This window comes from Barbatula barbatula (assembly GCF_947034865.1).
Source record: "Barbatula barbatula genome assembly, chromosome: 10".
Lineage (NCBI taxonomy): Eukaryota > Metazoa > Chordata > Actinopteri > Cypriniformes > Nemacheilidae > Barbatula > Barbatula barbatula.
The window spans coordinates 23,326,015-23,446,824 of NC_136773.1; the positions used below are offsets into that span (position 1 = coordinate 23,326,015).

Genomic DNA, 120,810 nt, shown 5'->3' on the forward strand with positions numbered 1-120,810 from the left:
ACCGAGATGTAGTATTGTTACCTTTTTGTTCACAGTGTTCTGTTTTTGTCCTGTCTTGACTCCAGTTATTTAGAATACTTCCAGGTGTGGGTTTCTCTCACTACTGTAACCCAGTGACCGCTGCCTCCTGCTTCCTCTACCACTGGCTGGATTTTCCAGGAGATGTTTCTTGCCCTAGACGAATCGTGTGCGTACATTCCGGGAGATTCTTTGGGTTGGAACATACAGAGCCTGGCAGTCCTCTTCCCGTTTGTTGGTGAAGGAGTTTTCCAGATAACTAACACCTTGAGGGTTACTATTCGACGCGCTACTCTCTGGTTTGGATTTCCTAGCAACCGATGACCTCTTCCAGAGTGCTTCTGCCTCGGATTTGTGTGGCATTGACTTTGCTACCCTGCAATTGGACTTACCCTCATTGACTTTGCTACCCTGCAATTGGAGTTACCCTCATTGACTTTGCTACCATGCCATTGGACTTACCCTCATTGACTTTGCTACCATGCCATTGGACTTACCCTAATTGACTTTGCTACCATACCATTGGACTTACCCTCATTGACTTTGCTACCCTGCCATTGGACTTACCCTCATTGACTTTGCTACCATGCCATTGGACTTACCCTCATTGACTTTGCTACCATACCATTGGACTTACCCTCATTGACTTTGCTACCCTGCCATTGGACTTACCCTCATTGACTTTGCTACCATGCCATTGGACTTACCCTCATTGACTTTGCTACCATGCCATTGGACTTACCCTCATTGACTTTGCTACCATGCCATTGGACTTACCCTCATTGACTTTGCTACCCTGCAATTGGAGTTACCCTCATTGACTTTGCTACCATGCCATTGGACTTACCCTAATTGACTTTGCTACCATACCATTGGACTTACCCTCATTGACTTTGCTACCCTGCCATTGGGCTTACCCTCATTGACTTTGCTACCACGCCATTGGACTTACCCTCATTGACTTTGCTACCATGCCATTGGACTTACCCTCATTGACTTTGCTACCCTGCAATTGGACTTACCCTAATTGACTTTGCTACCCTGCAATTGGACTTACCCTCATTGACTTTGCTACCCTGCCATTGGACTTACCCTCATTGACTTTGCTACCCTGCAATTGGACTTACCCTCATTGACTTTGCTACCCTGCCATTGGACTTACCCTCATTGACTTTGCTACCCTGCCATTGGACTTACCCTCATTGACTTTGCTACCCTGCCATTGGACTTACCCTCATTGACTTTGCTTTTCTAGTCCTGGGACTATAGATGGTAGGTCTGTCTCTTGTGGGTTGATATTATCTATGCCTTGTCATTACTATGGTCTGTGACTGTCTGATTTCACGCAACTGAGCTAGCCTGCATTATCCTCAAAGAGAGATTCTGTTGTATTCTGCTTCTGAATCCTATGTGTACCTTGACAGTTTGTTCCATGACACATAGATGTCATAACTAGTGAATTTACAGTCACTTTTATTTCAAATCACCTTCAAATTTTATGTGTCTTTCACAAGTTTGTCAAAATGTTTCGCTCTCAACATTGTTTTAAAATTCAAAACGATTACACGTGTGTCTGATGAATCATTTCAGGGACATTCTAATGCCCCAGTGACTCAATGTCCTCTCATTTGCTCCTCAACAACCGGACATTCATAATCTATGCACACTTAAGTCACTTGCACTATTGTTTAGTCTAAATTATTATCTGTTAATATCCACCTGTACATTAATGTTCATAGAACACCTACTGTAATATATTTCATAGTCCATGCCCACTGTAAAATATTTTCTCAATATTGTATTTACTCTAACTGTATATCCTGCACTTGCTAATTGCTCTTCTGGTTAGAACTAAACTACATTTCATTACACTGTATATGTGTAATGACAACATTTAATTTAATGTTTAACATTATGACTGTATGAAGTCAATTTAAGTTTGAAACTATACTGTCCCTGAATTAAATACATACTCTTGTTTTTAATTTAATACCTATATTAAACTCTAACAAAGGTTATGAAATAAAACAAAAATGAATGATAGATTTGAAAGTGTTCTTTTTGGGATGTCCACAATCCACAATCCACTAGAAACTCATTCAGCTTCAGCTGTTTTCAAAAAGAGTTTAAAGTTTTATTTTGTTTTGCAGTCGAGCCAGTAAAACGCCGGCCAATGATGATGAAAGAGATGCGGGGTGACAGTTTTACCCTGCAGTGATCATTACTGAAGTGACCGATGGTTTCACCGTGATGCACTTCACAAACACTGAGAAAACTCTCAGGCTTCTTTATCGATTTAGTCTCAAATCTAGTTTTGCTTCTCTAACAGTTTCTAAATCAATGCATCTGGCTCACATATGCATTCACTTTATGCAATTTTAAAGTGTAACTACGTTTGAGAATTAAGAACTCAGAAAAGAAGTCCTGAAGTCCCCAAGTGGAGATCAGGGGCCTCATTTATTAAAATCCACGGCAGCGTTCATATTTATAAAAACAGCCTTTGACGTGGAAAAGGGCTTAGCACCATCAGGTCGTATACGAGTCATTTGGCACCGGATCTCCCACAAACTTGTGGTGCGTGTCGGAAGACATGTGTAGGGCCTCTCCCCGGTCCCGTCGCGTCAGGCTCCCCCGGCTATCCGTGGCCTATCGAGTTTACCGCGGCGCTGCGGTATCGCTGCCTTCAGGAGGGATTCCGACTTAGAGACGTTCAGTTGTAATCCTGCAGACGGTAGCCTCGCGCCAGTGGCTCCTCAGCCAAGCGCACAAACCAAATGATTTCACATCTGATAGAGAGGCGTACACGCGTTTTCTGTGCGTACGCAATTTCAGAAATGATCGTAAAATCAAATTTAGTACAATTTCTAATCAACATTTTATTAATGAGGCCGAAGGACTACTTGTCATGGGACAGATTTCACAAAGACTATATCATCAATTTGTTATCAAATAGATAATGTCGCGCAGGCAAACTCTGCCATAATGAAAATATTTTTTGGAGGTGTTATGCTACTTCACTTACGTTTTATGAAGACATTATAGAAAAGGCTTTTAAAGTGAATTTGCTTCAAAAGTGAATGATTGACAGATGAAATTAACAGTAAAATGCTGTGTTATTTTCAGCATGTGGCGGGGCTAAGTTCAATCGTCATATTTTTTACCATACGAAAATTATCATAGTAAGTAAATCTCATAATTGATCGACAATTATTTTCCAATTACACATGTAATGGATTTACAAGGGATGCAATTTTTTACCTTTAATGGGTCGGATTTGCCTAGCAGGGAGTTGAAAGCCTGGACTCTGGAATTGCTTTTGTTAATCCTATTCTTTACTATTATAAATATTCCCAATTACAATAAACTATATAATGAAGCTAGATATTTACCAAAAAAAGCTGTTTTCTCCAATTATTACTTACGTATTTTACATGAATTCCTTTATTTGAATGAATTAATAGCAAAATGTAATTTCAGAAATTCCTTTTTTAGAAGACGTTAGATTTTTGTGAATTTTTGTTTTGTTTCAGTTTTCTATTTTAAATGTATAAATAACACGACGTCATCTCTCCGATACCTGTCGTCTTTTCTGAAATGACAACATCTGATCAGTTCCCACACCGGGATTGACAGTAAAGGTGACTGAGAACAGAAATGAATGAATGACGGATCAGAGAGTTTCAGCAGTTCATGAGGAATAAACACAATCTATTAGCGCCCATCAGGGCAGAATTAACACTTCACGTAGAGCTCGAAGGGACAGGCCATCTGGATTCTATATCTCACAATATGAAGCCTATTCTATATATTTAACAAACTGAAATGTTTGTGGTATAATCTATTGCACACATGTCTATATCATATACAACCGCAGTGCAGATTAGTGAACGTGCCACTCTTTTGGATCAGAACATCAGATGTTTTTGGACAGCCATTTTAAGAGAATGTGATTTTTAGAGTGTCATTGAGGGAGTGAGAATGAAAGAGAAGCAACTGAGTTTGATCAGTTAACATCCAGGTGGAGCTGTGAGAGGAACACAAAGATCTCAGATGTGCAGAAGAAAGCAGTGAGATGAGACACTGTGCGTCTGAATGTCAGAAGCTTTAAAAGTGACTGTGAGATCTAATATTCCCATTTTTAGTGACGACACTAAAGAAGAAGGTGACCGGGGTTCATTTGAAACAATATCATGTCACATTGTTTTCGCTAAATGTCATGATATAAATACCGACTAACTAGACTTCATATTCTGTCTGTAAACATTCTCATCGTCACAGTTATCAAACAGATGGATCTTCAATGAATGAAGGACTTTGGGTGGATCCGTCCTCTGTCAGACGACATTGAGGAGTTCATTTATATTTCTCGTGTCTCGTGGAACAGCTGAGGGAAGAGAACCGGCAGGCGGATCTTTCTGAATGATTATCTACCTGTGGAGCAGCGTTCAGACCCCGACGTTTTTCACCTGTCCCTGTCTGAGACGTTCATCTCCGAAAACACGCGCTCTGCTGACAAATCTGAGCGTTCGGTTGTCTTGAATAATACACTTATTCGTTTATTTGACATCCTGTGACATAATGAACAGACTTATAAAAGCAACCGAATCATGTTTAGGACGACTTTCATTTTCATGGCATAAGCCACCCATAATAATAGTTCACTGTAAATGACAAAACACCATGAAATTATTATAAATCTAGATCCTAGAATCATAAAGAGCTTTATGTGAACAACAGAAGACTCTCATCATGTGTTTTTGTCCTCTTTGCATGTCGGACACGGAGAGCATCATGTCCTCTAATGATGGCATGATAAACTCAAACCATATTTAGAGGTGTTAACATTCCCGTCCTTGAAAGCAATTATGAGGATCATAAATATGCCATGTCACTAGACGCCTCACTGTCAAATGAATGTCAGGCGAATGAAAGCGAAAGTCAGTTTATCAAACACACAGATTAATTTACTGTACCATCCTCAGCATGCTCTTCATTTGAAGTTTACCTACGGGATTCTGCATCCCCCGTGTCCAATCCGGATTGTCTGGACTGTTTTTTTATGAGGCGAGTGTTATGAGTTAGCTTGAGTCTGAAGGTTAATGTCTTATGGCTGATTGTGTATGTACAGTACGTATCTCTATGCTTGATGAAGAAGGACAGCTTGCTTCCTCCAGACATGTCCGATCAGGACAAACAGCCGTTTGAGAATCGCTCCGAGAGCAATGACACCGGGCTCCGTCTTCCCCGAGACGCTTTCTGAATCAGAGATGTTTGCTTTTGTCTGCTCTCCAGGCACATTCTGTACTAATGGCTAAATGAGGAACGGCCTTCAGCTCGACTCGGCCCGAATAACAATGATAAGAGCAAACCTGACTTACACTGGCATTCATCATTACATTTACAACCGACTACAGAGAACGGTTCGGACTGCTGAAAGGATTTTTGGTACTACCCTGCCCACCCTTCAAGAACTTATACATCCAGAGAGAGGAAAAGGGCTCGGAAAATCACTCTGGTTCTCTAGGAACTTAAAACAAATTCCTTGTATGCGCAAGTATACTTGGCAATAAAGCTCTTTCTGATTCTGATTCTTCTGATTCTACATTTCACCAAATGCCATTGAATTGGAAAAGATGAAAATAAGGCAGGAATGAGATCTCTTAAGGATTTAATCCTAATCCGTTTTACACCTCAGGTGTTTAAATTGTTTGTTTTTATGTCTCCTGAGCAATTTAAAGAGACTAATTTAATCCTGAGACTACATTGACACTTCAATGAAACGCATCCAAGAACTCTGAAAGACTAACATCTGAACAACAATTACATTTATTCCCAGAGAAAGCTTGTAATCAAATTCTCTTAACATTCTTTAGTAGAAATAAAAATGGATGCATGTAAGACACTTCATGGCATATACAGTAAGAGTGGAGAGTTGAATTTGATCTCTCTCTTCAGGTGGGATCAGATTTATCCAGATAAGTTCATGCACAGGGTTGTTTTCTCATAAAAAGTTAATATTCCTATGTCCCTTATTTGAATATTCTTCCATAAGCAGACCGATCAAGGTCACATGCACAATAAATCCCCACCTACCCAAGCGTGTCCTCGACTCTGTGCACATTCATAAATTACAACATGTGGTGCGTTTGACAGAGAAAGAGACGAGCGTTTCATCTTTCTAGTTGTGTTTTGAAGTTTTCAGAATTGATTGTGCCATGTGTTAATGTTCGACTCTAAACAGCTGGTCAAGTTTTGCAACCATCTTTTACTATTTTCTAATTTATGAAACAAAAGTTTTCCTAATTGAGTTCTCGTTCAGGCTTTCTTTTCCGTTTCAACATATCTCTCTTAAAATTCCAAATGTTGATGTTGGAGTAAAGAGTTATTAAACGAACATGCATAGCACAGCTTAGGCCATGAGGTCACGTAGAAAATGTAAAGACAAATCTACGAGATCACACTTAAATCTCTGCCTTTAAATTGAATGTGTAGATATATTTCATTTGAGCACAATTTGAGACATAGTTGAGATCTCTTCTGAAACTGCACAGAAGATACCGAGGTCTTTTTCTCATCATGAAAAATGAAGAAACAGGAGACTTCAGAAAGAAAGAGAAACAACATTTTTTTTCATTTTTGTTTCCTCTGACCTAAAATAAATAATTGTCTATTTAAAAAATTAATTTTACTTATGTATATGTAGAAAGCCTTAAAAACATCACTCGTTGAATTTACACATGCAAGGGATCCCATGGGATTCTCACTAAAAGATACCAAAAGTGTTTTTGCACATGTGAAATTTGTGTGGCTTTTCTGTAAGGTATTAAGGCCTGTTTTAGAGACGCCGTCATGTCAGGCGGGTGCATCAGCAACAATAAACCAGTCCGTTGATTTTCAACAAGGTATGTAAAAAGACGCAACACAGACAATTATTAGAAATTATTTTCAAAAGCTGTACATTTTTCCCTTTGGGTTCTAGAGAAGAGTTTGATGACCCAGGGTCAGACCCACGAGACCAGAAACCAGATTGCTGGTTTACTGATTACCTTTCTTCAAGATTTCAGTTTTTATGGTCAAAGACACAAGGAGTATCACCCGTAGCACTCGAAGGCTGAGATACAGCGTTACCATGTCAACAGCCTCCCATTTATCCGAGGCTGCAGTCAAATGACTGTGTGTGTGAGTGCGTTCAATATTGTATACATTCAATAATTATTTTACCTCTGGATGGTGTCTTTTCAAAATAAATATTCTAGAAACGCGCCGATTTCCCCCAAAGGTTTTTCTGAGCAAAACACTGCAGGATTAACATATGGAGGACAATAAATGTGTGCACACGGAACTATTGATAAAACTGTTTCACTTATGGAACCAAAACTGTAACTCTCTGTAATATAAGCCGCCTGAAAAGCAGAACGTACAGAAACGGTCAATGAGTTATCTAAATTCTGATTGGCCGCACCATATTTTGACGCATTCAAAATGCCAATGAATGCGATAAGTGAACTGGAGATCTTCCAATATAAATTCTGATCCCCAAAAATGAAAAATGCATGACGCTTTCATTATAATTTCTCACTAAATATATTTACATGACATACAGTTTGCCATCAGTGCAATACATAGGAATGTTGCATAAATACCAAATGTTAAACTTTTTCCTCTGTAAACAAAAATAAATCAAATGAGAGTGAATCACTTTTCTTGTTTACCAGACAAAACAACTTTACAGACACCCCGAAACAAACTCAGAACCGGCCTGTGGACAATCAGATATTATTCAGCAATACTAAAACACAGAAGTCATGTACAGTATGCAGCACACGTGTATGTAAGTACAGACTGATTTTCATACAGATCATGGATTGCTTTTGTTCGAACACTTTCAGATATTACTTTGGCAGTTTTTTTGATTCAAAAAAATTAAAGATGATATCAAAGATTCAGCAAATGTGACGTAAGCTTTGCCTTTCAGAGCCCATGTTCACAGTGATAATTCAGAAAGGCTGAAAGCCTGTTAAAAAAATACAAACACGAAGAAAATAAACTGACGAAATCCAACGTAAAGACAGTTCCACCTTCCCCGCCAGCACACGAGGTGTTTTTCATTGTTGTTGTTGTTGTCAACATCTATAAAATTACAAAGACTTATGAAGAGATTCGTAGCAGTCATTGCCATTTAAAAAAATGGTCTCGGCTTGAAATACAAAACGAGGGTGAGAATCCGACCTGACGCCCACTGTGAACACATGGGAGGAGAGACGTCACCAAGGAAACGAGACCACCCGTGCTGTTGTGCGGGAAATGTAAAGACTAAATAAATGCGAAGGAAACGAAGGAAACCGCTACACGCTTAAAGAGATTATGACATACACTGGACAAAAGAATCGAGCAAATTTAGAAAGACATCACCAATAGTTCATATGCATTTGTATTCAGACTATTGTTTTTTTAAACTCGTCAAGTTTGGCACTTTATCTGAACAAATACAATATCTGTTCAAAAAGACTAATCGTCATACAAAACTGTATTCAACGTCTCTTGAACATATCTCTGTAGAATATAATATTTGATAGAGAGAATACGGTAGGTAAACACTTTGTACGCACTTGTAGTTTAAAATGAACATTCCAACAGATGTTTTACACACATGCACAAAAACACACAACCGTTCCGTTCACGACACCTCCTCGGCCGACCGCACGTCTGATTTCAGACGCACGAACTCTTTGGCCACTTCGTCGTTGGTCCTTTGCGACAGTATTCTCATGATGGTCAGGCCGGTTTCGTCCATGGGAACGTTCCTGACCAGCGGAAAGCTGGCGTTCACGCTGCCCTTCTCCGCCAGCTCCCGGAGCTGCAGGACCGTCATGCCTATGGTGCGATCCTCCCGGGCGAAGCAGTAATCCTTCACGGAAATATGAAGCTCGTAGGCCTCCGGGCCGTGCTCGTTGCTCAGCACGCTGGAAGAAGCACACAGGGTGATGATGAGGGACCTTCGAGTTCATTAAGAGCCGTCCAAACCATTAGACACTTACTGTATGTGAAAGTAATGTAATCTAGATTTGGGTCAATTTGATGAGAAATGTTTGAGTTCATATTGAGAGAAATGTGTGAGAACACAGGTGAGACTCGAGCAAGTTTCCATTTAATCTCCTCAGCCGTGTTTCTATAAACTGGGTCAGTTTGTTATTACCTCAGTGTTTAACATTTATCAGACACAAGAAAGACAAAACACACGAGAGCTCTTTTATGATTCCAAACCATAACAGATTAAGACTCCATTATGCTAAAAGGCCTTTAATATCCAGAGGTGTGCTTTGGGTTTTATTTGGTGAACGCTTTTCAAATCGCAATTTCATCACATTTAACTCCTGAGCTCTAAATGTCTATTAAGATGTGAAATGTATGTCTTTTTGGGCATAAAAGCCGAATCTTACTTATTCTTTGTCCCCAAGGGCCTTTGTAGCTTAAAATGAGACTGTCGTAAGTAAATCTTCAAGCGCACGGTTCAGTTCTGTGGTCTCTTTTGAAAACGACTGGTCAATGCAGTTAAAAAAGAAAAACAGAAGGTGGACGGGAACAATCTGTCGTTCTCCTTTATGGAAGAAACACTCAGACTTTGTCCCCATTCATCCGTCCACACTATCACTAAAAGTGTGTATTATTTTTGGATAGTAAATACAATGAAAAGTAATTGTGACAGTTTTATAAACTGGTATGTGCCATTGGATCCTTTGTTGTACTATAACGGAGAACTGGGGAAATATACTTCATTCTAAAGACCGTTTCATCGGACGCGCGTGTGAATGTGTACCGGAAGTTCAGTCGGGGTCACAAAAGTGCGCATCAGTTTGCCAACATTTGTGTTTTGTGCTTTTGTTGACTCAGACAATGGAGAAAATGAAATACATTTCAACGACCGCCATTCAGATCACAGCGTGAGACAAATAACTTCAAGAACTTCAGTCAAATAAAAATGTAAAAGACGATCTGATTACAATTATTCATATACTCAAACATCAAGTCAAGTATCTCTATTTAGGCTTGACAATTCTTAGATGGTACCACAGTATAATGATGGACTTACTACTGGAATGTTTCGTTGTATTTTGGAGACCAGTTGTTGTTCTTGGTTTTGGTACTAAACTTGCGCTTTTTGTCAGCCAGATGGGGTCCAATGGCGTTGATCTCCACGAATGGGCGGAACATGGTGTTGGTTTGCCAGTTAATGTTGTTCACACCCACAACTGCAAAGAGGAGGAGTCACCGGTAACATCGCTTCACACTTAACATTACTCATCAACAAATAAGTCAGTGAGCGGTTGTGGTCATTGATGTTGTTTAGGTGTATCTCTGTAGTTCACTTGTAACGGTTTCAGATCATTAACAGTGATGGAGATGTGAATAAAGAGTCCAGCTGAGTGTCATTTCACACACAGGAAACTTTCATTCTGTAATTACAGCAGCACTAAATGTCTCCAAGAATCCAAACACATTATCAGTCCAATTACACCCATCGATTAAATGAAGATACTGCGTGTGGCGAACAGAAACAAGTTCATTCCAATCACTCTGGATTTTCAACTGCAGTGTGTTTTTTACCTTTAACACTGACTTTGTGCTCTCCCGTGCCGGGATGTGAGATCAGATCCACCTGAATGGCGACCTCCCCGACAGATCCAGACGTTGACTGACCTGGAAACAGTTTTGAGACATACGTCACATGGGTGATTCTCACCAAACCATTGACACATCATGGCAGTAAAGATTTGAATTATATAACATACAATTCGGTAACACATCAAATAATCATCATTCTCTCCCTTGGACAATCATAATTTTGACATGGGAATGAATTATTTATGTATTTTATTGCTTTTTCTATTGAAATTCTCATAACCGTGATGAGTCCCGATTCCTCTGAATACTGATACTGAAGATAAAAATGAATAAATAGCAGAAGAAAGACTTTTCTTAACTTCATAACTGCTATTCTCATCCTCCGTAACATTTAAAAGACTGTTTAAACGCACACACATATATTTATATTAAGTTTGATACGATGTTAAGAAACACATCTACTATGGCTAACAACAGACTTTCTCTGTTTTCAATCTCGTTACCGATACAGGTAGTTTTCCACATTTAAAGACATTTTACATGTGTAATATTCTATTCAAATATAATGTATTAATGTCTCATTATGTATGATTAATGAAAACTTGCTTAGGCATCATGGCTTCTGTTAAAAAAATGGGAACCGGCGGGTTTTAAATTGTTGTGGATATGAGAACCTTTAAGGCCTTTTTTGTAAAAATAAATTTTAGCAAAAGTTTTCATTTGAATGCATTTTAAACATGTCATACCTTGTTTTAAACAAACATGAAGGAAATTTGCCGATAGTTGTTTTTAAGAGGATCATGAATCACCCACATATAAGAGTACACGTTACATACTGACCTGCTCAAATCACACACAATCTATAATAAATCATTCACAACATGGCATCTGGCAGACGCTCTTATCCAGAGAAACGTCCACGAAGTGTTTCATCTGCATTTCTCCGTGACATCGGTTTTAAAAACCTTTTACATCGTCTGCTTTCTTTCTTAATAAATCATATTATAATCGGTAGAAAATGTTTTTTATCTGTATTTTAACTGCATTCATAGTAAAGACACCCCATTTAGTTGCATGTATTGCGTCGAATACTCGATTAAAAACCGAGACTCTCTTACGCACCATTTATACTAGTTTTTGCCAAAATGTTTCGGCCTCAACCAGGATTGTGTTGATGTTTTGATGCTTTATTCGAACCTGTAGGGTCATTAAAAGGCAATGTTGTCCAAAAAACATTATATAGAATAAATGTTAAAAGTTATTTAAACTATATATGTGTATTCTCAAAAAAGGGATTAATCTCCGCAGACATTGACACACATTCTCTCATCAACACACACACACGCTAATAGGCAGATGATTGTGTTTGAATGTGTCCTGCATTCTAATCGAGCTCCAGTGATCCATCTGAACTCTCTGAGGAGCCGTTAAAGCAGCGCTCAACACAACTACTGATGTCCTGACAGCAATCAGGAAGAACACGCACGCACACGCCTGATCTTTTCTCGTGCATGATAAATGACGTGCTTACATGCACCAATAAATATCCTGCCAAAGGACGTGTTGTAACTGATAATTGGAAATACGGAGTTCATTTTCCAAGACAATTGTATAGTTTCCAGACCGAACCATTCATTGCATCGGCAGTTTCAGCCTTACTCTCACGTCCTGAGCAGGGCATTTCTAAACGCAGAGTTGCTGCAAAGCGATCTGAACCCGTGATAAATGAGCGCTCATTTTAGGACGTAGGGTGTAGACAGCAGGCTTTAGATGGACAAAGTTTCCATTAGAGAGGAATAAAGATCCACGGTAGCCGGTGAATTCAAACTCAGTTCTGCATGAGCACACACATTACATGTTTAAAATGACTTCACATGTTTATGGATTTGAGGCAAATGACTAGAGAAAGTAATCATTTCAAAGTTGCGTTTGGATTGTTTGGAATCATGTATAAAACACGAGAGCTATTGTGGCCTTTTAGAAAAAAAACTTTGACAGTTTTCCTCCTGCGATTAACCTTTAATGCTTTCCGTTAACCCAAAACGTTTTTAATATCTCCGTCTGTCACAACTCTCTGAATCAAGTCTATTGGGCGTGCATGTCATCATTTGAACCCTTCTGAAAAATAACGCAGTTTTAAGACGTCTTTTCTCTTTTGCGTAATTTCTAACTTTTGCAGGAAACTCATTTAAAAGCACGTGATGGATGTTAGCTAATTGAAAGACTACAGAATGACCTACAGGACACATGGCAGACATCAGCGATCAATCAGGATTGAATTAACCTCAGATTTCATTTGCTCTCTGACCTCTGTAACTGACGGTGACGTGTGTATTTTTCTGCGGACATTAGAAACATCTGAACACGTCCGTTTCCTCCGAAAAATAAAGCGGTTAGGGCTAGACATTCAATGTGAACTTGTTTTTTATTTTTGTTTCTAAAGAACTGAACGCACCAAATATTTTAAGGATAAACGTTTGAAGTGACAAACATCCAATATCAGGTGCATGTCTAGATGAAATTGTCAAACAGTCAATGAACATGAAATGACAACACAAACTCCATCACTGATGAGTTCATGAGCCGTGCAGACCAGTTACAGGAGCTGAATTGAGAAGCGCCGGCGCTTTCCTGAAAAGTTCAAAGGTCACAGCGCACAATCAAACAGTTGATTACATTGCGCTGATTTTTCTGAATATAACCGAAATGAAGTTACGGTTTCAATCTCTGGAGGCGAGACGCGAAGAGGTCGTCTAAATAGGTAATACACACAGTTGAATATTAAACTATGGAAAGTTATCAGAGTGTGCAGCTGCACGCTAGATTGAGTTTTCCATCAAAGTTGTCTTTCCTGAAAAGTGTAAGAAAGTTTTGTGAGCGTGACATCTTTTGAAATATGCCGCCGAGATTTCCCCATCAGAAGCAGAGGAACCCTGGTTTTCCATCACCTGCTCCGACGGAAAATGATGAATTACAGCCAACATGAAGTCTGATGAATGATAAGCAGCGTAAGAGCGAGTAAACACAGCTCATCACCTCAAAAGAACAGAAATATACACAACATTGTGTAGGACACATAAAAACACAGATTGATTTGGGCCTCAGGAGCTCTTAAAGGAACACTGTGTACTGCGTAATAGATTTTAAAACAGCATGTGAAACAGTATGCAATGATAAATGTTTAAACGAGACCTTATGAGACTTCATTACGCTGCACGTCGTCTTATTATTTTGAAATTAAATAGTATTTTTATTAACTGCACTGTAAAAAACGATTCTGGGTCCTGGTAGATTTCATTAAATGAATTGAGTAAACTTTAACCACAATTAAAATTATTGAAAAACTATTGAATGAATTCAGCTTAATTTGATCATGTTCAAGCCACTTTAACTTGTATAAAGTGTCTTTACTTCACTATTTTGTGGTGGGACTACATTCATTTTATTTTAAGTTAATTTCACTAACTGAGCACTGAAGACTTTAGAGTTTCTCAGCATGATTTGCATGCGACAGCATTAGGAGAGTCATTTTTGTGAAAAAGTGCTATTTCATGGGCTTTACAATAAATAGGAACGACTTGAACGTTTTTATTGTTCAGTTGTCTTTAAGATTTCGAAGAGATTTTCTGGTTACTGTCTGTCAAAAGAGCGGTATTTGTGCTTAGGTCATGGGAGAGCTCACGATGTTTGTTTTTTAAGTCAGGGAACAGTAATGCTGCTACTCTCATCATACTCGTACATCCTATATGTTGTAAACAATAAAAAAACGTTAAACTGAAGTTAAAAAAAGAAGTTTATCGTATGAAATTTACGTAGATAATTTAGGTAATTTTACTTGATTCGTGGAATATTGGTTAAAAATAAGCTTTAAAGTACTTAAACATGTTTCGTGTAATATTGTTACCATCATTTATTTAAGTAAATATCTGTGTCATTTTTTACAGTGTGATTTATATACAATTCTGGCAGGTCTCTGTGGAACGGTCTTCAAATTATGTCCATGTAAATGTCTCACTAGGTTTTAGATCCACAGATTCAGAATCTCACGCAGTGAGATGACAGAGTCGCTCATCCATGTTTTCCATGCGTGCAGAAAATCTGTATAGGGTGCACAGTATAACAAAAACACTAGAGATGTTATTGAGCATTCTGAAAGGTACCCGGGAGTCTTTACAGTAAGAGACCTGACAGTGAGATGCACAGCATGAACACAAACATGATGTTACCTTGAGAGGTTTGGGTGCATATATATTTCTTGATCAAGGCATCTGTGGGTTGCGTGTAAAGGCTCAGGGCGTATTTCAAGGACTTGAGATCGGGACTCTTTTCCAGGAAGGTTTTCTTCAGGCCGTTTCCGCCCGCATGGAAATATTGCTGAACGAAGAAACACATCGACTGGTTACGCTTCAGGATTTTAAGAATAAATATATAGATGCATGACACTGAAATGTGTGCGTGCATGTGTGTGTGTGTGTCATAGCTCTTGTGTGGACGTTTCATCACAACTACTTTATTATTCCAATAGTGTATGAGGTGAATGTGAGATGTTTTCTGGTTTCCCCATCGACAAATATGAGAAATCACATTTCCACAGAGGAAAGACCAAATAGTCTAAGTGTCATTCATAATGTTTTGACTTACTCTCTTCTGTGTTCCAATTTATTTTCCCTCTCTATAAATAATACACAAAATAAAGATAATAGATGAAAAGAAATCAGAACTTGTTCTTAAGTGCTCAAATGCTTTCCTTAATTTCATTTTTCCTCTTTCTGACCACTTGTGGAACACTTACAGCACAATACGGTAGATTGAATGCATGAACGCTGGATGTTTTGATCTTCTGTCAGTGTATCATATCCGCTCTATTATTCATAGATCGCTTCTCAGCATGCAATAGAGATGAACCATATTTATCTTCCCCTTGTTGTTTATGTTAAAGGCTCACAAAATCAGATGCACATTGTTGGTATATCAATTTACATTACAGCCTCTACAAGTGTTGTGTGTGGGCGCCTTTCATATATAAAACCACCTTTAAAGACCAGCAGAACTATTCTTATTCTTTGTATTCTTACACCCGAAGAACAGAATACTGATCTAACGGTTCTTTATCACAGAATGTGACTGGAGGCTTCAGCTACAGTAACTTCAGCAAGTTTAGTTCAGAAGATCTCTGAAGGAAAGGTTTACAGAATGGTCACTTAACTGACCCTGGTGGTCTTAAATCACAAACGTAATGGTAGGATAATGTCATCACGTCAAGTTTTTCACTAAGTCGACACTGACATGAAAAAACTAGAATGCACCTAGATGTTGAATATTTCTTGTCATTGTTTTATGCATATTGCTTTTTATAATATCGTAACTAAACACAACAATGGCAATAAAGTATCTTTAAATTAAAAATCAATAAATGTATATTCGTATATTTATTTTGTTGAATATTTTCTTATTTAATACTTCACTCATCGCCTTGTTTAGATAACAACCTTTTTATTGTTATTGTGTATGTTTTTGTTTTATGTATAATGTCAATATTGTAAGTACACACAATCATGGCAATAAAGAATCTTTCCAATTGAAAATTGAAATTGGGAGGGGAGAATGATAAAGAGAGAGAGGAAAGGTGGGCATGGGGTGGTAGAGAGAGAGAGACAGACAGAGGGGCGGGCACCTTGATGGTGGGCAGCACTAGATCCATGGCGGCACACTGCCGAGGACTCAGACTCCGAGCATCCTCTCGAATCACATGCTCCTGAGAGAGAGAGAGAGAGAGAGAGAGAGAGACAGAGATATTTACTGCATTCATAGCAAAGCATTATACCTTTCCAAACATCTATCAAATGATAACACTGTAAGGGTGTTTTGTTTCAGTGACAACCCAACACTTTACAGAAAACCAAATCTGCTATTATTATTAAAATTCATCATATGAAGGTAATCTGCTTTCACACTAGAGGTAAAATCCAAACAAGCAGAGGATTCATAAGGATTGCTCATGTGTTTAATACAAGCTTGTGCAGGCACACAACATACAACAGACAACATCGCTCTCCAAAACCTAAAGACACAATTCTCTGACTAATAAACCTTTGTATCCTCACCACGATTCAAGAAGAACTTCAATTTGACTTCATCTTTCAAGTCAATTGATGAGCAGCGTTTAATAAGTCTGACACTGATAACAGAGGATCTTAAAATGAACCCCTTAACAAATCAAGTTAATCTGTGTGAGTCCGCACCATTCCTGTTCATGACATTCTCCATCTGCAGGTCACATTTTAGAGATGCGTTTGGACCTTTAACACTTGACTGGAGAGTATCGATCATGCGTTGAGACGGTCCGGACGGACTCTGTGTTCAGGTCAGCGGACACCGTCTGCCTCACTGCATCACACACCAATAAATCCTCAAACACACACACACACACACACACTAGACGTGATACGAAACTGAATTTACAGTCCATAAAGATTTTTACAAAACCACACTTAATTCTGATTGGACGAGCCGCATTGGAAGTTGATTTAAACAGCAGAGAGATGCTATCGGGAGCCGAGCCAAAGAACCACAACCATCTTACTGGAGTGCAGTGGACAGAAGTCACAGTAATAAGAGAGTTTGAGGTAAAGGTAGAATTGAGCAGAGGTGTTTCAATGCATGTGAAATGAGAGAGAAAATGAGACTTTGGAGGAATAATCTCCATCTATCTAACGGCTGTTCAGATTCACAGCGCAGGACGGATGATCTCTCTCAACATCAGTGTTTTCCTGCAGCGTTTCACAGACACAACAGTGATGTTAACAGTTTTGATGGACTGCTACAAAGTCTTTTTTGTTAACAGGGGAACGCTGTATTAAGACGCTCTGAGGAAATACTAGAAATCTGCTCTTATTTCTCTTTTTTAATCCCCACTCAAACATAAAATATTGTCAATATTTAATTCAAATTATAAAGTGAGTTGCATTCCAAACCTGTTGAACACAAAAAACAGAAAAATGCAGAAAATTGAAATTTTAATGTCTGTTTTGGAATGTTATTCACAGTCTGTGTTGCAGAAAAAGTGTGACCCTGAACCACAAAACCAGTCAGAAGTAGCACAGGTATATTTGTAGAAATATCCAACAGGTCAAAATGATAGATTTTTCTCTTATGCCAACAATCTGGAGGATATTAAGCAAAGATTGTGTTCCATGAAGATATTTTGTAAATATATCAAAAGTACATTTTTTTAGACTGGATGCAAAACAATCGTGAATAGAAATGGCCGCAAACCCGCCTACAAACGTCGCTTGCTGCTCGATCTTTGGGAATAAACCATTCGAGTTTGATATCTAAGAATTAAGCTAAGAATTTCAGCTTCCGTGAGGGATATCTACTGTCCGCAACATAGAGAGCGTTGAAACAAACCTGTTTCTTCTTAGCAACGGCCTGCTACAGTGCCTCTGATGGACATTTTCTCATGATTGTTTGCACACTGAGATTCCTGATTTTTTCTCAGCCAAATATCATCCTATCCTTACAAACCACGCATCAATGGAAAGATTATTTCAAGTCTCAATCTTGAAAAATTGACCTTTATGGTTGGATTTTGACATGAATAAATAAATATTTTCAAACAAAGTCTGACATTATTTACATCTTAAATTAATATCTAAAACTATAAGACGCACCTTCAGCTTGGCCAGTTGACCGAGATCCTTGGCAGCACTGAAGATCATCTGAGCTCCCTGCTGTTTGAGAAAAACACAAAAGTCATTCATTTACATTTACGCATTTCTCATGAAATGCATCCAAATGCTTTACAACACGTTCGATCGATGCGTCTCTTGTATTAACACGTGTGTCGTCAGAATCCAACTCATGATCTACACAACGCTCTATCAACTAAACTGCATGAACACCGCTGTGACAATTTGATATATTTCTGTAACTAGTGAAGTGAAAACCTTCTCAACTCAAGGCAATGCTGCAGGGGATGTGTAGAGAAATGAGATGGGATTTTACTATTGGTACATCATTTCAAGAGTTTTGTGCATCTTTGATTCTTTAAGAACGCTGATGTCAGGACCGTGGCACAATGGTTATCTCTGCATGCAACACACTGAAGGATGTGTGTATTTAAGAGCGAGAGAGAGAGAGAGAGAGAGAGACTCACCGTCTGGTCTGAGAGGGGAGGAAGAACGATCTGTTGCTCGATGGTGTTGAGAACTATTTTCCACAGCTCCTTCAGAACTCGCTTGAGCACGGTTTTCTCACAGATCTTGGCAAACAACATTAAACTGCACACAAGGGACGATACCATCAGTCGGACGTCTAGGGAGAACATTCTGACCTGATGATGCATTTCTGCGGTTCTCTTACTTCTTGTCCAGCAGATCCATGAGGGGTCGCAGGACGGTCTCTGCATCCATTGCAGCGTTACTCTTGTTGCCCTTCATCAGCACGAGCTCCTGATTCATTTGTTTGACGCAGTCCTCGATGACAGGCTTAAAACTGAAGCCATACGATAAACATTCAAATGACAACACTTCTTTATCATTTAAGCTGTGTGTCGACTTTTACAACAACATGATCTAAATTTTTAATCTTAATCTCTGCGTTATTTTTAAGAAAAGAGGCTTTTTTCATCCTCCTTTTTTCTAACGTAACCAAAACCAAATGGACAATTAATAAAACGAAATAAATCATTACCCTGTATTATTTTCCTGTGAATCACACATTTATTTACACAGTTATGTATCATGGTAAGGTCTCACCTGGAGCCGAAGACCCCGCTGAGGTCATCCAGCACTGTGTTGAGTTTATTCTGCAGTTCTTTCAGCAGGTCACTGGCCTCAGCATCCAGCTGTAAGACAAACACAGCATCACCCGTCATGTCAGCTAATGTACAGACTGTACACAATACCCAACACACACAGTAAAAGAGAGTTTTCTAGTTACAAATCGTGATGGATCAGATATTCATCCATGTATTATATGTATCCAGGGTCCAAAATGTACACTCACAAGAGTTCATTCTGTGTTTTCATATTGTGAAAATGTTTATAGTTGTTTCTGTTACACATGGGTTTTCTCATACTTCAAAGTGACCTTTGCCATTAACCACAAAACCAGTCATAAGGGACAATTTTTTAAATAGATATTTATACATCATCTGAAAGATGAATAAATAAGCTTGCCATTGATATATGGTTTGTTAGGATATGACAAAAATCTGGAATCTGAGGGTGCCAAAAAAAAGGAAAATGGCCTTGTTGTCGATCAGAGAGGCGCTGTCGCAGGCTACTTCTAAGAAGAAACAGGTTTGTTTTAATGCTCTTTATTTGCGTACCGCTGTAATGATGTTTTGGAAAGTAGATGAACCCAAAAGAAGAAATTCTAAGCGTTACACAGATTGCAAACTTGATTCCTAAAGAGCGAGTGTTTTAGTTTGTGATTTTGCTGCATCCACTCACAAAACACACGTTTTGATATATTTACAGTAGGAAATTGACAAACTATCTTCATGGAACACAATCTTTACTTAATATCCCAATGATTTTTGGCTTTAATAAAAATCAATCATTTTGACCCATACAATGTATTGTTGGCTATTGCTTCAAATATATGCATTTGCGTACAACTTAAGACTGGTTTTGTGGGACAGCGTTGAAATGTTTTTTTCAATCAAACTGTCTAACTAAAGAAAAAATGTTTTGTGTATTCGATGGATTCACAATTGTTCGAAGTACACATTTCGGATGAACTCAGGTTCATTGGGAAAGTCATCTTAGTTTTTGAAATTCCTCTCAATGGCCAAACAAATTCCCAATTTATCTGAATTCAGCTTCAAACTGAGAAATCATAGTCTGCAAAAAATATTTACAGCTGATAATTCTTTCATCAGTCACCTGCTGCCGCCTGCCAGTAAAGGTGATTTTGGACCCTGGTTGTATAATAATCCATATGGCTCAGCAGGGACTTGATGTGAATCTGTTAACAGGTTGAGGACTGATGGAGAACTGGCTGACAGATTTGTTTGAATGACACGGTTTGGTGATTTCTATCTGTTGCACAGCGAGCCGTCAGTCAAGCGCACGGGGTCGGTCTTGACTGAGGTTTCGCTTGACTAACGATGACTGCAAATTCAATACAAGCCTCTGAGCGCATCACAGCCGGATGAGCCAATGAGACGCAGGTGTCTGGCATTCCAACCTTATCATGAGCACATCACACTAAACACTGACAACCACTTCTCCATCTATACGTGGCTTTAATGCATTAAACCAGGCTTATCAGATAAGATAAGCTTTATGATTTGTTTTTGCATTATGAGGTATTTCATGCCGGTTCAGCACAAGCACATTATTTCGTCGTGTCGGATCGTATCCCATAAATTCTCAGTAGCAAACAGTTACATGCTGGACATTCTTCTCTATAAACCAAACAGAAACGCCCAGTTTATAATTCAAGACGCAACTGTATTTCACATATTGTATATTTCCTTGAATAAACCACATGTACATTTTTTACATGTAGTGGTGCTAATGTACATCTTTAGAAACATTTACATTACTACCATGTATTTTTTGGTATTATTTATTATTTCTCTTTAGTAAACTGCTAAAATGTACTGTCTGTAAAGGTGCTTTGCGACCATGCAAAACTGTGAAAGCACTTTAGAAAAACACATTTAAACTTTTTTCATTATATTCGGCAGAGCTTAACCAAACATCAATGCTCAATATTATCAGATTCTTTTTTTAAATGTAAAATGTGTCTTTAGGGAAATAACTTTGAAATGAATCAGACACATCATAACACCCACATCGGTCAGTAGTAATGAATTATGTGTTTTTTCTACATTCATAGGGGAAACATGAAATCTGCAAAAAGTCGATTCTGCAGCAACGCACAGAACTATGTACATTACAAGAACAAACACAGAAACCATTGAGGAACAAACTGACCATTCAATAAACTAGACTTGGGCATGTCTAAGAATATTAATCCTTTAATCTAAGATGGATAGATTCGGTAAACAGATGGGGGTCAGATCGATCGGATGAAGGCAGATCTCAGATCTCATCAGGTTAATGGAGATCAGAGGAACTTTGACACACACAGAGCGACAGGTTAAAGTCTCCAGCCGTATGACCACAGTTACGTATAATCCTGCAAAATCTGATGGAACCACACAAATTCAACACATGCTTCTCTCATTTAAACAATTCAGTCAACACTGTAAACCATTGAATCAGTAACTTGAGACAATTTGACTAAAATCGTCAAGAAAATGTACAAAAATAAGTACAACGGATGATAAATTGTAAAGTGTAACTAATATAAAGCATGTTTAAGGGACATGGGGCTTTTGAACACTATTGTCATGACATGAACACTACCGGTCAAAAGTTTAGATTATAATACAAATTTTAATTAAGCAAATCACAATGTAAACTTCCACAGAAGATAACTTATATCGAACCTGTGCTGTTTCTCATATCTTTGACTGGTCAGATAAGAGTCGTCTGAAAAACTCTCCCCCTAAACACCATCACCGTCAAATTCCTCTATGAACTTTCACTGAACAGTTGGGGATCTTTTATTTTTAATTCCATGATAAGAAGTCTGTGTAATTACATTTTTCTTTCAGTTTGTTAATTGCTTTGGGAAGCGTGGTGTGGCGTGGCCGTGTCGGAGCCGGTCGGGTTATATTTGGAGTGTTTTAGATGGAAGCAGACCTCATACATTAGTCATGATTTTTAACTCATATTTAAGTACGGACGCCTGTAGCCTTCTTTCCAACAGACGTGACATATAAGAGACATATAATCTTAACCTGAGACACCTACGACTCATTCCTAATGAATCTTAAATTAGACTTTGAATTCATCTTTGCGTCTGGATAAAAACGATTCTTTGAAAGAGTTCATCATGTTATTGAGAGGTTTTAAGCACCCCAGGTGTCAGACAGACGCCGAAGCGCCCGAGGAGTAAAGCCGGAAAAATAGGTGTCACGCAGAGATTTATTAAACCAAAGTAAAGCAATAAAAACTCATCAGAGAATCTCTTGAAACTGGCTTCAGGAGACTAACGCCACAAACAACCTAAAGCGCAAATGCTGGCGTGCAAATAACCCACAAACATCTGTAAAGATATTCGTTTGAACCGGAATTACGTCTTGAGGTTTTAGCATCTCAGTTATATAAATAATAAATGACTCCGGTGAGGTTTCATGCTAAGTGACGAGCATGTGCATCATGCTCTCAATAGGGCGGGGAAGATAACAGGAAGTTGGAGTGAAGTGGGCGGAGTCAGGTTGAATCGATCTAGACTCTCGAGATTCACACAAAAATGAAATTCTGTCATCGATTATTCATGTCATTCTAAACCTGTATGACTTTATTTTTTCAACGCGACACATAAGTCAGGTGTTTTGTTGATCACGCGATGAAAAGAAACGGGGCAGACAAGTTTGAATAGCCCCTTTATATGCAAAAGAGCGATTCTGTCTTGTTTCGTGTCACACAGAAGAATGTCATACAGGTTTGGAAGAGTCACTGATCGTGGCTAATTTCATTTCTGGGTAAAGTATTCCCGTCAGATTATTAAATCCGACGTTCTGTGTCTGTCCGTGAGGGATGGAAGAGAAACACACCTTGCAGAAGACCACAGAACCTTCCTCCTGGTGCAAGAGCCCAGAGGAGAGGGAAACAGAACCAGATAACACCTCTCATGACGTTATCAACGTTAGACAGGTTTACACAACACACGAGGGATGTTTACACTCTTGTGTTCATGTCACGCAGAAATAACTGCTGTTGATGTTCTCGAGGACTAACTAGAAAAATCACTAAGACGAGAGCATTCTCCAGTAATTAATTCAATACAGTATACTGCTGTACAATTCCTAGAAAGTAAAGTGATTTTGAACCTTACTTTAGTGATCTGCTGTAAACACTGTAAAATATTTACTAAAGTAAAGTTAATAGTACAGAATACTGTTGTTTATATTACCAAAATAATTATGATAGTCAAGTCAAGTGATACAGTTTACTATGGTAAAAACATCTGTCAGAGGATTGCAAGTTTCTTACAAACCGATCAGGTCTTTGTCAAGCACGTAATAAATCATGTTTACAGTAATTCCAGCGTGACACGAACACAGGCTTAGATCAGCGGGTGAAACTCAACTGGCACGGACAGGAATGTTATAGCTACTCTGGATTTCACCAGAAGTACTGCGGTAAACTCACCTGCTTTCCTCCCATGGTTTCAAACATCTTCTCCAGCTGAACTCGCAGTTGCTGAATGTTGTTCAGGAGGATACAGGGCTGTCAAATCAAAATACAAGACACGTCAGTCTATAGCTTTGTTTCTTAAAAACATCAACTTTTCTGAACTGTCTGCATGAAAACATTTGTTTTTTAAACACACACACAGGCAGTGAGATGAGCTGGCGCGTTTTACTTTCATCGATGCCAGTAAATCTGAATTTCATTACGTGTAATCTATGTTTCTTACTCCCCAGAGAATTACACATCGAACACGCTCATATCGATCCAAGCACTCCATCATTCTCAACATACATGAACACGGCTGCTTTCACATAAACAATAATATTACAGAACACACTGATAACATTTACATGTTTGTGTAGTTCAGTGTTTTTTTAATTCAGTCTTATGAAGCCACATCACATTTATACAGTAAATCATTCTTTTTTCAATCAAACAAAGACTCAAATCATCAGCCAGTTTCACTTTACAAAAATATCTTTTTCCTTTTTAGACTTCTATCAATTATGTTCACTCTGCTTTAACTGACGTTAAGAGATGAAACTTTTGATGTTAAAAATGTATTAATAAATGTTGAAATGTAGCATTAACCGAGATCAATTGGATTCTGAGAATTGTTAGTTGATGATCATGTAATGTGTTACCGGTGCCATAGTGCGCTTTTCACAGCGATGCAACAAAATAACCTGTTTTAGTTCGCAAGAGACCCATTCAGTCTAAGGTTCTGAAAAGACGCATTTTTATCTAAAATTTACTGCAAGAAACCTTTTGTGCAACAAAAAAGTTAATGGTTCCCATCAAAGAACCTTTTGGACAGTATTTGAAGAGTGTGATTCGAAAGACATGTCTTAATTTTTTATTGTGCACTTCAATTGATATCACTCAAACTGCAGTTGGTTTGTTTCGATTTGAGCCATAATAACTAAGAAAATAAAGCTAAACAATAAAACACAATACAATCTTTTATCTCATTTTGGAACCAAACTCTTCATTTATACTTCAGGTGAAACGTGTCCGTAATGCGGACAAATGTGTGTCACGGTCAAGCTGATGTGAAAACCGATTCTGGAGAGTTAATAGGACGAGCAGACGTGTGTAATTATCTCAAGAGTAAAATGAGCTCATTAAAACTCAATCTGCATCATCACGCTTCCTAAAGGTCACATGTCAACGGTGATAAATACGTGTGAAACTCTGAATTTACAATATGAAGGGCCGGTGTCTCACAGTTACAAACAGCAACACTGTTCTGAACGATATCGACTTGATTTTTCAGGACATTATTTAAACATGTAGATATTGTTTCTAAGAAGCGAGCTGTCATTGAAGCGCTGGATGTTCTCAGAAGAGCGCCTCTATCTTCACAGACAGAACAGAGATATGTCTTTAATTACCGGCCACAGCACCGTTTTCTTTCTCTGCGCCTGTCATGCCACTTAAAAGATACATCTGTCTTTCACGCTGCCACAGACATTCTGCATGTCAAGCTTTTGTAATCATTAAACAAAAGACACTGAAAAATCACGGCGGGACAAAAGCAGCTCCAAATAAGCTCGCGGAGCGCTGTCGTCTTAAACAAAGGAGAGAAAGTTAAAAGAAGAGAGGAAGCAGACGGAACGGGGAGCTGGAAAGCGAGAACATTCAGCACTAGACTGTGTTAGCGTTGGGCTCTGGGTGCTGTAGAGATAACGCCGAACACACGCCACAGGCGCATCAAAGTCGGGTCTTCAATGTCTCTCTACGGTCGTCTGGCCGGTCTCCATGGCAACGATGACGGAGCACGTCCCGGTTAATCTGATCAAGTCTTGTTTCCACACTTTGAGGGTCGTGGCTTTAAAACACGCTGACATTTATGCGGTTGTAGGAGCACGTGCACGTGTGTAACCATAAAACTCACCACTTTCTCTTGGCTAAGATGGTTGCTGAAGTCTTTAGTGATGATCGCCGCATACTGGAGAAGCACTTTGTTTATGGTCTGCAAAGGGAGTAAATAAAGATATATTATAAACAACATCACTGCCGTGAGGGTCGAATGGAGGTGTAATGACTCAAGGAGTGACAGCAAAAATGAAATACAAGAGAGGAATGTTGATGAAATGAAAAGCTACTTATTTACATAAATAATCAGAACAAACGCAACATTCCCATCATTTAAGTCTAAAGCGAAACAGGCGGAAGAACATCTACTGCCTGCTGCGTCAACATCGGCTCTCTTCAGCAACCTGCTGCCAAGTGTAAACAAATAAAACACTTAATACATCAATAAATATGTAAATAAGTCAATGATATGCGTCAGCTAAGGCGCCTGGAATAGAATTCTCGTGGCAAGTTTTTTTGAAGTAATCAATGTCTCCTGCAAGAGTCTTTACCCATAATCCTGTGGGAGGAGCAGAGGTTTTGAAGCCTCCTCTCTCTTTCTATCTCTCTTTTTCTGCTGCCCTTTGCATCATATTTTTGTATTCAGCAGAGACACTTTAAAAGAGGCCATTAACTAGGTCGAAATCTCTTGGAAATCCCTGAAAACTCTTGGAATCTGCGTGTGTCAGAGTGCAAAACTACAGTATCAGATGTTTGTGTAATTTTGATTTATGAGTGTTGTTTGTATCACTATTATCATTGTTTATAAACAGCATACACATACAGACCCACAAACACATAGACTGAGACACATGTAGAGAGAGGCACACGCGCGCACAAACACATAAAGAGAAAGACACACGCACAAACAGAGTGAGAGACACACACAGAGACACAGATAGAGAAAAAGACACACACGCACATTAACGTACAGATTGAGAGAGACACACACACACACACACACACACAAATATAGAGAGACACACACATACAGATTGAGAGAGACACACGCACACAAATATAGAGAAAGACACACACATACAGATTGAGAGAGACACACACGCACACAAATATAGAGAAAGACACACACATACAGATTGAGAGACACACACACACACACACAAATATAGAGAAAGACACACACATACAGATTGAGAGAGACACACACACACACACACAAATATAGAGAAAGACACACACATACAGATTGAGAGAGACACACACGCACACAAATATAGAGAAAGACACACACATACAAATTGAGAGACACACACACACACACAAATATAGAGAAAGACACACACATACAGATTGAGAGAGACACACACACACACAAATATAGAGAAAGACACACACATACAGATTGAGAGAGACACACACACACACAAATATAGAGAAAGACACACACATACAGATTGAGAGAGACACACACACACACAAATATAGAGAAACACACACACATACAGATTGAGAGAGACACACACACACACAAATATAGAGAAAGACACACACATCCAGATCGAGAGAGACACACGCGCGCGCACACACACACACACACACACACAGATTGAGAAAGAAAGAGACACACAGACACAGAGGAGTAGACAAACACACTCACAACCGCACAGAAAGAGAGAGAGAGCAAACACACACAGAAAAGATAGATAAACAGAAACAGAGAGATAACAAAAGAGAGAGATACACAGACAGAGGGGAAGAGACACACACACACACACACACACACACACACACACAGTGTTCAATGTTTAGTAATGTCAGGAGGTTAAATTCACAGTAAACTGTTCTAAAGCTCATTTTCATTCAATAATCTCCATCTGTGGGTTAGTTACCACCGCCGCACACAACACTGACCCCCTGTGAACATTACCATAGCAACCGTGTACCTTACACCTGCAATCCTCACCTTTGCAAACCTGCGCATGAAGTGAGCGAGAGCTTGAGGATTGGGACATTCCAGCTTCTTAATGATCTCAAAGCTCTGATTCAACTGCGTGAAGACGTCCACCACCGAGCAGGAGAAGAGAGCGTGTTCAGACGTCTGCTGGAACTGCAATAAGCAAAAAACACAACAATGAAGCCACGAGCGCCGGGATGGATGGCGGTGTGATGAAGGGCCGCTGGGAACTCCTGCCAACATAACCTATGACACAATTAACCCGTGACTCTGATGTCATTCCCCCGATGCTTCAACGGCCACCGCAAGACTCATAATCATTACACAATCAGCTCACGGGCTGCTCCATTAGCATCTAAACATTAAGAGATGAATCTCACGAGGCTGCTCAACACAGTTCTCCACCAGAAGCGCCGCTGTCATTTCACCTCTAGTGCTGCCGGTAAACACCTATTAAAAAACAAAACATTCTCTGTTTCTCTGCTGAAGGATTCTGTGTCTGAAAAGGTTCGGCAACATTTTGCATATGTGCATGAAGTAACACACAAGCCTATGTTAAATGATTTATGTTTCTGTTAAAAAGCAATTAACATAGAAAGAGTAATGAAACATCGCAAGAGTTCCTTCGATGTACAGAGTTATTTCACCAGCCCAATGCTTTCAGTTCACCACAGTTTATCATAGCGTTTCATTCCGTTCAATCTTTCAAAATTGATGCCCGACCAAACAGACAGATAAATACCGAACGACAGCAGCTGAAAGGCAAGTATCTGTAATATACTCCTCTTTCAAGAGCAGTCTTATGGAAATTGAAATTATAAGCGTTCTAGTGCCACTGCCTTCAAGACATCACACAATGATCACATTTACAAGATGACTGAAGATAACATCACAGGCTTAAAAACATCTCAGGTCAAATATGAACAACGTTGGATTGAAATGATCCTACGCTTGGGTCAAACATTTTAATTTAAATTGGGTATAGTGAACCCAACCACGATTAAAACAGGGTTTTTGGATAAAATATCAATTTAAATAAAAAACCCTGTTTTAATCATGGTTGGGTTCACTATACCCAATTTATATATATATATATATATATATATACATATAGCTTTATATAACCTTAATTATACTTTCACACATTTTTTAGTTCACACAAAGACAAGTTTGTGTTTTTAGGCCTCCAAAACACTGTTGTTGCGTAAACAAACAGTTAAATTGCATGAAAACAGTGTCTTGTGAACTTTCCCTAAAAACACAGCACTTCGGTCATATTTGTTTCATTAGTGTTTAAAACCCGTTCTATCTTCATCAGGAACTACGGAAGAGAAAAACTAAAACCGTCCCACGCGTCTGTTTAAGTTAAAGCCAAATCGCGAGACTTGTAAGCAGAACGAATCCCAGCTGGCCTGAAGCAGCAGAGAAGCAGAAGAGTGATGCTGTATTTAAAGTTAATGTGACGTTTACTGTAACAGCCGTGTTTGCCAATTTACACATGAAGAGAAGTTACACTTCTGAACTCATGACAAATCTCACCCCGTCTTTCTTATCTCTCTCCAGGGCTGCGTTGAGGAAATCCATGGCCACATCTTCGTTTTCATCCAACCACTGGATCACAAACGCCTCGAACCACCTGCAGAGAGACAACACAACGGACAACTGTGAAACTAAAGCACACACAATTGAATCATTAAATCATTAAAGGTGAAATGACCACTGCCCACACCAAACTCAGTTTTAGGGGTTTGTGGGTAGTATTGCTATGTGGTTCCCAGGTTTTGATATTACTTGATATCAGTCTCTAAATAAAGAGTTTATTTGTAAAAGCAGATAAAAAACAAAATGCATTTTTGATCGTGGATTCCACTTAATATTTATTAAACTGCAGATGGGTTGTTTTGATTAAGATTGGTTAACATAATTAAAAAAGATTATATAAAAAAATGTGCATAACAATTTGCATATCTTACTATGGCAATTACAACACCTCAAACCCAGTGAAACTGAATGAAATAAATGCCATTTGAAATGTGAAATCTAGTGTGGGATTCAGGGGCAGGGGGGGTTCGGGAGGTTCGAACGAACCGCCCCTCACTGCCAAAGGTCCAGAATTTAAGTAATTTTTTTCATGTGATTATTGTCATCATTGTTTTAATCAATGCTTGTGACAAATTTCTGAGTTGCTGTTTCAAATTAATATGATTATTATTGCAGGACGCATGTGTGTGCGCAGACAGAGAGAGTTCTCGCAATACACTTTTCAAAGCAACGTGAAGAAGCATCGTCTCTGAATGACGCGGGGGGAGGGGTTATATATATATATATATATATATATATATATGAATGTGGCCCGCCCACAGATTTGGACCGGCCCTCTGAACAATGACTTATAGTGTGCTCACACCAAACGCGAATAAAGCGTTAAGCGCGAGTGATTTACATGTTAAGTCAATGCAAAAATGCGATGACCTACTTGCGGCGCGATTCGTGCGAATGATTTGAACTTTGGCGTTAACCAATCAGGAGCTTGCTCTAGTAGGGCCGTGAGCGTCAGAATATTGTCTTTCAGACCCAAATTTCTCTAAGTTACTCACATAGCCTAATAATTTGTTAAATTCACAACGTACCATTGCGATAGAACTGACGCGCGAACAGTTCGAAAATTGTCAAAGAGATTTGAAAATGTCAAAGAGATGACAAAATGGCCAAGCGGTTGGGAAAGAGAAAGGTTAATTAATATGCATAAGAAAATGTTTTGAATTTGAGTAGCACTAAACTATTAACTATTAATAAACTATTATACCATTAGGAGGCATAATAAATACATTTCAAATCATAATTAAATCTCCACAATAATTCAAGTAGTACCATGTAATTTTCTGTTACAAACCAACCCGGCCCCCCATTAAAGACAGGGAGAATTATGTGGCCCTTGCAGAAAAATGTTTGGGGACCCCGGTCTACAATATAATAGCCATATAAACGTAGCGTAATTATAATAATAAAACATAGCAAAGAGGCATTGACAGAGAGTCAAGAAATTATGATGCAAAGAATTATTATTAATATTTCAGTAAAGTTCATTAAATCTATTCTGTTGTTAGTGTGGTCTTTAAACTTATGAACTGTGTATGGACTGACAAAAGTGTTACATGAGGAAGCAAGTTGACAACAATGCAATAAATATTTTAGATGCATCAAAAAGCGTGCTGGTTAAGATACTAGCAGACAAGCTAATCCAGCAGAAATTAGTACATAAAAGGTCACCAAAATGAAGTATTTGAACCTCATAATTAAATACAAAAGGAGGAGAAAAACTACAAAAAGGTCCACTTTTTGAAAAAAAGAACCTCCCCTTTCAACTGGCTGGCTACGGACCTGAATGACAGTAATAATTTCAGATCAGATGTCAAGAACTATATTTATAGCCAATGGATGTCACTCACTGACTGCAATGTTTTATTTCTTATTATTGATATTGTGTATTAACGGTTCATAAACGCACACACGCACTTTTAAGCTTGTGATATCGTTTGAATAATTCCTGCGGGTACTTGAACAGGAGGGGTCTGAATGGATCTCTGTTTAATCAAATATAAACATGATGTGATAATCACAGTGTTTTAGCAGTGACTTACAACACGCTGAGCAAATGTTAACAGAATGAAAAATCAAGAAGGTGTGTGTGTGTGTGTGTTCTGGTAATGATGAAATCACATTCGACGAGTATTGCGGAAATGGTGGTGTCACATTGTTAGTCTCTTAATATGATCAAGTATTATCGTTTGTGTCACATTTGTACTGTGTCACTGAACTACGATTTAATCTACCTGTAAACGTTCTTGAATTTATACGATTTTAATTCAGCCTTATAATTCTAGATTATTAACAAAAATTAAGATTTTTTTCAAATCTAGGAAATAAGATTCAAATTTCCCTCTTTGACTTATAATATTAGTCATATTTCATGTTACCAAGTTCAATGTCCTTGTTATTGAAAAAAATATTTTTTTAGGCATTCAATGTAACCATCTTAACTAAGATTGTACGTACACAGATCTCTCCTCGAGGTGTCACTGATGTTAATAAATGGGATGGGCGGAGCAGCTCTTCTATACCTTCACAGCTAAATCAATTATTGTTAGATTGACAGGTGGCTCTACCCCGTTGCTCCAACCCTTCTGTCAATCCGCCCCTTCACACCCATAACTCACAGTAATAAATGAGTGACTTTTAAGCCACACACGGCCCTCATTCGGAGCCCAGATTCAGGACAGATGCATGATGGGTAATGTATGGATGTGGGGTTTACAGTTGCCATCAATACTGGTGGTTAATGTAAATCAGGGTTGATTTCTCGGAGGAGGCAGGACAGCTGCGCTTCCTCACAAACGTTTGGGTGTGAGGATCATTTAGATGTGAGAAATGAAGATAAACATAAATTGTAAAAGGTCTTTAATCTGCATTCATATATAGCAGGCAGATTTAGCCTTTGTTTTCTTGTTTAAACAGTCAGAGAAATACAAGGCATACGGAATATGTTTCTTATCTGAATTAATTGAAAGATGTCAAATTAAACATAGTGTTGCTATTTGATTATATATTATTTATTGAACTGCTTTTTTAATACTACATGATAAACGGTGTTCCTTGATAATGAATTTACACTGAAACTCAGAAGGTCTTCACTTCTTGACCGTCACGTGCATATGCTCTAAACTCCAAGAACACGTGTGTGTATGTGTATGAGATGATAACGATATATGGATTAAAGAAGACTTACAGGGAATATTCGGGAGGAATTCCCTTGAATGCCGGCAGATCCCGCACATACTCGTTGTGGAACCATTTCACTTTGAAGTGTAAATTCATGTACTCGGTGCTCTTGCATAGACAATGCTTCTCGTGTTCTGTACAGAACAAAAAAGAAGAAACAAGACATTTTATAACGTCACGTGTCACAGAGCGCACACGCCTACTCGCGTCTCTCTTTGTAGGACTACTGAGCCAGTTGAAGAAATAAATCGATAACATGAAAAACATTATGGCCCGTAAAGTTGCGATGCTGGAAGCTGGAGCGTGGTCTAATGTGTAATCCTTGTCTGATGTTTTGTAGATCTGGAGCTGCCCACAGTGTGACAGGGACCACAGCGTGCCGAGCTTGTCCAAAACAACCTGAAAAAGATGAAAACACGCACACCTGTGCAGACAGAGAGCGGACAGAGCCAGAGTCTCACAGGGAGGCCGTGAGACACTCTGGTCGGTCAGATAATAAAGGTCAGAGAGGATTGTGGGTAGACCTCAACCCACAACAGCTGTGCTACTGTTGATGAGCACACGGCGAGGAGAGGAACTCTGACAGCCATTAAAGAGAGCACAGAAGAGTACAGCTCCAAAAAATGACACCGGGGTAACCGTGCGACAGAATGCGAGCTGCTTACTGCGGTCGTCAAACACCATCGAGACACATCAGTTTATATATAACCAGTGTAACCTCTCGGTTTCCTCTGCAAACGTGAAGATATATCAGTCCTGCAAGTCACGATGAATTCATATCGACCGTGTCACCCGTGACAGCATCGCTGTAATGCTGCTCGTACTTTAAGACAATCCTGTTAAACAACTGTCTTTTTGGAGACATGAAACTACACGGGTCAACGCTACATCTCAACATGTCTTAACATTCAATCAAGGCTGTCACAAGTCATATGATTTCACTACACCATCACCGTGGCCAAAACAATTCATTATAATGATATTACCAAGGTAATATTAACACAATGTTCACACCAAAGAATAATAACAGGATTTCTAAAAACAGCCCGGGATCATTCAGTGAGATGAAAGATTTATTAAACTTACTGTAGACGTCTCTCAAATATTTACAGCATTTTAAAACTGTTTTATTTTTATGAGTCCGTGATTCTGAACATGAATGGTGTTTGTGTCATTAGTTGCCTCCATCATTAACACCCTGTGAAGTTCTGATTTCAGGCCCTTCGGCTAAAGTGACACGCTCACATGTTTCTGTCCTCTACATCGCCAGACCGAGACCCGAGAGTCACTCGAACCTTCGCCCTGTCCACCCGAGTTTTCAATAGCGTACCTGACAAACAGCTGATCACGAGTAATACAGCCTTTAACATTAAAACACTAGCACATCACAGTAATATAAATGCAAAGATCAATTTAACAGTTACATTGGTCATTTGTGTACACAACGTTTGTTTTGTTTGTGCAGTTCTCAGAATGGTCCATGTGTTTTCCAACCTGCTTCTGACTGACATCCGCATGCATTATTCAAATAAATGACAAACTTATTTTAGCTGTACATTGTTTCTCACGCAAACCCGAGAGACGACTGACAATCGCAGGTTTGATTCTCCCGAGCGTTTCTGAACTGCACTGTTATGTGGATATGCAGCATACGGCCATTTGTTGATTTATCTTAAACAAACGTTCTGGTTGCAGCACGAGGAAAATCACCCCGAGGCAGACGTGAGGGATGTCAGACTTGCCGAGGTGCTGCCCAGCGACCTGCTTCACCAGATAGAACGTGTCAATCCATCAACAGAAACTCTCACTTTCACATCAAAGCGTTCATAATCCATATTTCACTTCCTAACAGGAGTTTTCCACCACAAATCAAGTCCTGATAAACACCTGCTGCCATCTGCCATTTAAACAATCCGTCCATGTGTCATTTAAAGCTATTGTGCAGGAGGACGACAGGGATGTAGAAATTCATCCTGCCAAACTATTTCTATCAGCAAGGAAATGTAAAAAAATGAGGTTTGCATTTAGAATTTAGATTTGCACATATCTAAATCAGGGTAAACTCAGATAACTTACAGTAACAACAATATTCAATATAAATGAAGCCAGCAAGAACTACAACACTAATCTTTCAAAATAAAGAAACAAATAAGAAACAAAGAATTGAACATGCTGCAATGCATCTTGGGATCTTTCAAACTCTTGCAATATTGGTTGTTCAGAAGACTAAATTGGGCAAACGCATTTTGGCCCAAAACTTGAGAATCTAAGTCCTGTCAACAAAATAATCTTTGTTAGAAACAAGGTAAGGCTCATTTTATTTTGTATATGTTTAAGTCGCTTATTTATCTTTGTAGGGAGAACATTTTGCAAGATGGTTTCTTTATAGTGCAGGTTTATTTTTAACCAAAAATGCACGTGTCTTTGATTGTTTTCTTGTGATTTTGAGGCTGAAAATTTACAGTCTTTCATGAGATTCACATCTGTTGTGATGTAGATAAAGCTCGCAGGTGGAGCTCACCTCAGGTTTGAATAGATCTCTCTACTGGGTGAAGATAATGCAGAAGAATCATGTGATGTGCTGTGACAGCTCTCCTTACATCACAAGACCCCGGGGCTAACACACGAGATGCACAGCGGAGGAGGTGGGAGGATATGTAAACGCCAGGCGGCACGGAGTGCCGTCCAGTGTGTTCAACTCCTCCGGTCTGAGGTTCATTCTGGACCCTTCTGTCCCCTGAGACGGACCCTTATTAAGCTCCGGGCACAGCCAGGGCGAGCCTTTCTGACGGAACAGATTCAAGCACGCAGTTGAACTTTAAACACAGTGGCATTGTGCTACTGTCTCGCAAAAACAGGTCAGAGATTCCTGCTGCGGCTTTGCTCAACTTAAATAGTTTTAAATACATATATGAGATTATCACCGTCTAATGTCAAGCGCAACATCTATAGACAGCGTTTTAGATAGATGATAAACATCAATGCTTACAGTAAACACACTTCTGACTTTCTTATTCAATTCAAAATATATTTCTATTCAGCTCTTCACAATTTTTGTAGAACAAAAAGTACAGACATTGGAGATGCTACAAAATTGAAAATTGGGAAAATAATATATTGGCGTTAGTCAGACATTGCATATGTATTCTATAAATGTTATCATTTTGCCCAGTTTAATAAAGGTGCTTTGAAACAATGCAACATTGTAAAAAGCTCCATATCAATAAACTTGAATTAAATTGGCCATTTGAAAACCATATTGTTCACTTACAATTTCTCTAAGAAAGCAATCTGGTCATTTTGGAGCAGAAGGCATTATGGGTAAACAGATACAGGCTTCATGAGGACCAGGTTTGGGGTTTGATGCTCTGATGATCAATCACAGACGGTTGCGTCTTCGTATAATGCACGAGTCATAAATAAACCTTGAGGAACAAATGCAAATTGTAAAAGCCTCACTTATCTTCAGGTAATGCTTATCAATTATGAATAAATTACTTCTATTGACGTTGTCGGGCACAAGCGAAATGAAAAGTACAGCAATGATAATATGTTAACGAAGTAATGAAAGGAAATTTGTTTAAACAGAGCTCATCGCGGACTCGAACTATAATATTGTCTGCTTCAAATCACTGTTCCTTCCTGCGGAAATGATGAGACTGAAACTCGCTTTGCTTTCAAAACCACACCTCCCTAAAGTGCTTATATACAGCTCTCAACCCAAAGATAGTTACTGAAAATCTTTCTCTCTCACTGCACCTCACACAAAACTATCAAGTGTCTTCAGAAGACCCACATCAGGGTGAGTAAGGAGTTCTTTCTCTGGTGAAATATTCATATAAGAAAATGAAGATAAAGCCACGCAAGGTTCTGTTTTCCGCAGTCTCCTCATTATAAACACAACTCTCATCTCATTTTCAAAGCACCTTCATTATACAGCGGCAAATAAATCCCATAAATCATATTTCTCGGCATCGCATCTAGAACTGTGAACTTGTCTGGAATACATCTGCATCTGGTTATGCTTCACACATTTTGTTAAAGAAGGTTCTGGATTAAAGATGATTTTTCAACAGCTGGATCAGAAAAGTGGTACCCATGATACATAATGACCCTGTTACTTTGGCGACAGATACAGCTCAGGTCTGAATGAGAAGGACGCCGCCATGAACTTCGGAGCGTTGAAGAAAAGCTGACAAGAACAAAACTGAACGTATAACACAAAGTGACCGGAGGAAAAGAGCAGCGCAACATGTCTGCTTCTGAAAACCTACTTCAAAATTCGATATTACACAAAGAGAGGCGAAGAGATTATTCCCAAGTAAAGGTTTGTTCATTCTCTCTACTTTACTTCATCTACAGTGGACGTTGAGGAGGTCTGGAGCGATCTTATTATCCGAGGTTCAGCGCTTCGGCGGCTCATAAAGATGGCTTCGAAATAAAAACTGCGGTTTTGATGAAGAATTCCTCGCCAGACAGGTCTGATGGGGATTATTGATTCCTGAAGATAAGCCTGATATTAAAATCACTGCTTTAATTCTGCACTTCCATTCAATCCAAATCCCTGCACGGATATTTCTGTCTGATCTCACACAGTAGATGTGATTGCTTCCAGGTCTGCTTTCACCATAAAATTACATTCCGTCCATGCACTCGACGTGAATTTGCTTCATCACACAAAGCAGCGGTATGTCATAAGATGATTTACATTACAGTGTTTTATTGAATACTTTCGTGTCATATGTGGAGATCAAAAATGTGTCAAACAGTCACGGTGCTGCCTGTCCAACCGTGGCAACAAAATACATATTTTTTGAGGAATATACATGTATTTTGTTGCCACATATTTCATAAATATATACGATTAATTCCATAGCTTTTTAGATAAGCAATAAAGGCAGTACACTGTCAATATGGAGTAAATGATAAAGGAATTTTCATTTAGATTTTTTCTTGTAGGGACCCAAGCGTGTATTAAAGATCTTGTCTCTATCATATAAACAGTAACGGATGTTAGCTAGTAACCAGTTATGGAGGCAGTATTCAGAACCGTATACAGTATATCCTTGCATTGCGGTCATAGTACTGTATGTTGAAAAAAGTTTTCAATGAAATTATATTTGAATAAAAGCAGTGTAAGTTTAAAGCATTAAGAACAGAGGAGGTGAATTGGGATGTTTAAACAGAACATGTACAATGTTCACACACACTTCAATCACGTCTCAGTCAGATCCTCCTCGGGTGCTTTCAACACAACACACTTTTTATTTCTCACAGTGTTTACATTGATTCTTAACCGTCACAGACTCCATCACTTCTTCACTGTAATGAGCTCCTCTCGTAATGCTTTTCCTCTCTTTCATGTTGTGTGAAGAACAGGAATGTTGTACCTTACGGTTGGCACATTTCAATCAAATCAACTACAACTTCACTGTTTTCATTTTCTGAACATAAATGCAAATACAAACAAGATTGTAATTTAAAATTTGGGAGAAACATTGTTTGTAGTTCACAGAATGAAACCAAAATGATCATTTTACCAAAACACACAACTATAAAGAGTAAATTCAGAAATGGTGTCTTCTCTTTCATCAGAGAAACTCGTGGCATGTGATTTTTGGTATAAACACACACACTGATACTGAAGAAGAGGACCAGAACGTCTGATGTGAACGTCGGCCACATCAAGATATACACGAGATCAACACAAGAAGAAGCAGATGACTAACAAGATCGCGGATCTGGATGAAACCTCTCGCTCCTTAGAGAACCAATAGAGATTAACAGTGAATCAATACAAGCAAACAGCAGAAGAGATTTATACCTTTGTCACTGCGTCCGGATTGATTAAAACAACCTCTTACACACTGTTATGCTTCCTCAACATGAAGATTAACAACATGCCACTTCATATGAAAAGACGGACAATGGTTTAGAGAGGTTTAATAGAGATTGAGAACACAGATAACATCAATCCTGTCACCTTGGTAACATTTAGCTCTGGTGTTCACTTACACTCCATCACTAACTTAGGGGTGAACTTTAAGTTCGACAGCCAGATCAAGGCAGTCGTTATATCAAGCTTTTTCCAACTCAGATAAAGCCACTTCTTTAGAGAAAGTAATAAACGCCTTTGTTTCCACTCGGCTGGATTCCTGTAATGCGTTGTATGCAGTGGGTCTTTGGTCACTCGTCTGCGGATGCTGCAGCGCGTCTTTTAACTGGAACTCGGAAATACAAGCACATCTCTCCCTGTGTATCTTCACTTCATTGGCTGCCTGTACACTTTATGATCAATGTTAAAATAGAAATATTTGGCAGTCGTGGTGTAATGGTTAGAGAGTCGGACTCGTGACCAGAAGGCTGCAGGTTGATTCTCAGGGCCGGCGGGTAACGGCTGAAGTGATGTCTGCCTACTGCCCTGGGTGTGTGTTCACGACTTACTGGATGAGTTTAATGCACTGCAAACAATGGCTTTCTTACTTAGCTTTTTTTTATCGTTTTCCAGTCAAATGTCTACAAATTTATTGCATTTCTTGATTTGCAAAATGACCTAAGAAAATAAGTCTTGTTTTTAGTCAAACAATATGAAATTTCAGTGAATTCGTACTTAAAACAAACAAAACAATCTGGCAATGGTCTAAGAAAAATAACCTTGAATCGAGTGAATTGAAGCCTTAATTCAAGATTATGTTTCTTAAAACAAGCAAACTAATCTGACAATGGGGTAAGAAAGAAATCTTGAATTAAGGTTGACCTTTTTCTGATTCTTATTTTTTTATTGTTTTAAGTACAAATTAACTGAAATTTCATATTGTTTGACTAAAAACAAGACTGATTTTCGTAGGTCATTTTACTCTTCAAGAAATTGCATCTTGATTCATGAATTTGTAGACATTTTTACTGGAAAACAAGAAAAAAAAAGACTAACTAATAAAGTAATTTTTTTGCAGGTTACCGTGGTCACATTTCGGGTATGGGTCATCATGTCTGACAAATAGCTCACTAGTTTTTAAAGCGCTTAATGCTAAACTTGCCCCGCTGCATTTCTGTACACCACTTTGGTCCACTTCGGTGGTTGAAAAGTGCTCTATAAATAAAGTTTGCTTGCTACTCCTAAGAACTCACATTTACAACCATCTGAGTGATACAGCATTAAATATCAGCGCACGTCGAATTTCTCGCATGATGAAATTTACTGTTGATAACCATGATGGCTGGAGGTTGGAGATTTTTACTAGAAATAATTCCATGTCTGACATCTTAACAACGTTGGTGAAAAAATGTCACGAGTATGAGTTCTTTGAAGTCGGCACTGATATTTTGTTATCTAATGCTTTTTTTGGGTCACTGTATGTTTTAAGTCTCTTCACAAACACATGTACACTTCACCGCTCACCGTATCGCTCCAACACTTCTGCTGTCCTGCTTATCGACCTCGTTTGTCGGAACCTGTTTTGGATTTCTCTCGATATCAGTGATTTTGAACCTCAAACCTAGTCCAGACACACACACAAACACAGAAACCAGACTACCTTACATGAGTCTAAGCTTTGAACTGTGAACAATTTCACAGCTCGATAAACAGCATTCACAACAGTGCTCTCCCTCCTGCCCCGGAAAATACAATTCTTCCTGGATATCATCCACTCGAGATGTGTGGCACAAAACAAGCCTGTTGAGTTTACGGCGGTGGGGTCCTCATTCACACAATAGAATCGCTTACAGGAGTCATTTGCATCCAAAACAAAACTTCAGCTGTGGGGAAATACTTTCCCGAAACATTAGAGAAGAAAGAAACATTCTCAGACTTCATCTTCTGCTGTGTTTGAAGAGTTGCTGCTCGGTTAAATGCAACACCTTCCGCTTTCAACCAAGTGCCATCAGACTGAAAAACATCAAGTGCATCAAAGCCTTTATTACACAACCACACACTCACACGATGACAAAACACACACGTCTTGCTAAGTGCTTCTGGGTAAGAAGTTGGATAAATGAGTTGGGCGCTCAGGGCCGGACTTTAAATAAACAGGTCAGGGAGAGAGTGAGACCCCTGGAGGATGAGCGAGACCTTCAACTGAACAAGACTTAATAATGTGCTTTTAGCATCTCAAGACATCCATGACTCAGTCTACATTAGCAGCTGTTACTGTAAACCATAAAGAATGATTTGCATGCTGAGAGAATCGCAACAAACATTAACACAGTATTCGATTTAAAAAAACAGAGATACGCATTTCTAAGTACAGTTTGGGCCCTATCATCACACACGGCACGACACAATTGTTTTGGCTAGTTTCAGCCTGACGCAGTTATCTTTTTGCACCACGTTGTTAAAATAGCAAATGCAGTGCAACCCATCTGTGCGCCCATTGGCATGCTGGTCTGAAAACGAGGTGTGATCTGACGCATTGGTGCCGCATTGACTGAAATAGACTTTGCAATTGACCGACTCAAACCTGGTTGTAGTATTTTTTTAAAGTGTTATTTAAAGAGCGTGTTATTAATATAGGCCTATAGATGTACTGCTTTTTACACGAAGAGGAACACGCAGCAGCACACGATAATGCCAAAGATTACAAATAAATGTATTACAATGTAAAAGATTATTATTGTGGACATAAAATAAAAAATCTGGCTTGTGCTGTAGATTGTCTGCTCGTGCGCTTTCACCATTTTAGCGTGAGCACATACGTTTACTTGCTAGAGAAGCATCCTGTCTTTGCTCTTGCAAATTCCGGCATGTTAATAGCAAATCCGCCATGGCACGAAAGCAACTGGCACTTGAAGGGAATGGGAGATGAGCTTGGTTTACTGCACGTTTAGCCCAAAACACACCCATGACTGAAATACAGTTAAACTTTGGACTAAATTAATTCAGATAAACAGAAAAACTCTAATGCATTCTGGGAATCATGAATGAGTTTTGTACTATGATGTTACCCAGCATGCATTTCGGCATGAAGCCTTCTTTTGTTGATTGTCACCATTGTTGAGATTCATACACCAATTCTTGATGTCTAATTGATTCAGCAATTTAATTTAATCAACATTTTAATTTTATGTTTTTTATTAGTTCATATTGTGTCAATTGTCTACCACTGTTTTAACATCACACTGTAGGATCACACATTAATAACACACTAATGAGCAATTATTTAAATAATTCCTCAATGATTACAGTAACCAATCACTTGATCCCAAAGGATCTTAGTTTTTATTGCCTCAACAAATGTATTTTAACACACTGTTACAACAGTCAAGAGTCAAGAGCCCAACTAAAGCAAACACTGATAACAATAATGTTGGTTTGTTGAAATGTTCAAATTTTGATCTAAACCAATAAATATAATTTGAGAAAAACTAATACAATTACTTGTAACAAGTTGATGGAAAGTTCTCCAAAGTGCACATGCGCCTTGCGCTTTAGACCATGTGCTTAGATCTTCAATAAGAGAATATACAACCCTTTATAACGCCACAGGGCGATGATATCGTCCATCGCGATGTTTCACTATAGCCATCGCCCGATGCCAATTTGGTAGACATCGCTCAACCCTAGTTGGATTTAAACATTGTCTTCACACGCTTCAACGTTTAAAGATCCTAAAGTCTGATGTTACCCGTAAATCTCTCGGAGATTAAAGGTTTTGCCTTTCGCTGGATGTCATTTACTGAGTAGCTTCAGACTGAAGTTTGGGTGAAGAGTTTATATAGTATTAAAACACCTTCATACATCAGTTTGATCTCACCAAGAATTGTTTTTATTAGTATACAAAAGTTTTACACAGATTGTATATTCTTTTATTGAAATTATTTTTTAAAGACACACACACACATCTCGGTCCATCTCAGCAGGTTTTGTGTAAAGACTCCTCAAATCTCTCTGTGTGTCATTTATATCCCAAACTGATGTTTAACATGTACAGATATTAAGTATTGCTCATACTCTACGGAAATCCCTAAACCCAAGTAATACATTTCAGCATGGAAGCGAGATGAACCTTTGATTTTCAGCAAATTAAATCAACAAATATCCAGTCGACCCAAATACAGTATTAGAGACCTGAGTCATAGAGAGCAGAATAATAAAACATTTGGGTGTGGCACTTTGTCAAAGGAAAAGTGGTTCCCATTGACTTGACCATAGTCATTTTAATTCCCACTATGGAAAGTCAATGGAGACCATTTTTTGGGTGAACAATTCCTTTAACTTGGGCCAAAATTCAACAACCTAGCAAGCCCTAGAAAACCCTAGCAACCGAAGGACAGTCCATTCAGAACACATAAGCACAGAAACATCATATGTCAGCACTAAACATATTAGTGTAAAATCCAGTTCTCACAACCACATGCAGAAGTGCAGCAGAAACTCTTAATCTGAGCTCTACAGCCTTTCATCTTAATGTTTATGAAATGAACTCTATCTCACACTATATCACAGAGAATTTACACAGCTGGAGAGAGAGTGAGAGAACGAGAGAGAGAGAGAGGCTGATAAGGTTCATATGCTTATTTACCATTTAAAGTATGAATAAATCAGCATTTAAATGTATGTTAAACCCAGCCTCAGATCACATTTATGGGCTTTCATGGACAAATCTGCCTCGTGAGTGCATGAAATTATTTTACTATACGTGACTACATGCATGTACGCAGCACAGCATGTGTATACTTAAGTTTATGGTACAGACATAAAATCTCAGAAAGTTATAACAGAGACACATCAACAGAGACCAGAAAGTCACACAGATTAGTGGGTGGAAAACTATTAACTTTAAAATGACACTTCAAGCACCTAGCCACCATCCCGAAGACCCTAGCAACCACAAAGTGCCCTTTTTAGCAACCGCAAGTGCACTTTAGCAACCGCACCAACAACCATTCATTTCAATGGAGAGTCATGAATTACTCAACCTCAAGTTGTTCCAAACCTGTATACATTTCTTTGTAAAGAAGATATTTAGAAAAAAAATTAAGCAACTGAGCAGCATTGACTACCATCGATGGAAACTTCAAAATGGTAGTCAAAGGTGCACCAGAACTGTTTGTTTTCCTAATTCTGTTAAATAAGTCATTGTGTTGTCAACAGAACAAAAAAGTATACAATGAATTCACAAAAATCTACTATGGTAGTCAACGGTGCCCCAGAAATCTTAGTAGCTAACATTCTTCCAAATATCTTTCTCTGTGTTCATGTATACAGGTTTGGAAAAGCTTGACTGGTGAGTAATTCCTGACATCATTTTTATTTTTGGGTGAACTATCCATTTTACATGCTACAATATTTTCTATCTCAGTAGGGCTTTCTCTGATTTCCCCTTTTAACCGTGCTAAAATAACTGTGACACACACCATCCCAAAGTTGAATTATACATCAAACAGCTGAGAACAGCAGGTTCACCCCTCAAAGGCAGCATCACTCATGTTTATTTGCCATTTATTGACATCATTATTTTGTTCTTCTGAAGGAGATAATCATCATGCACACATTATTATCCCCCAGATAGATGATATGATGCAGTTTATTCTGAGAACGTCATGAGTCACACTTGAAATGTGTCTTTAATTGGACCAAAACGTCCATTTCTTAAACTGTATCATCTGTTCATCGTGAGTTTAATATCTCAGCAGTATTTAAACAGTTGTTTAAATTACTAGTTTAAATTCGGATTACTAGTTAACCGGGATAATAAAGTTTATAATGACCCTTCTGTTTGATCTGATCTGCATCTTTCCTAATAAATATATGTCGACTCCGCATTTCATATCATCCACTGCATTTTTGCCGATTTTTACTCAAAGCAAGACAGAAACTTGGATGGAATTTGTGCCGAAACAGTTTTTATTTCTTAATAATGCGTTTAAACTTCAGTGGATTTTACACTAGAACGGACATCATTCTTTTTGTATCCAGCAGATACTGTCAATACTTCACTACTGAGCTCAGCATGATTTCAAACACGTATGCTACTAAACAAATGGGTTAGTCTTCAAATCTAATGTTAGTGAAGTTAAAGACTAAAATTGACTAAAGGTAAAATCTGACACTGGTCGGCTTCTCACTTAACCATCCATACAGACATTATTCAATCTCATGGTTGGTGTTATATACTGTACAGCACAATATGAGATTAACGCCCGTAAGCAAATTCAGAATCATACCGGTTTGCAAGTAATATTAACACCATCAATCAAAAACATCAGCGTGATTGACAGATTGACCACTGTGACCATCACATCCTTTACATACTCCTGCTCCAAACCCTAATAGTCAAGCTATTAATTAAGCCAGAAGTTGACACGTCAAGACAGCTCAAACCAACAGAGCTGTGTGTGTCTGACAGCTAATGCACATCAATGTCAACACAATTTTGTGGATTTTTGATAATGTATTGAGAAAACAACATAAACCAGATCAAGGGTGTAGGAAGTGTGTGTGTGTAATCCACAGGTTCCTATAGCAACCTAAAGCTGACGCTGTGTCTCCCAGAGAGAACTGTCTGCCAAACAAGTCATTCCCAGTGATACATACAGTGCATATAGATGGACCTCACTGATATAACTTTAAATGTCTGTTAGTGTATGTGTGTTCACCACAGGGCAAAACCCTTCAGATGCTCTACTCTCAGACGTGTGTGTGTATGTGCAGAATAACCTTTACATTCATTCACCTTTTACTGTAGAACAGCTCTGGATAAATGTGGGTGTGTGCGCTAGCTTTTGATAGCAGGCCATTTGTGGTTAGATTCAAATATCACGGTCGATCAGAATTCTGGACCTCTGTCCTACTGACACCAACATCACAAACAATTACGATCACGAATAACATCCAAAACTCCGATCCAAACTTTCCCATCACCAGGATGCCAATGCTTTCCACTACACTGAAGGCACACCGTACACTCTTCAAAATAAAGGCCCTTTAAAAGGTTCTTCACGGCGATGCAATAGAAGAACCATTTTTGGTTCCACGAAGAACCATTCAGCCAAAGGTTCTTTAAAGAACCATCTCTTTCTTACTTTTATAATCTGAAGATAAAATAAAGTTTCGTGAAACAGAAAGGTTCTTCGGATGTTAAAGGTTCTTTGTGGATCTCTATGGCATCAAGGACCTTTTGAATCGCCTTTTTTTAAGAGTGTAACATTCTGTAAGCATAACATTTGTTCTTACGTGCTCCTGTAATGCAAAGGTCATGGGCTTGATCCCCAGAGACCACACATACAGTCCTGATGAAAAACAACGTATCGACTCAATGCTTTGTATGTCATATTGTATAAAAGTGTCTGCCAAGTGCAAAAATGTGAAAGTCTTTGTAAATACCTTTCTGGTGTATTAAATACCCAAACTCGATCCTCTTGAACAAACTTGAACAATATCAGACCAAACATTTGATACACCAACAAAGTATTTCCGACAAAGCAAGGGTCATATACAATATAATTAAAAGTGGCATTCAACAAGAGACCGCCCACATTTACCTATCAACGCCCACTCCGTTTACTATACAACCCATTTAAAACATGAGATATATAGAACACATTGTACATTAAACAGTTTATCAGAACAGCTGTGATTCGATGACTCCGTTTGACGAGTTGATCTATGACATCTGTCAGAGCAAAACCTCTGCATCTGCAGAAACCTTTAAAGATGAAGCGGGACTCACCCTCCATTGCGTACTTCATGTCCAAAGCGAAGAGGTTCCACATGATCTCAGAACTAATTCGGCCCATATTCAACTCTTGCGGAAACCTGAACGCAAATAAAAAAACACACCATTACATTAATGAAGCAATCTTTTCAGCTGGAAATTCATCCATTCATGTTCATCTGAGATGAACTGTTGGTCTTATTGGAGCTTATAAGATCACATGACTGTGCCCTTGGTCTGGATGTCTGAATTTAAAGTCTCATTCTGGATCTGGGTCTCAGATTACCGATGCTTCATGATCCTAGAAAGGGAAAATATAGCAGCTGTCCTTTTCAATGTATTTCAGAACATCAACAAATTCCTTTTTATATTTGAAAATACAATGTATTTTATATGAATGTTATATATAATAATATATATAGTAATATATAATCATGTTTTCACTGACAGTACGAGGGGAAGCAGATCTGGAAGACTCTCCATCCACTGCACAACACACAAACCCTTAACAAAAACCTCACACATGCACGAGACAAATGTAAAAACTGCAGTGTGGAGCAAACGCTTCGGTCACTATGAGAAAGAGAGCTTAACATCAGTGTCTACTTGAGCACATTCACACATTTGAGCACGTTCTGTATACAGGCTCCAATTCCGCTGCTCTATCACTAGTGCTGTTTCTATGGCAACCTCTGCATCCGCTGCCGTATCGTATCAGTGAGTGAATTGATCGGTTCTCTGCTCAGCACCACTGCTCAAAAACAATCTTCAACCAATTAAGACCAGACTAGGCTCGGTTTAGGACCGGCTTAATTGCTCTGAGATGGACAGAAGATGCAGGAACAGACATGCAGTGATGCACTAAATGGATGCAGTGAAGAGATTCTGAAAGTCTAATCTCAAGAGACACGTGGTCTAAAATTGAATTTGGGCTGATTTGGTGTACAAATCTAAATATACTGTATAGGGACAGGATTGGAATGTTTGGTTCAGATTGTGAAGTCAATATCATGTGATAGCAAAGTCAAGATGAAACCATTTTCAGAACACATTGACACATTATGTGTGGCATTTTGTCCATTCAAATGTACAATTTACACAGATACAAAGACTAAAAGTTCAACCGTTATTCCCTTAAATAAAGGTAAATCTACTTAATTTTCATATTGGGCTGAAATATTTAATATAGAAAAGGAATGACGGATATACACACGTATATAGCAGGACAGAAGCAAGAAGAAATGGAAAAAACAGCTTGAACCAAAAGATAAACAAACAGTGAGAAAAATAGGATTCTTCCTTTGTTGGTCTTGTGTGTTCAATTATTCAGTTCTTTTACCTGCTGGTGAAATTCTGCTGGAGAAATGAATATCAACGTTACTCTCAAACACACACACGTCCGTTCACATACAGTACTGCATTTCATTGCATTGTGTTTAGAAATAATGTCATTCTAAGCTTTTAAGTGACCCTACAGTACACAAATGTGCTATAAACAAACCCTTAAAGGTTGTTTCTGTAATCTATTATTCTTACGCACTGGTTAATAATGGGTGTGTAGGCTGTTCTGTCCTCATCGATTATAGACACCATCAGAGAGATGAGTTTGGGCCAAAAGTCCAGGTTCTTTATAGACGGACCCTGTTCCTCCCGCGGTAAGTCCTGTTTCCTCGCCTATAGACAGAAACACAGAGAGAGACAGATTAATTTAGGATCAATTACACCTTTTGTCCTTTTTCTCCCTTTCCCAAGCAGCGTTTTGTGAAGTTTTAATAATTTAATCAGGGTAACTGATAACAGGAATACTTCTTTTAACACGGAGCATTTTGGTTAAGCGTTTTGCTTAATAAGACATTTCACTCAAGGCAGATCACACAGGCACAGGACTCTAATCTGGGATTGCAACCATTTACATCCAAAAAAATAAACAGAATTCAGGGGATCCAGCGCTTCTCTCTCAAAGCTTTTCAATGTCCTCATTGATCAGATCACTATAAAACACAACAGACCACCGCAACAGCGTCTCGCATGAGATGTGTTGGATTACAGGTTACATCATCTGTCATGCGCGGTGGGCACCTCGCGTTTTTGGTGGAGCGCTCCGAGTGAAGTCATGGGCCTTTTTTCCCATTGACCAATCGAATGAAAGGAGAGGCGGGGTTTCCGTTGTGGTGAAAGAACTTTACTGTTGCCTTGAAACGTCCATAGACTGCAATGATGGAGGAGACGCTTGTGTTGGCTGACCCAGGTTAACTGGGCAAGGTCAGAGCAAGCGCCTTTTGCTTGTACCTGGTTTAGTTTCTGCTAATATGACAGTTAACAGCAACTACAGTGCTCGCGCTATAATCCTAGACTGAAAGAACAGCTGATTCGGTGGTTGCATATCAACATTAAGAAAACGCAGCGCGATGCTCTTCAAAAAAAGGCAGTGCAGGGCGCCGCGCTTTCAAGCAGAATAAGCACATTCTGTGTATGGCCCGCTGAAACTGTCACGATCCCGGCTCGGGATGGTGAGACACGGACAGATGACCCAGACGCAGACAGCGGGTAAGGGGTTAACAGGACATTTAATACTACATAACAAAACAGAAACCCACGAGGGGGTAACATAACCAATCAGGGGAAGACTAACCACACTTAAACAAGATTAAAACAAACTCTTAACAAGGACTGGACTGGACTAGACTTGACACAGGAACTCAATAAACCAGCACAGGACAGAAGACAGAGGGGCATTAAATAAGGGAACAAATCAAGAGGGGAACAGGTGTGGGGCATGAAATAATTAAACAGCAATTGTGAGGGAACGAGAGGACAAGAGGACGGGAACAGAGACGAGACCGGAGAGAGTATATGGCAAGCCTCTCCACACAAAACATGAGCTTCTGTCACGATCCTGCCACTAGACCAAGAGAAACATGACATGATGCGGCAGAGTCATGACAGAAACAGTTCTTCAAAGAAGCATTTAGACAAAACAATTCTTCTATGGGTTGGTGAAGGACCCATATTTCCAAGTGGAAAAAATAAAGGAATGTGTTCATGCTGAGAGGCAGATTTTAAAACATGAAACAACACACATGTGTTCACTACTAATGTCTCGCAGCACAAAGCAGTGCTGACTGCTGACTTTACAGGAATTCAAGCTGAAATCTGTGTTGAGTATGTGGATGAGGAAGAACGCAGCTCCTTGAGGGTGTTGAGTAATATGTGCTGAATTACATTACAGTGTTCTGCCGCTCGCCTAACAGAAATGAAAGAAACATCCGTTCTAGATTCCCTGGGATGGACAGAATGCGGGAATATCAAGATATGTTTCATTTACATAGAAAATAATAAAAAATGTACACACAGGATTCACACACTTTTTATAAATATATACAAAATGTGGACACGCACTGTTGTATACAGTGCTATAAAAAAACCAAGACAAACATAAAGTGACAAAGAACCCCGTTACTCACAGTGTACACAAACATTACACACTATCACACTATACAGCTGAATCACTCCTCTCAAATGTGACTTCAGACACGGGAGGGATTTTCCTCAGGGGTGTGTGTGTGCGTTTGTGCGCTTCAGCTGACTACAGAAGCTCAAGCTCACAGTAAATATATTGTGATGGTTTAATGTGTGTGTGTGTGTGTGTGTGTTTTTACATTTGTGTACTTTATCGTAAAGATTTGATTTCCTGCTAATCATGAATAACACTGTCAAATTAACGTCTCACGCTCTCTCTCTCTCTCTCTCTCTCTCTCTCTCTCTCTCTCTCTCTCTCTCTCTCTCTGTCTCTCTCTCTCTCTCTCTCTCTCTCTCTCTCTCTCTCATTTTTCTGTAATGAGATGAACGAGACAAAACACGCAGGGCCGATTTGTGAAATAGGTGAAATTCCTGAACAGAATATTGGATAAAAATGTAGAAAGCAACATCTTAGTTCTATTCAGGTCTTTTGATTGGAGGCTTCGAATAGGAATTGTCAAAAGAGCTGTTTTAAATCGCTCGGGAACTCGCATCACTGGGGTCTGAATCTCAAAAGACAGAAAAACTCGATTCCGTCAATCCATGTTTCTTTATTCTTCAACCTCTGTCTCTCCGTCTATCTCTCTCACACACATCACACTAACAGGATTTGGTTGTTTCTGACCCCCCCACCACCCCACTCATGTCTTAAGAGCTTCCTGACATGATTACACAACACCCCTTCCGCAATTCTGCTATATTTTAGATATAAGACATCAATGCACCCCCTCTGACACCACATATCAAGTCCTTATTCCCCTGCACAGGCTTTTGCCTCGATTACCAACAAGGATGAGATGTTTCCGATCCAAAGCCACTAAAAATAAACCTTTCCTATGCTAGAGATTCATCTCTCTCCTCTGGTCGAGGGTTTGTGAGCGGTTATAGAGGGCTGATGGAGATTGATTGGGGAATGCAAAGACGGTCATTTTAAAAGAGTAAATCTCACTAAAAACTGTCCAGGTCATAGTTCACTTTAAAATCTAAAGACAAATTCTACTTGAAATTAACGAATGAGGCATTTTTATAGCGTGGTATTGTGTATTGCTGTACACCCAAAGCGATTTACAATCAAATGATGGCGTCTCTCCTCACCCACCACCAGTGTGCAGCATCCACTTGGATGATGCGACAGCAGCCACAGTACAATGGCGCCAGTGCGTTCACCACACACCAGCTATAGGTGGAGAGGAGAGAGAGACAGAGCCAATCATTTAAATAATTTGACATTTCAGAGATGAACTGTCTACATTTCATTAAAAAAACAATGTGACATACTCTGAATAAGACTGTACCATGTAAACAGAGCTTTTTGATGACCTCAATCCGTCTAAAGTCGTCATCGTATTAAACACAAATCGAATTAAGACGTGAGGAGTATTCCTATTTTAGTCACATTATCGAAGTGCAATGTAGACATGTACACATCTTGATCACATTATTACCAACTTTTCACGCCACTTTTCGGCAGGATACACGATTTTCGACCGTTTGATGTCAAACAAAAGGAGCACGGCTTCAAAGCTTGTTTACAGAACAGGAAACGAATGCTAAAGTTAACAATTCTTAAAGATATTGATATTGAGACGTGCCTTGATTGACGAGAGAGAAGGAATGGTGTTCTGGCGGCAACATAAAATGACATATGGCGTATAATGACGTATAATCGATCTATGTACTATAACATAAAAAACTGGAACAAGAAAAGTATATTCTTAAGGCAACACCTTAATCATAATATTGTCTTACTCAGAATAAGGCAAATAATGAGATTACCGATATCCATGTAACCGTAGTCATTGTTATCGTGTTTAGTCAACACATTCCCTCATGATTTTGGCATAAAACATGGCCCGCAGATTCATTACGTGAAGCTCATTTTAAGTCAGCTCTTCTTGTGGGCCAATGAAACTACAAATGAAAATGTCACGGCAGGTGAAATGTAGTTTCAGGAAGGAGAATCAAGAGAAGCGTGTACGATTGGTATACTGGAATGTCTCGAGTGTTCAAACTCAACAAATACACCCGATCCCAACAAAAGATGCTTCAGTTTCTGTCACTACCCAGATGAACGCCAGAGGAACGCCCTGAGGAACATGAAACGTTAAACACAAGACAATCATACTGTAAGTGAATCTCACACAAGGCCAGACAGTGAGAGTGATCTCTGTTTTAATGTGAATGTGTAACGTGTGTGGATGACGAGGTGTTTCGTTGTGTTTAAATATTGTGGAAGACCCCCTAAGGGTCTTATGTCTCACATGAGGGGTCTGGGGACATGCAGCTCAGTGAAGCCAGTAATATGACTATTAGAAGGTCAAATTCGCAATTCAGCAGACACGCTGACATGGGAAACTATTTTATAGTCTTATTTTAGTGCATTATAGGGAGTTTACAATGAAGAGAATGAAAAGCAATGGACAATTTTCACAGAGCGTAACAAACTCGGCGTGAGATGAGAAATTCTGTGTGAACTAAGGGGTCAAAGCATTATGTCATGTTTGGTGTGTGTGTTATACAGTGTGGACGGACCGTGAGAAATCTTCTTGTCGCGTGTAACTGAGGAAATCAGATTTAAGCGATGTTCTTCTGAGAGAGTCACTGTCCTCACCAGTAATGGAGAATCTACTTTGTAACTGCGGTACTCATAATTGATATTAAATTAATTGAACTGTCGGAACAGGACACAACAACACCACAAAGAACAGAGACTAATACTTAAAATAAAAAACAGGTATTATACAATAACCGTACGGGCCAGTAAGACAGATTAAAAGCAGGCTTGGCTAGGACGAATTATCACTATTATAGCAATAAAACTGAAAAACGACTTGTAATGGCGTATTAAAAAGAAAAAGGCTGAAAAGTACATTCCTTCAATTCAATTCAATGGTCTTGTAATCATGTCATGATGAAAATAATGAATGAGCTGACACTCCAAGCGCCTTTGCATATTTATACACGCGTGTATGTGATGTTTACGCATAATAAAACCACGCTACAAATAAAAAACAGCATTCTGCAACAAAAACTGAAATGAAACTGCTTCCCAGAAACTGCAGTACCACGAAGCATTTGATTGACATGAACTGTTTGATCAATTCTGACACTTCATATAAAAGCGAGCAGCACATCATCACCATTAATCATTGGACAAAACCACTCGCTACTGGAACAGAATCATTCAGTTTAGTTAGCACTCTCTCTCTCTCTCTCTCTCTCTCTCTCTCCTCTTACCTGGTCCAGCATTTGGTTGTAGAGCTCATGGCAGTTGTCAAAGATGTACTTGTATGTTGAATCCAGACATGCTTTAACACAATCTTTAACCACCATACTGGCTCGGGGAGGATTCTGAAGCTCCTGAACCTACAAGACAAAACCACTTCACATTACTCAAATATAACACACATGTTTTCTGTTTCATTGGTGGTTCCCTATGATGCTCTGTGGTTGCTAGGATGGTAAAAGCGGTCTGGATGCTCTAAGTGCTTTTCACTGAGATGTTGTTGGTGGTTTTTACTCTGCTGTTACGCGGTTGATGTGTTTTTTAGTGCATTGTTTTATAGATGTATTGTAAGTACATGTCATGGTCGCTTACTGGCTCAGCTCGCTATAACATTCTGCTTTTAAAGTGTCTCATTTCTTTGTCAATGCAAACTTATGAGATAAACATTCCCATGAGGATCATTTACATCTGTAACACAAGTTATGCAATGAGGTTTAACACTTTTCTTCACTAACTCTGAGTAACTGCAATAGACGTGATGATGCTTGACTAAACAAACACAAATAATCTGACATGACACACACAAACACAAACACACACAGCCGTTCTCTTCTTCTAAGAATCCTCTAGGTTGACAGTATATGTTTAGTTAAAAAATAGACTACATATTTATGCCTTTCTGTCTTTTGTAAGCGACTAATTTGTCCCATTGCTCTAAGCGAGGTGTGTTGGTGTTTCTGAACGCGGGCACTGAGGGGAGGCATAAACATCGCCCTGGGCGCTCTTTCATTACCCATAATGCATTGTGACAGTTGGAGTTTTTATTCTCTGCCTGGCGGTGCGCTCTCGGTGGGCGGGGCTTCCTCTGCTACTTCACTGATTTGCCCGCTGGGCTGTCACTCATTAAAGTGACGGCACTCTTTTGATAGGATCTGAGATCTGTTTAACGAACTGACAGAACTGCGCGTGTGTGTGTGTGTGTGTGTTGTCTGTGACATCATATCCAAATGCATCTCAGTCTATTCTGCACGACTTGCTTCTTAAAGAAACACTCATTCTTCACAGGCAAAAGCCAATATCTGATGATGAGAAGACGAAAATATAGTTTAAAATTCATGTGTCCTTTGGATTATAACCAGTATTCAGGTTTTTTTATTTTTACATCACCAGAAAGCTAAATAAACAAGCTTTCCATTGATGTATTGTTTGATAAGATAGGACGATATTTGGCTAAAAAAAACACGTATTTAAAACTCTGGAATCATAATTTTTAGAAAATCACCTTTAAAGTTGTCCAGATGAAGTCCATAGCATAAAGGCAAAACTCTAAAAAAATATTGTGGTAAAAAATGTATGCAACAGTTCGCATAAATGTTTTTGGAGTTGTGACAACTTCTAGCCAAATTAAGGTCAATTGAAAATGGAGATCCTCAGCAAAACAGTACTTTGAGGCAACAAGCATCAGTCATGTAACCTGAACTGTAATAGATTAAGTTTAATGATTGAACATTTTCAAACACCTGACACAGAGTTTGAAGGGTTTGGGAGGAGTCTTGAAATCCGGAACTCAATTGGTGTGGAAAAATGTATCTAGCCAATTATTTTGAGTTACTGCAACTTAAATATTGTTATAAACACATAAACAGAGATTTTTAGGTTAGAATTAAATGAATTAACTGATGCAATTAATTATTTTTGAGTGTAGCATATTACTTACAAAAATAAAGTTTTGATATATTTACGTTAGGAAATTTGCAAAATATCTACAAGGTATCTTTACCATCGTGATTTTGACCCGTACAATGTATTTTTAGCTATTACTAAACATGTTTCTGTGCTACGTAAGGCCCCCAAATATAGCCCTTTTACAACATGTAATATAAATCTTAGGAGTGCACACTATGTGTCTATGAAGTTTCAGCTCAGAATACACCACAGGTCTTGTACTATACTGTGCCCTACGTGTGAGAGGAAAAACAGGCTGTTTTGGTGTGTCTCTTTAAATGCAAATGAGCTGCAGTGAGAGTACATAAAACAAATGAATTATTTATTTAAAAACTGAGGCCGTTGTTTTCTGATTGAATGCACATCGCGTTCAACGTGGATGTTGTTTATAAAAACTGAGAACATGCTCTCTTTAAGTGAATGCACTTCTTTCAAACGTGCACAACGCGTCATATGTTAAGAAACTGAAAACATGACCCATGATGAATCCATCACTTTACGAACATTGGTTTGTGAAGCATCCCGGTGTAAAGTGACTTCACCTGATGCCCATTCCGTTGAGAAATAAAACTAATCCTAAGCGCGGATGTCGGTAGTAAATGAAGACTTATGTTCAGTCTTGCATCCAACAACAAAACATCTTGTTTGTTGAAAAACATTCTCGTAGCTCACTGTAAGTAGTCCAGCGTGAAAACAATGGCTGCGTCCGAATGCTTCCAAATTGTGGGATATTGAAGGCAGCAAGAATACATCATGCTGCCTTCAAAAATCAAGTAAAGAAAACACTGGATTCGGACGTGCGTTGATGCCCTCCGATGGCACATTTTATAGCTTTTGGACGCAACCAACGGTGGACAGTGTAGAACTCAATGGGGGCGTAGACAGCAGAGTCCATCATCAGTCATAGGGAGGACTCAATCCATGTGACCTCAGGTTACTGAGAGAATGCCAACAGCTTGCTCAAGCGGAGGATTTACAAAAAACTAATGGGGGGATTTTTATCATTTTAGGGTGGTTCTGTACACACTCCTGACACACAGATCATTAAACAACATTTAAAAGTGCATTTTTGCATTAGGAGGCTTTAAGACTGGGTTTGTAGTCCAGTGTAACAAATGAAAAAAATTTACCGTAAAAGAAGTCTAAGCATATTTCTATTACATCTTTTAAACAAATATTTCAAGTTAGAGAGCAGACATGGGGGGGAAATGATGACGGATTTTTTGTTTTGTGTGAACTATCCCCATGCTAATCTTGTCACTTTATAAAAAAATTAACCTTCAAAATCAAACTAACATCTTCACTATTTGAGAATCTTCTGAGAAACACCTTTCACAAGCAGCACTGAACGAGACAATCTGAAGGGCAAATGTGTGTGGATGTGAGAAAATGAACTTTAATAGCCTGGGAGGAGTGAAAGAGGAGAAAAATCAATCTCTGTTTATTCTCTGTATTGGATATGAAGGCTTTTTTATAACTCGTATTGACCTGCAGTGGCAATAGGCTGTCATTTATTAAAATGCATCTTAACTGCACAACCGAGACTTCGCCTCAGTTTACCAACAGCAGTCGCAGGCCCGTCGCTGCTGTGATGTTCTCTTAACTAAAGCTAGAAGCACAAAAAGTCTTTCAGCAGTACAAATCCACAAACACATTTACGCTGAATATATTTGCCATATATGACCGATACTCACAAATCGAAATGGCCTTCGTGGAAAAATCTGAATGTCGTGGGAACAAGTCAGTTTTTCATGTGCTCAAATAAATTTGAGGAATTTCACGAGCAAGATATTCTGTTGTATGCAAACAAATGAGAAATCATAGAAACCCTGAAGTGTTGGTAAAAAATGTTTCATTAAAATGGTTCAGACGCAAAGCTTTATTTGTAATCCCGATGAAGCGGAACATATGAGAAAACAACGGAACGATATTCTCTGTACTGTTCGCCTTAACCTGTGTCTAGTGAAGTGTTAAAGCAGAACTCTCATCAGAAAACCTGTGATTTGAAACTGATGCATTTACTCTGAACTTACAATCATTACAACAATCATTGACCCAATTCAATCTTATTATTTGCCTGAGAGGGATATTATTTTCCTGTCAGGAATATCTCCACTTCATATTGCATCCCGTGCAATCGTTTTGCCATAAATTATGCATTATTTCGCATTAAAATAAAGAATGGCTCTTTAAACGGCGTTAAGGATTTTTGAATTGTGACATTATTCTCATTTACAGTAAGTTTCAATTTGTTAACGTCAATTAACTACATTAGCCAACAGGAATCAACACTGAACGGTACTTCCACAGCATTTATCATATTTCATTTATGTTGATTTTGAACATTTCTCACATTAGTTAATGCAGAAGGTTGAAGTCATTGTTTCGTAGTCATTAACAAAGACGGAAAAACGTTAACTAAAGCATTAACTTATGCAAATGAGTCATTGTTGTAAAGTCACACCAATAACATGCAAATAATGTCACACTACAGATCATGTAATATAGAAATGATTAGGAACTAAAGAGTGAAATGTGATCTTTGTATTCCTTGGAAAATACAGAATCTCAGAGAGATTTGATATCAGAGGTGTTTAATATATGCCGTTTAATTCAGGAAAGTCTCACTGTGTCTAGATCACATTACACAGCAACTGCCAAAATGTTTTGAGCTCCTGTGACAGCAGGAGAACCCTGGTGCTTTCATTTTCAACAATTCCTCTTTGTCATTCAATGCATGAGGGCTTTTATTGTGTGTTTAAGTCTGTTTGACATATAGAGCTGCTGAGTCAAACTCTTTCTGCCACTTAACAGCCACTATTAATGTGTGTGTGTGTGTGTGTGTGTGTGTGCGAGCACTGTACCTTCATTCTGAAAAAGGTGATGCTTGTTAGCAGGTCGACGGTGGATTTCAGGTCCAGGAGTCTTTCCGGATTTCCAGCAGGGAAGTTATCCTGCACACACCGGATAAATCAGACACCATTTGAAAATATGAGATCATTTGTTTGCATTAATGTCACTGATACTAGATGTTATATAACATTTATACTTTAGCAGATTGTTGAATAAAGAGGTCAGCTTAAAGACGACAACTTACACAAAATACACAGGAAACTGCTTTTTTGAGCATCGACTCAAATGTATAAACATTACAGAGCCATTGATCTTAACTTCAAGTTTTATTTGGGTCCCTGGCAGTGAAGAAGATCTAATAAAACTTGTCTACTATCAAACATTTAGATAAACACTTTGACTCTGTGTGTTCAGACCTTGGCAGAGATGCAGCCGGTTGAATATATGCCAATGTTGTGCCATCTTGGTTCCCCCGGCTGCATTGTGCATGGCAATATTAATAACCCAAACCATCCTCATGAGCATCAGTGACGAGATATATCATAATTTAGCAGCCAAGCAAAAGCCAGAACAGACAGAGAAAATGTGTTCTCTGGTTGTAAAGCTATTAGCCTGCTCGCTGTACCGTGAAGAAATACAGTATATTTTGTTTCGAGGCCAAGTGTACGCAGCCAAAGCAGACGTGTGCGCAGCCGCGGGTCCCTCAGAAGAATGCGTGCGGGAGGCGGCGTCGGTGTGATGATTGTTAAATCGTGCTGATGGGTTTGAAATGTCATCGCGTTTTGTGCACAGTTACATAATAGACTTTCTTCAGTAGGAATGAGAAAAGTGATTGACAATCATGTGCTGCCGTCTTGAGTTTTGCTGAAATCTGCGAGTAATGCTCGGCTTAACTAAATGTTTGCATTTTAAATGAACCTGTTTCAATCAAGCAGATCAAAATAATAATTGATGCATGTTCAATTTACTTAAATAAATCAAGTTATCACAACTATTTTTTAATTCAATTACAGACAGTGGTTCCACATGATGAAAATACTTCTATAAACATAAATACTCGAACTTAAATGATTCAAGTTATTTGGACATGGTTGTTTAGTTTTACTCAGTTCAGTTTAGTTCATCAAACATTAATTATTTGAGTAGAGATAACCTATTTCTGTGGTGTGGAATCACTGTTCATAATTTAAGTATCATTTCCTTCAGTGTATAGTATCATATAAGTGTAATGTTGAGTGTGACAGATGCGTTCAAATATAAATATTAGACAAAATAAAAGTTAGGACAGTCTGCTTTTTTACATAAACATATTAAATCCAAATGTGTTTGGACTACGTGAAAGTTCAGAGAAAAGGGGAGAAGGAACATATGGTCCAGGCTGCAGGCCGGCTGGTAACAGACTGCTCAGGTTAAAGATCATTAAACTGTGTGTCAGAATCAGAGGAGAATTTTGATGAAAAACCATCAGGACGTCTCTACAGAAGATACACCCGATAAATATCAACTACAGCCAAAATCACAAACGAGATATTCAATATTTCAATTATTTCTCCTAGACATCAATGCGATTAAGTATCCTGCTTGTCTCAGAAATTTCTCATGAGAAAAAGAGTCGTAAATCTCACAAATGTCATTAGAGTTTCAGACTGAGCTCAGATTTGTCAAGTCTCCAATCAAACGTCAATATTATTGAAGATCTCAATATAAACTCAAACGTTTCTCATCAAATTTACTCAATTCCAGATAATTTGACCTCTACAATCTACATTCATTGTTCACCTCCAAACACTTAAAATCTCCTTGCTTTCTTTTTTCTTTCTCCTCTGGGCAGCCACGTCCGGTGCTGGTAGCTCTCATTCCCAAACCAGAATTTCCAGAACAATTGTTTTGTGGAAACTTACTAGGAAACATAGCCATTGTGCTGCAGGTAAAGACTAATTTAGTGTTTTATGAAGTTCATAAAGTGTGCGTATGTAACATATCTACTGTATGATGTAGAAAACCCAACGGCTCTTGAAATTGTAACTACAGTAATAAACGTGCCTTGGCCACATCCCTACAAGTTGTAAAGAAACTAAATTCACTTTGCTTTCAGAATTTCATTAGAGTCAAATCCATCGAGTCCTACATATGGGGAGTGTTTTACTGTCAGTATGTGTTGCCTGGAAGCTGACGGCAGACAGTAGAAGGTAACAAGAGCACAGAATCCCCAGGACGCCGACCTGTCGAGTGTGTGTGTGTTTGTGTGAGATCGCCCTGTCAGTGCTGTGGAAGAATGAGACTGAACTGTAGATGGACCACACAGTCTAGAAGGGAATTTTAGAAGTCATGGACTAAATCACACGACTGCTCAACACAAAACACTTCACTGATCCAGTGATATTTCCCTCAACTAGATTTAAAAAGACATCACAATTCTAGAAGCAGGAAGAGCTCGAGCACAATCTGTAATGTTCTGAGCCACTTTGTCAAATTGTATATGCATCTGTGCATTAAAGTGAACCCACGCCGGCTTGTGTTCCACGAAGAGCTCGTAAAGTGTTTGAATGTCATCGTAAATTAAGGTGCGGGATCAGTAAAAGTGATGGAGGGGTTTAATTATCTCCATGGCGATGAATAAAAGATAAGAGATTTCCCTTCAATCACAGCACTTAAGTAAGGGAAACAGAAAAAGCATCTGTAAAGCCTCAGGAAACTATCTCAGGATCTCTCGTCTTGTCGTTGCTCTTACTCACCCGGTATTTGGAAAGGTCAATCCTCAGAGAGTTATGAAGCTGATCCAGAAGTTTAACAAACTTCTCCCTCTGCACGACACCAATGGGATAAAATACAGAATACAATTTTAAAAAATCATTAAATTGATTTATAATTCATCCCACAGCAGTACGTCTAACTCACCCCAAAGTTGGATGCAGCGAATCGGTCCGAGGCAGAGATGTTGGTGGTCGCCGTGGTGGTGTGAGCGAAATAGGCATTAATGTTGGCAAGCAGGTTACTCATCACCGCCGGGACGCCGGGACACATGTACTTTGAGGACAGACACGAGAAATGACTAAAAGAGAGAGAAACAGATGTTAGATCGAGTCGTTAAAGCCGCTCAGCACCCATTACACACTCACAATACTATATTTCACGTTGAATTACAGCACATTTATTTCTCACCAAACACGTAAAACGTAGGCTGTGTTGCCCATCCAGATGATTTAGAAAGAGAATGTTAATCGGGTAAGATTTCGACATCACCATCACGAGAAAAATAAGTGCAGATGTAAAAGATGTGAATCTTGTTAGAATTAACAAGGAACAGAAACATGGATTCTGCTCGCGTATAGAGCCAGACAACAGTAACGTCTGCCGATGGTAAAGAAGATTCATTAAAGAAAGATTTAAGAGAAGAGAAAGAGAAGAGGGATGAAGCCAATCACTAAAAATAGACTGAGACCTGAAGGGCTGAAACTCAACGCTACACACACACGCTGCAGTACAGCAACTCACACATGTACCGCTACACACAAATACAATACGGTGCTATTCATCATGTTGAATGCAACACATAAATAAATAATCTATATAAACACATTTCTCATTTTTGTGTTCGTTTACTCATTTTTCATTTCTCATAAACACATTTTATGTCAATAATTCATGCTGGCCACAAATAAGCAGTAAACAGCCATAAGCTTGGCTTCAAATGAAACACGATGACAAAACAGACTTCAACACAGATCTTATCTTCACATCTGAACACAAATCTGTGCGTGCATTTGTCAAGCAAAACTATTGTTTATGAGGGGATAAAGGCGAGCTGCCGTAGGCCACACCCATCGACTGAAACCACACCCACTGCTTAAGGCAGCTCAATGAAACCGTGGCAAATTTGTATAACCACACCCACTGTCTTAAGTCATGCAAGGTGAACAAAACCACACCCACTGCCTCAATTCATGCCTGCTGATAGAAGCCACACCCACTTTTTTATAACCACACCCACTGTCCCAATTCATGCCTGCTGACAGAAGCCACACCCACTCGTTGAAACCACACCCACTGGTTTAGGTTGCACATGCCCATTTAAACCCCACTCACTGGCTTACGGTTTACATGCAAAATAAAACCAAACCTACTGGTTTAAGCCACACCCACTGTCTTAAGTCTGCCACTGACTGAAGACAAATTTTTCATTGCAACATAAATGTTTGTATACATATGTTTATATACACACATTACCAGATGTTGAGCTGTTAGCTAGATTCAAGATATAACCACTGTATACATTAAACAATCTTTACAGAAATCAAACAAATCACAGACCCCATTTCAAAGAAAAACTTACACATCCACCCAAATAACCATTCTTATCAAGATATGCTATTCCTGAAGCAAAACCAGTCAAGAACCACAGCTAAGAGGAAGCTGAGTGATGCCTACAAAACATGAATTTGGATCTCATCGGTTTTGATAGCGTGACCCGTGAACCGCCTTATCATGACACACGGGAGAATGAAGCTTTAAAACGCCACCGAGAAAGGTGAGGCAATTTCCCATCATGCTTATATTTCTGTCTCAAACATGATCGAAAGACGCCGACGGCAAAATCTGAATAAATAATATTTGACGGAAGGCGGTTGTCTCCCTGTTGCTGGGTAACAGCTTGCTATTCTTCCAGCCATTTGCTCTTTCCTCATTTTTAAAATCTTTCCTCCCGCTCCACCGGTCTGTTGAGCTGCTGCGTAAATCAGGAAAATAAAACCTGACTCACAGTATTGACCTGTCTTTTCACTCGGCTGTCCTCTTTAACCTCTATGTGCCTCGCTGCAATCTGACTCTTGAATTGCAATCTTGTCAGTGATCCCTGCGATATTTTTCAGGGTTTGTGTCTTCATTAGGCCCGGGACATGAGAATGGGGTCTTATATAGAATAGTGAACGCTGACCAGTATCAGAGGATATATCGAAACACTGTAGAAACACGTCAACATCATATCTGTTTTACTGCTAAAATGTACAAGAGATACAACATAAAAACACAGTAGATATAGATACATGTATATAAAACTTACATTATGGTTCATCCAATTAGAATTTAGAGTAATAACTGTAAATAATATTTGTTTTATTACTGGCGTTTGGTTTCAACTCAAGTGTTGCAGAAGCTGCTTTTGCAAATGTGTCAGTATAATAAAGTCTCTTTTATTTCTGAAACATTTGATTCACTAAACTATTCAATAACGATCAATGCCACTTGGCTATTTAATCTATAGATACTAAATCTGTAACAATCATATAAAATGACTCATGTCACTGACCCCTAAGAAAAAAAGACTGGGAAAGTTAACAAAAAAGAAATGTTAAGAAGCTTATATGCAATGTATGTTACGTAATGTCCGAGTCCAGTGTATTGCTGATGATCAAAGATTTCAGTCTGAAATCATTATCCCCCCTTCAGCAATAAAAACGCTGAATGGTAGAAAATATGGCCTGCATCTTTAATAACACCGGGGGATCCCATGCGTTTATGACCAGAGGGTCGAGCAAAGGTCATCAGGATGAACTCAAGCACTTTGAGAAAAGATCAGTGGGATTCTGGCTTTATTCTATTCTATCTGCCCCACTTTTAAAGTAAATTCGAATACCACAATTGTGCACTTGCATTTCATATGGCTGTATATAAATATAACTTAATGTTATATTTTTCTCTGAGCAGGTCCCGCTGGATCCGTAAGAAATGTTGTTTACCTTGTTCAATCTGTGTTTGTATGTAGTATGAAAACACACCATAAATGCAGAGTTTCTTAATGGATTAAGCTGATGTAAACTGTTGCAGTCAGCTCCACCGTATATCTGCAGTCTGTGTCTGCTGGCAGCAGAGCATGAATTTTCAATTCATTTTCTTCAGGAGCAGAGCAGCAGGATTACGCAGGGGATTGTGGGATTGACAGTGGAGGAGAGAAGCTGATGAGAGCATCGCACATTTGGGGAATTCTGAACTTCTCGGTGCAAATGAGAGAGATGGAGAATGCCGGGGTGGCAGCCAATTATGGTGAAGATAAAAAAAGGTTGTGACTTTGACGGGTCTATAAAAAAACGTCACACCATTCAAAAGCTGCTGAGAGAGCGCAGTATAACGCACCAGATTATTGCAAATCACATAAACCACGTCAGTAAATAATGCTTTTATTATTTACCTCGTTTGTAAGTCGCTTTGGATAAAAGCGTCTGCTAAATGACTAATTGTAAACACATTTGTAATTAAATAGAAATTGTTATTACTATACAAGTATTTTGTCAAATGTACATTTTAAAAGCATAACATTTATTAGTAGCACTAATATTATTGAATAAAAAAAGTAAAAAAAATTAAGTTGGTGCCAATAGCCCTGTGGTTAAAGTGCCGACATATATGCGCTCATGGCGATCTGAGTTTGATTCCCGTCTTCCCAACACTTTCCTGTCAGCTCTATACTGTCCTGTCCAGATCCCTAAAAATATGAAAAAATCCCTGCAAATATGACTAAAAATATATATTTATTTAATTATTATTAAAAAACAACGAAGGTAATCAGTGTTAAGAAATGTGCCATTATCTGGTAAGAAATGAAAACATTAAAAACATTGCAATACTATTAAATGAAAGCAAAAAACTTAGGTCCAGTGCTACCTTTTGTACAAATTTGAATGTTTTAAACATAAACTGATGAAAAAAAACTGACAGGACAAAATAAAAAGTTTGGAAACGTAAGCATCTGCTGACCAAACCTCAATTTCAGGAGCTTTCCCCTGCACTTCTGGAAATCTCATTCCCTGTATTCCCACTTGGTTTCCAACCAACCTGTCTCTTTAAAACGCCGTCACACGCACCCTGCACATTTCTATCCAGTTTTCTCTACTCTATCAGAACTCTAACACCCTGTCTACACCAGACGCAAGCGGAGCCACACGACAAACCCATTAAGAAAAATGCATTTGTCACGTTGCATCGCGCCACATCAAGCGTGGACAAAATTTACAATTGTAATGGATTATTTTGTAGCGCCACAAACGTAACGAGTGCGTGCGGTGTAGGCAGGGGGCGACTGCTAACACAACGTACAAATAAAAATCTATTTCAGCTAAAGGTTTAGTTTGCAGGCTGCCGGGTTCAGCATTGATAAATGATTTTATTGTCACCTATACTGCAATGAGAGAGAGAGAGAGAGAGAGAGAGAGAGCGAGAGAGAGAGAGAGAGAGAGAGAGAGAGAGAGAGAGAGACATAAACTCTAGATGCAATTACGAGGGTAAGGGCCCTCAGAACAGAGTGGCTACACATAATTACCTTCCTCCCATCAGCCAACAAAGAGAGAGAACTAAGACCGAGAGTTTTTCATTGAAGGTCTCTGTCATTCTAGTAAAACAATGTGATTTATAAAGCCATCATCACATTCACATGGCCGTAAGTCATCAGCAGGGCCTCGTGGAGACCAAGCACAAAACAAGTCATTCATAAATTCCCGTTGAAGCACAGTAAGCGTCAGCACTGAATAATGTGTAGCGTCTGTGTTGAGAGCACAAGAGCCTGACGTGAGCGTTAAATATCAGCTCAACGCGACAGAGAACTGCAGCGTGTGTTATTCAAGAAACTACTTCAGTTCAACAGAATCTCAATTCGGCTTTCAGCAAAAAAAATAAAGAAGATGAGCTCTGAGCCATCTGTCAGTGATGTGTTGTAGCATCAGATATTGAAGGTAAGACACGGCACACGGTTCGGTATTTCAGCACAGAGCCGCAAGGTTTTTATCAGTCTGATCTTAAAGGTAAGAGCGGCATATTTCAGCACAGATTGCTTTGTGGATTTATCGCAAGCTAGCTGTGTTGTTGAAGTGTTTGAGCATCAGAGAAGAGCAGTCGGTGATGTTCATTTCACACGCGTAGGGGGCGGAACGGCATAAAACAGGCTGTTAAATTCTAAGAGCCGGATAGAGAGGGAGGAAGATGGTAATGAAACACTAAAATACAATTGTTTTGGCAGAAAAAAACTGCTGACGTTTTGTAAAGTCACTCGTTCTTTGGGGCGGTTGAGACTCATTTCCATGAGTGTCATTGTACAATATGCTGGATTCATAAACATCAAAGCTATCCGCTCAACACCAACCCTGTAAAATCGCATTAACTGGATGATGTTTGTGAGATTGTGCTCTTTACTCACGTCATGGCCTGATAAATGGACTCCACACCAAAACGTATAGCAAACTCATCCACAATCTCCTGAGACACGTCGTCAAAGTAAACTTTCCAGGCATCATCACCCTTGACCTCTGGGATCTTCACAACTCCCCCGTTCTTTACCTCCGTCAGGTAGTGAAAGAGATTCTGTACGGATCACAGAAACACAAAACTCATGAAGAGATCCTGTGAGCTGTTACTGTACTGTATGTCATCACTTGCAAATCGATAAACCGAAGCTAGAAGCCGGTCAGGAACACCGCAGGGCTTCTGATCAACAGTGCTTGTGATGTTAAAACACGACCACAGATTTAACAAATGTACAATTCATGAGAATCAATAAAAAACATGTTTGATTGAGGTTGGTTTATCTTTTCACTGTCACTCACTGAGGCTTTAAAAGATAAGGAATGATTTTATGTGCATCTGCTTTCAATGTCTTATTGAAAGGGTTATACAAATAAAAATGAATTGACTTAAAACAAAATCACATTCCTTCTTGGATGTTTGGAAGTCAAAACAAGATCTAATGTTAAAATCTAATCGAAAGGAAGTTTGTTTTATGACAAAATAAGATGATTTAAAAACGTGCTACTAAAAAACATCCAACATACTAGAAATGTGTAAACTGTTTTTATTTTTCTGTTCTTGTTCTGCTCACTGTTTTTTGGGACAACACCAGATGTCACACCAACCTCGTGTAAACATGTGTACTGGCCGTGGGGCGGAGCCACCTTCTCTTCTCCCTTCATCTCCACAGAGATCTTCAGTCTGATGGCCCCAGACACCATCGACTTATCTGTTCGCTTCTCTGTAGGGGAGACAAGAGTGAGAGAGGTGAACCGTGCGTGTGTGTCAAGGAGAGAGAGTATGAGTGTGTGCGCACGCGTCTGTCCTCGTGTATCTGTGTGTCAATGAGACAGAGTGTGTGTGTGTGTGTGTGTGTGTCTGTCCTTGTGTCTGTATGAGTGTGTGTGTGTCTGTGTTGAAAAGGCAAAGAGAAAATAAATAGCAAGTAAAGGAGCAGGAGATATGGAAGAGGTTTTGAGCTACAAGTCGTCGCTCCTGTCTGACCCTGTCAATAACATGTGTAATACAGCTGATCTAAGAACAGTGACTTGCAGACAGACACAGACCAAACCTCATTAGCTCACAGCCTTGTTCCATTACAAACCTGACCTGAAGTCAGACTGCCGATATAAGCTGGCCAATGTCAAAATGTCTTCAATTTCACTGGTGTGCAGTGAATCCAAGAAAGAGGATCTGTTTTAGACTGTTGATTAAAGTCCCAATAAAATAAAAAAATACAATTCCTTTTTTTTCATGAAATATAAGAGCGTATATTGTCCATAGATAACAAATGTGAGTCATTCTCTTTTTAAAATTAATGTACCTTCATAATGTAAAAAAATAGTTAAATTCTTCTACTACTATCGATCTCAAATGACATAAGTAAAACGTATTGGGCGGAGCACCTGTTAACTCCTCCCCTTCAACAGTCTGTTCCCAGTTCCATTTCAAAATGCAAAATGTTTTTATACATCATATCGAATCGCAGTGAAAACACAAGCCATGGCCACTCGGAAATGTGTCAGAACACTGAAGTAAAAACGATCACAACATCCAGTTCACGGGGACTTTAACTTAACACCTTCAATCTCAGTCAATATGAAACAACATTCACAGCTGACTACATTACCTAGAACTGCAGTCTGACTATTGACTACTATTAACCAAATTAACCTGACATCGACCGATAACAAAAGTCATTTCAGAGCTAATAGTTACTACATTTCTAATGAACAGGGCACAATAAGACCAATAACATGTATTAGGAAAGTAAATTGGGTCAGGTGTAATTTCACATCGACCATCAATCCAATGCATTAGAATTAAGCACTTTATGGAAAGATCTTCCTACGTGTGGCTTTTATAGTCGTAATTGATGTCTGGTGTGGGCTGAAGTGTTCAAATGATCTTCTGAGTGTCTGGAACAGATGGAGAGAGCGGTCGAGTCTGGAGCGATCCACGGCTCTAAAAACCACACGCTTCTGCAGCGAGCCAAGCAAAACAATCTGACAATCCAACACATAAACCATCAACAATGTCAGAAATGTGTCTCTGCGGGACCGTACGGCCATCTGCGCATGTATAAGACCGTGACCGTTTTGCGAAAAGCATCAGGTTCATGCAATAATGAACACTTTAAAGAGTATTATAGACGTGTTTTCTAAAACATGGGCTCTTCGAATTTTATAAAGATACCTTGTTCTTGGCTCAGAATGTATCTCAACAAGGTCATCCAAGATTGTGGACAAAAGCAGAAATATTGGATTATTCCATACTATTTGTTTGTTTTGTGTATTCTTATGCCCGTTAAATTTGCAATAAACAAACATCAAATTCTACTGAGATTTGCTTTGTGTTTTGTGGGTAAGGTTGGTAAAGTGAAACATACCTAAATTGTACCAGACGTCCATTTCGCCGCTCAGCATGCGCACCTCTATGATGGTTTGACCCAAGAAATCATCAGATTCCTTCTTAAAGTGCTGCTTCACTCTGGACTTTATGTCATCATCTTCATCCCACACACGGACTTTGATGCGGTCTGTGGCGTTATGACACTCGCTGTGAAGAAACACAAGAGAAAGGTGAGAGATTATGAGATGGTCGCTGACAGACATCGCTCACTCATGAGATTAGAGATTAGCTCTGTAGTTTTATTACTTTTAGAACTCTTTTGTAATTTTCACTTACGTAGAATCAATTTTAGCTTTGAGGACGTCCCTAAGAGAGGTTTTGTCAGATTTTGCTAACTTCAGGGGACAATTTTGTTCCCAAAGTGCAGCAAAACACACACACACACAGCTTTTAAAGGTCATATGCTCCACTGAATATCCAAACAGGGCACTCGGCCTCCTGTGGTCAATCCACACACACAGTGTGTGGATTGTGTGGATCTCTCTCTCCAGCAGAGGTTGTTTTGAGAGACAAGCAAACAGACGGTCGCCTGTATATAGTCTTTCAACACAGATGCAGACAACACAACAGCCTCAGAGCAGGAAAGAAACCACAAAGCCTGGATGCAAATCAAATCCCTGTCAAATCAATGCTCTACATCACTTAAATGTTTGTGTAATAATACATATATTAGAAATGTAATTGTTAACTTGAAATGTGAGCAAGTACAGTTTATGTGTGTAAACTATCAATCGTTTAATAAATACAAAAAGTGCACTCTTTGATAATATGTAATTTATCTACTCTACTGATATGATTATTGAATAGTTATACTGTCTTCTATCCATGTTTGTTAAACTACTCAAGTATATCACAGCTCTGACTGTTACAGTAGCAAGTACAGTATTTCTTCATCACTGTACCAACCGATTTTTAATCTGGTTTTGTTTTTTCTGCTTGTAAAGCACTAGAAAGATTTGGTAAAGTATCAAACAGTGGTGCTATACACTGTAGCCTTTGAACTGGACAAGGCAACTAATGAGAATAAAATAGCCAGCACACCTCTAGCTCCATCCAGTTTATCTGTTGGCATGATGCTTCATGGCATACGGCGCATTATGAGTTCTACGAAAAACCCATAAAAATCTTTCTGACGACAGGGATTTACAGTGACTTTTCATGGGCGCTCATAAAAAGGTTTACTGTGAGGAATATTTGATAGATATAATGTGCCATTATTAGACAGAGAGAAACAGACCATCGTTATTTAATCTGGCAGTTACATGAAAGTAAAAGAAAGAAAAGAACAGACAAACAGAACAAGAGAGAGAACTTGTTGTTAAGGTCCACATACTGTCACAACCACAAGGAACCCCCTAGAAACCAGTTTAAGGTCTAAAACAATTCATCTCTCTCTAATCCTGATACAGTCTCTCCTGAGACCCTGCATTCTCTCGTCAGCCTGTAGAATGAGATATTTGTCACAAATTCCTCTCGTCCTTCAACTGAAGGTACATATACACACTGAATATGACGGCGCAATTTCTCACTCACTCTGTGCTTTTATTAAGTGCAGTCAGTAATAGTGTCTTCAGGGACTGAATTTTGCTCTTGAACACTGATCACTGTCTGTGGTGCTGAAATAATCGGTGATGCTAAAACACACTGCTGTCCGCGGTGCTGAAATAATCTGTGACGCTAAAACACACTGCTGTCCGCGGTGCTGAAATATTCTGTGATGCTAAAACACACTGCTGTCCGCGGTGCTGAAATATTCTGTGATGCTAAAACACACTGCTGTCCGCGGTGCTGAAATAATCTGTGACGCTAAAACACACTGCTGTCCGCGGTGCTGAAATATTCTGTGATGCTAAAACACACTGCTGTCCGCGGTGCTGAAATATTCTGTGATGCTAAAACACACTGCTGTCCGTGGTGCTGAAATAATCTGCGATGCTACAACACACTGCTGTCTGTGGTGCTGAAATAATCTGTGACGCTAAAACACACTGCTGTCCGCGGTGCTGAAATAATCTGTGACGCTAAAACACACTGCTGTCCGCGGTGCTGAAATAATCTGTGATGCTAAAACACACTGCTGTCCGCGGTGCTGAAATATTCTGTGATGCTAAAACACACTGCTGTCCGTGGTGCTGAAATAATCTGCGATGCTACAACACACTGCTGTCTGTGGTGCTGAAATATTCTGTGATGCTAAAACACACTGCTGTCTGTGGTGCTGAAATAATCTGTGATGCTAAAACACACTGCTGTCCGCGGTGCTGAAATAATCTGTGATGCTAAAACACACTGCTGTCTGTGGTGCTGAAATAATATTTTGTTTGTGATGCTAAAACACACTGCTGTCCGCGGTGCTGAAATATTCTGTGATGCTAAAACACACTGCTGTCCGTGGTGCTGAAATAATCTGCGACGCTAAAACACACTGCTGTCCGCGGTGCTGAAATATTCTGTGATGCTAAAACACACTGCTGTCCGCGGTGCTGAAATATTCTGTGATGCTAAAACACACTGCTGTCCGTGGTGCTGAAATAATCTGCGATGCTACAACACACTGCTGTCTGTGGTGCTGAAATATTCTGTGATGCTAAAACACACTGCTGTCTGTGGTGCTGAAATAATCTGTGATGCTAAAACACACTGCTGTCCGCGGTGCTGAAATAATCTGTGATGCTAAAACACACTGCTGTCTGTGGTGCTGAAATAATATTTTGTTTGTGATGCTGAAACACATTGCTGTCTGTGGTGCAGTGCAGCTATGTGCTGTAAAAACCCACCGCAACATCAAGGGGTGACCTGAGGTAAACAGGGTTCAAAACTCTCCACGCACCAAACGCACGTCAAAACTAGTTCAATTCAAGTGAGTAAAAAGTGAATAAAATTTAACAGGAGCTGATGATCTGGAACATAATGGCTGATGGCAAAATTCAACTCTATTTTATCAGAGACAGAAGAAATGCTTTTTTAATGCAACAATTACCATAAAGAAATAGATTATAACAAGCTTTACTGGATTTATGTGTTATGACCCCATTCACTTATGGCAGGTGCAGTTAAACATTTTCCGAACCCTTCAGTTGAACAAGAGTTTGCTGTAATATTCTTAATCTAAATCGATATTTCCAGTCCTGAATTCTCATTGGCCAATCTAGCTATTCCACTGTAGTGCTATAACACCAAACTCCTGTTTACGAGACTGTTTAAAACAGTGCACAGATCCCAAATCGCAACTAGTAATCTCTAATCTCTACACTGGAATGTCATATAGCATCCTCATTTGTTAAGGTTTCTATATTGTTATAAAAAAACAATATTTGTTGTTATATAGTATCCACAATAAGAACCTCAAACCTGCTGTGCTCTACACTGGAATGTCATATAGCATCCTCATTTGTTAAGGTTTCTATATTGTTATAAAAAAACAATATTTGTTGTTATATAGTATCCACAATAAGAACCTCAAACCTGCTGTGCTGTGCATTAAATGCATGTTGTGTCTAACAAAGACCTTTAGCCGTGACCACAGTATATTCAGTTTAGCACAACCTCTTGTACCTTATTGCTTAAGTAGGTCACGGATTCTATATAATTACCCGTTAAATTTCAGACGACTAATCCTGAAGTGAGGTAAACATTACACTGTGTAGACTGGCAGGAGAATGTGGTTTCTTTCAATATTCTCTCTGTATCTCTCTCTCTCTCTCTCTCCCTGTGTGTGTTAGTTGTTACTTCCCCCTCTGGCTCAGTTTCAGGTGTCTTCATTATATTCCTCACTTTATTTTCATGACTCTCACTATATGGCTGGCGGTGTTATAGAAGCTATGAGATCTGTGGCAAATGGCTTCATAGCCTCCAGCTTATTCACAGCTTCAGGTTAGACTCTGACTGGATGAGCCAGATATTATGAGCAGTTCCAGTCTATCGCTATACTTGAAATTATATTACTTAATGGAATAATTATTGATAACGATTATTATCATCATTAAAGGTCATCATAATTATCATACCGGTGTTGCCACTGTTGAGCAATAAGCCCAATGCAGTGAAATACAATCATTTTATCTAACATTTTCCCTTAAACCAACAATAAAATCTCTGTATTGCACAGCCTGTATCTAATTGCTTTATTAGAAACATTTCATAGCCACTGCTATTGAATCTCTCTCTCTCTTCCCACTGCATCTTTTTTGCCTTATTTTGCTTTCCACAGCTGTCTCTGGTCTCTCATGCCCCTTTCCTTCTAAATAGCTTCAATTCTCATGTTTCTCATCTCATTTGCTTGCTAATTGGCTAGTGGCTCCAGTGGGAGAGCAGAGATTGGTGCTGACATCTGTGGGGGCAAGAGAAGGGAAAAACCATTGGTTATCCCTAGATGCTCTCAAGCCCCCATCAACATTTCCCAAAATGCTCAGAGGCTATTTTCTGTAGCTCCTGAGACATGTCACAGCACAACTCACTACGGCTGGACACAGAATCACTGCATAAGCTCTTGAAATGCATGACATCAGTCCTTGAGGAAAAGAGTGCATTACTCAACAGCCATCAGCACCCATTAACAGGGTGAAACATGAGAGTGGTTTGGGTGAAATGACCCTAGAACACCCCTAATGGAACTGCCAACCGATCTGGATTTAGCAACAGCGGCATTTTCTAAGGCAGCCATAACTACTATTGCTTCCAGATTCAAAACAATACTGAACTTTGCCAACAAATATGATTTGGAAACACAGTATGTCCAACACTGTATTGTACAAACACTCAAGCGATTACGAGAGGGATGTATGTGAATGATAGGATACAGAAGCGTGCATTAAAGAGTGTTTATCTCTGGATAAAGATTGTGAATTCCATGTTAAAAGAAAGTGGACGTTGAGGATTAGAGGTCATATAACATAAAGCTACAAACTGTAACTGTAATCACAGTCTTGGTAATCCAACACTCCCACACTCACAACAACAAATACAAGTTTCAGATCAAGTTGAAAACATCAGGACTAGACAGCAAATATCAGACACAGCTTCAGGAAGCCAGTGTCTGCAAAGAAAGGACTATCACAGATGAGTCAAGACCGCCTTGACAATAATCTGACACCAATATGGTTGTAGAAAGCTCAAGGATACACTTCAGCAATGGCTGCATTTTGGAATATAGAGGATGCGCTCTCGCGAGGGCACGGCTGAGCCAGCGGCCTACAAATGATTTCCATCGCTTCTCTTTTACGACCTGAAGAGCCTTTCCAAACAGCCCCCCTGAGTATCTACAAGAAAAGGCGTATTTAATACCGTAATGGAGGCGCTCCTCAGAAAATGTAAAATTAATGAAAGGCTCTCTTGAATAATTCATGAGGCATTTGAAAGTTTTTTTGTGATTGAGTGGCAAGAATGTTTTATGAAATACAAACACAATACAGCAATCTCAAGCTCAACCCGGGTTTGTTTTCCATAGCTTCGCTGCATAAGGATTTCCAATAATCCCAGATGAAGCTGTTCACACATTTAGCAGAGAGCATGTAGAGGTAAACTTCTGACTATCCCAAACTACAGAAAACAAGCAAATAAATTATATAATCATGCAAAGTCTTGATAGCTAAATAAGTTTACATTACTTAAAATGTAAAACACATTTCCATATCTTCTGTGCCTATTTTGTAATGAAAAATACATTAATATATATTATTTTAAATATTCACGTTATTTTAAATATTCACTCACAAGAAAAACTTCTCGTCCCAGACGGGGTTGAGGTTGCCGAAGACAGTTTTGGTCCTGCGTTTGGTCTTCCCCACTTGCACTGTGACGTATGGGTCGCTGGAGCCCGTCTTGTCTTTGGCTTGTAAACCTTGAGCACATAAAACTAGACAAAGACAACACAAACAAAATCCACCTTAAACAGACTGTGTATTCATGAGTAAAGCAAAAAACCTGAAGGCATCCTGAACATTCGTAAAGAAGATAAAATGCTGGACATTTAGAAAACACAAAGCAATAAACTAGATTCATGCAGTTGCATGAACGGGACCCTAGCTCTCAAAAAATGGCAATTGAAACCGGACAATTGTGCAGTAATACAACATAAAAACAGTGTGAGTGTTGCACTAAAGTCGGTCAATGGGAATGCCAGTAGCCGTGTCCCCCATCCATCACACAGGCAACAGTAGTTCACAGGAAGCTCTCGCCTCATTAAATATGAACGAGGAGGGTGTTCAATTATTCAGAGAACATATATCCTTGAGGCTGCAGACAGACAGAAACTGCTGCAATGTCGCAGACTGTTTGAAGAGGCTAATATAGTTTAGCCAGAATGAGAGAAATAATGTTTGTATTTGTACGATCATCCACAATTGAAAGGTTTGATGTTCTATCGGTGGGCTTCACAGCAACCGCGATATAGTTTTTGGGATTGTAGAGTCACTTCTCCACAGCAAAACATTTTTTTCTGAGAAAAACTATATATAAACATCCTTACAACCAGAGGCAAACATAATATATAAATGAAACGAGATACGAAGACTTGATTTGAGAAAAAGCTCTAAGCATACTGTAAACCTCAATGAAATGTGTACAATTTATTCTCAAACAAGAAAAAAACGTTTTTACCGCTGCAGTGATAAGAAGAAAAAATATACTTGAATCAGTATTCATTCTCTGAAAACAAGTTTCCCTTCTCAGGTAAACGTGGTGTTTTATGGATGTTTGTTAGTAGAAAAAAGGAATGATTTTGTTGTGTTCACCCGGTTGAGTTCTACGATCCGTCAGCTCAAATCTGAATACAGAGGCCGGTGTGTTTATAAGAGCCTTGATAAATAAATCAGAAGTGTATGAATACATCTAAAAATGGGAAATTCGATCGCAAGCAAGCCAGGACAAATTAAAGCTGAGAGCTGTTTTCCCTCTCTCTGTTGTATTGACACTCGGACGAAATTGAAAGCTTGGCAATAATTCACAGCCTCTGCTGAAACACAAACACAGGATCTGTGATCCTCTCAATAAGAGACAAACTTCACCTGACAGACAGCACAACAAATACGGCAGACAAAACCTGACTGAAACGGAGCAATGCCAGGCCAAACATCTGAAGACAGAGTCTATATGACTCAGAGAAGTTTCAGCGACTGCCCACGTTTCTCTCCGGAGCAGATGCTTGTTGTCATCTGGTTGTTCGAGCTGTCAGAAAACAAATGAAACTCACGGCAGATTTGCCAATCAACACAACGGCAGCCGCTTCTCTGCGGACATCCGAGTCAAAGACCTTTTTACGTATTTTAAAACAAGTGTTTTCTAACAGCCACAATCATGTGAATATGTTCAGTAAATGATGACTTTGATGTGAAGTCATATGAAGTATTGCTTTGGGAGTTTGGTGACAACATACTTCACTTTCAGAAGAGCAGATGTTGGTTATTCAGAAAGAAATCGCATCAAAGTAAATGATGTTCTCCCGTTCTACGCATCTGTTGGTGTTTCTCACCTGTGATGGTGATCTTTGCAGACCATTTGGACGTCCCCTCCAGCACGGCTTGTTTGGCTGTTTTCAGGTGGGTTGAGAAATCTTCCTTTGAGAGCTGAAACATCTCCTGGATGAGCTCAAACACCTCGGGTCGGTTTTTCTCTCTGATTTTCATCCGTTCCTTCATGGCCATGATGATGTTTTGGGTTTTGTCCTCTGCTCCATGTTTAGAGCTCTTCTCCACCGCTCCTGTAGAGATAATATGGACGGTACATAGAGTAAGTGTCCTCCAAATCAAAGGATGTTTAAAGCAGAGGCGGATCGTATCTACTGTATTTTTGCTCGGCAGAAATCTGTTTTTCTTTGCATTATTACAATGCAAATCTCATACTTTTTGAACATGTTTTTTTTCAACATTAATACTTAAGCACATATTATTAAGCACATTATAATATTTGAACTGAATTAGATGAAAAATGGATCTCGGAAAAATATAACCATAAGCGTTATTTAATAAATAATAATTCAATGATTCAGACAAAAAACAAAACACACAGCTGTGTAACCTGTGAAAGTCTAGACAAGCCAACCATCTCAGGCTGTTCTTTTCTTTAGTAGGGCACCCTTTAAATATGATGACTTAAATGGCTCAGTGAATAAATCTCGCTCTTTAAAAGCCCATTTGTATCTCTGGCAGACGGCCATATTTGTGAGGTTTACTAGGGAACTCCATAGGGGTCTGTAACATATATCTCACCCAAAGCCCTCTGACTTTGAGACGTTGAGAAACAGAGCAGTCAAACACAAACAGAGTAGAGAGACAGACAGACGACAGCATCCGTGAACGTTTTCCATTTGCATGGTGAGAAATAAACACACTTTGAGTGGGTAAATCAGGCTTGTGTGCTTTAAGGATGTAGCTGGATGAAGTATGAAGACAGACTCACGCTGCAGACAGTCTGCGTTCAGGAGATCTTGACATTTCTCATGGCATTTCACCCCACATTCGGAGCAACGCATGCCCTGTCGAGCGATACCCCACAGCAGACCCTCACACTCATGGCAGTAGGTGGGTGCGGTCGCCGTCCACACCTCAAAATTATGGGGTGTCGTGGAGGAGATCGGGTAGATCAGTGCCTGGATGGTCTTTCTGAGCACATGCAGTTTCTGAGAGAGAGAGAGAGAGAGAGAGAGAGAGAGAGAGAGAAATTAGTCTGTATGATGATCTCTGCTCCCTGTGGTTCGTGCAAACACAATGAAAATATATACGATAAACAACAACATTTAGAATAATTAGCAAAGAACAAACTTTAGGACAACAAGCATCATGTAGGTTTTACATATTTGCTGTATTGATTTAAAAGTGAGTAATATTTTTCTATTTTGGTTTAAATATATGATAAATAACACAGGGTGTAAAAATCTTCAAGTGATTCAAAGACACATCGTTTTCATCACAGTTAATAGAATCGTGGGGAAAATGTGTCTAATTTCCACAAATTCATTTAGATTTTAAGCCATTTTCTGTATACAAAATATAGTTTCATTGGCCTGGACATGATGATTCCCTCAGGAATGTCTCTGTTAATTGTAACTGTTGTTTTCTCATTTCCCATCATGCACCTCTGCAGAGGAATGTGTACCGCTCTCCGCCCACAGAGAGCTGCCGAGAATATCGGTCGCTTCCAAATGGCTTATAAATAGATAAATGAACAAACAGAAGCATCGCAGAGTGAAAATTCAGGCTAATTAGCTAAGCAGTGGAAAAAATAGTGAGCTCTGCAGATCTCTGAGGAGAAATTTAGGTGCAAAACCTTCAAACACGAAAGTGTAAAAATAGATGAGAATTCTTGGAGGAACATGATTTATGACATACCTAAATACTTATTGTCATACATTTCTCTTTGTTTTTGCAACATACTATAAACTAGTATTAAAACTACCATTATGTTTGTCAAATCAAATCAGAAAGATCTGATCAGAAATGTATTCATGAGGTCACAGGTCTGACTAATTGTATGTCAAGACTGACGGGTGATTGTCAAGAACTGTGTCTGTTTTTCATAAATGTGATCAAACTAAAGACTCTGCGGATTTGAAGAGTGCGATACTATTCTGTAAATACTCAAGATTGACAAGAGATATACAGAAACTGTCTGAGTTAGGACCGCTTTAAATGAGGAGGATTAACAGCTGACTAAAGCTACATAAGACTTTCCAAATGAATCAAGTAACTTCAGAGAAAGCAGATGAGATCCACAGAATAAAACACAAGGCTATGAGTCAAAGAGAGAGGGAAAGAGTAATTACTCGAGCTGCAGGAAGTGGCCAAAATCTCCCGCAGAAATGAAAACATCTGTCAAACAAAGAACAGCTGACCACATAGTCCTCTCTCTTGAAACCATCATGAGACTCTCTGATTCTGCCATTATTTACTCATTTACTCTTTCCACACACACACAATGTTTTTCACCGAAACACAAAAGCCGTTCTTTTGGAGTGAACTATCCCTTTAGCAAACACACACCATCATCGCTCTCGATTTGTCTCTCTGCTGCCTGTCATTGGTGAATTAAGCAACCAATTAAATATTTGGACTGATGTTTTGATGCCTGGAGCTCTCAGACCAACCGCAGTGATGTGTTTCGGTTCCTGCGGAGTGGTGAGGCACAACGTCCACTCACATCCGCAGGAGGTGCTGGGATGCCTGGAGACAGGTGCTGTCTACACCAGAACACCTCATCTACACCCCGGCGAAATATCATTTAGGTAATATAAATATAATCACGGCGATTATCATTTCAACGGTTTTAAGAACTCAGAATTTGCCAGAATTTTCAAATCCTGTTTGCCATATTTGTTGCGGGTTCTTAATAAATTTGCACGATTGAAATGTCGAACAGCGTTTGAAGTCTTACAACATCTGCACATCACAGAGCGAACGGAAACATCCTCATTGATTTCTCTCTGTCGCCTTTGACTGTGAGCTTTCATGAGACTGTTAGTGATGTAACAGTTTGTGTCCTTATGTCGGGTGTCGTTTGCAGCATACGGAGGCATGGACTGTTTTCTGCAATCATTTCCCTAAGGGATTCAGTCTTATTTCCATCCGGCCAACTCTCTCTTTCTCTCTCTCTCTCTTTCTCTCGCTCTCTCGCACTAACTCTTTCTTTATTTCTCTCACTCACTGGTTTATTGAATTCCTTCAAAATCCTCAGACATCTGCTCGGCCTACTTACAAATCCACAGGCCAACTTCAGCCCCATCTATGAATCTAAACTTCTTCCATGTATGAGACATAGTCTGATCTTTTTATCACATAGCAAAATCATACACATCATATTATAATGACTTCCAAACACACAGCGACATATTTCCCAAGAGAGCTTAACATCACATCAGCTCATGCCGTTCCAACACTCCATTCATTAACAGACACAAACAAGAAGAACAGTGACTCTTCATCTATCGATTAAGACTTTATTTCCTCTATCAGCATTTTGGTACTTAAAGTACAAGACTACAATAAAACTGAAACGGACAAATAATATCAGACAAGACTCAAAACATTTTTAAACACAGAATAAACATCGATATCACTTTCAGAAACTCACTAACACATAAAAATCGTCCATTAGTATTTCTGTAGAACTGAATTCTGAATGAAATATTTGAAGCTTGTTAGCATCAGAGACATTGAGAGAGCGTTGCGCCAACTTTTAACCCATTAAAATACTTTATTTATTCATAAAAAAATGCAATAAATAAAGCATTTAAAGAGAAAACATAACTTCCTGCATCTATCTGAAGGTTTAGTGAATCACGTGAAATGTTGAACTTCAGTTGTCGCGACTCTCTCTCTCTCATTGGCTCCGGTAAGCATTAATTCAATGACTGTCACATGGTAAAATGTTTTGACCAATCAATAAATAAATAAACCAAGTCATAAAATATTTAAAGATGGGGAAAATAACTATAGAAGACGAAAGTGAAATTTTGTTAAATTGAATCTGCACTGTGATGTTTCTGATCTGTAAACAACGTTTTTTCAATATCACAACCTTTTAAACTCACCTAGAAACAGCACAGACAGAATGTTGCGTTGTCATATCATGACAAACACTGTGTGCGTTTGTGCGCTTGTGTGTTAGAAGTTTTATGTTAGTTTTAAAAGATTGTTCTCAATTAGGCTGTGAGCTGTGATGTTTACATCCGTCTATATGTGTTTGTTTAACACTCACCAGCTCCTCGTTGTTTAAAGTCGATCTGTTCACGAGCCCAAACGCAATGCCTGCCTTTCGAGCAGCCAGAGTCTAAAAGAGCAAAGACAAAATGAGTAAAAAAGAAATTGAGTGAGAGAGAGAGAGAACGGGGTAAGACACAGAGCTTCTGGCACCTACATTTACATTTGATTAATAGTTTTGAGAAATTCAATTTGATGTTGATTCACCAACATTTTGGAAGCAGATCATGTACTTTGAATTATTATCATCTGAATTGTAAGGAAGAATTAATTTGTGAAATTAAAAACACAGCAGGACATTCTCTCTTTAAAAACTGAATATTCTTGCTCAGACTGCAGAGACACACTTAAAGGTCCTTTAGCTGTTATTGCTTTAGAAAAGAAAAGAACAAAATAAATTGTACAGCGGTCTTTGCAAGGATTTGAAATGTATTTCATGAAGTTCATGTAACTTCAGAGAGGTTTATTGATTTTATTGATCATTGATTTGAATAAGCCTTAAAGGGAAAGATCACCCAAAAAGGAACATTCGGTCATCGTTTACCCTCAGATTGTTCCAAACCTGTTTTTGTTCTGCAGAACACAAAGAAACATATTTGAAAGAAGCTCATCCCTCATTGACTCCCATAGTTTTTATTTTCCGTACTATGGCAGTAAATACAGGATGAGATCCTTTCTGGTTACTGACATTCTTCCAAATATCTTCCATTGTGTTTGGCAGAACAAAGACATTTATACAGGTTTGTTGAGTAAACAATGAACTAACCCTTTAACAAATGAACAGTGTAATGATCTTGGGTTTTCTGAAGCACTTTGATTTATTAACACTAAAGTAGAGATACTTCATTAAACGGATTTCACTTAGCTTCACAACTCACAACATCAGATTTGAAAACTGTTTTTAAATCTCTAAGAGTCCAAGCCCGTTTGTCTTTCTGTTCTCACATCAAATAACACATAATGTCTTATAAAAAATGCAAGAGATAGAGACACTCACCAAAGCCTAGAGTGTCCAGACGCAGAGGAAAGAAAAGCAACATTAGAGAGTGGGAAAGCGTATTCATTGTACACGCATTGAGCACATTCGTTGCAGTCATCATGCAGAAAATCAGATCGTGAATGTTTCTCTCGTGAAAGCTGCAGAGGTGAGACTCTCGTCTAAGCCACAATCCTTAAAAAAAACTCTACCTCACCTCTAACATGCACTTCAACGTTACATTTCACCCATGCATTTGCCACGCAATCCTTTTCTAATGTTACAGTAATGCGTCTGCTACAGTATATTCCTAATGTCTGCCAGTACTGTTATCATTACTGCTACAAAAGAGACAAGATCAGACTGCATGTGCTTCAAAACTCAACCCAAAGAGTTCAGGACAGAGGGAGAGAGTATAAACAATACCTTAGTTCTGTTTGTCTATATTTATATATAGTATAATTGCACTACATGCATCAGACTTTATTACTATTATCATCTTTCTTTTTGTTTCTTTACATACTTGCACTGTTTGTACGCAGCCCAGGTGCAAATGCTTTGGCCATACGAATGTACATTTTGTCATGCCAATAAAGCATACTTATATTGAGAAAGAGAGAGATAGAGAGAGAGAGAGAGAGAGAGAGAGAGAGAGAGAGTTGCAACAAGGGAGAATGGGACACTCTGGTCAAAAGTCAAAAAGCCACAATTAGCCAAATTTACACTGGCAGGCATGACAGCTCACAATACTCGGGTAGTCTTTACCATCTAATCCCCTAAACCCGATAGTGGTAAAGACCAAGCGGGCTGCTAATAGCCCCTTAAAGCAGGGGTGCGTTTAGGAAAACAGGGAAGACTTTGCCTCTACATGAACGTCAAGTGTTGATGTAAGTTTCAGCATGCATTCAAAATGCTGAGGGTTGCTGCAGGCAATAGAAGCGTACGCTTGAGCTCGGGCGGTCTACATTTTTTTAAAAAGCCCTGGGTTTAGGTCAGGGCGGGTCCCCCCTGGATCCCGTCACAGGTCATGTGACCGACTGTCGTTGCCCTGAAGCAATCACACAGCCAAAAGGGAAAGAAAGGACGGAGGCATGATGGGGGAAAGACCAGATCGGACCCGGTACAGCACTGACTTCATACTCGCTGTAAAAGGCTCGCGCCGCACGCCACTTTTACATGATTTAAAAAGGCGCTGTTAAATCAGAAGTCAATGAAGTCCCAATTATATTTTTGGGTTGAGTTGTCAACATTTCCAGTTATAATGCTCGATTGAGTGAAAACAAGAGTTTGGCTTTGAACGAAATCTGACAACTCACGGAAAAATATCGCCCATAACAGTTTATGGGCGGTGAGAATGAACCACAGGACACGCCAGAAACCAAAGTATAGAACAGAACATTGGCCCGTACTTACCAAAACACGGTCGTTTTTTTTTTTTCATGCAAAATATGGACAGATACAGCGTCAACATTTGTCCTTCAAATTTGCACACAAAACTTTGCAATAAAAATCTGTTAAGGCAGAGACCTAAAACAAACATGTCTTTGACAAATGCAAAACAATATGAATACAGACATACAACATATTACAGTGAGACATGGAATTGGCTTCTGTGAATCTGCCATCTAGAATGTGATCAATAAAACAGCACGTGATCATAAATACATGAGCACTACACATTTAAAGACGCCACTGATGATTTTGAACACCAGACGAGTGACCTACTTTTACTCTGCTGGAGCGTAAAAAACCCCAAAATAGCATCAAAACACAAGACACGGGCCTCCATCTTTTTGTGCGTGGTGTAAGACGACGGACTGGTGGCCGTGTGCGCGGCGGCTCCGGATAATACAGACATCTGAACCTCCATCAGTCAAACATAAGCACGCTGGACGTTATTACTCACCAGGTCTCGGACAATAGGCATGGTCCTCTTGCGGCGTAAATCTGGCATGCTGTCAATGCTGTAAAGTATGCTGCCAACCCTGGGGACGGAGGCAGATTTAGAGTCTATTAATACCATAATCATGCTGTATGCCATGAAAAATTACCCGACTAAAAAGCAGTCAAGTGATTTACAGTGCCGGCAAATAACATGGGATGGGCGAAGGGGGTTGGGGGGTTACGGGAACTCTACATTAACGTCTTTCTCTTATAATGTGTCAAACGGAAAGTACTTGTGATGTCACAGAATTTTCGATTCGCTCGCATTGGTGATTTAAACTGAAGTGAATTTGACCGTTTTATGGGATGGTTCACACTAATATAAAATCCTCATGTCAATGAAAACCTGTCTCTGTCTTCGTATTTTGAGAAGTGTCTCAAGTGGTTTTGTGTTCATACAAAGAAAGTCAACGGGGTTCAGTGTTGTGTCTCAACATTCTTCAAAATATCTTCTTTTGCATTCTGAAGAAGAAAGAAAGTCATGCAGGTTTGGAATGACGCGAGGGTGAGTAAATGATCAAATCATTTTCATTTTAGAGTGAACTTTCCCTTTAAGGTTAATTCTGCCCCAGGTTTATGCCATTACTTATTGTATAATTGATATTAAATGATGTGGTATACACGTGTGCAGAGGCATCACCAGCCTTCATCGAGGACAGAGTCTGCAATAAGATTAAATGTCAATAGTGCCAGGTTTATGTATTTATTTTTGCCATCTCATTGCCAAAAACTAAATTCATCCCCACCACATTCATTAACTCGGAGACATTCCATTCCACACAATTAACACCAGATCAAATCCCAAAATAACATTACATGCACATCCCTGCTTCTGTCTGACAGCCAGGACAGAGGAGAATGAGATCCTACACAGATCAACCGCCAGCACACTTTTAAACATGTGTAAAACACGGCCCCTGTTGATGACCTCATGTGTATAATATTGTAAAGAGGAGATCAGTAATTCCCCTGTGTGTTTAGATTCAGAATGCTTTTACTCACCCTCCACCTGTCAGGCCTAGTTTGGCTGGATCCAGAATATTGGCACAACCCTGTCAAATGAGAAAACGGCTCGCTCAAGACTAACACCAAACAATACCACGCTGTAATACACAAATTATGTACACCGTAAAACAACTAGAGAAAAATAGAGGTCCGACTTAGTCAGATGTTTCTCCAAAAATAAAAAGGGAATCCGATGAAAGTGTTAATTGTTGAAACACATGAAGAGTCTGGAGGTGTAAATTTGATGAGAAATGTTTGACTTGACAAAGCTGAACTCATTGTTGATCTCTTCTCAAACTCTGATAGACACATTCGTGACCTTTCAGACTCTTTTTTTTATTCAGGAGAAACTTCTGAGACGCAGTTGAGACTCGAGAAAAAGGTTTCCATTTCATCTCCTTGATGTCTAATTGAGATGCTAAAGAGATGAGCAATTACAACGTGATTTCAGTTTCCAGTTATGCAATACTGTATATTGATATCAGCACAAAACAATACAACAAGTAGCAATGAAAAACATGCACAATATTCACAAACAAGCGAACACAATAAAATAAAGAAAAGAGAAAAGAACGGAAGACCTCTGTATCCAGAGCGTTGCTGTCTGCAGGAGAGAAACAGAAAGACAGAGAGAACATTAGAAATAACAACACGTATCGACTCTTATCTATAAATAACAGCACACACTTATAATGACTTGTGTTAAATGGAGCCAAACAAATAATGCCAGCACTGAACCCCTATATACTGTATATATATCACTTTCCCTGATGCTCTATTGGCCGTACAGCGCTGTAAAAAGCCTGCGGCGTCCAGCAGAGAAAGACCCTTAGTGTTTATTTAAATACACCTCAAATCAATACCCAAACACAATTTCTGCCAAATTATGGGCAGATTCAAACCTCAGAGATGATGTTACACAACCGATGGCCATCACCGCGCCCGATCTCTCATATTACATCAGATCGTCTCTAAAGGTTCTGAAAGGCTGGAATCTGCCTCTCACAGACGCAGTCGTGTCGGTCAGGTGTTGACTTATAACAGCTGTGATTAGCGTAACATCCGCTCGACTCACTCGACCATGTGGGTCTTAAAAGTGACGGTGGATGTCAATAAACGCGCGGATACAGGTGAGCTTAGATCGAGCTGGTTAGCAGAATGAAGATGAGAAGTCGCTTCTGTGACGCTCAGATAATAAGGAACATACTTCAGTTTTGCTAACATACTAAAGCGAGAGATAAACTTGATGTTCTGGTATTTATTTCTAATGAAAACGTTCGGTTTACTAAAAAATGTACTTAGGAAATTTGATAGTAAATCATTTTGGATTACGACCAACTTTTTTGTGACCGTCAAGCACAGTTCCTCTTCACTTCTTATTACTGTAGGGCATTCGGATATTCAACTTTTCAAATATTTTTGTGAAGTTCACATTAACTCTAATGGCAATTCTCATTAGATTTGCATTGCAGTGATACAGTATTCTTTACGCTAACATGAAAACACACAGTGCAAGTCGAGATCTGAGAAGACACCAACGCTGACCTGGTTAGCAAACACACTGGAGAGAGAGAATTAACATGAATGCATTGCAGAATAACATCAATTTGGCAGAAACAACAAATCTGAAGAGAGCCATTAATGTGCAAACTTGTTTGAAAACAAGCTTGAGGAAAGACTGAAAGAGCTGAAGACGAAACTCAAGCTTTCATGATATCTTTACCTAAAGCAAATGATTTCTCATCTGAGATCTTTAATTACAGCTGAGCGACTGTGTGAAAACAAGCTGCTAAATACTGAAGAACATCATGACTGCAGGCAGGTTTTCTCTTCTATATTTATGTATGAATCTGCATATCTGCATATTCAGATACAGTGCACTTAAAGGAACAGTTCATCCCAAAATAGAGATTCTGTCATCATTAACTCATCCTCGAGTTGTTCCAAATCTGTAAACATGTATTTGTACTGATGAACAAAGAGAAATATATTTGGAAGAATGCTTGTCACCAACCAGTTTTTGGCCACCTTTGACTACTATAGTAGGAAAATTTGCTTTATAAATGTCTTCGTTCTGTCGAACACAAAAGACGATATTTTGAAGAATGTAGGAAGGCAAACAGTTCTGGGGCACCACTGACCACCATTGTCATTTTTTACCACGTTAGTCAATGGTGGCAGAGAACTGTTTGGTTAAAAGCATTCTTCCAAATATTTTTCTTTGTGTTCAACAGAACAACTAAATTTGGGACAATTTGTGGGGTTAGTGAAGGACGAGATCATTTCTATTTTTGGGTGAACCGTCCCTTTAATACAGGTGGATAAAAACATGCCCAGGGCACATTTCACAAAATTGTTTTATAAATCTTTTGCTCAAATTTGATCAGTGTCCAAACATTCTCTACCATAACATATCCAAACATGGACACTATTTAAGGGTCATGAAAATAATTGTACAATACAAACCAAAAAAGCTCTTCGTCTTTCCTAAAATTCAGGTGACATGACAGGTTCTATGAGATCCACTGATAAACTATTATTAGACGGTTCACGGTTCAACTGTTACTGTGAATCATGAATGAAAATCTGAATACAGCTTCGCAGCACTTGACAATAGCTGTGAGTGCTGCGCTTCTGGGTTTACCATCCGCTGTGACTGCGATTTAGACATCTAGGTCAAGAGCGCTTTCAGTGTGAGCAAGACTGGGTGGAAATTCCCCTGTTTCCTCCCTGACTGTTAAGAAAACTCAGCAATTGAAGGGTACGTTTCAGAGCTAAACTTATACGAGGTTTCACGGTGAACATTCAACGGCAGCAGTTTCTATTATATGAATTATTCAGCTAAATATTGACCAGTGTCTTATTTCACGAGCAGACTGGCATTATGACACTACCATTCATTAGACAACATCCTAAACCTGCTCAACGTTTGCTGTCTAAAAGAATAGTTCGCACAAAATGGCATTTGAGATCATATTTTCATTTAAAATATGTGTTTGAATATAACAGCATAGTTGTTGAACTGGCTAATTGAACTCAGCAGACTCATGAGAGACTCGTGTGTGCACACACCCTAACATACACAAAAACATTAATACACAGAGTCACACATGCATGTACTTACACACAAAACCAAATAGATACTGTCAAACATACACACACGCATGTCCACATCAATGCACACACACAAAATCAATAGGCGATTCTAACAAGACAACTCACAGTTGCCCTTCAAAGCAGCCCTCATGAGTCTGAGGTCACACAAGCTAAACCCTGAGATCAACATCATCTATGGGAAACTGACTAACACTCTGTCTCACCATTAAACCTTAATTAAAAATTCCATTAGAAACAAATTGACAAAATACTAACCATTGACAAATTATCACATTAACTTTGCATGTGATCAATTCCTTACAGCTATAAAACAAAGTTGTTTACCTCCTGCCAAGATCTGTTGTTCCAGTTCAGCCATCTGTTTTCTGTAGGCCCTCAATGCTGCTTCTTTAAATGTGGGCCGAATCCTTTTCTTGGGTGGAGTTTCCTCCACTGGAACCCCTGTAACATTTTTGTTCTCATCCTCTTGTCCGGCCATCTCCTTCACCTCATTAGCTCCCCTTGTTTCTGTTGTTTCTTGAACATCCTTTGCCTCCTCTTTACTCCCCTCCTGTTCCTCAGGCTCTGTCTCCTGCTCTTCAGTATCCTCAACATACTCCACCATACTAACTTCATACTCAGCTGTATCCTCAGTCAATGGATTGTCATCATACTCCTCACTGTATTCCTCATCGAGGCTACAGTCGTATTCCAGCACAGGGTTACCTTCTTGGGAGATGTCGTATTCCTGCGAGACATCATATCCTTCTTCCTGACACTGCTCCTCAGCCTCGTTGGCGTTGGTTCTGTTCTCCAGATTAGCGAGAACCTGCTCCATCACCTCCACGTAATGAGTCTCACTGTCCACGGGTTGCTCAGTAGCCTGTTCTTCTTCCTCAGCCTTGTAATAGAAGGGTTCTGTGTAGACGTCAGAGTCAATGGTTGTGCTTGAGCTGTTGGCTGTAGACTGGGACACCGTTCTAAACCTGCCCATGAAGGAAGTGTTGCTTGGTTCTTCAGCCGGGGCACTGGTGCTTTGGGAACCTTTGTTCCACACGAAATCTAAAGCTGATTTAGCTCTCTGCATGGTGGACCCAAATCCTCCGAAGCTGAAGGATTTTTCACTGAGGTCTATGCTAAGCCTGCTGCTCCAGGATTTAGGGACCTCCTCCTCTTTCTCGTTTCTGATCTCACTCTGGCTACGGTACATGGATGAGGATTTCTGGATCTGCTGGAGGTGGTTTTCATTGACCTCTTGTCGTTTTAGTGTTTGTGGGGCAGATTCAGGTTTGGCTGTGATTTTTTTGGTTTTCGGCTTCTTTTCGGGTTGTGTTTCAGCCACAGCTACAGGTACTGGTTTTACTATTGGTTCAATGATAACCTCTGGTTCTTGCTCAGGTTCAGACTGTGCTATTTCTTCAGGTTCATGTTCTAGTTCTGGCTCTGACTCTAGCTCTGGTTCTAATTCTAGCTCAGGTTTTAGAGCAAGCTCATGTTCTATGTCTATATCTAGCTCTTGACCCGTCTCAGGAGTGCTATCAAGAGTAAAAAAGGTCTCACCTTCAAATTGCAAATCAACCTCAAGGCATTTAGTAATTTTCTCAGGAAAACCAGGGTTGGCTGCAGGGTCAAAAGGGCTGCTGATCTCAGAGATTATGGTTTGTTCAGTAGAAGCATCCAAACCTGAATCAGCACCTTGCTCAAGGTGATGCCAATCTTTCCAAGGTGAGAGGTCACCCTGCAGAGAGAGTTGAGAGCCACTGTAATGGCTCCTGTCCCCTGATATACAAACCAGACCATTACTCACACCGCTGTCAATAGTCTCTGTGGTTTCAACTTCATTATGTTCCACATATGGCCGTTCTTGGCTCAGGGTTTGACTGGGAGGGCTAGCATACCAAGACGATGCCATGTCTTCTTGCTTCCGTTGCCAAAGTTCCTGATCGGAGGAGGAGAGCAGGGAGCACCCGTTGACTCTGGTGAAGTACTGACTCTCTGAGAAGTCCTCAGAGTATGACTGGCAGAGTTTCGAACAGTCTGATTCAGACCGACTGAGTTTGGGAGTGGAGTAGTCGCTCTGAGAAAGCCATCCAGATGTTATGTCTGAATAGTAGGATTTGCTTTGCTTGTCTGGGTCATCGTAGGGTGGATTATCAGCATAGTGCACGGAGTACGGAGTGTCCTCGGCCATCCTCCGGTGATCGTGAGACTTTTTCTTGTCTGATTTACTTTTTGGAGGTGGTTTGGACATAATTGCATATTTGTTCTTATTTAACTCATCTAGCTCTTTGTCACTTTCCATGGAGTCCCAGTCATCACTTTCAGCCTTGTCTTTGGCTGAAACCTTGATGTCCATGCTTTCATATGTCTGAGAAGAGGCGATCGCTTTGTCTTTCCTTTCTTTCGAGTCATGTGCCAGACTGTCAGTGGAGATCGATATGCCTGTCCCTTTCAGCTTATAACACTTTTTCAAAACTAAATCCCTGTCTTGGGGGCTTGAAAAAATAACTATAATGGGGCGAGGTTTAGCATTGTAACATTCTCTTTGTTGCCCCAGTCGATGGGCGAGTTCAATTTTAAATGTTTTGCGTGCATCAGTGAAACCCATTTTTTCTTTCAGAATCTGAAAAATAAGGTCTTCAGTCTTTTCATACTTCTCCTCAGGCACGTTTAGGAATTTCAGAGTAGCTTTGTTTGTCTGTTGGCTAATCTGTCTGATGTAGTCGTGGATGTCTCTAGTCTCACGTCTAGACTGAACGAATCCCGAGCGCAGCTGCTCGATTTCGCTTTGCACCACCTCAACGCTGCTGGAGATCTCGTCGATGGAGCTTTTGAGAGCGTTGACATGTCCTCGCAGTTCTGAGAGCTCAGACTCGATCTGACTGATTCCCTGAAGTTCTTTAAAGATCATTTCCATCACATCCTGAGTCTGATTGATGCACCCCGTTGAGCTTGATCCTGGCTCTAGGGTAGTGGTTTTGTGGTGCCGCCCGGCCCGGTCCAGAGATTTGCTTCTGATGCCGAGGGTCTTTCTCCAGTTGCTAGCTTCTGAATCTGAAGACACACATTCTTGGCTCTTCTTCCATTTCCTCAGCTTTTTCAGAGCGCCCAGTCGAAGGGTGTGGAGACTGCTACGCTCTCCCCGCTCCCCCTCTGAGCTGCCATCAGAGGGCGCCAAACTAATCAAACTCTTTCTGTTCCTTCTTACGGGCATTGTATAAGCTTTTTGTTCATCGAATCTATGGACAAGTTTTACCTCGTTTAGAGAGTCAGAGTAATCGCTATCAATCGACAAGATTTCATGAAATTCATTATTGTTCAGAAACAGGGCATTTTTTGGCAGTCCGTTTGCAATTGCTACACGGTAACTAAATGTCGGCGAGAGAGAGGAACAGTCGTTTTTTCCATCGTCCTCTTCAAGAGACAAATTGCGCGCCGACGAACATTTGGAGATCTTTTTGACTGTACTTTTCAACGTGGTTGATAACGTTGGGTTCTGTGCGTGCAGGTCAGGGGACGTTTTAGGTTGTTTTTTGTTTTCGCGGCTCTCTTTCTTCTTCGTTGTATTTGCCAGTTTCTTTGTAAACATTCCTTTGCAAATCTTTACAATGTAAGACGACAGCTTTCTGAAACGGGCAGAAACCATGGGGGGCAATATTTATGCAGTTGTGCACTCAGGATGCAGCGATACTAAACTAGACCAGTTTGCCAGTTATCTCCAGTGGTGCTGAAACGGAAGCACGCAAACACTTTTGACTTCTGAAAGTCAATCCTGAGGTGTAAGAGGGTCTAGAGAAGAGTTGACCTCAGATGCAGCTGTGCAAAGCAAAAATCACTGCACATCCTCATGTTCAAGATCTTCATGTCTCTGCAAGAGAAGAAAAAAAACTGAGTTTCAATCATTTTAAAAATGAAAAGCCAACATGCACATAAAATGCATTATATTAAATGTTATACGGCATACGCTCAATAATGAATCATAGAAGAAAGTCCCTTTGTGTCAGAGTACCCATTTTATTAGCAGCTTCTCATTTGGCTGTCAATTCCAATTCAGCTGCGCTCAACGTCTCACATTCTGTCACTATTATTGGAAGCTTCTCATTCAGAAATAGATCAAAGAAGAAAAGATTGGAAGGTAACAATGTATTGTTTCGCAGACTGTAAAAATCAGTGGTAAATGTGTTTACATTTCTATACATACCTATGTATAAAATACAAGATTAAAAATAACAATGAGGCACCTAGCCGTATCATGATAAATCACTTGTGTGTTTATACTGAATTCCTCAAGACATCTTTTGGTTTGTCTTTAAAATGTCTTGCTTGAAATCTTTCTGGATATGTCCACAGACTTCAGACCTAGAGCACTGAACATTTAATATTTTCCTTCACTGGTTCCCAACTCTGTACCTCCTTACACTCTGTTTAGTGTTGTTTGTTAACCAACATTCTTCAAAATAACTTATTTTGCATTCTGCATCAGAAAGTCACACAGGTTTGAAATAAAATGAACATTTTTGGTTGAACCATTCCATTTTTAAATTATGAATTTATTCATGAACTGAACTGGGTGTGAAATAATAGAAGGGAAGGGAATGTGCTGGATTAAGAGTTCATTCAGAAGGTCATCTGATCTCTGGATTAATTCAGTCTCTGGTAATTTGACATGTGTAATATGCCATGATACAAAGACACAGCCTGCATACTAATAACAAATGAAATTCAAACACTGGAAAACACAATCACGATCATTAACCCGAACAATGCACTCGGATGTAAAGGGCATAAATGTCTATATTTTGCAAGGGAGGATTATGTTTGAAAATCAATAATTCAGGAGTGAATGGTTTTGCTGAGACCTCATGTGTTATTTATAAATGATGGGAAAAGATGATGAATGAAGTCATTTCACATCACTGCACTGCAGGGCCTCATTGAGTCTAATTAGATGGTTAATGTGGGACTAACAAATTATACTGGCCTAAGAAATAGAGAAAGGTCAGCATATGTGTGTATGGTGGTGTTTGCTAAAGGTTCTTTAAATCCTCTGACATGTTACTCTCACCCATCAGACAATAAAATTTGGAAATCATATAGACTGACTACACATGCCAAAGAAAACTGAGCTAAAACCAGATTATAGAGACGTGTGTCTGCTGGCACCTAGAACATTCTAACAACTGCTAAACACACACACACACACAATAATCTGTAAGAATTCTGGATTATGTTTAGTGGCAACAGCCTGTTTGTGAGTGTGTTTAGTAAATCTGATAAGGTTGTTGACAGATGAGTTGAGTCAGACACCTTGATGTTTACGGACCTCTCTCTCTCTCTCAAGCTGTTTAATAAGCACTTTTTCAAATAAACTAAAACCAACAAAGACTGTCTCTGCAGATAGTCATAATGCAAGCACGTGTATTATATGAGCAGTGCTAAACGTTCATCTGTATCTGGCAGAATGTCCAGGTCATATTTCACCCTCAAAATTAAAAGAAAAGATAAAGATTATTTGTGGGACCTTTAAAATGTCTTGCACTGTGACATGATTTTTATTTTAGCCTAAAATACACATTAATAGTTTCTCAATAGACCTTAAACTATACTCTGACAAATGATTTAGTCAGTCAGTCGGCAGAGCTCTAACAGCTGCATTAAGAAGGATTATGGGACAAAATGTAAAAGTTAAAGGGGTGGTGCAACGGTGTGTCATGTATTCTAACTTCTTTACAATGGGAAACGTGCTGTCTTCTCATGCTTAACATAGTCAACTTATCAAAAAATGAGTTGGATGAATAAGATAGTATTTCAATGCCTGACACACACCCCCAGTGTTCATACAGGTTTCGGCCCAAATAATACTATTCTGTAAGTAACTGAAACTGTCTGATTTAGGGCCGCTTTAAACTAAAATGTAAACGTTGGCAACCTAATTATTATGTTCTTTTAGCCCAAAACAACAGAAATGTAATCTGTTAAATCTCACGAGATTTAAAATCAACTAAAATGGGTCAACTCAATTTCATTAACAACTGGCAAATGCGTAAACTATGGGCAACAAATTAGTAGTGTTAGCATATAATTCATAATGAAATATAATCATGTTGGCATTCAATATTTTTGGAACATTTACAAATTACCTACTGCATCTCTGCTTCATGAAAACACATCACAGCAGTCAAACATTAGGGTCTGATGACCACAGTTTTACAATTTAAGGACATTTTCGTTGGTCTGTTTGACACTTTAATCCGATCAATGATAAATACCTTAAAACGAATCGCATTTTTCAAGTTAATTTCCGTTGTCTACTCAAAATAACAAATAGTTGGACCTGTAGACTCCCACTTTCTCATTTATCAGCTCTTTTGTGATTAACACTTAGGCTAAAGTCTCTTCATTAAACCATTACAGCACTACACATCTAAATCTACTGGAAAAATACACCAGATACCAATTCAATCTGGTCACAGTAACATCACAGGTGGATAACTTTTACTTTTGCCAATAGTTGCATTAACTGCACTGCTGAAGATGGATGCAATGTAAATTTTTTCTTAAAAGTTTTTGGGGATTGTTCAACCAAAAGGAACATTCTTTCATCATATACTCAGCCATATGTCAATTCAAACCTGTTTGAGTTTCTTTCTTCGGCAGAATACAAAAGAAAATGTTGATAATGAAACAAAACCAAACCTTATTGTCTTTCTTTGTATGGACAGAAAACCAATGAAACATTTCTCAAGATATCTTTTACAACCACATGAGGAAGATTAAATGATGACATAATATTTATTTTTGAGTGAACTGTCTCTTTAAGTGTTAGAGGTGCTATGGAAAAAACTAAAGTATTCAGATTAATTTCATAATATAAATGGACGGATGCCAATTTTGACTGGAGACGGCCAAAGACTGAAGTATTTCTTCTAGATTTACCCTCAAGCGCTCCTGTGTTAGGGGTCTCTAAAGGCATTTTTTCCAACAAAAGCAGCTCTGAGAAGTGCTCTGCTACAGTACATGTACAAATGTCATGCACGGATGCAAATAATAAGCCATCTAAGCAATATTTATATCAACCAATCTAACAAGCCTTAGTGTCAAAACACCTTGTGAGAAATGTGCATTATCATAAAACTGAAGTAAACATTTTTTCAGAAAGTAGATTAGCTCACTTATTCTTTAGCTGCTCCAAATTATTGTGCTTGACAGATTAATGTACAATGCCTCAAATAAACATACAGGTCATTAGTCCATCTCTCTCTCTCTCTCTCTTGCTCGGCCCTAAAGGGAATCTGATTGTGGAAGAAATCTCATGATGCAGAAGAGGCATGGATTATCAATCCAATGCAGACGCAGGGGTCTTGACCCCTTACCTCACACACATACACTCCTAAAACGACCCTTGCCCTTTCTCGATGCATATTTAAGATAGAGAGAGTGGACGAGAGACAGAAAGAGAGAGAGAGAGAGCCCCACCCACTAACACAATTACAACCCATTGCTCATCTCACATTCGGTCATTGCTCAACATGCACAGATGAACACGCATCACAGATTAATTTAAACCCTATGATTGCCATCTGTCATCAAAGAAAGAAAAAATAACGGCCAAAATATTTGAATATGGAAATCTTTGTGTGACGACACACGCATGCACACGTGCATTAAACACATGCTGATGTGTGTGTGGCGATGCATCAAATGCTCTCTGTGCATATTGTCAGTGCAAGCTCCAGCTAAGAAATGCGACAGATCTGAGAATCCCGCGAGCCGTGGGAATCAGAAAGCTCTCTCGACGCTAATCCAGCGAGAGCCTCAATCCTCTGAGTGTGTATGCAACCACATGTTAAGAGCATCAATGGGTTGAACGCATCGGAAGCCCCCCTCTTTGACCATCACAAAGTATTATGGCATGCAATTACAATGGGTCAAATATTGATCAGTGATCAAAACTGAGAATTTATGCATGCATCAACGCATGTATGCACAATGCAGCGTAAATACACAAATTGCAAATAAACTGCATGACTGGTTCTAACCAACGTTCCAATTTCAGATTGAACATCCATCATGCTTCAGATGCAACAGCTTAATATGGAGAGATGCACAGAGAACTACATACCTGAATGCCAACCCTCTCCTACAGCATGCAAATTCCATCCACTACAGTGCTCGAGCCGCAGAAGCGTCAAGGAAACTCTTAAACGTCCTGCGGTGAAGCAGACAGCATCCTCTGAAAAAAGCGTGCGGAGAAGCCTCCGGACGACGGAACCTCAGCTCCACATCCTACCCTCCTGTTCTACACGATCCATTCCTCCCTAACGTTCCGTTGCAGCGGTTGCGCTCTGCTCAACCTTGGGATGATGCCTGGCTTGGTGGGCGCATGCTGGTGGACCCTGGATAAAATCCCTCTTCCTAGACGGAGGCAGCGGCACTCGGCTGAGCAGCAGACAACGTCTGGGATGGCGGAAGCCCTCCTGTCTGGCTGCACGGGAAGCGTGTGTGTGTGTGTGTGTGTGGATGTGAGCAGAATGATTGCCTGTGTAGGGGAGAGAGAGATAGAGAGAGAGTGTGTGAGGAGCCCTTGGAGGAGACCAGCGCCGAGCCTCTCTGCCTCACACGAAAAGAAATGCAAAAAGCCGTAACTGCGATTCACAGAGATGCACACGTGACAGGAGAGAGAGAGAGAAAGGGAGGGAGGGAGAGTAAGTGATAGAGTAAGAGGGGAGGATGTGAACGGATGAGAGAGACAGCAGGAGGGAGGGAGGGAGGGAGGGAGGGAGGCATTGAGTATGTGTGTGTGTGTGTGTGTGAGAGAGAGAGAAAGAGAGCAAAGAGAATCTAAGATTGGCTTGCAGCTATTAAACCCTTGTAAGAATCTCAATCTCCCTCTTTCTCTCAACCTCTCGTATATCTTCCTATTAATGGTGTTTTGGGGGTGAGCATCACTGTATTTACTGCTGTACAATAGGTTTGTTTAAATCACTAATGCCAAATTCAGACATTTTTGCCAGAGGAAATATAAACTAGGGTCTTGTCAAAGGGCCCTGAGCCACTCAACATTATACCGTGATAACCGTGCATTAATATCTGAAATTAAGATATTTTATCAATACTACACGTATCATAAATAATTCATAATTTTATAATTCATTATTCTGGTTGGTGGTGGTTTTGTACCTGTTTTTACATGTTGCCTTGTAATTTATGACACTAAATAAGCCAAATTCTTGAGAAATTTAATGGATAGCATCATTTCTTTACAATTATATAGATATTGCGACATCCTTATTGTGAAATGTAATACTTGTGCAGTGTGCTATTGTGACAGCCCTAGAGAAGATTAGTATAGAGAGTTGAAGGTGAGCTCTTGACTTTGACTACCACCTAGAACATCCTTTCAATGTCCTATCCGCTTAAAACGCTTTGCCATCTGCCCTGAATATGACAACAATGTCGACCAAATGTCAGCGCCCTAGAAACCACCCAGAACACCCTAGCAACCACACAGAACATCCTTGAAACCACACAGCATTGCATTAAAAAACACTGAGCAAACAAACAACCACATGGCGACGCCTGCATCACAACCCAAGCATCACTCTCACTTTCAGCAGAAACATCTACAGTACACATTACATTATAGAATATGTCTTATTAATACATTAGACCTTCCGACCCATTGACACGAGGCTACTGGTTAATTTACATGATGTAATCACACACTAATGATTCATACATAATAAATGTGCACATAAAGTACATAATATATGGCTCATCACAGGAATCTATGAATACAGGAGTATGATCATTCGCAACCTTCTGCTCTCTGTGTCCTTATATGTGATTATCAATTCTGATTGGTTAAGAGCTGAGAGCCGCGCTGGCTTAATTTCTCTTTTCTATTATGATTTCAGTATCGCTCCGGAAACAGGGAACGTGTCATGTAATCCCACAAACAGACGCTAATTTGTCTCGCCTGCCGGCTACACTGCATTTCAGGATGTTTTTTTTTTAAGTTTCTACAAAAAAGGGTATGTGAGAGTGAAGAGAGAGCAACAGGGAGACAGAGAGAGAGATTGAGATGCCGAACACGGCTCTTGGTCGCCCCCTGGTCTACAGATGAGCAAATGTTTCATAAAGCCAAATGAATCCACAGATGCTGCTTTACAAGAATCTTTCCAACACAGACAAATCGTATTCGTTCAAATGCTCTGGTTTTCTACACGTTCATATCTGTGGTTTACAGTTTATACTAAATGTTTAAACCTACTCTCAAAATGCTGTTCATGACTTGACTTCAATGCCTAAAATGAACCTTTGAATGGCATATTATGTTACGCAATATTTAGACACGGTTCAATCAAAAATGAATTCTCTTTCATTATTTGAGAACTCTCACGTGCTTCCAAACCTGTGCGAGTTTCTTTCTTCTGTGTTAAATGTTGAATGAATGTTGGTAACCAGATAACATTGACCTCCATTGACTTCCATTGTATGAACACAAATCCCTTTCCCAAAATTCCACTGAAGAAAGAGTCATATACAGGTTTTGAATCACATGAGGGTGAATAAATACGGTCCCTTTTATGTGGAAGAAAAAGAAGGGCGGGACTTGAGGGTTTGATGACATCAGCCAAAGAAAAACGTTGTTTTAGAGGCCAATCATAGCATTTAATTGCAATCACTCAGTAAATCCCACAAACGTAAAATTAGAAAACATGGATGCCAATTTTGATTTGTTGGCTTTAAAATTAATTCAAAGGATATAAACACACAGCGAATATTAACCTATGATGAATGCTTGGAAGCAAAATTTATTTTTTAAATGAATAACGGACCTATTCACGCCAAAGACTAAAGAACAGAGCTGTTGTTCTAAATCAATAATATTCTTTGTTTGCTGAAGAAACAGACAGGTATACCAGACACATGTGAAGCAGACTGCTGTTGATATCTTGGTGTGAACAAACCTTTCATCAGCAGTTCATTCTCCATCTTTTTCATTTTGTCTTAGGTGTGAACAGGCCTTAAACAAAGAAAAGAACGTTTGGAAGAAAACAAACTTTTCCAAAAGAAAAACAGAAAGATCATACTGTGCCAAACCAATTAAGATAAACAGCTGTTTAGAGACCGTTCGGGTATTTACTCTCACAATTGTCAATAGAAAAAGTGAAACTCATCTACACCCTGTCTCTCGTTCTCTTTTGTTATCTCTCTCCTGTCGTATAAGGCATCAATCATCCTCCGTCTCTCGTCCGGTCATGAATCTGAGCTCAGTGGAGGATTCTGTGTGTTCACAGTGAATCTCTTCATGACCTACATACAGCACACGGTAAAATCCCCATCACATGGCCGCAGGACATTCATGCATATATGTGTTAAGCACGTAGATCATACAGCACAAACCTGGCACCATAAACCATGTACTGTCTCCACAGCTGCAGAAAATTTTAATGAACTGAAGGTGATTCATCATGAACTCTGTGTTCAGGATTGTAATAATGATCTTACCTGAAGCAACACGATTGATGCTCACCAGCACGGGAATTGAGCGTCACCGAGTGTTAAATGACAATCGCTGTGGATCATTTCCCGTTCTCTCGTCTTCATGCGGTTTCAACTGTGATTGTACCAAAAAATTTGAATAAATAAAAGCACATCAATCTGCCGGTAATCAATATTGTGAGGTATATGACTTGTCAAACAGCTGCCACATTTCAGGCTTCAGAAAAACGTATGAAACTAAAGTTTTACATTATGTCACTGAGATGGAAGAAAAGCACGTCGATTTTCAACTTGCCTGTGTGTGAAACACGAGCATCTCTATGACATTTGAGAAAATTATAGTTTTAAAGGTCACAGCAGAGCAGAATGATGTGAGACACCTGAGACTTCACCACATCGCTTAAAGCATAATACTGTAAAGAAAACAATACAATGACGCGAAAAATGTGACTTCAGATTGCGTTGGTATATATTTATATGAAAGATACGGCATATTAAAATACGTTGCTGTGTGACACGAAAAAAGAAAATTTGTATCCATGAAGACGAATGAATAGATACCAGTTTGTGAGGCTCAAACCACAACTTGTGTAGCACAATTCAATTGACACAATCTTGTTTTTGACAGTAGCAGTCATTCTCCTGGATCTTGACACATGTTGTGTGTCATTTTTGGCCAGACCTCCTTAAATTCATCAGCTTCCATTTACACTCCTTTACAAAGTCACCTTTGAAAACTACTGTATACACACACTTACCGTATTTAAAACTTACAGACCTCATAATGAGAATCCTCATCACATTTACTTGAGTAATCCGCTGTTTTTTATAGCAACTCACTGTGCTCCTTTTCACAAGCCGACACATATTGCATTATAACTGCAGAGTATGTGAACAGCGGCAGGAGACTGCAGAGAGTAAAGATGGATGACAATGAGAGTTGAGGGATTTCCAGGGTTCCTGATGACAGTCACAGGTCTGTTCATGACAGGCAGGTCTGGACTGCATTGCAGTTGTCTCACAACCCAACAAACCCCGAATCCATCAGGCTGAGAAACAGATAAGACTCCAGAGAAAATGTACAAACACGATGCATTATCACTCACTTAAACTTACATAAGCACAGCCCTCAATGGAGATCTGATCTGACACTTCTCTGGATCTGTTTATGCACATCTAGAGTAAGTCTTAGAAAGATTAATCTATGTGTAAAACTACTTTATTTTGTGTTCTTGTGCTAAAACACGGTAAAATATCTGTAAAACACACATAAGTAAATGTAAATGTATTGTCTCTTTGTGGCGAGCAGGCCGGGACGAAAGCCGTGAGGGAACGGCGTATACCACAATAAAACACCTTGTATTCTGATTTCTATATTTTTCGTATCTCCTGTACTTCTGTTCTCCAAATGTTCATTTAATCCTCATTTCTAGATGGTCATTTCAGTCCAGTGTCTGTTGAATTTCAAGAAAATCAAACTTCAGGAGTGACATAAAGTCATCCAATGGATATCACATGAAAACTAAATACTTTCTAAATACACATATTGCTTTATTGCTTAAAAGTGAATCTGCATACTTTGCAGTATGTGAGGTCTGAAAAAGAACAGAGCATCTTTTCTGTTATTTTCACCATTTTCTGAAAATAGTGCAAATAGAAACAATATTTTTATTTGAAAATGATCATTTTAGCCAAACACATACCTATAGATAGTCAATTCAGAAGAACTTAAAATGATCTGCAGCTGTATGTTAAGCTGCTTGGCAATAATCCTGAAAAGTGCTATAAAAATAAAAATACTTTTTTTTAATTAAATTAAATGTTTAAAACATTAAACGATGTGTATTGTTGGGGAACAGTGATGCATTCAAGTCTCTCTTATAAGGATTGTACTGTCAATACTAAAGTGACAGACTGTATGAGAAGCAGCTTCAGTTTCTAGTATCTGTCACGAACATCGACCGGTTCCTCCGAACTGTGATTGAACTTTAAACTCAATGTCTCCCACAGATTCACACATCTGAGCAAGTGAAGATCTCTCAGACGGCTTCTGTGTGAACTGAAACAATAAAAGAAGAGTTTTTTTTTAAAACACTTCAGCTGGCCTCAACATCTTGAATTACTGACAAATAAACAAAATAAAAATCACGAGATCTCAATGTCCTGAGGTCAGAATGCATCTGCTGTAGTTGTCAATTGACTGCCATTAAGTCTTAAGAAGCCTGACTGTTGAATATTGGCATAAGGCCTGATCCACATCACAATTCATCCAGCCAAGAACTGCTCACTTAGACAAGAAAACACTGTCTGACTGACATGTTAAAGAGACAGTTCACCCAATAAAGAAACATTTAAACCTAAACCTATCTCACACACATTGACTCCCATAGTATTTATGCTATGGCAGTAAACGGGGGATGAGATCTGTTTGGTTCATTTTCGTCCTTTTAATGCACAAAACATACAGGTGTTTTCAATGATATGGAACTGACTTGCTAACAAAAATAATAAACCGGCTACGCAGAAAACCGGAAGTTTGAGACTTGCCGGGTTTCTCTTGTGCAGTGACGTCATCGTGGATAGTCTGTTTAGTAATTAAAAATGCAGCAGGAAAATGGTCAGAAGCTGTATTTTTATATCTCATGTCCGCAGTACCTTTATATGCAACAATAGTTCTTCATTTTGACGTTTCTACATCAACCGCATTATTCGAGAGAGGAGTTTTAAACGTAATTTTACACTTACTTCCGTAAAGCCGATTCGTCTAGTGGCTCTGATGTTCACTACGTCAGAATGTATTCGGCAAATGCGTTTCCATCTCCCGTTGCTCGCATTAACTGTTTTTCGAAAAAAAAGGAAAAAACAAGAGTTTAAATGGTTAAATAATGGTTTTATTTCGGACTTTGGCGTTTCCATCACTCGTTTCTGATGCGAAATTTCAAAATGCACATAAAACCAGGGTGATAGTGATAATGAAACAGGTGATATCTCATTTCTGCCCTCAACATGCGTCAGTGTGCAATATGTGACGGTGTGTGAGCATCACCCGCTCATTAACCATCATGACATTTAGGACATCTATTAGCATGCAGTCTCATGCACACACACAGCTCGTTCAGTCATTGTGCTCTAGTTCCCTTATTAGGGCCCCTAGAGAGTCAGGATGAGAGAACACAGATTCTGTAACTTCACATGGGCGCTCTTCTCTGTAAAAACCTCCCCTGAGAACTTCTCAGAATAAACTGAAAAGCACTTTGTACAACTTCCCTCGCCGAGCGGAGGATCTTCACCTGAGAGATGAAGTAACTGAAAGTGTCTCTTTAGTATTCGGTGTAGACGGCAGGATCCATTCAGAGCCGCAGAGACCTTCAGCAGCACTAAACACAACTGTCTAGTGAGGCCGCAGGAACCGCTGTGGATTCTGTTTGAGAACGACAACACGTTTTGTTCCAGAATCCTTGTGAAATTCAGCGAGCGTCTGCGTGAGCAGTAATGGCCTCAGCGTTCGGTTCGCCACACAACAGCAGATATGGCGTAGATGTGCTGTTTGCTCAGGATAACAAAAACAGAGAACGTCAGTCGAACAGATGTGTTTGAAAACTGAAGCTCAGTTTGAAAACGAATTTTAAGGAAGCTTGCTAATATAGAAAGACACAACACATGAGCAAAATGAGAGAGATGATCAACAAAATATTAGAGATTCTAAATTTCTCCACGAATACTGAATGAGTGTTTGTAAACTATCGGCCGATTATGTAAAGATTTGACTCTTTACGTCTGAAAGCGATTATTTCTGATATAGAGGTGCATCTCTACAAAATAGCATTATCTGATAAAACTCTACGTTTGCTTTATTTGCTGTGAGCTTTTTGGCTTTTTTATTCATTTTATTCATCTTGGAATAAAATCCATATTTTCAATAACATGAGTTGTTTTCTCAATTTTATACAACACAGCTTATAATTTGATGGTTTAATGGAACCTGAGGGGTCAATATTAAAGGAAATATGCCCTGTTGGTCACTAATGAAGTCTTGACTTGTATAAATGTATATACAGACAGATAACTTCCGTTACAGCTTCAGCTTCTGATCTCATGAACTCTGGAGACAAATTCTGCCTCCATAAAATATGTGATAAAATAATGTTTTAACATAGTCCTACATAAAATCGATTAAATAGCTGTAAACTATATTACCTGTCGACTTCATTTCTCGCCCGTATAATTCTTACCGGCCTCAAAAAAATGCATCACGCTCTTAAACTGGCAGCTGAATAACTGTTTGAAAAGTTGAAACCAAATTGCCATTTACGCTATCAGGCACTTAGATTTTTTGTCACTTCAGAACGAAAGGAGATTTTTCACATTTAAGCACCAATTTTCCCTCTAATAAGACGCGGCTTGTCAACGATCCATCATGTCAGATAGAAAAAAGCGCTTTGTTTCTTCATCAGACTTCACATGACAAAAGAAAACAGTGATTTGAGTTGCAATTGATCTGACGGCACAGAACTGGACTGAGGGCCAAAAGAACAGCTTGAATAATTGAGATATTAAAGAGATATTTTTTTATCTTTTGTTTAAATCACTAATCATTATCAATAGTAACAGTGACACTTATCTTAAACACAACTCATCCTGCGTGTTCTTGTTTCAGAAAACCCCTCGGTGTGGTATTGCCACGTGTGGGCTGAGACACAGAGGAGGAGGATCCAGCCCACAGTCGACTGTAAACTGTATTTGTATCAAAGTCAACGTGGCAGCTGAAACTTCCCCCAAGATGCACGAGTGCTTACTAACTAACAGCAAAACCCCACCGCTCAGAGCCACTGTGTTACTCAGAAATATTTGGAGGAATAATTCTCAAATCCCTTCTAGGAAGCTAAAGGCGTTGAGAGGAATTCAACGAAGGCTCTGAGCCAACCTGAGCAACTGTGTTTATGAAAACCAAAGGCATTGACTTATACAGTATATGCTCTTAAAAGAACATCTTTGAAACACCATACGCCATTCCACACATGCTTTTCTTTGTTCTGTGGAACTCTGTATGTTATTGCTCATTTTTGGTCTCTTTTCAAAACCCTTTCCATCACAGGGCACCTAGGATAAAAAGATAATATATATTATTAACAAGATGCACCACTGCGGTTACAATGAATGTAGAGGAATGCAACGCTCAATATGAAGATACTAAGGGGCGGGACTTATGTAAGGCACTTGCCGTGCGCATGTGCACTAGCTGAAGTGACCCCGAATCCAGCCGTGACAGACACCACATAGCTACAAACAAAACCATCGCAAATGATTTTATTTTAAAATATTTCTATGAATCACAACAGTCTCGGATCGCCACTGCACAAAAATCCCCCAGACTCCATTTATCATGTTGGATCTATAGTATGTTCTGAACCACCGTTCTGGGTGTCTAATTGGACTGTGTATTGACCAGAGAATAGAATTTACACAATAACTTTACTACAACCCATGCTTTAAAATAGCCGTGGGTGGAAACCATCAACAACATGTGATTGTCATGCAATATGCCAATCATGTCTGAAAATAAATAACCGAATTCATGCTACAATGAAAAGAAATTCAGATTCAAAATGTTGTGTTGGGGGAGTGTATGTCTCATAGCTAACCTTGAACAACAACAAAATATCTTTGTTCGGTAGAGAGAGATATTTTGAGGAATGTAGGAAAACAAAGCATTTATTCACGTCTGGAACAACTAGAGGGTGAGTAATTCATGACAATCAACATACAACGTGTACTGTAGGTACCAAAAATGTCATGTTTTAAACATTAGTCTTTATATAAAGTGTTTGTTGAGTAGAGAGAACGCTGTACATCTTCGACGAGACAGGTTTTTGTCTTTCTTAGATGATTACGGCAGAAAGAAACCTTTAATTGTGTGCTGAACTTCGTTGTTTGACTGACAGCCTGATGATCCAATGAAGTGGAAAAGGTAAAGTCTGAATTCACCTTATGTTCTAATCATTTTAGTATAATTATAATTGGAATGTTAAGGGGTGGTGGTTTTACAAAGGGGATGCTTTGTTCTTCACAAGGGGAATGAAACCTTCAATTCGAACCCTGCATGTGATCCACAACTAGTGAACACAGAATGTTTTAGGATGTCAGTGCTTTCAGCTGAATCTAATCTGCTGCATGAGAGAGAGACTGACAGCGAGAGAGAGACTGACAGCGAGAGAGAGAGAGAGAGAGAGAGAGAGAGAGAGACAGAGAGAGAGAGAGAGACAGAGAGAGAGAGACAGAGAGAGAGACAGAGGAGAGAGAGAGAGAGAGAGAGAGAGAGAGAGAGACAGCGAGAGAGAGAGAGAGACAGCGAGAGAGAGAGAGACAGCGAGAGAGAGAGAGAGAGAGAGAGAGAGAGAGAGAGAGACAGCGAGAGAGCGAGAGAGAGAGAGAGAGAGAGAGAGAGAGAGAGGAGAGGGAGAGGAGAGGAGGGAGAGGGAGAGGGAGAGGGAGAGGGAGAGGGAGAGGAGAGGGAGAGGGAGAGGGAGAGGGAGAGGGGAGAGGGAGAGGGAGAGGGAGAGAGAGAGAGAGAGAGATAGAGAGACAGAGACAGAGACAGAGACAGAGACAGAGAGAGAGAGATATGAACATATTGTTTCTTATATAGGATACTCTTATTTTATTTTATACAGAATGTTTATATTTAATCTTCCCTGCTTTGGCAATGTAAAACACTTTTTATCATGCCAATAAAGCTTTTTTGAATCTTGAATCTTGAATCTTGAGAGAGAGAGAGAGAGAGGAGAGAGAGAGAGAGAGAGAGAGAGAGAAAGAGAGAGAGAGAGAGAGAGGGGAGAGAGACAGAGAGAGAAGAGAGAGACAGAGAGAGAGAGCGAGAGAGAGCGAGAGAGACAGAGAGAGAGAGCGAGAGAGAGAGAGAGAGGAGAGAGAGAGAGAGAAGAGAGCAGAGAGAGAGAGTGACAGAGAGACAGCGAGAGAGAGAGAGAGAGAGAGAGAGAGAGAGAGAGAGCTAAGCTTTGGCACTAATCTACTAATCTCTTCAAATGAACTGTGAGCAAATTCATTGCAAGCAAACACACCCGGACATGCACGTAATACATTTATTATTTATTCTGTTATTATAAACGAGCTTTGCATATTCACATTCACGCACAAACACAAACGGCTTTAGAGAACTACAAAGCTGTATATAACCTCTGGCTGTTTTAAAGCTTCAAACTGTCGAGCCTCAACCCACAGACTCACAATTTATAAATCATCTGATGTATAAAGAAACTGCACTCAGAAAGAGCTAAACTGGCTGAAATGAAAGGCTGGTCAGACAATCTAACAATGCAATTTTGGCCCAGAATGAGCTGCCAATGTGGTGAGACTAATGGGGCTGTATTGACTAAAAAATACATTTATACAAGACTTTACAACATTTACAAATAAGAGTTGAAGATAGAAAAAGTGGGATTGGGAGAAAATGAATTTCAAGAACCCTGAGGGAAGTTGTGCTTGTTCATTCATAAATAAACGAAATAGCTGCTGCCGGTCGGCTCACATCAGATCGCCCACAGCGCAAAAACACTGCAGTGTGAACCCTGCAACACCGCTGGGGATTCGACAACGACACTAATCACACTCCTGCGGACAAACTGAAATAAGCTCGTCCCTTTATATCCATTCCAAATGTGTGCTTTCTAATCTCTCAAACCGATAAAAAAAACACCCTCGTCCAAAACAAAACACTGGAGACGGCAGGGGACTGAAAGAATTTGTTCCGGATGTTAGCATGAACACAATGACAAAAGAACCAGCTTAATTGTTTTCAAAAAGAGAACCGACCGGAATCACTCTCGACCTGTTCACAAGGAAAAATAAAGTGTTACTTCACGATTTGATGTGTTGTTTGGTAAATGAATTAGAGATAGGGCCTAACGATGTTTACTTGTTTACATTAAATGCTAATGCGCACACATGGAGGAAATAAATAAACTCGTCTTTGTTAAGATTCATTATACACAACCTGATGTGTACAAAAGTCACGCAAATGAACATTTTAACTTGAGTGAAATGAACATTGTCATCATGAACTCATGACATAACTCGTGTTGTCCATCACACCAAGTGCTAAATCATGAGGCTTCACTATAACATCGATATCATCTTAATTCAACGCATAGCATAAACTATTTAGTATCCATTTCAAATTTTGCCTTAATCAAATCTCAATGGTTTCAAACTCGTTCTCTGCCTCATACATTTGTGTTTTGAATGTGAATTCATTGCCTACATAAAAGCGTAATAATTAATATAGATATCGTGATACCGCGGCTACTGTTCATTCTATTTGGCCACGATAACCGTTTGGAAAAAAAGCCCAAACTATATTTGTTCTTTAACTCAAACAATCCAGATGTTTTCAAACCAAATCAAAGTCTTCGAGCTGCACATGCTCTGTCTTTGACACTCCTGAATGATTTATTAAGTGTGACGTGGAGTCATTGTACTGAATCCACCTGATATCATTAACATTATCTTCTCTTGTGTTCCTCAGAAGAACATCATACGGGTTTGCGGTTTCATTTTTGGGTGAACTGTTCCTTTAAGTCTTGACAAGAAATCTTGTTTGTGCCTTCTTGAGAGTGCCATTAAACTTAATAACGACAGTGATAAATAAGACCTATCATTATTTGCTTATACAACCTCTCAGGAGCCTTTTATGATTGCAGATATATAATAAACAGCAGGTTCATAATTACCGTTGTACACGGGACATTAATGATAGAGACACTGGAGCTCACGCTGCGCGAGTTAAGAGGGGAGGTCAGCCTGTGGACACAACACAGTACAATACAACGGTAAATCCCACACACAGACATGTGCAAGGCCTGTGTCAATACAATACAGTATATTGACATATCTCAATACTATTTCTCACCTTATTGCTTCAACACTTTAGTTTAGACACGGTAATAAATTAAAAACAGCAACTTTTGCTTTACCCAGGTGGCGAGTTCGGGACGGGACTGTTTTGACTGACCAATGGCAGACAGAAGAAACCTCTGGAAGTCCACGTCTCATTTCGCCACGATAGTGATAAAAGGGAAAGATGTTTTAAAATCTCTCTTATTTCATTATAGTGATGTGATTGTCATCATTGTTCATCTTATCTGGAGCAGCGTCAACGTCACGCTTTTAGGACCTCACGGGGCCTCATCCAGCAAACAATCAGATGAAGAAATGTTGCTAATTACAGTTTTGAGGAAATCCAGTGAAGCATGCAAGCACATCAGAAACAGAAGACCAATTATCTGAAATAATTATCACTAACTAGAATAAATGACTGTTTTAGTTTCGCACGAAAACAAAAAAGGATTAGTAAACAATGAATCTTATTTAAAAAAATGTTTACCAGTAAATTAGTTTGTGTTGTTATTAGAGCAGCTCTGGCAAATAAATATGCAAAACAAGTATAGAGTCAGCAAGGGAAACTGACAACGGTATAATCAGTGACAATAAATGCAAATTGTTAAGAGATAAATCTAAGACTCCATCTTCTAAACACAAATTAAAAAGAAAATCAATAAACACACACATACAGATGATTTTGTTTTGTCTGTTGCATCATGGCAGTGGAATCAAAGCCTTGATTCTGACAGATGACAGAAATTATCTCTTTAATATCACATCACTTTCTATTTCAACTTACTTGTGTCAGAGATGCATTTCCCATCATGCACTGTCAAATCAAAGAAACTCAACAGAATATGTTTAGTACACATATTAAAGATATTTCTTATAGTATAATTAGCAAATATTAACCACTTATGCTGTCTAATAATCGGGATAAAGTAAACATCTGTGAAAAAATGTATGGCTTCATTGATTTAAAGAAAAAGGAAAGATGGGTCCACTGGAGACGCCAACAAAAACAAACACCATACAAAGGTTGAAGTCACCATGGAAACAGAAGTAGCGATTGCCTTTTTTTCTGTATCGTGACGTATGTCCGAGAAAAAATGTAGAAGAGGACTTTATTTCATCCATGATTGGGTTTGTGGATTAAAAACATAATGAAGTGCACAGATAGGTCACTTATAAATAACACTATGATATTCCATTAAATATAAGATTTTTCATTTTTATTTCACACCGTAAAACTTTGCTGTAGTTGTGCAGAAGGTTTCTCGGTAACTTACTGTAGATTTCATTTACAATTTTGATTTAAACATAAACTTACCTAGTTCTTATATTTTCTTCAACAAAACAAGATTAAATATCACTTTTCTTGTTACGTTAATATATCGTAGTTTAAGAAGTAATTTTTACTAGAAAACAAGATAAAATGCTTGGGAAGAACGTCATTTTTTCATTATTACTGTGCTAATGCAAGAAAATGAGACTCATTTTGAATCTCAAAAGTCAAAGTGTTTTAATTTTGGTCAAAGTAAAGTTGAACTCAAATTGAAAAAAGTACTTATAAGAAGGTAATTAAATGTACAGTAAGTGACTGGAGAAAACTACAGCAAAGTTTTAAAAGAAATATTATAAATAAAACCAAACTGTATCTGAGGTGTTTTTCCTAAAAACATAAACCTTTACTTTACAATTAAAATATATCAAATATGCTGCACACTGTTTTGAAAGGAATCTCATTATAGTGACTGAAGCCTAATCATAACCATCTCAATATTAGGAATAAACAGAAACATCGCTTTATGTAAACAATGACACAGACTTACCTTCACACACACAGAACGAAGTGAGAGGCCTTCATTATTTCTCCCTTTTATCCCCTTTTTAGCAGGATCATTCAAACAAGGACAATTCATGTTCGGTTTGTCTGGTTTCATCTCTAAAATCTGACCATTTCTGCACAAAAATGACAACTTTCATCAGTTTTCTTTTTTATGTGGCAACTAGTTGTTTTTTCACTTTGTGGTGTTATATTAATCCTGTGTCTTCCCTTTCACACGAGTACGACACACATCATTTCCAACTGTTAACGCAGGCACTGAAAAATTCCAACAGGTGTTCATTGGCTCAGAAATTTCTTGCACATAAACTTCAGATTTTGTGGAAACTGAAAATAAAAGTGAAATCAATCATTCTGTAAGAGAACAGTGTTCATGACTGAATCTGCGACGGTGAAATTAAAGAAACAAATGTTGGCAGGTAGACACCCATAAACAGAAAAGAGCTCTATACATGAGCACTATAGGTGGCAGATGGCATCATTGGCGGCGGATATGGCACACAGATGGTCCAGGTATCATGATGGGTGCCAGGGACCCGCTGGGAAACAGGTCTACAAGATGAATTAGTGTGACTGGGGCCAGACAAACGCATAAAAGAGAAAAGTTCTCGTTCTCTTTCTTTCTCTGCATATCCACCTTCAGTGAGTCTCTCATTCTCTTGAGATGTGAGAGCTTTTTTTTGGAAGGACCTAAGGACGAGGCAACCCCTCTCCAACACTTTTATCTTTAGCTGGCACAAAGTCTTTTTTTTAAACTGTCACTGCTTTTACATGCCGAAGACAAATGCTCTTTACTGCTCCGCTGGGCCTGAAGAAACGCTCGTGATGAATCAAGCAGAGACGGTGGCCGACAACTTCACAGCACAATTCTCTATGTGGCACACGGAGAACTTTAAGCACTATCTATGGCGTGCATCTTAAATATTATATAGGACAATACAAATCAGAAGACATATATTATGAAGAAACCTAAAAGCCATGATATGGTTTGATCTGAACCTTTGTTCAACCTGTGACATGATTCTTCAGCTGAGAAGTCGAATTGAGGGTTGCTAATAGTTTTTAATCATGAGATGAAGTTGTTAAATAATGTGATAAAGGGTACGTGATGCTAATATGTTACACATTCTTTCTGATTGTTGATCATCTTCCAAGTCAAACATTTATTCACTAGTTTCTCTGCTGTGTTGACCAAGCTTTGTCAATTACCTTTTTTGATATTAACTCAATTCAGTCAACCATTGCCATATGCAAATTTGTGACATTTTAATTATTATATATTAATACAGAGTAAAATAATGTGTAACAAATGTACATAATTTTCCATGTAAAATGTAAAACAACAGAATTTTACTTGAAATAATATTTACAAGAAAACGGGGAAATGTCATTTTACAGCGAAAAAACATTCTTTTACAGTTTATTTCTAGTTGCCAACAGTTTGTTTAAAGATAAATAAATATTAACATTAATAAGTCTTAATAAAAACGATAATATAACAGCCTCATGCAAAGCATTTATAGTTCTTTTCTGTAAGGATGAAGACTTGTAAGTGTTTAATGATAAATGTAAATCTACAGTGAGTTACTGGCAAACTGCTGCCAGTAATACTGTAATTTCTACAGAAATTTCATACATTGTTCGTTTTTAAGATGATTTTTTTTATAGTTTATATTCGAAATGTGGTCAAAAGCTGTAAAATACAGGAACATCATTTTTTTTTCCAAGATTTACAAGAAAAACGAGGAAATGTACTATATATCCTTTATTTTACAGTATATTTTTTTTACAGTTAATCTGTATCTATTAACCTCAGCTGGTAGTCTTAAAAATGCATTGATCAAACCGCATGCAAATGCTGACATTTCTTGAACAATGTTCCCTTCTATAGTAACATGGTTGTTTATCTATTGTGGCTACAGAAAAGCAAACACAACAGAAGGTCATTCTTCACCTCTTCTTTAAAAATATACTTACCTGCAGTTTTAATGTTGAGCATTTTACCATGAAAGGATTAAAACATGAAATTACGCTTTCAGAATGGATAGAGATTTCCACTTTAAACCTAGAGAATGTACAGGACTGTATTACACAGGACAGACATTAATCTCCTGCTGTTTGTCTGTGAGGGTTTTACAGACCTATAGATGAAAAGAATACTGCTGTGCAATGCAGAAATCAGATTTACTTCTGTACTTTATTCCTTGAACATGTCATGACCCTTTAGAATGTTAGTGATTAAATATCTATAGCTTCTGCAATTTCACTGTGCACTGGACAAAATACAGCTGTAGTATTATCATGTCTGGAACACTGTATAATCCAACCATCAACCAACAATTGGATTCACTGCAACACAACAAAGAAGCTTTTAGAGAAAAGAGCTCAGTGTGTAAAAAATGCCTGGGACAACCATTGCCTGGTTTCACTTTACACAAGCAATAAAGAAAAAAACGTGGAGAGAGAGAGAGAAAGTGGCTTTAATCAAAGTTCCCTCCGGTGACCTGTGAGTGACTATGCATCCTTCACCAGTGGATATTAAACACCCTCAAAAGGAGGTCACACCATGAACTTTGACCTCCAATCATCTTCTATCGGCCCAAAATACAGATCCTAAACACTTCAGCCCTAATGCAAGATACCAAACTATAGTCATTTCATTAAACAAAAAAAACGAAGTAAGATAAACTAGATTTGTATGTGTTGCTTTCCCTACAAAAGCTTGGCCCCAACCACATAAAAATACTATATAAACCTTATTATTTACTAGAGTAAACAGTAAGAACCAATTTCGAACATTACTATAGTAAATACTAGAGTATACAAACATTTTTAATACTATTAATCAGTTTATCAATACTGTAATATACATTAACAAAGTGTAAACTTACTTTCAAACTATAGTATATTACAATTAACTACAGTAAATCCTAAAGTATACTTAAGTATTGTTTTCATGTAGGTAATGCTAGTTTGTTTGGCCATGTTGTTATGCAGTTGTAAAGATGTTATAGGGGTCGCTAGGGCATTGCTAAATGGTTGTTAGGGCATTTTAAGGTTGGGTTTGTTTCAAATTCTGAACACTATGAAGAAACGGTATGAGGTATCTGCAGAGTGATGATATTCTCCAGACACAAACCCCTCAATCCATATTTATACTGACCTGCAGTCTGGTCCGCCGTGCAACATCTTTAATAATCAAACACACATTACCAGTTTTCCAGAAATGGAAATTATAAAAAAAAGCATTTGTGTTTAGCCTAAAACAAAACACATAAGAAAGCTGAAGTATGGGATGTTTTCGTTAAAAGAAGCCTGTTTGTTTATTCTCTGTTCATCCCAACATAAGATCATGAAAGTCAAGCAGGCTCACGTCTTTGTGTTGGGTATTATCCTTTTGGACGCTCAAGGTTGTTTTGCATTATAAAAGAACTATATTTAATATGTAAATCGATGTGTGGATGGAGCCAGAGATCTGCATAATTTGAAGGTGAAGGGTATAATTCCTGCACCACTGAAAGCTGCACAATGTGACGTAACATTCATGTTCATGCTGTGTTTCTTACTAAAATTTCAGACTTGTGAAAAAAACCCAAAAATGAGCAGTAGTAAAGGATGACAGCTTCCCTCACCAAATGCTAGTGTTGTAGTCGAGAACATCAAGACCAAGACAAGACCAAGACTTTGAGGGGCCGAGACCAAGACAAGTTCAAGACTTTGAGGGGCCGAGACCAAGACAAGACCAAGACTTTGAGGGGCCGAGACCAAGACAAGTTCAAGACTTTGAGGGGCCGAGACCAAGACAAGACCAAGACTTTGAGGGGCCGAGACCAAGACAAGACCAAGAGACCAAGACAAGACCAAGACTTTGAGGGGCCGAGACCAAGACAAGTTCAAGACTTTGAGGGGCCGAGACCAAGACAAGACCAAGACTTTGAGGGGCCGAGACCAAGACAAGTTCAAGACTTTGAGGGGCCGAGACCAAGACAAGACCAAGACTTTGAGGGGCCGAGACCAAGACAAGTTCAAGACTTTGAGGGGCCGAGACCAAGACAAGACCAAGAGACCAAGACAAGACCAAGACTTTAAGGGTCCGAGACCGAGACGACCACACCCAAAATTAATTTAAAAAATCCACAAAACACTAAAAAGTCATAATAAAATAATAATAGAAGTAACTTGAATGATTTATTGTGCAGAAATGTATGTGTAGGAGGTTTTATCTTTCATGTTTTATGCACCTACAATAACATTACGATTTGTGTGCAGGTAAAAAACTAAACACAAAAAAGGTCTGTAAACAAAACATTCAGTGACTTAATTAGTTTTATTGCTTTTTTTAAACTAATCAATAGCAAAATAGCTTTAAGTTCAGATTTGTTCTAGATTTGTTTGGGAATAGTCAAAATTGAACTTGTGTTTATTTATGCCTATAACTTAAGTCACACATTAACTAAAGGTTTATTGAGTTATTATACAAAATCAATATCACATCAGATGTTATAAAATAAAAGAACAAGATCTCATACCTTTGTGCACCACATCTCAGATACTGCACAAGTACCTTTCGTGCATCACATATTATATAAAATCCAGAGACAACTAAATCTGAGACCATGACAAGATCTAGCCAAAGACAGTCGACACCATACCAAGACCTTCAAAAAATGGTCTTGAAACCAGTCTCGAGACCAAGACCGGTGTCGAGTACTAAGAACCCTACCAAATAGTCCTACCACACCTTCCCATCAGCCATTGTTCAGCAATATTATTAGCCCCACATCTTACATCAATGACTAGTCGACATGAACTTCTGGCACTGAGAAGCGATGTTTTTGAAAGTGTTCACTACTGAGTCAGCCTGGGAAACTGAGATGTTTAATCATGAAAAGACTTCACCCTCAGGGTTCTTCCCTAAAATTCAGATGTCAAAATAATGACATTGCAGGGTTACATGCTTAGAGAATGAATGAATGAGACATGAGTGGGAATGAAACGTTCAGCTTTCCTACTGTGTTTTCTTCCCAATGCTGTGTGAGTGTGTGTCCGTGAGCTTTCACCTGCCGAGATTCTCCAATGAAGCTTGAGGAGAGAGAGCTGACAGACGCATCTCAGCGGGGAAGAACATGCCACTGCATTTTCATTAAAGAGAGACGCCTGCGGATCAAACCCTTCCTGACACTACATGACATGGAAAAACTGATGACACATGACATCACTGTGTTGTGTGGTTTTATGTACAAGGACTGAACAGATGAAGATATCTGAAGAATCGAAGGTAAAGAGGTTAATAAATGGTGTGCTGCTTAAAATACTGTGCGTTGGCTTGTGGGTCTGCAGGAAAACGTTAGGAGAGTGATGTGCCCTGGATCAGCACAGAGCCGCGGGGCAGTTACATAAACATGTGACACAAATGAACATGTCAGGCTTTACATATCAAATGTACGCACTCACACACGCACACACACACAAAGTACTTGCGCCTGTCATTTATCCACCATTACATAACAATTTATGTGGATAATACAATTTAACCCTATAGCTTCCCGGAGGAAATGTCGTTGCTCGGATGTTGCTCTTTCGCAGCTCAGGAGACCTGATGGATATTTTGTCTCCTGAAATAAAAAGAGAATCAAAGAGAGCGTAATTGTTGAGACACATGAAGAGTCCGGAAGTGTAAATAAATGTAGATGGTAGAGGTCAAATAATCTGGATGTGATGAGAAATGTTGGAGTTGATATTGAGATCTTTTATAATATTGAATCGGAGTTCATTTTTAGACGTTGTTGACGTCTCTACTCAATCTCTAATGACAGACACATTTGTGACATTTATTTTTCTCAGGAGAAATATCTGAGACGCAGATTGGAATAAAAGTTGCCATTGGCTATCCATTTATTCCCACTTAGGAGAAACTAAAGAGATCTCATCTGTGATTTTTCTTCTTGTGTTTTTTGATCATCTGTTGCAGAATCTGACTGTAACAGTGATTTTACAACACGTGAGAGGGTCTGTGCCCTTTTATAAAACAGCACGAATACTCAATAATAATAATGAACAGAATTTGCGGTCGTGTGCATTTATCATCATTTTACAACGGTCTTTAATTTGCCATATCCAATTAGAATATAGATCCGAAATTATATGTAGTAACTGTAAAAAGAATAATGCTAAAATGATGAAATCATTTCTCACTCAATAACACTATACACGAATAAGAGGAAACAATTCAGATCTGATTACAAATGAAGACATTGAGGACACAGAAGAAACAGGATGAAGATCATACACACACTTCTGGTTTGAGTAACACACCACAGATGTGTCTAAGGTTACAGGAAGGAAATGTGTATGAGAATAAGAAATGAATGTCTTTCAGAATCAGTGTGGCAGAGATAATGTTGAAATAAATCACATGTTCAGGGTCCGCTGACCCCTCTAACGCTAATAATGAGAATTAGACTGAGAGGAAACGCCTCTGCCTGTTGTCACCTCCATTATTACCAGCACCAGCTTATATATACAGTACATTAGCCATTATACAACAGCTTCTCCAACATAAGACCAGAAGTGAGATGTTTGACTGCTCCGTATCACTCAACACACAAAATTAAATATAAATCCACAAGAAATAAATCTGTGTCTCAGATATTTCTCCAAAGAAAGAGTCAGAAATGTCACAAATGTCTCTGTCATTTACGTTTGAGAAGAGACGTCAACAAAGTTTTTCGAAATGAGCTCAGATTTGTCTCGTCTGCAATCAAAAGTCAATATTGTTGAAGATCTCAATATGAACTTTCTCATCAAATTTTCCCTGAATCCAGATGATTTTATCTCTACAATCTACATTCATTTCACACCTCCATACTATTCAGAAATTACGTTCTCATTCATTTCTGAATGTATTTCTCCAAGCAATTTAGAAGAAACATCTGAAACTACAATGATACCTACTAAATACAACTGACAACACACACAAAAAAACATTTACATAAACCTCAAAAAAATGCTTCTGTTCTTAGTTCACACACCAGTGCATCGGTTTGTGGATTGTTCGGAGGTCAACATTCACACCAACCTAAAAACAGACCACTGATGATATTAAGAGACGTTCTGCTTCTTCTCCCCAGGAGTCCAGATGTATGTTGAATCCATGCGGACGGTCACGGTTTTGTGACAATGTACCAACTAAGAAAAACTCACTTGACATCAGCTGAAGAATATTTCAGCGTTCCTTAATGTTCCCTTATAAAAGCTTCTTTTTGTCAGATAAAACCAAGGCCTTTCATTAAACACGAATAAGAGTCAGACAGGTTCTAGTCCGCACAGAAAGACACAGACACGAGGTAAATAAATGGCGTCTGTGTTCTGAATGAATTCTGCACTACTGGTCGATGTATTGATGCTGATTAAAGACTTTAGGCTGATGAATGATCGTCTTTTCTTCAGCTGAGCATTTTAAACAAGAAACCATTGAATCAAAGTTTCCAACAGAACGTTTCTCAATAGAACAGAAAACAAGTCATTTGTTTCAGCGTCTTCCTTTCCACAAGTAATTAAAGACGTTCGCTTGAGTTTGTAATTAACATAAGTAATGTGACACAAGTTAGTCTATTCTGCAAAGACTGGGGTCAAGAAATAAACCTACAACACAAATACGAAAATTGAAAATGGTCTATTTTGGTTAAAGCTTAACATGAAAACATATCCGAAATTCACTTTTACATGAACACCCGTTCAGACATGAAGGATTCAACGTTCGCTGTTAAAACAACATCTGTCTTCATAATCAAACATCAAAATGTTATTACACCTCTGAAACGACTTTCCTTTCTGCTGATGATTGTTTATTATCCAACGAAACTCTGAAACTCAGCATCAGATTGGCAAAATAAAACAGCCGTGATCGGCGAGTGTGGCCCTGTGTTTACTTTTACATATTTGTATGCACCAGCGCCGGAAAGAAGAAAATGCTTCTGTCATTGAATTTATTTCAGAGCCACGTGAACCGCGAGCGTGTTCAGACCTCTGTGTGTAAGGACTTGTGAAATGTCTCATGTCCCAAAAGACTCGTTGGGTTATTAAAGATGTGTTAAAAGATCTCAACGTGTAAGTGATACAGCCCGAGGCTTCCATCAGCAAAGCAATCTTCACATACAAATCACGCACACGTAAACACTGGAACGGGAACAGCGTATTAAATGTGTGAGTTTCTTGTTTATCTTTGTGATCTTGTTCGGTCGGGCAAACATCATTCTTACAGTTTCTCACATATCGGAAGGTGCGCAGGTGTGTTTGCGTGGAAGACGCAGTATAAAACTGACCCGAAGCAGAATTAGAATCTAGAAGCCGACATTAAAAACGTCATCTCATGGGCGAGAGAATATGTGATATTTTGACTTTTATCCGAACATATGAACTCAGCAGGAAACAATAATGTCTCTGGCAACGCAGAGCCGTCGCAGTAAACAACGCGTGAAAACCCCCGCAATCCCATTTGCGCTGCGGGTGCACGTTGTTGTGAAATGAGCAGGCGGCTCACGGCGTTCGCGGACTGATCAGATCATCCACACATGACAATGGAGGCTTCTGATAGACTGAAGATGAGCAGAGATATAGGCTACAGATACCTGACACGAGAGACGAATGTCAAGAACATGTAGCACCTTTCTGTCATTCAAACAAGCAATACTTACAGATGATGACAGACCGGTGACCCCCACATAGCATCCTGGTGTGGGTTCACCTTAAAGAGATGACGGCTCAATAACAGCCTGTTAAAAAATCTGTTAACGATTGTACATACAATACACAATGGAAACATAAAAATGGTAGTAAATGTGTATATGCTTTGTATTTAGCATTTCTTCAATCCAGCATATAATGTTTGCACAGTAAACATTCAATACACTGACCTGACAAACTAAAATTCATCAAGGTCTTCCTCAGAACTGATCATTGTATTAACCTGGTTAACTACCACCACGTTTCAAAGGTGCTCGACTCTTTGAAATTGTGTTGAAATTATCTGGATGACAAGCTAAAGGTTCATTAAATCCATAAATTCATAGCTGGCCATTAAAAAAGTTGATGTTTGATGCTTTTAATCAAACGAATTGTTAGTAAGCTTTAGTTTGCCTTGGCAGAAAGTGAGAGAAAGAAAGAGAGAGGGTTGAGCAAGAGAGAGAGAGATGTGGAAGAGGAACGCAGAGAGAGTGAGGATGATAGAGAGAAGGCGAATACAAAACAGGAAGCCGAAACAGCCAAGGCAAACAGTGAGCAGATGGAGTTGTTCACAAACACACAGTATGGATCATGAAAATACATGCAGAGCCATTCATGCATATGCTTACACACACGTATCCACAAATCCATTCATCAGCTAGTCCAGACCACACCCATCAGAAGTGTGCACTGATATGAATAAACATACAGTCATGCCTGCATCTGTATGATATTTACTATCATGTGTAAAGAGCTCGGTGCTCAGCTGTCTGATTAGGGGTAATCAGACCTCTTAGAATAACTGGGATGAAACAATTCTAAGCAAAACAAGTGAAAGTAGGAGTCACACTTTATAAAAACTATATACTTTTTCTGTGTTCTGTTTGCTTTATCAGTACTAATGTTTGTGTAGTGTGTGTGTGTGTTATGTGTGTGTTATGTGTGTGTGTGTGTGTGTGTGTGTGTGTGTGTGTGTGTGTGTGTGTGTGTGTGTGTGTGTGTGTGTGTGTGTGTGTGTGTGTGTGTGTGTGTGTGTGTGTGTGTGTGTGTGTGTGTGTGTGTGTGTGTGTGTGTGTGTGTGTGTGTGTGTGTGTGTGTGTGTGTGTGTGTGTGTGTGTGTGTGTGTGTGTGTGTGTGTGTGTGTGTGTGTGTGTGTGTGTGTGTGTGTGTGTGTGTGTGTGTGTGTGTGTGTGTGTGTGTGTGTGTGTGTGTGTGTGTGTGTGTGTGTGTGTGTGTGTGTGTGTGTGTGTGTGTGTGTGTGTGTGTGTGTGTGTGTGTGTGTGTGTGTGTGTGTGTGTGTGTGTGTGTGTGTGTGTGTGTGTGTGTGTGTGTGTGTGTGTGTGTGTGTGTGTGTGTGTGTGTGTGTGTGTGTGTGTGTGTGTGTGTGTGTGTGTGTGTGTGTGTGTGTGTGTGTGTGTGTGTGTGTGTGTGTGTGTGTGTGTGTGTGTGTGTGTGTGTGTGTGTGTGTGTGTGTGTGTGTGTGTGTGTGTGTGTGTGTGTGTGTGTGTGTGTGTGTGTGTGTGTGTGTGTGTGTGTGTGTGTGTGTGTGTGTGTGTGTGTGTGTGTGTGTGTGTGTGTGTGTGTGTGTGTGTGTGTGTGTGTGTGTGTGTGTGTGTGTGTGTGTGTGTGTGTGTGTGTGTGACAATCACTTTCGTTCTGCCAGTATGTGTTGACCTCTTCCCAGGGAATCTCCAGGGACTTCTATAAAGATGAGTTCTGAGAGCAAGAGCAAGAGAAAGAGCAATAGCGCGAGAGACTGATAGAGAGAGAGAGAGAGAGAGAGAGAGAGAGAGAGAGAGAGAGTGAGAGACAGAGAGAGAGAGAGAGAGAGAGAGAGAGAGAGAGAGTGAGACAGAGAGAGAGAGCGAGAGCGAGAGCGAGAGCGAGAGCGAGAGAGAGAGAGAGAGAGACAGCGTGAGAGTGAGACAGAGAGAGAGAGAGAGAGAGAGAGAGAGAGAGAGAGAGAGAGTGAGACAGAGAGAGAGAGGTAGAGAGAGAGAGAGAGAGAGAGAGAGAGGTAGAGAGAGAGAGAGAGAGAGAGAGAGAGAGAGAGAGAGCGAGAGCGAGAGCGAGAGCGAGAGCGAGAGCGAGAGAGAGAGAGAGAGAGACAGCGTGAGAGTGAGACAGAGAGAGAGAGAGAGAGAGAGAGAGAGAGAGAGAGAGAGAGAGAGAGAGAGTGAGACAGAGAGAGAGAGGTAGAGAGAGAGAGAGAGAGAGAGAGAGAGGTAGAGAGAGAGAGAGAGAGAGAGAGAGAGATGTTTTGGCAGGGGACCCTTATAAAAAAAGACTCCACGGAGAAAAGCTCAGCAGGAACTGTTAAAAGTTATCTCCATTTTGTGTCAACCCCATCCCTTATGAGCTCAAAATACTGGACTTTAAAACACCACCTGAAAATCAAGCTCTTGCAGCCCATTCAATGAAAACAGTTTTCCTTCCTGATCATCCTCAGTACAAACATTGGGAGATACTAGTAACTTAGGAACACATACTCTAGAAACCAGCCTGATTGCAAATATCCACCATTGACATCCATGTTCTAGATTAAATGTCAACCAAGTCCAGAACTTTGGTCAATCCTTTTTTTATAAAGCTATTAACAGTTGTATGAGATATGCAAATGTTGTCACTCAAAAGTTATAAAATAATGGTTCATCAAGGTCAAAATGATTTAGTCTATTTGGTTTAAAACCAGCATAAAAATCGGATGAAAGATTCTCCTCAGGAAAAGACATTAAAAAGTTGTCTATCAAGACAAACACCACCAAAAGTTCTGAGCAAAGCTAGACCAAACACCACCCATGGCCTAAAATCAACAGGGGAAAGTAAGTTTTGGGCTGTCTTCAATCTCATGGCTTTAACCTTGGCTGACAAATCAATTAACCCTTGACCCCCTTCATTAACTGGTAAATAAAGAAATGAAGGGGGAAGCCAGTGGTAAACATCCCAAAAAAAACATTTCAAACACACCGTCCCAGTTCTGCTGACTGATC

At 39.2% G+C, this 120,810-nt stretch overlaps 1 protein-coding gene across 1 annotated transcript; it reads right to left on the bottom strand.

Annotated features, from left to right (window-relative positions):
• Positions 1–7,585: 7,585 nt before the first annotated feature.
• On the bottom strand, positions 7,586–95,466 carry unc13c (unc-13 homolog C (C. elegans)). Its single transcript, XM_079466461.1, has 33 exons — positions 94,967–95,466; positions 87,190–90,712; positions 84,330–84,352; positions 83,746–83,795; positions 82,706–82,784; positions 79,822–79,893; positions 76,528–76,747; positions 75,602–75,829; positions 73,846–73,987; positions 68,111–68,280; positions 66,348–66,463; positions 65,636–65,799; positions 60,352–60,505; positions 60,189–60,257; positions 57,465–57,554; positions 52,887–53,015; positions 47,671–47,804; positions 46,146–46,231; positions 32,483–32,609; positions 29,236–29,332; positions 27,706–27,849; positions 25,822–25,899; positions 23,883–23,960; positions 23,285–23,308; positions 19,401–19,489; positions 19,006–19,137; positions 18,800–18,923; positions 18,315–18,374; positions 16,316–16,396; positions 14,868–15,015; positions 10,624–10,716; positions 10,109–10,268; positions 7,586–8,981 (listed from the first exon to the last, which is right to left on the bottom strand). The coding sequence occupies exons 2-33, from the start codon at positions 90,488–90,490 to the stop codon at positions 8,696–8,698; spliced, it is 6,948 nt and encodes a 2,315-aa protein (XP_079322587.1). The 5' UTR covers positions 90,491–90,712; positions 94,967–95,466; the 3' UTR covers positions 7,586–8,695.
• Positions 95,467–120,810: the final 25,344 nt, after the last annotated feature.

Excerpts from the sequence above, each read along its gene's own strand:
- unc13c (XM_079466461.1), bottom strand. The coding sequence starts at position 90,490 with ATGGTTTCTGCCCGTTTCAGAAAGCTGTCGTCTTACATTGTAAAGATT. Across the intron at positions 47,805-52,886 it reads ACAACCAAATGCTGGACCAG|GCGAGGAAACAGGACTTACC; the intron begins GTAAGAGGAGAG and ends TTCTGTCTATAG. Across the intron at positions 23,961-25,821 it reads ATCTTAGCCAAGAGAAAGTG|CCCTGTATCCTCCTGAACAA; the intron begins GTGAGTTTTATG and ends TTGATTTGACAG.